Genomic DNA, 144179 nt, shown 5'->3' on the forward strand with positions numbered 1-144179 from the left:
GAATGTCATGCACATTGTATTCTAGGACTGACAGTTTTAAAATAAATGAGTGTGTCTAACAGCAGCAGTGACATGCAAATATTACATGCACTGGTTCATTACCTCTTGGTAATGGTAATCTAGAATTACGTACTGACCAACCTAGTTAATAGGAACCATGCATATATAATAATACCCGTTGAGCTGCAGTGAATGTTGTAGTAGTCTTAATTCATCGAGACTTAATTCAACTAGTGAATTGAAACTTGCCAAGAACAAGAGGCAAAGGTGCTTAATGCGCTCATCAGCTGATTGTAAATAAATGACGTTTATGCAAATAGTTTTTCATTTAAAAGTTTAGATTTCATTTGCATGGAAAACGTAACCCATACTGACTGTGTTTTCCTTTTTTTCTCCTTCAAATAACATTTTAAAAAACATTTCACCACTAGTGCTGTGTTGAGCAGAAAGAAAGAAATGAAAAAGAAAGAAAAAGATTACAGTTAAGATCTTTATGAATCAATTCATTACTTCATTACTTCTCAACCTTATTTTTCTACTGAGCATATTCACCCACACTCATCTCAGTCTGTCTGTGGTATGTTTGCCAAATGTATTTTTCCACCTGCCATAAATTTTGAAACCACAAGACCAAAGATAGATGGTGGGGATATGTTACAAGAAAATAGGATTTACTAGTTTGATGAATGTCTCTCTGTGGTGTCCCTGCCAGGGTCTAAGAGCTATTACCAGGGGGATTTAGATATTTGACCAGATACTGCAAGCTTTGTTTGTGGGATAGTAATTCAATGACTCAACTAGGAAAATAATATCATTTTAACCTACCATTGCTTCTCTTTTTGTGTCCTCTTTTTAGGCTACGGAGCAGTGGGTTTAGACAGCAACCCCAGTTATGGTCATACTCCGTCTCACCACACCCCTCAGCTCTCCAGCCTGTCCTTCAAACACGAGGACACTCTGTCACCTCCAAACAACATAGGTAACTGTCTACATCCTGACGTCTTTTCACTGAATTGACTCACAGACTGGAAGGCTGTCATGTCACAGCAAGGTTATATAAGTAACCCATCATTTTTCATATCACAACAGAATCACTGTTCTCCATTTTTCCTTCATCTCTCTGTCTGCACACGCATTCATAAACGCAGGCATACATAAACACAGCCTGCCTCTCGCTTTTCGAAGCATACGTATGGTTAATGACTCTGGAAATGATAACTTGAGGAAACAGCTTTATGTGACTCCGCTGGAATGTCAAAAACTGTCTGGGGAACAATATACTAAATGAACCTGAGAGGGACCACTATTTCTCATTGACCTCTCTCTCTTTGAAGGAAAGAGCTGTGCGCGTGCATGCATGTCTTAATACGCATTTAAAAATATATACCTGAAATATCCATCAAATACAAACATGTTTCCTCAAGAACGTTTTGGGGAGAGTTTTCAGCCTAATACTGGATAGTAAAATGTTTAAGGGCAATAGCGAACTGAACTTTAAAAAAAGAAGAAATTTAAAAGAACAAAGTTAAAACCAACCTTTAATCAACTATTTCAATAATTGATTAATTATTGAAGTATTTTTTTTTACTAAAAGTGTGAATATTTGTCAGTTTTCTTTTTCTTCTGTGATAAATCAATACATATTTGGGGTTGGACAAAACAAGTCACTTAAATTTGCCATCTCCTGGGAAAAACAATTTATCGACCAACATTTTGTATCTAATATTGGGAAAATAAACAACTTTTTTTTGTATTTTTAGTTGACCAGCAGTACCCTGCTCCTCCCATGTTTGGATGCCACAATCCATCTGAATCCTGTCCAAGCAGCCAAGCTCTGCTGCTGAGAAACTACAACAGGTACACTGATTTGATCCTGCATGCTGCTTTATTTGACTCCTGCACCCTTAAATCCACTCTTGTTACAATTCCACTCTTCCCAAACGTTTTCAAACTCCTCACTTATCAATTAATGTCAGATTCTTTCCACCGACACCACATGCAGCTCCCTCACTTGATAGTAATTTTTAGAAGTGTGAACTCTCTCTGATCCTATGCTAAGCTCAGCGTCTGCCTCTGCACTGTCTGGATCCTGAATTATAATTTGTTCTGAGGTTAAGTGCTGCCCACTGGTGCTCAGCAGGCCAAAACAAACACTGAGCGATCTACTGCTGATGTGTCAGAGTCTACTCTGGGGAAAAATGAGGGGGAAAGTAAAAGAGACAAGTTCAGTGAAAGTGAAAGTTAAGTGGGGGATGTGGGGAAGTTAAAGGCTGGGAATCTGCTCACTGCAACCTCTGAATGTGCTTCCAACTTGTTTTCGTTTTGATGCAAAACATCTCAAAGGGCAAATTAGGATGAAATTCTTTGAATGCCGCCCTGCGATGTTGTTGGAGAAAAGGAACATGTGCAATCCAAATACTGGAACAGAAGTTGATAAGAAGAAGTAAGACTTTGCGGTTGTTAGAGCTTTATGGCATGAACTGGAAACCCTCAAACAAACACAGAGACATGCACACGCACACGCTCTCACATACACAGCATGAATATATGTCAGATATCAGTGAGTCTTTCCACAGTTTAACATAGCTGAAAGCTGATTAGCGAGCCATCACGATCCTTCCTTCAAGGACTTCTCAAGGAATGCCGTCCAGAATTCCCCCGAAACTGGTTCCCGCCTTTAATGATACTGAGGACAGAGTGATGTCATGCACTGGTCCATGGTGTGCTAGGCACGGAGGCACTCACCCCCGCAGAGTGCACAACTGCATCTCCAAGTGTGTGTATTTCTGTCAAGTGTGTGTGTGTGTGTGTGTGTGTGTGTGTGTGTGTGTGTGTGTGTGTGTGTGTGTGTGTGTGTGTGTGTGTGTGCAGTAGTGTGATCTGCCAAGGTAAAGAATGGCTCTGAGCCCATGTTTTTTAATGAAGCCAGTCAGGAGTGTGGTGGGTGGACAGGATGTGTTAATAAGCGAGCAATTTGGAGTTTCCCCTGAATGAAAGGCCTTTATTATCTTAACAATGGAAAATTAATGACCGGCAAATACATGTTGTAAGTGTTTCTGATTTCTGAATTTTTTAGAAAACTTAATTAATGAAGGCAGAAAACAAACAAACAAATTCAGTGTTTTCCCTTTTATCATTCATAACCTCACAGCTGACATTGTTCTAAAATCCTTTGATTTTTATAACTTTTTTGTTACTTTAAAAATCTTACAAACCAAATAAAGAGTTACCACTAATGTAAAATTCTAATAACTGTGCCGTATGTTTCATTCAGCGATAACCTGTACCAAATGGCATCTCAGCTGGATTGTGTAACATGGAACCAAATGAACAATCTGGCATCTTCTATGAAAAGGTGAGCGTTTTTTAAATGTATTTTAAAGACATGCTGTATTCCTCAGTGTTAACCAATGTTTGTGGTGGTGCAGAGGAGGAGGAAGAGGAGGATTTGACCAGATGGCTGTTGGCCTACTGCCAAGGCAAATCAGTAGAGTGGAGAAGACCGAATTCATGTTTGTGTACATGTAGTTTTTTGTGACCTGTCTTGTGCTTATATTGTATTTATACAATTTTTAAATTTTTGTTTTTTACCAAAAAAAGACATCTTAGTTTTAGAGTTAAGTTGTGATACAGATAGCTATGTGGTTAGGATTATAAAGTGTTTGTGCCATCTAGGAGGGAAAGACCTTTCTCATTAAACTTTGTGGTTTTACCCGTGTCTATATTATTTTGGACTGATGAACACAATTTAGTATGTATTTGTTTATTAACCGTATATATCTGACAAATCTATTTACTTTTTGTGTGTGTTTTTATTAATCGATCTAATCTTGCTCGTACCCGGCAGTGGCCATCCACCCAGCTATGACAGTGATCCCACAGCCCCTCCTCCACCCATGCTCGTCAGTGCCCAGTACCACATACATACACACGGTGTCTTCAGAGGACTTCAGGTAAGTCAAAGCTAAAACACATGTAATACATACAGCGAGTAATTACAAGCGAACTTCTCTACAAAGTCCTTCTCTTTCCTGAAGGATGTTCGACGCGTCGCTGGTATTGGTCCACCAGTTGTGAGGTCATCATCAGAGGCCAACGAAAAGCGTCCATTTGTATGTGCTTATCCTGGTTGCAGCAAGAGATACTTCAAACTGTCACATCTGCAGATGCACGGCCGCAAACATACAGGTGAGACGATTTGACTTTTTCCTGCTCAGACCTCAAGCTGCATTTTTTTTTTTATAGGTAACAATGACAAATATGTACAAGCTGTTGAAGTTGAGTTTGAAAATTAAATTAAAGGTTAAATATGGATGCCCTATTCTGTTGGTTTAACAAGTGTTTATGCTCAGGTTTGAATGTGTGTAGCTGTGTTACAGGTTGATTGATAACACTGTTGATATGGATGGTTTATTTTGCAGGAGAGAAGCCATACCAGTGTGATTTCACAGACTGCGGCCGCAGATTCTCTCGTTCAGATCAGTTAAAGCGGCACCAGCGCAGACACACAGGTACATGGTGTCAAGCTACGTATGATTTTCCTCCAGAGATGTAGTCACCACTGAGGTCATGACCATGGTTATTTCCCTTTGAATTAACATTTCACATTATACGAAATGTAAAACACCAGGCGGGTCTTTTAAGGCAGATTTAAGTGTTTTCAGTATATTTACTTTGACTACTTTTAGGCCAATAAATACTTGTAGGATTTATTATTTTCCCATTAGGGTTGTATTCCTGGTAGTTTGGAGAAGGCCACGTGAAATATAACAGCTAACTAAAATAATACAATATGACACTACAGGTGTACTAAAAGTTAAATATATAATGTGTGAATTATAAATTACTTGAATTTAAAAAGTAAAAAAAAATAGCTTAGACCTAAACAATTTGTATTTGTAATGATTCCAACCTCCACAGTGATCGCTCATCTCATTGTGTATTTAAACTTTTGACCCTCACCTCACCCTCTTCTCATCTCTGTCTCAACAAACAAACGACCGTTTGCACCTCTGTGTAGGAGTGAAGCCCTTTCAGTGCGAGACCTGTCAGAGAAAGTTTTCACGGTCAGATCATCTTAAGACGCACACTCGGACTCATACAGGTAAAACAAGTGCGTATACCTTTATTTTCTACCTTTCCATTCTTTTCCAAATGAGATTTTTTTTCGTTGGCTCACCTGACTTTAATTAAACAACGAAAACACAAGTTGCATTCCATGAGTTGAATTCACTCTAAAGCAATGATTTCTCTTGTTTTTCCTTGTTTGTCCCCTTCTTGTCAGGTGAGAAGCCCTTTACCTGCCGCTGGTCCAACTGTCAGAAGAAGTTTGCCCGCTCTGACGAGCTGGTGCGCCACCACAGCATGCACCAGAGGAACCTGACCAAGCTGCAGCCTGCCATCTGAGCAGCGAAAGGAGGAGGAGGAGGACGAACAGGAAGGTGACATTATGTCGAGCCAGCGAGTGGAGGAGGACGCTGGAGCCTGGTCAGCGGTTATGGTGCCTTGCCAGACTCGCTGAAGTGGGGAGCCCAGCTGATGCCTCCCTCTGCCAGCCGACGTCAAGAGACTCTGATGAACCCTTGATCTTCATGACGCACCTCAACTAGAACTAGTTCTAGTTATTTGACTTTAAAACTCAGACTGAGAGGGTATAATACCACAGTGATCCTGAGCCAAGAATACATTTGTTTTTATGTGAGATGAGGAAAATGTTGATACACTCTTTTGGATATTTTAGTACACTTGCACTGGCTTCTTTTTTATTGTTAAAAATTGTGTCACCTTGAAAATGTGCTGGACAATTTAAACTGGACTTAGTAAATGGACAATGTGTCTTTTCTTGTCTATTAAGTTTTATTACGATTTTTTGTTTTTGGAAATGTGAACATCTTTATATTCTTACAGTATATCTACTCTCTAAATTGCTTTGTATATATGTGGTGTATTTGCTTACTGTTATAAATGTCCCTTTTGTATTTTCTATGTTTTTTCTAAATTTATAAAATGTTGATTCACGTCGCCGTCTTTTAAGAGTGTGTGTGTGTGTGTGTGTGTGTGTGTGTGTGTGTGTGTGTGTGTTTGTGTGTGTGTGTGTGTGTGTGTGTGTGTGTGTGTGTGTGTGTGTGTATGTGTCTACATTCAATGAAGTACAGCAGCTGACACTGAGGTATGTGTCTTTTCTAATGAGATTTACTGGGCTCCAGATGTTCCTAGTTATGAAGATGTGTGTTAGAGATTTAGGGTGAGACCTGCGCCCTGTCAGTCGCAGCTTGGTGCTGTTTTACTGTCTGTCACCCCCCCCCCCCATTTCCCTCCCCACACACACCACTACCTCTCATAGGTGGCCTCTTAACCTGACAACACCAACACCTCTTCTCTTTCTAACTCTCTCTCTCACACACACACACACACACACACACACACACACACACACACACACACACACACACACACACACACACACAAAAGCACACACATTAAAGTCCCAATTGTAAATAATATCCTCCAGTTTGATTTGGCATCTTACATCACAGAGCCACATGATGGCAGTATCAGCCTTTTCAGTCCAGCTGATGCACTGTGAGTGCTGGAGTGTGACTGACCCCATAATAGTGTTTTCACTTTTACACTTCATTCTTCATATAATACCTCTCTTACATCACTGAGAGGCCACAATAAATATGTTAAAATCAACGAAAGTGAAAAACAGGAAGGCAACGTCAGCGCATCAAATATACATGATGTGGATGGAGTTGTGTGTCAAGTCCACAGAAGATGAGATGATTCAGCTACAGCAGGTAGGTTAATAAAATATGACTCTATGTGAGATGAATAGAGCAGCTGCATGGCACTGTGGGCTAATGATGTCACATACCTGGAAAAGCAGGGTTAACACGCACATGGTATATTTAGCTGTTGGCTACATGTTCACACAGAAACTACAGTGAACAGTCACTGAAGGCGTTCTCTCACCCTAAACACATACAGTACAGACACACATCTGCTTCTGCATTGCTGCTTTTATTCCATAACAGATCCTGACACTTTCCAAACTAACAGAAAGATTAAAATTCTACTATTTCAGGGTCACAGACTCATATGAAGTGGTGATTCAGGTTGTTTTCCAATCCACTAAATGTCTACGAAGTAGTATCTCTGTGATCTGTTTTTTTCAGCTTCTTAATCCAATGCACTTTGATTAGGAACTGCTTCTCTTTGTTCTCTCTCTGCGGGGGCCCCAGGAGGTAGAGGTAGATCAGAGGGACAGCGGAGTTGAACATTTTACTCACTCCAGTTCACTCTTAACTGGAGACTGCCAAGGCTGTGTGGCGCATGAGAAACCCATGCTTTAAACATCCTCAAACATTACTGACGTCATTATTGCACACATTCAAAGAAACCCTACATGGATCTCTCTGATCTACAGTCCTTCAATATTGTTTCTGATCGGAGACAGTGGGAGAAAGTATCTCATAACACCACAAATGTCTGCACTCAGTCCTTTTCTGCCTGCATGAACACACACATATTCACGCATACACACTCGCGTGCACACGCCACCAGATGCCCCCTCAGCTGTACTGCTGGCTGTTTGCCTTTAAGGGGTGTCAGCGTGGGTAATCTCAGGTGACGTACACCTGGTAACGCACAGCCCAAGACATCTGTAGGACAGCATGCCTGCTAGCTTCGCAGCCTCCATATCCACGTGCAAAAAGCCTTCTTTTTGAATGCAAGTGTGATTTAACCTCACTGTCACAATAAAAGCCAAGAAACAACAGTTCATTCCATATATGCAAGATCAAACATTAACTTTCTCCATACTGCTTTGTTTGATGTGAGGATATTATTTGTCATTGAGTTATTCAGTGAAGTCCCAGGTGCATCCAACATTATTATAAAGCTCCGACTGCGTTTCTTTGGGCAAAAAATACATTACTTAACCTCTGGGAGCAGGAAAGGTCAATGCACATGTAGCACACGGAGGCCTCTAAGAGCCCTAAGGGATTGTTAACAAGGTCAAGGCCCCAGAGAGAAAACTAAACGGGGCTACAAGAAGGCCTGCATGCAAAAACAGTGCTACACCAACAGGAGGCGCTGTCAAGAACAGTTCAAATGTTTAGTGAAGCATGTTCTCAGTTGTATTCCCAGACAGCACCCCCCCTCCCCTCGGGCTGGCTCTCTTGTGCAGAGCTGCTGCTCCACACAGTCTGAGGGGCCTAGGGGTTCTTGGGGGTATTCCCTGTGGTAAAGCAGGGAGCCTGAGGGGCTCCGGTGTGTAGGAGCTTTGGGAATGCAGAAGCCTTGGGGGCATGGAGCTCAGATGGGGCCTAGAGGGTAAACTTTCTCACACAGGGAGTAGAGATGGAGCAGATACATAAAGACAGCGAGGGGAAACCACCTTGAGAGGAGTCTGTCAGATATGCAGGCAACAGCCGGGAAGATCCCATGAGAGTACACAGGCACAGAAACACAAACACACACATGTATGTACTATACTCTAATACAGAACCAATATGTGGGCCAGCAAATATAGTGTTTTTAAATATTCCCTTCTCTCTTCATCATCTTGTCTTTCATCGTCTCCTCTTTTCTCCCTCCTGCTGTTTCCTCTATTCCACTGGAAGATATTAACGCCTAACAGGATTAGATGTGTCTCTATCATGTGATACACAAGATCATAAACCAACCCAAGCCCCCTGGGGAAAAGCGGGACAGGAGGGATGAAACAAGGCCATGTCTCTCCTCTCCTCCATCCCAAAGGTATCCAGATGCTGGGACATGGGGAGACTCGACTAGAGAAATGAAAGAGGCAAATGTTGACAAATGAAGCGAGAGAGGCGTTTTGTCCAAAGATATCACATATCTTACTTGGATAACATTGTCTCCACCCTCACTGTTGTGAACTCCAAAACTACTACACTGTGGGCCATTTTGGTCTTTTAATTAAAACTCAAAAGGTTTCTCCCTGCATACTTTATCATTATAAGATATGCAACGGCCTGTCAGAATGAGTGGGCAACTAAAGCAGCAACGCAATTGCAAAAAAGCTGTTTGAAACTGATTTTGAGTCATCCTGACCTCAGTCCAAAGGGCTCCAATAACTCCAAAAGCAGTTACAATTAGTTACCAACTCACTAGGTTTATGGTTCTTAAATTGAAATGTATCGCTCTTTAAAGCCTTCTCTCTAATTGTGTAGTCATTAATGGCCGATTTCATATCTACTCTACGTTGATGGGCACATAAAAACTCATGATGATAGACGAGCACAAGTGCAGTTGTTAAAACAAGAGGAAGTTGCCTCTTGTTCTGCCTCATGACCACTAGGAGGAGTAGAGTCCTGTGATGGGCGAGAGGAGGGATAACTACTTTCTCCAAGATGTCATTAAAGATTGATGGATCCCTTCAAGCTTCATTGTCCAGAAGTAGAAACATGTGAGGCGCCAAATTAGCCTATATTCACATGACACACACATACAATTACACAACTTGCACAAACACAGAAGGAATGGTCTGTGTAGCATTATCAGCTTTAGAGAAAGGCTGAGGTCAAAGGTCCAGGTTCACAAAATGTAACCCATCCACCTCACATCGGACAGAGGATACATATTTTCCCATTATTTGGATTTTTCAAATTGATTTAGTTACTTAACTGTTACATTATATTTTTCATAAATTTGAATTTCCTACATCTAAATGCCTATTGCACAAAACGGCCTATTCCATCTGCACAAAATCCAGAATATTTATTGCCCTCAAGTATTCACATTTAATCGCAGCAAAACAACTTTGTTCTGTGATCTAAGTTAGATTAATTCCATTTATTGTTTTTGTTCATTAGGGTGTGTTTTAGGAGGGGAACCTATATTGTAGCAGATAAGAGACAAAGTTAATTGATTGCAATGTGATGCAAAAGAGTTACGCTTCCGTCTGACACAAATTGACCATTGAAACATAATTTTTAGCAAATAGTAACTAATTATGACAGTAATAGCAACACAAAATATGCGATTCTAAATGTTATATATCATATATAAGTCACAGCATGCATTTGACTCATTCACTGCAGTTTCAGCAATATGATCTGACCTCCATTGAGACGACAAAATGGAAAGCCTGCCCCTCGAGCTGTCACGTTAAGGCCAAGAATCATAGTTCATCCATTCCCATGGGTAAATATTACAAGTTTGTCTCAACAGCTTATTAATGGACTGATATTGTACCGTTGTTTTACCATGATGCATGTTTTTATATAATGCACGACGGAAAGTCTGTTATGAAAGTCTAAGGACAGGATGGTTCAGATGTCCCAAAGATCATTACAAACAACACAGTGGGCTGCAAATCCCCAGGGCACAAGGAACTAACACAAGAGATAAAAGAACTCAGATTTATGCAGCTTAAAAATAGGGCATCGTGATGATAAGAGTCAAGAGGGCAATTGAAGGGGGATGCACTGTATAGTTCATTATGCAGGCAATTTAACTGTAGTAGTCATTTTGGGTTTGCTGCTGTTAATTGCTGTTATGGAAATGGCAGTGTCCTATGAAAAAAATGTCTTTCAAAGGAGATGCAAGACTAACTGAAAATTATACTAGGGGGCTTCTTAGACATTAATATTCTACACTTTATGACCGTCTTCTCCCACTGTTTCCACCCTGTTCTCACCCAGAGGGCTCATTATTATCAGTGGAGAGGGGTTGATCTACGCAGACACTCATATGAGAGCTGTCTGAAGGCATTACTGTACACACACTCCCCCAGTGTGAATGATTAGGAACCTATCATAAACAGGAGGGGCAGGCTGTTAAACATGACCGCGAGGCAGGCTGCACAGATAGCCCATGTGCCCCCATCTTGCTCAGTCAAACACACATTTGGTTCTTTTACATCTGCGTGCACCACTAATACTCATCCACCTTCACTCACACACTGGCACAGACTCACAGATGCACCCTGACACATGACAAACCTCATATGCTATTTGGAGGAAGTACATTGAGCTACTTAGTGTTTTAGGCCTCCCAATTATTCAAATGCATGATGCAAGGCTGACCCCACACTCTTTAAAAAGGCAACAGAGCAAACATTTGATTATCCAATAGACATTATAGAGACCCAAAATAACAAAAAACTTCAACACCACAGGCAACACCTCCACTTTGAATGTTCCTCAGACCTGGAGCTTTTAGTCAGATTCACAAAGAAGGAATTAATCTAAAAACAAATCTGTATTCTTGGATGAAGCTGCACAAGTGGAGCCACGCCAGAATATTGTAACCTATTTTTGCAAATTTGTATGAAATAAACATTGTTATTGTAATGCCCTCCTCTTACAAAGTCATCTAAACCTGGAAAATGTCAAAGAAATTTATATTAAAATCAAAGCTGAATAGCTTTCCAGACATTTTTGTCTTCTTGCAGTCATGGTCTGACTGTTAGAGGAAGGTTGTACATCACAACAGAATAACACATCCCACACATACATCGCCCTGTCCCTTGTTCCTAATGAGCTTTATAGCATTGGTCCCGCTTGACTTGTCTTGCTAACTGGCACACATATATCCATATGTTCCACATGAGCAAGCAGAGGGGACAGGCTGGGTGGCAGAGCTGCTTTCTCAGTTACATCTGAGAGTTTTACTGCAACAGCCAGCAGCAACAGCAAGTCAGCTTAACTCCATCTCTGCTGTGAGTGTGCAGACTACAATTAGTCATGAGAAGTGTTAACAGCAACTACTTGCTCTTAGAATTCAATCAGTCAATAGTCCAATACAAGCTTGAACATTTGAATGGCCTATTCCCTTGAGCATCACGCACAGATAAAGTGGGACAACCATAAGAGAAAAAGGTAGGTACTCTATGAGTTCTATAGACTCAAATACATAACACAATGGCAGCCTGGTGTCTTTAGAAACTGTCCTTTGCAAGTGAGCAGAGGCAGAATGAGTGAATAATAACAGCAAGAGCATGAGAATGAAAAGATCACATCCTCAAACTACTGTTCTCTCATGTTGATGTTTCGATAAATCAGTGTTTTTGGACAGGTTTGAGTAACAACTATATATATATATATATATATATATATATATATATATATATATATATATATATATATATATATATACATGTATATATCTATATATCTATATATCTATATATATATATATATATATATATATATATATATATATATATATATATATATATATATATAAAAAGCCACTACTTTGGCACACAAGTGGTTAACACCTCCAGGTCACACGTGACTTCATTCACCCAAAAACAGTGGCGTCAGGCAGCAGACTGCTTGACAACAGCAAGCTGCTGTCTTTGGGTAGTAGCACAACAAGATGTCACAAAAGAAATGTCAATGTTTTTCCCCCCAAAGGTGGTCAGGAATCAAAGAGGTAATGGGAATAGAAATTATGTAAAAGTGTTGTTGTATGTTCAACATGATGAATGGGGCATTTTTGTGCCTGGGCTATTGAGGGAAGTTTGTGAAAATTGCTAGCCTATTTGATGTTGACTGGTAACCATAAAATGCTTTAATTTAATTCAGTGCAGAAGAGCAGGTACCTGTAGGGTAAGTGGAGAGTATTTCTATGTCTAAAACTTTTGCCGCCCACTCTGCGCACGCATCTGCTTCACTCTCCTGGGCTAAGCCCTGCATGTGTCAAAAATCCTAGAGACGCCCCTGGTTGCTGCTTAGGTTAATTGGAGTCTCTCAATTGCCCATAGATGTGAATGCCTAAATGGATTCTCTAGATGTGCCCTGCGATAAACAGGCTGTACCCCGCCTTCACCTGATTGTCAGCTGCGATTGGGTCCAGTCTCTTCGCGAGCCTAACAGGATGGAATATTGATAGCGTATAGATATTGGATAATGAAATCGAATGTCTGACATTGAGCGAAGGGTGCTACACCTTGGACAGGTTGCTATTCTTTCGCAGGGCACACTCATATGTGAAGACAACCTTTCACGCACACTTTCACACCTTTGGGCAATTTAAGAGTCCAACAGCAATACTCAAAAGATAAATACTTATAAATATAATAAGGATGCTTTGCAGCTTAACACAAAAATATATAATATGTTTTATTTATCTTGACAAAATTCATGAGCATGTGCAGTTTGAAAAAGGAAACATATTGATGTGTTTGTGCCCATGTGTGTCGTGAACTTTGAATGTAATGAGGTTTAGGACAACAAAGCACAACAGAAAAGGAAAGAAAGAAAAAAAGTGACATTAATTTGACTAAAATGACAAATTCTGGTCATTACTGGATCTACAGCATGACTTGTAATACAAAGTAACCATTAGGAAATAGAGAAATACAAGAACGACTTTCTGATGTTTCAAAACATCAGGTGTACACAGTATACACACAATGCTTTCAAATGCAGTATGAATACATTTGGTACATCTAATACAAAAAGATGACCTCTGAGTGATGTAACAGGAAACAAGGGGTCATGTGGAGTTATGTATTCAAATCAATACAGTCCTTCAATGAAATAGACAGTTGTCAAAGGAAGGAGCTAAAATGTGACAAAAGGTAAATTCAATTTAACATGGAGCATATGGTTGGCCTAAGTATAGCAATAAATATATTTCAAACTAAGTATAAAGAAAAACATTTTCATAGGCTACCCTTAAATCTAAACATGTGCAAAAACGATGCCATTAATTGTCAGTTAATAAACATTTCTTAAAGCACAAAAACAACAAGTCTTTAAAACATGTGGCCAGGAAACTGTAAACAAAGAAACACAATTTGTGAATAAAAACAATCACTGTATTCCTCTCAAACTTTAAGTACAGAAGAGATTCCACAAATAAATAAAATCTGAATAATTGTTCTGCGCTGTAGTTTCACATTAACAGTACTATCAAAAACTGTTCTTTTATATTACAAGTCACCTAAAGCTCAGCATTCAGATTTGACAGGATTTTAATAAAAGATTCTCTACACAGATCTCTGAGGCAGTGAAGCCGTCGATGCAGCTAGAAGGCACTGTGGATGAAGAGTAAGTCCACCGTGTCTGGCTTTGCTCCTGAATGTCAGAAACCGAACCGAGACGGACCTTTAGTGTTAGTGGTACGAACGACCCTCATACCTCCTCTTGTTTAGCATCTACAGTGTTGACTTACAATCCAACACTCTGACATCTGTCCCACTACTACGAGGAAAGGATGGAGTGGTGGTAAGGGTATGGGAGGAGGTGCAAGAGTCTGATTTGGTCTTTGAAGACAAAAGATGTTCATCAACCCTCCTCCTTCACAAGTCAAAAACTGCACAGAGAGCTCAGAGCTCATCGTGGTTCTTGGTGAGGTCCTCTCCGTAGTTTGTGGCCTGGCTTCCCACAAACATGTTCCAGTTTTCAAGAATTTCCTCTTTGGTCAGCATCTGGTCCTGAGGAGGGAGGACAAGGGATTCGCAAGATGAGTGACCCCTATTTTATTTTATAACAATAGACGTTTCAAAATATATGAAAAAACAAGTACGTGTGTGTGTATATATACATAAAAACAATGAGATGAAACTATGCACCTTGTCCTGGTCAGACTCATACACCAGATGTCTTGCTTCAGCTTGGGCATGGTCGTAGTCTTGTGGCATAATCCAGTGGCGGATTTCGTCCAGGTCCATTTTACCATCTTTGTTCAGGTCTCGGAAGTCAGAAAACTGTTCCCTCTCGGTCTTGATCCAGTCCGGCTCAGGACCCCCGTCCTCGTGGGCAAACATGTCGGCTGAAACAGCAAATGACGATGGAAAATGTTATCTAAAGTTAACGTTGGTAGATTAAAAAAGAATTATTTTTACAATACTGTTCTGTCGCCTACTTGAATGGCAACAATAGCGGTCAGACATATTTCACATGCAACAAACATTTCTGATTCCTTTCTCAGGTCAAATCACAACATCCTGAAAAAAAAGCAATGGATTTTGCCATCAATGCCAATGACAGTTATGATGAAGATACAGACCTGTATGGTCCTGTGTCTGTGACAACTGGCCCGTTGTGGCCCTTTTTAAGGTTTTTAACTGTGTGATTTAATTGCATTAGATTGCTGAAACTCACCAATATACTCATCTTCATCCACGTGTCCGTCCCCGTTCTTGTCAATGTCCTCCAAGGTTTCCTGCATTCAGAAGAAGTAATGATATCATAAAAGAGAAACACAAGCTTCAACATTAGTGGAACTCTCACTTTGACTAATAAAAGAAAAACATGTCGCTCCAGTCATGAAGAGGGGAGGTATGAGGGTCAGTTTACTGACACTGCAACGAACGAAGGACAGGGTTCAGCTGAGAAGAGCCACATTAAAAGATGATATACACTCAAGCAACCACTGGCTTTTGAAGCCCTGGGAGATGGATTTCTCTCTCACATCCTGGATTTGACAGCATGGGAATTTGACTGAACTGCTACTTAAAGGATTGCCATGTGAACTGATCCTTAATTCATAACCACACACACACAAACATATATTAATTGTAATGCATGTTGGCACAAAACACACATGCAGCAACACAGATTAAAATCACTGTATGTGTCACATGCAGGTGAGATGCCCTTGCTGAAACCTACAGAATGATTAAGAGCCATGTAGCTTCTATAGTCAAATAGCGGACTAATAATAAACAAATGCAACCATGTACACGAAAAGCACATTTTAGGGTAGGAAAATGCCGTTCCAAACTACCGCGATGTTCCTCTGGGACACTGGGGTGGCTAGACAAGTGAAGTAAACCTAATAGCGCTTGTTCGGTTTACATTGTAATGCAAGTGTAAGTTCTCGGGCCTCTGAAAGCAGATAGCAGCAGGTAGATGCGAAGCCGAACATTTAACCAGTACTTATTTAAACGTAACTTGCCCTACGAGCTCCATGACTGATCTGTCCTGCTATCCAACAATCATGTCCTTTCTACAGTTTATCCTTCTGTCTTTTCCTTTTATGACAACATAGACCATCAATCACTCATTGTTGTGTAAAAGATCTGTGTTAGGAAAAAAAAGGAGGAGCTTGAACTCTTAACATTGTGAGAATCCGGCTGAGCTTTAGTCAGATTTACCACAATCAGTGAACATACTGGCAAAACAGTTGGTAACATTCGATGATGTCACAAAAATGAGGAATTAAATTATTAACTCTGTCAAATGGGTAGTACAACTTTTATGAACAGAGTGCATCACTGTTAACATTTGCCACGCAACTGTTCCATAAAGCCAAATTTATATTTAAAGATCGAGTCTTAAATGGGACAGTCGGTCCATCCCACTGGACCTGTTCCAAAAACATACAGAAAGTCAATAATTTCCTGGTCCATTAACATTTCATTAAGGTGTTATCCAAATGTAGCACATCAATTCAAATGGCTTATCAGATCAAAGACATGGATTAGAAACTTCAATCTGTTCCTGTAATTAAATAACATATCTTAGTGGATGAAATTACACAACTCAAAATTTAAAGAATTATATATTTTCCTCCATGCAAATCTGAATGTCTAACACTGTGCGTAATGCCCTTTTCTAATTACACGTATAATAACCATGTGGTTACAGAGAGCTTACCAGAACCACAGTATCCCTCATGCGTTCAAACTCTTCAGGGTGGAGGAACGATGTGAACTCTTCTCTGTCTGCTGCCAGGTCCCCATCCAGATCCGCTGTTTTAAACCTCCTCTCATCACGAGGGAGCATCTTCTTGAAGCTAAACTGGTCTGTTGCTTCCTCAAACTCCTCCGGGTTGGCTAAAGACGGGGAATTAAAATCAAGTTTAAGTCACGCGTATAAATAGCTGCTTTAATACTGTACGTTAAAAACTAAATGACATAGCGTGAACAAAACACACGTACAAAGGTAGTATCCATAAGTGGCTTGCTTGTACTCATCCCACGAAATCTTGTTGTCTTTGTTCAGATCATAGTCGGTCCACACCTTCGCCACATTCTCATAGACGTAACGCTTCTGAACGCGTTTTATCCAAGCCTTGAGTTCAGCTGTGGAGATGTAGCCATCCACGTCACTGTCTATCCTCTCCACTATTTTACTGTGAGGCAAAAGAATAAGGACAGGAAACATTTGTTAGAGTTATCATCTACACTTTAATGCTTAAATATGATGGTAAAGATCCAAAATAGGCACTATATCTTAATTTCAAAGACAGTTAACAAGCACAAGTCTTTGTTCCGTCTCACCTCAAAACCTTGAGCTCTTATAATTACAATCAGGAGACAATTAATTAAATATTTGGTTGCACCACTTTTACTATAAAGGGACGTGGCTTCAATAAGTCTACCCTATAGGGAGGAGCAGGCAAAGCCCTTATAGTGAAAAATACAGTGTAGCTGGGGTATTCTTAGACCTAGTTTGCCACGTTGTGATGTTACAGGGGTCCTCCCACTCTCAACACAACAGGAAACAGTTTTTTTTAGAGGAAAGCCCATTTAGCCAACGTGTGTTACATGGTGCCAACCTGTCAACCAGGCAGTGGTAAAAAAAAAGAAAAAAAAAGAAAAAACACTGAAGCGCACACACAGGCACACGCACACACACAACCACGTAGCACATGAAGTGTAGGCCTAAACACTGCTGTAAGTGACAGAAGCTCTACATGAACAATGTGTACTGCAACATAACTGTACTCAAACTTCACCACCTACATATGGTTATTTAATGCCGATGTATAATTAAGATTTCGGCTGAGCAATTAACTCTATAGGAGAGTGTGAGACTAGTGCTGGTGGCGCAATAATGCACCGTTTTATATAGCCTTGTAGATTTGCTGGCATGCACATCTCTCTCAGGCACTTGTGCTCGTGTTAAATTTTAATGTCCTTAGCCTGAACAGTTACACGCAACAGACCCCTTCGGGAGAAAAGTGCTTGATTTATAAAACAGTAACACCAATATATAGAAATCAGCCATTGTGTCAGAGTAATGATATGTCTTTACCCAAGCCTGTCCTTGCTCTCTTCGGGAGTGAGCTGGTCAAATGTCCTGGCCTCCTCTTTGCCAAGAAAGGCCTCATGGTCGTATTGGAAGCTTTTCTTGTCTTCGTGGGCTTGCCTGCCCAATTCTGGGTCAGTATTCTGAGAAAGAAATCGGTCTTTCCTCAACGTTGGCTTACCGTGCACCACAACAGTGCACAGAAGCGCCGCGCACATGAAGCTGGAGACGTCCATCAGTCAAGGATGAAGCTGGAGGTTCCCACTTGATCTAAACAGGCCCGTGACACTACAATGCACAATGAGCAAGCGGCTCAGTAGCTACTTCCACTGCTCGTGGCGACCCAAACCAGCCTTTCTTCCTCTCTTCAGCAGCGGTGTGCAACAATGTTGCAGCTGCGCAATAACCAAACCTGCGAGTGCACCTGAGCCTGCACGCGAGTCCACTGAGAACACTTACGTACCTCACTCAAACGATTTTAGGCAATCCTGTCCCCCTTTTTTATGAACGAGGGACGCAACCAAACCGGGATTTCCTGCCGCCTTACGTACAGCCAATCACCGTGTCCGTTTTAAGCCAGACCCGGCCTCGCCGCTGACAGGAGCCCTGTGATTGGTCCACGGGATGCCGTAACACGAGAGGGTTTCAGACGCCACGTTGCACGCTAACGCGCAAACTCAGTTCACTATGGATGCAGTACGGCTCAGTTTAAAACCAGTAAGGAGGGAAATTACGAAATTGTTACAGCTCTGTTAGTTGCAGAGCTGCTTCTTTCTTTAACATAATCGTGTTTCCACTTGTACCAACATGCACCCATCATGGCGGTTTGGCTGTCAGTGTGTAATGTGTCGAGCGTACAGGTATGTGCACGTATAAACAGGGTCCAGACCCCCATTGCTTTAATTATGCACCGTCAGCCTCAAATATGCAACCCTGTAGAGTCTTGTCTCTGCTGTAGTTTGTAATGTATTAAACAAAGCTTGAAGTTATTGAAAAAGGAACAACCAACCAAAAGGGCACCTTGCACATACAGTTGTCACCAAGAAAGTCCTGTATGTCTAATCATAGTGTTTGTGTGTGTTAAGGCACAGTTGTCATTTTTTTTTTAAATAAAAAAATTAAGTGAATACCGAGTACAATGTTTGGTTGCTGTTGAGACAAGAGCAGTTTTATCACTACAATCTGAATATGATATCTAGATACAGAATAGTAGCTGTCTTTTACGTTTGATACCGCAAAATTAGCTAACCTGTAGTATTTTAATTTAGGGATTGTATGAATTGAGTCATTAGGAAGGGTGATGTATTTAGTTTTTGCTTAAACAGTGCTATTTGTCCTTGTCACAGTAGCCATTTTGATGTCATTGCAGGTTAAACAAAGGTGTAATTAATGACTTTAATTACAGCCCTGTTCCATTAAGGTGGGCCAGGGCCCTCCATTGTGCATGCTGGCTTGCTGGGCCACGACATAACATGGGACTATAATTATTGGCATTGATTGCACCCTATGACATGTCAGAATGGCTGCTGTAAAACGACCTGTATACAGGATTTAGAGCATAGCATCAAACTACTATTATGTATGTAAAAATACAGTGGAGTAATATCTACCTGAGCAGATCTCTCTCTCTCTCTCTCTCTCTCTCTCTCTCTCTCTCTCTCTCTCTCTCTCTCTCTCTCTCTCTCTCTCTTGCTGCTCTCATAGGGGGGTTACAGCTGATAACGCTATATCAACAAACTGCATAGAAGCGGAGCACCTACCCTCCGGTTGCCCCTCAGGTAGACAATGTTCGCTCTTTTGGCACTTTTCCCATAGTTTGCGCTGTTAGCTACGAGCCATTGCCTTGTTGACAGACAACAAAAATGCCCCCAATCTCATATATTTCCTCCTGTTACCTGTCAATAAAGTCCAAGGCTCAGTTCCCCTCTGGTCTAGGACCAGCTCATGTTCTGCAACAAAGAAGTGAGATGCACAAAGTTGAAGTTCAACACATTTGTATTGAAACAAAATAACTCAAATTCAGCCAAACTAAAGACATACTTAAAGGATTAGTGAGAACGTCAGTGAAAGCAGCACAGTGTGGTGAAGTGATGGGTGTTTGTGTATGTGTGTTGGAATGTGAAACCAATACAGAACCAAGGTTGCATACCCAAACTGATTCAGGTCCCTAGATGGCCGACCCAGAGAGCTGCAGCAGCCAGGGCCCTGACTGCTACTAGCAAGCAGGGCTTTACAGACTGGAAAGTCTGTGAAGAACTGCTTTAAGTTGTCCTTAACAATCCCGTCGCTAGAACACATGACATGTTGTTGATCACTTAGTCAACACACAACAATACTAAAATTAACAGCAAAAAATAGCTTTACAAATTGCATACAACTCAGGATATATCTACCTGCTGCTATCTGCTTTCAGAGGCCAGAGACCTCCAATGCATTACACTGTAAACCGAACAAGCACTAGATTAAACTCTATTGGTAAATTGTCTGAATTAAGGTTTTAGGAGAGAAAAAGTCGAATCAATGCATCCTGTTATTAAATCTAAACAAGCATAAGCCAATAGCCCTACATGTAGCTCTAGTCGACGTGTGTTACGACGAGGGCGGGGAGGTGTCCCCGTTTTGTTAACTTCATGCTTGAGACATAATGTTTTAAGAAAAGACAGGAATAATTTGCATGGAAGGGGGGTGTGCGATCATATCTACATAAAGATGACTAGAAGAATCACATTACTTGGATGCATCTTAACTAGCAGACTCTGTACCCTGGAAACAAGTTGCTGACACTGCCGTGCCTAATCCTTCTTTGTGGGCAGGAGAAATGTGTACTTTGCCATTCATCAGTAGCATAATAAGCCAGCACATGGCACTTTGCTTATTTGCATAAATAGTACACCCCAGTTTATGATTATAAAGGGGCCCTGGGGCTAACTAGCCTCTTTATTCTATTAATGAATAGTTAATGTATTTAAATTAGTCCTGCCTGGTCAATTTGAATCAGTGTGTTGTGCTGAGATGAAGAAATACAAATGTTTTTTTCCCAGTGAGAGGCATCTCGGAAATCTGGTGAAAATATGTTAAATAAACTTAAACTTTGTAAAGTCTGGGATATATTAAGATGAAATACGTATTGGTATTAGACACACATCTCACAAGCTTCAACAACAATAACAAATACAATTTTCTGTGAACAATATTATAGATGTTTAAACTTCTGCATGGTACTTAAGTCACTTGAATTATAATTCATACCATTTTATCCCACATTAGGATGCTTTTGTGTTGAAGGTTATTGTAAAGTAAGGATTAATCTCAAACAATAGCAGCATGGCGGAACAACTGCAGACATTAACATGTTGGAGAGAGAAAGTAGTTGGGAAGAGTGGCTTTCAACATGAATATTTCACAGAGGAATAGAACAGGGAGGGGGTTGCAGCTACAGGGGTGTTCAGTTAACCATGAGATTACACACACTGCAGAAGGCATTTGGTTAATGTAATTAAGAAAACCCTATGGTGGGAGACATAGAGCATTAGTGTCCGGGATATACAGTTCTGTTGTGGCCTTTTCCCGCTCCTCGCTCACAGCCACCGACTGTATTTATCCCATCTACTTGTTTTTTGCAACAAAAGCTTGAGTTTGTTTATGCGTAATTTCATCTGAATTTGTGAATATTTAAGTGCTTATGAATAACTGAGATTTAAACTCATTTATTTAAGTGAATATGACTGTTACCAAAAAGCTTTTTTTTAGCTCACTTATTGGTAATGGTACACACAGTATTTATGTAAAAAGGCATCAAATATGCGGTTAAATGCATGATATTTCACTGACGTTTTATTCAATAGAAAAATAACCTCTTATTTTGAACAAATGTAGCCCTCTTTTCAGTGCAGATAAAGCCAGATAAGGCCAAGCTGAGTTTGTTACTCAGGCATCTTACCAATAAAAGTCTATTTAATTGTTGTGCTCTATGTGCTATCAGTCAGCTGCGGCTCACAGTAAGAAAAGGCTTCTTCCTCTTTTGCTTCAAGCTGCCACAATGCAGCTTTAAACCAGAGAGCAGAAAGAAAAACAATTCATAGAGCTAGACATTTTAATACATGACCTTTAAACTACAATTACATTGTTTCTTAATTTACTCCTCTGCCTTATTTTGTTCAGGTACAGTAATTTCACCAATGTTTCTATATTCTTTTTCAGAAATTGTTTTGGTTTGCGGTTTGTTCTCGGGAATTCCCATTGCTGTTCTTAATGAATATGAATTTTGTGTCTACACTCATTTTTCCATCTGGTTTTAGGTTGGTATGTGGAAGAGTTGAAGTAGAATATTGATTTGACTCAACAATAACAGGGAATAGAGTCTCTCATCACACAATTACTCTCCACAATTTCCCTCCCCCTTGTGAATTCACATACTTATAATAACTCACCGCCCATACTATTCTGGATAGATTAATAAACTTCTCATTGCTGCCACATAGGAGAAAAGAAACCTTTGCTCTGTTTAATGACAACTGTAAAATGGAGGCAATCATGGGATGCCTCCCATGACATTTCCCAGTTCCTGTCCGCTCCACTTATCTTAGACAAATGACCATGCCAGGCCACTATCGAGATGAAGCGTTTTCCCCGAGTCATTACGTCTGTCATCAGGGCCATTTCCATATTGAAAAATCTGAAACAATAAACGACGCCTGAGCTTTTAATAACTGTGAAGGAATCATATTTGGAAAATTGCATTGAAGCAATAACCTTTTCTCCCTGTAATTAGATGACAGAGAGGTCCTGGTTTTAATTAAGTCAGCAATTTATAGTCGCACAGCCATACCTCAGCGTGCTGATTAGTATAGGAGGGATCACAGAACAGCGTTGCCTCAATTTGAACAGATTTGATCTAGTAATTACTGTGTTATATGGCAAAGGCCACAGCAAGTCTCAGACTCAAGACTCTGTTGATGCACTGCTTCATGAAGCATGGCCCTTCCCTTAGTTACTCAAGCTGCAAATATGTGGCGAGCAAGTGTCTGTCTGAATAGGTCTTCAAAAGGGGTCATCAACAGAGGACATTATGTTTGAGGAGGCATCTTAAGGTGTGTGTGTGTGTGTGTGTGTGTGTGTGTGTGTGTGTGTCTGTGCAAGTGCGCGCGCATGGATTTGTTTAGGCGCAGCATCACTTTATGCCGCATCTTAATTGATCCCATTGGTCACTGTTAAACGTTAACATTTGCACGAGGGGGCAGAACGGTTAAGGATGCTGTTTTAGTGCTGTGTTAATAAACACAGCAATTTACTGTCAATTTATGTCCTGACAGGTCGTAATGAAGACCATGAAAAGAAGATTAGCTGGAGCTGTTACAGCAGACCGTCTAGGGACCGTCATCATGAGACTGCGGGGACCAGCGCTTGTTGTGTGAGCTGGCACCCCTCTGGCTTTCTGCTGCCGTCCACATGATTGACATTAATGGTCCAGTTTACGAAAAGAATAGTAAATTCGTGTTCTCTCTTTTGAGAATATGACATTCATCACATTACACAGACATGCACATATAGGCTATCAGAACAATAGCACATGGCAGTCCCCTTGACACATCATTAGTGACATCAAACAGATGCTTGTGATCTCTGCCGCTAATTTCATTAGCTTCTCCGGCTAACCACAACAGTGTTACAGTGTGAGGTCTGTGTTGCATTCAAGCAAGAAGTGCAAAAATGTAAGAGGTTGATATTGATAATTGGTCTGTGTAGGCTTTTCGGACTAGATATTTAATTTTTGGGGTTTCCAGCATCTGGAGGTGTACGCATTAATCCATAATGGGGAGTAAGGCAAGATCATGTCCTGCAAAAATCTCAGGACAAGAAATGCACACACCTGGTAGAGATCAGAAGAGCGATGCATGGCTCCTCGTGTCGACTTCTCCCAATCTAAGCAATGCAAATCCCAAGGGCCTAATGGGAGAATGGGGTTAATTAATCCCAGAGGACACCTCAGAATGAGGAGAGGGGCTCCTCAGCCCCCAAGATCTTTCCCTCTTTCCCCGATAAAGGTCACGCTCCACAATAAGACAAAGCATGTGTTGCCCCCCCTTTGAGTACTTCTCGTCCTTTCCCTCAAAACATCTAATTTGATTGCCTTCCTTCAATCTGCATAACTATATTGCCCAAGAACAAACCCTGAAACACACTGGGACATTAAGTGCTAATACTAAATGCCGTCCCCAGGCCTTGAATCATCCATAGATCTGTGACAAAGTGGCCTTAAAGGCAATGGAGTCTGGTGCTAAATGTTTGCCACTGGCTAAAAATCATTTGTGTGCTGACGTTGGATGATAAAGATATCTCTAGGCCTTGGCTGCGTGTCTGTGCCCGGCAATTTATGGGTCATCATTTGGGTGACATTTTCCTCTGGTCCAACATTCTAGTCAGTTGACGTCACACTACTTTATTTACACCTTCTCTGGACTGTGGCATGTTTGAGTGAAACTGTATGAACTGTGTGCATGAGCGGCATATGCCGGTTTCAACCTTTTTTGCTGTCGCTGCAGGGTGGTGGAAGACCTAAAGAGGTTTGTCTCCATAGTCTAATAACCCTAATTCTTCTCATCAATAGATCAAAGTCAGATCAATGCAAAATTGCCATGATACCTAAAACACTGAAACAGTAATCAAGAAACTAAATATCAGTACTTTACTTTCTTTGAACTGCATCTTCTTCCTCACTTTAGGTTATCAACAACACCTGCAGGCTCCTTCTCTGTGTCGTCTCACGCGATTCCTTACTCCTCCATCAAGCAGCTAGGATGGTGGTGGATCGGTTTTGGCTGCAGAAGGAGTGTCTCCCCTGGGCTGCAGCAGAGCTCCTGTCCCCTTCTCTCGCTGCAGCTGGAGCCACAAGAGCCAGATGCTGCGTAGCTTCACCACCCTCTGTCCCCCCTTTCTCTCTTCCAGGAGGATGGTGCCCAGAGAGGAGGATGACAAACGCCTCTGCCTCCTCTTACTGACGGATTTGGACGACCTGACTCCAGCCCTGCACTGTTCCAACCGCCAGCACAAGATGTTGACTTAATGGAAGGGGGTTGGCTGTGGATTGTCCCATATGCGTTTGTATTGGGAAAATATGGCAGGGCGGTGTGTCTGTGTATTTGTGTATTCAAAAGGATTGTGTGTGAGTGTGTGTGTGCACGTGTGTATGTATGTGTGTTTTTGTTTTGAGTGTGTGTCTGTGTGTATGTGTGTGTGTCTTCACCTAGCCCAGACTGCCTACATCCATCATGCCATGGCGCTCTGGCAGAGAGTGGAACTCAGACAGCTTCACTAACACACGGTCAGTTAAATTGCCTGTTAAATTGTCCTGGTCCGCAGCTATCTTAGGTGTAGATAAAAACACTGCACTTAAAGCCTGCACTTAAAGGCAGAAATTGTCAAGTAAATGCCAACCTCCCTCCATGCATAGAGAGAGAAAGAGAGGGAATGAGTGAGAGAGGGAGAGACAGAGATCCTGTATGGGAAACACATTTCCATTACAGGACAAAATACTGCAGCACAGACACAGTGTGCCTAATGGAGATGCCACAACTGTTGGCTTGATTAAGAGTTATTTCTCTATAATCGTCATAATTTTATCTAGTTATGCAATTTATCCTCAGATAATATTACCTTCAGAAAATGACATTCCAAAGTCTAAAACACTTTTTTTCACTTTGGAAGATTCACAAACAAATCCAAGACGCCAATATACAGTTCAGAAAGCTCTGGACTCACTATGGTCAATAGGCTTAATTATGCTTGAGCAGCACAACTGCAAAACCTCTTCATCAAACTTCACTGTGATCCCTTAATGATTAAAACAACGGTCTCAATCCAATACGTTTGACATTTCTCTCCATGCAACCAGATGGAAAATTAATCCTCATTCTTTTAACATTACTGGGATATTAGGATAATTGCCTGCCTCCTACTTGTGTACCTGAAGCAGAATGCAGAGCTGCTCTCCTGTATGATGTAGTGGTAAAGAAAAAGATGGACTATAGATAAAGCCTCTGGTCAGTGTTTGTCATAAAGAAAACTATTACAAATACAAGGGAAAAACAATTATACTTTCACATAAAAATGAATTTGTATGTACAGTACGTCTCGCACTAACTTAGATTTTGAAAATGTGTTTCAATTTAAAAACTTTGTTGTTTGTACATATATATTTGATATGTTATACTTTGTTATATATTTGATATGTTATACTTTGTTATATATTTTGATAATGTGTCAGATGTTATAACATATTTAAGGTCACATACTGTTGTATATTTTTAGCAGAATAGAAGCTTGCTAATTAGATGTATGGACATATTCTGCCAATATAAACTGTGATATGCGAGGTCATCGCCATCGACCAAGAGGCTACGCATATATTAACTGCATCCATGAACAATGTGTCACAATGACTGTAAAAACATCAATATGTGTCAGCAGCCGTTAAGATGTTAATGTTTGCATGAACTATTGATAATATCTGTATTCAACGGTACAATGTGCAACCCTAATACAGCCTTGAATATATCATATAATCAAATCAGCTGATTTGTTCTTACATCTTGTTCATCATAATTTATGACCTAAGAACATATTTGTTAATGAGATCAAGTTTATTTTCATAAATCAAGCAACCAAATTTAGTAAATAACTCAAGACAGTTAGATAGACATGTTAAGTACTTTATTATTATCATTTAGTCAGACATTCAAACTGTTACAGCAGTTTAGAGCATAAATATAGATTAAGATTAGCAATACAATTACATCTTCGTATTTTGTGCCCCCACCTGATCCTCATTCACGTTAAGCTAAACAAATATCAACATAGAAATGCAAATAAAAACATGTTTTATTTAATTCTATGATATAAATATTGACATATCTCAAAGTATATAGTGCACTCAGATAGTGAAAGTAATCATGCAGCAATTACGTTCACGTGCATACAAACAGTGCCAGGTCACCTTTGTTCCGCGGAGCGCAAATTAAACCTGCAGCATGTTTTGATATTTAACGACAGCGTCGTCACTCAAAGTGTCTGTGGGTCCCCGGTTGGCCACTAGGGGGCAGAAAAGCTCCACAAGTAGCGATGATGGAGAGCACGCTGCAGTACTCTGGCCAAGTTTTCTCCTCCGTTATCACCTGAAGATGTTTTTTTTATCAGAGCTCTGGGTTGGTTTGTATTTAGAGCTTGAGATATACTTGCATTTAACCGTTTTTAAGGCTTTTATTCTACATATAACTGTCAATTAAACACTTGCTAAAGCCATTTCTAAAGATCGCTATATGAAATAATCGGCGCGTTCTTTATGAGTACAATTTGAAACATAGCAGTCCAGCATAACATATTCTATCATAACATCATACCATTATCATAACTTCGGTTAGTGATGTTAAGGTTGTTATTGTGATGTTGTGTATAGGAGTATTAGGACTATTGAGTGGCTCATGTTCTTGCATACCTGTTTGAAGGGGAAATGTAGTGATAGTCTTTCCATTGGAGTGTTTTTACTTTGGTTCCACCTCGTTTCTCCCAGGGTTGAATCTTGACTCATTTTCAAATATGCCATTTGTTAAGGGAGATGTGACGAGGTCGAGAAGCCAAAGTTCACCCTTCTTGTCGGCCTTCTCCAGCGGTGGCTGAGCGGGCAGGGGGGGCTTCGCGTGGGCGTTTGGCTAAACGTCCGCCCATCTGCTGGCCCATCTGAAGAGGTGCAAATCTTTAACTTCCACAATGCAACTTATGGAGGAAGTCAATTGGTGTGCGAGAGCGCGTGCGTGCGTGTAGACAAAGTGGATGAGTGGCACAAATGAGTGGCACAAATGGAAATCAAAAGTGATGAATATTGATAATCACACATGGAAAGTTGTATTGTATTTTCTGCGTGATTGATTAAAGGTACACGTGTACACATAACATATGCACTTTGTTTATAAATCAAAATGTTTAGCAGATTTGTATTACCAATTATGCTAATGTTCTTATTATTTCGAGACGTAGCTCTTACCTTGGATCATTCGTGTGCGATCAATGTATTATGTGCATAACTTTTGTTCAAAAGACGATTTCTGAACTAGACGATCTAATTTAATTCCTAAATCGTCCTGACAGTTGGGGTTTAGAATCATGTCCTCAGATAAGTATATATTTTTTTTAAGTTAATTTAAGAATATTTTGGTAGGAATAAATTAAGATGCATGCGCGCGCGTGCGTGTGTGTGTGTGTGTGTGTGCGTGTGTGTGTGTGTGTGTGTGTGTGTGTGTGTGTGTGTGTGTGTGTGTGTGTGTGTGTGTGTGTGTGTGTGTGTGTGTGAATGATGGTCATGTCCAGCCTTCGTCCTGTTTGGACCCTCAAATGACGCACTATAGTGCGCAGGCATCAGACTAATGCAGTGTGACCGGGGGGTTCTCTCTCGCAACAAAACCCCAGAGCTGTCAAAGAAATATGAAAACAAACACCCGGGCAAAAAAAAAAATGTTTTCCTGTTCATATTTCGCGTTACGATGTATTATAATGATCAGCGATCGCCAATCATATTTAACCACCATTATTTATTGAATATTACATGCATGCATAAACGACTGTGCGCTTCTTGGTTTGTGAGCTTCCCTCTTCTGCACAAACGCAGAAGGAGGGCTGCATCTGTTAGGGTCCAATGTTAGTCTTAATTACTGGCCTTCATGTTCTCCATGGCCCTCAACCGTCTTTAATTAAAACCTTGATTAGGGGGGAGGAGGTCTCGGGCAAGACTATTACCAGATGGGTTTCCAGCAATAATAATAAAGACTTTATCCGCTGCCGCTGCTGCTGCCTGTGTGCCATAAAGCGCAGAGCTCACTGGCCATCCATATCAAAGCACAGCGAGCAGAAAGAGGCTGTTAATTACGCCGGTAATTACTTGTCTAATTACGGTTCGTTTGTGATTAGATTTAGAAACGTTCCGTGGTCTATACAGAGGCTTTCTGTTGCCAGTACGCAGGCTTAACACTGTATAGGCTGAAATGTAGTGTGTATCCACAGCGGGGTGCTGCTGAATAACCGGCTATAAGAGATGGAGTGAATAAGATCAATAGTGAAGCACTGACCCGGAATTTATCATTATTTTTCTCACAGAAGTCCTCAATAATCTATATGTTCAGGGTACAACAAAGTTTCACAGACACAATTTGCTTTTCTTTCTCGCCCTTTTACATGCATTATGTTGTGCGCCTTTAGAGTTTGGCAGCCTTTAGGGAGCTTTCTTAAAAACAGTGGAGGTCATCTTATTTCACGTTTTCGAAACGAGCTTTCTCGGGACCATTGAAAGTCTCTGGATCCTCATCTATCTTATATTTTCAGTGTTTTTCAAGAATATTTGCGAGGTGGGGGAACATCCAAATTAATAATGCATGCTGACATATTCCGCAGAATTGCATATTAGCCATTTGCCACATTATGGATATATGTTGCCATGGTCTGAAAGTCATTATGACTGCGCAGAGACACGCCGCCGCTTTTATATTCAAGACAGAGAAACTTGCACATAACAATCAGTTCAATTATTCTCAAAATATTTACTCCAGGATTTGTCATCCAGACACAGAGAATGAGGGAGGAGACACGAAGTGATTTCTTGCTGCACTGTGTGCTTCCATTTTCCAGACGGTTTGTCGTCGTTATTGCCTGATTTAGTGTGTGTTGTTTTACATAGCCCAGTCATCTGTGTGAGTTCACGTACAGCGTTGTGCCGCTGTATCCATTTATACATATCCCGGAGATCTGCGTTGAGTTTGTCACATTTGGTGTTTTATGTTCTGGCTCCTCTCTCGCTTGGAGCTATAGGCTTGTTTGTAGAAGGTCCCACTGGCCTGTGCGCAATGCAGGCGTCATGCGCATTTATTCGGTCATTTTAACATTTGTTGTAGTTTTACGCACAAAAATAGCCTCGCCATATCCTTCCGTCTATATAAATTGTGTAGCTGGGCCCTTCAGTATGTGACCATGTGTGCAGCGGTGCAGACAGTATAATTACCTCCTCCTGCAGCAGGTGCTCCGGCCGCTCCGACCCTGCACGGAAAAGTATCAGAGGCCAGGTGATGGCATTAGTAAAATGATGTCTATTTTTACGCGCACATCCCGCCCCCTCTATCAGGGGAGAAAGGAGCGAATAAGATCTTTACAAATGCCTCCCCATCATCTGTCACTCACCATGTTCGTTGAGTCGTGGGGAGGTGAGCCTCTATGCAAAGTAATGAGTTGTCACCGTCTTCTAATGGGGGAGAGATCCGGAACACTCCACATGTAAACGCCTACAGTATAGGCTATAATTATACTTTTGATAGTGAGTAAAATATTTCAGTTTGAACGCGGCTTTGTAAGAGGTCCTCGAAAAATAAAAAATGCTGATTCCAGTCATTGAGAGGCTGATACAGAAAGCATCAATAATAAGAGTGAATGGAAGACAATAGGCGATGATCAAGTTGATCACATAAATACAAACTGGTGATATATCTACAACCGATATTTAAAGGTTTAGTCCAGCATCAGCCCTGCCCTGGGGATCATGTATCATGACCATAACTACCAAACAGTGTGTTGGCTCTATCGCACACCATGAATTACACAGGAGAATGAAATCAGTCAGATCACAGCCCCTCGACATGTGATGGGGAAACCGTTTCGGTACAGACTGTTGTGACAGATGACAACAGTTGCATTGCATCTTAACATGTACACGTGGGAAATAAAGGGGAAATAAAGTCTCAAAGGTTCGTTTGTTCCAATTTGAGATGGATTGTGGCCCAGTTTAGTCAGTGAATATAAAACCTGCAGCTTTGTACACTTGTTGGAGCAGAAATATTAGCATCGAGAAATCCATTCAGATGTTTTATTTATTTTTTAATTAACAATTGAGTTGATTTTACATTACAAACACGTCTAGCTGCTGCAAAAAAATGTGGCTGGAGAAAGACTTTTTCATAAAATGTGACTAAACTAAAAATTTTGCTTAGTCAACTTCAGTCTATTGCTTGTTGAACGTCACAACACAAAGTTCAAGGTCGAAACGGTCTGTTAGCAACAAATCATAGGTGTTATATAGATACAATCCTCTTTTGGTGGTGCTGAATCCAGGCCAACACCCTTTAGCTGATGCGTAATTTACCTCACCGTGCGTAATTAACTGCGTCTCCGGCAGAACCCGGTATGTGTAACACTTTATTTTGAACGGTGCAATACGTTTCCATTAAACGTTATTAAAGCGCAGGGAGTGACGAGCTCTCATTTGTCTTGTCAGGACATCTGACAACCTCGTTAGCTCCCATTTTCCCCTGTCAGCTCACAGCGCGACACGGACACTGACTTCAGCCACTCCTGGCAAGCGAGTGATAAATGCGCCTACTCAGCCCTGCGCAAAACAGCAGCACTATTGTTGCCAACACGAAGCATCAGAATCAATCACATGCAAGTCTGCATGACAGGTGTCAGTCTTGCGTTTTTTTCGTTTTCCTTTTTTTTTTTTTTGATCTAGTCCACTGTCAATCTTTAATCTAATTTAAAGGCTTCGGACTTTCCCTCTGACTCGGAGGACTGACCACTGCTGACACAGTCACTTAGTGCTGCACACAGGCCTCACGAGCAGATTAGAGGTGTCGCAAATAGAATCGTTATGAATATTTGTGCGCAAATGGAGGATCTTGTTATTTTTGCACACAAAAAAGGGGTCTGGGGGTGCGGGAGGGGGTGGGCACTTAATGGCATGGGATCTTTCCGCTCGCTGCACTCTCAGATGCAATTGTAGATCGAAGTCAGACTTGTCACGTTGAGCCAAAGTGAATTCCTAACATCCAGGACGTGCCTGTCTACTCCGGACAAATTGCATCCAATCACCCTGGGGGAATTCGGCTAATGTCTCGATCCAGGGCCGGGGAGCATGGAGAGAAAACAAATCAAACTCTGCACACAGAGCGTGTAGGGCTTATTAAAACATTTCACACAGGGGGAGAGAGAGAGAGAGAAAGAGACGAGGAGTGTGTTCGCAATGTGTGTGTGTGTGTGAGTGTGTGTGTGTGTGTGTGTGTGTGTGTGTGTGTGTGTGTGTGTGTGTGTGTGGTGGGTGGGGGGGGGGGATAATTAGGCTATATTATCATTGGACATCTTAAATTGAAAATATCAGATGACCTATCTAAAAATATCTGCGCACGAGATGCCTGCTGTTTGAGTGGCAGAGTCAGCAGGAACAGGCCTAATAACCTTTCTCACTCCATGCCAGATCAGGCAAGAGTTTGACTAACTCTCACAATCTTAAAAGGCAAGTTCAGTCTGAAATGCAATTAAAAGATCATAACTCTGTGCTTATAGCAACGGTTCAATCAAATGGGCATATTTCACAGCCAGTTTAGACTTAAAGTTCAGATAAAACTTACCTTTTCGACTCCATTCCAATAATCCTAATTTAGATGGAGGAAAGGCCCCCTTGGCGTGCACCCTCTACTTTCTGGTAACGTGCTCGGTCCCCTGAACAGTTGTCTCTGTCTGCTACAGTGGCAGTAAACAATACGCGCATGAGGCGTAGGCTACGGCAGCATAAGGTTCTGCATGGTTAGAGAGGGGAGGTCGATCATTACACAATTTGTTTCAAATTTGATCAGTCCGAGCGAGCAAGAGATTGGCATGTCCAGAGAAAGCTCTCAAAGGGGACTTCCGGTTCAAGATATTCTCCTCCAGTGGTATACATTTTGTCCCTTGTCCTGTTCACACCAACATCAACATATAACTTGGAATCAAGTCCGATATTTAACATTTATTAAAATGCATGGTTGCAAAATCTGCATGTCTGCGATTATATGCAAAAAGGCTGATATTAATTATCATGAGTAGGCCGACTTGAGTCGCAAAATTGTTTCCATATATTCATAAAAAACTGAACCTACTGTCAGTGTGGTTTAGTGGAAGAGAGAGAGAGAGAGAGAGAGAGAGAGAGAGACAGAGAGAGAGAGAGAGAGAGAGAGAGAGAGAGAGAGAGAGAGAGAGAGAGAGAGAGAGAGAGAGAGGAGGAAGAGGAGGAGGAGGGGGGGGGGTGGGCGTTGTGTAGCAGCGTGGTGACGGCAGAGGGAAAACCGGCTGGACAGATTTGCGTTTCCGCCTGATCTGCTTCTGGAGAGCGGGCTGTGTGGGAAGGGAAAGGGAGCACCTGGCTCGACCGCTGTATCCCATCTCGTTTTATTGACAGCCTGATAAGCAGGGACCAAGCCGTGCGGTTTCCAGCGCGGATGTCGAGCACCCTGCTGCGTTGCACAGTATCAAGGCCTCTTAATGGCTGTTCCTCCAAATAATGGCCCAAACACAGCCAGTCCTGACTGGCCCGTACCTGCGCTTCCCCGGTCTCTTCCTGGGAGACAGGCGGCGGTGCGGTTGCCCATTTACTCACCGTCTTGTTCAAATTGACACAAACATCCGAGGCTGTGAAACAGGATTGGAGGCTTTTAACCCGCCTTAGTAAAAGGAAAGCTAAAGCCCCATTACGAGAACTTTATAGGGCTGTAGAAATAACAGGTTTTCAGCGCACAAGGAAACAGTGGACTTGTCTCGAACATAAAGCATGTTTATGGTTACTGTTGAACTATTGAAACAGAGCTGTGCCAGGATAATAGCAGAGTTGTGAAAATGCATCACCACTTACTTCTCAAATACATCACAAGGAACAGTGCGAGAGGCACTTTAGGTCTTTTGAGGGGGCTGAATGCACCTGTCCCACACCTGTTGCATAGTGAGCATGCTCAGATTAAAAAAACAAAAACACAACAACAACCATACTTACTCCTTTTTTCCCATCGAGTCAGTCCTCCCCTGTCTGCCGAAGTGTGAATTGGAAATTCAGTTTCTATACATTTAAAGTTGTATAAAATCTCCTGCAAAACTCAAAACTTAAAAAGACTATCAGTCTGAAGCCTCCAAGTCCATGTGACAAGTTGCTTATAACAAACATTTGATCTAAATACCATTATTATTATAATAATAATAAACCCATCAGAGACCTTGTTTTGTTTATTGTGAAACCTTTAATCACCAGAGGGGATGGTGTGAAAAAGTAAAGTACAATAAGATGAAACAAAAGGACGTGGTCCCTTCAGAATGACGTGTCAGTCCCTGAACACAGCACACATCGGACAGTAAACAGGCCGGTGTGCTCACATGTTTATTTTACCTTGTACTTCCCCATTCTGCGCGCTGTGTCCTGTCCAAGGTATGACGTCGATCCGTCGCTCCAGCCAATCACTGCCAACGCGAGGCTGATGCTGAAGGGAAAGTTGCTGCTAAGAGCCGCAGATTTTTTTCCCCACTCTCATTGACATTTCAACTCCACGACGGATCCAAAGGTAGATAGATGTTTGATCGGGACCTATAACTTTCTGTCGCTGTGACACGGAGGAGAGATCCGGGGCAGGAAGAGGCGACTTTACGCGCAGGATACCGAACAGACAGCTGCTGCCTGCCAGCCGGTGAGTTTGGACAAACTATATTTGATTAAAATATATATATATTTAAACCCCTAGTACATTTAAAAATGCCCCCCTTGAGCATAATTAAACACTGAAAATAGGCACACTTTGCCTGATCTCCTTCTAACTTTAAATGGTGCAGAGAACATTCAAAGCAGAAACCTGCATATTGCAGAGCGATTATAAGACTGATGGCACGGGCTAACTTTGGGCAAATTGTGGGGGAAAGTTGCACGTTGCTCCGTATAGCCTTCGGGAGATGTGGACACCCGCATATCGTTTAACACATACGTGCTGACTTTGTTTTTGTTGTCGTCACTCACACACGCGCGCGTGTAATCAGCGATCTTCACTGTAAATTTGTGAGCTTTACGCTGAGGGGGAATTAATGGCTTCGACCTGGACAGTACATGTATTGTGTTGATGGGGATCTATTCAGCTCCGCTCGACCCATCAGCGCGCTGTAAATGACGCTCCATCAGCGCAATATTTCAGTTTATTTACTGTGCTTCTTCCTCACGCTGCAACCCACGTGCGATTTTTGGAGAAACAACTTTTATATTTGGGCTTAAATGTTAAGTGAAAGAAGTTATGAATTCGTGTAGTGAAATGCATTTGAAAGCAGTTTGCAAACTAAAGTGTCGAGTTTCAAAGCCCAGCTAAGCATGTAGGGAAATCTTATCTTATCTTAAATGACATGATGCACCCCGAGGGTTTCAGACTGATTTGGATTTAAAAAACTGCGTGGGCCTTGTGTTTATATCACTGGGATTTTTTTAAATTATATTTTTTAGTATTTTCGTCCCACCTCTAATTATATGAACGTACATGTGTTATTTTTTATTTATATTAGTATTATTTCGTGCATAACATATGATGATATAATCAGATATCCAAACAGTAGCTGTAAGTTTGGCTCTTGCATGTTTGGGTCCAGTGTTTCTTGTCTGTCACGCTCGCCGAGCAGCGCTGTGACACCATTAGCCTTCAGCCTTTTGCCAGGAGAGGGCTTCTGTGGACTGCATAAGAAATCCTCGAGCTTCTCCACAAACTTCAACGATCAATAGATTAGTGAAATAAATACAAATGTTGCATCAATGTAGTTCTCGCTCAACACAACACACCTTCTCCAGAAGGAAGATGCATCCTAATTTAGTTCAACATTACATAATGTTGTAGACCTTTATTGTGATGGAACATGTTTAAAGCGCGCTCTCAAAGCTGTCGATTTTTATTCATTTTGAAAAGCAGAGTAAGGACCATTTGCGACGTTTCTATTTTTCTGGTGGTGTTATTTACTTAATTAATGTGTGTGAAATAATTCGACATTTGTTTTCTCTACCGGGACGCGCTCCATGTGCATGCACTCTTTACAAAATAGCAGATTAATCAAAGAACAGCGCAAAAGTCAAACAAGCATGTGATTGTTTAATTATTGTTGCTAAAAACAGAGCTGTACATTGTAAAAGTGCAAATCATTTATGCAAATAAACCAGCGTTATCCTCATGAATCTCTTTAGAGAGAATACATGTGACAATCCGAGGCTGTTTGATGAATGACAGGTCATCTCAACAAGAATACATCTTAGAAATGCAGGTCGACATTTGTAGTGATCATTTAGATTACAACATGAATAACACCAGTAAAACATAACAATTGTAGATTCAATTTTTTTTCTTAATTTTTCCTCGTCAATCTTATTTTTTTTTACACCTTTAACCAAATAATTATTATCATCAACAATATAAATTGTATAGATAATAATAAAACCATAGTATAAGTCATTAGTATCATGATGAATTGTAGAACAATATAGGATTTAATTATTTGCTTAACAGTGCATACAGCAGGTTTATTAAAATGCTGGGCCTTAAATGATCACTTCTAATGAGCAGCAGTTGGGATTTGTAGGAGGTAATAATAGTAAAGCAGGATGTACAATGTGCGCAGAGGTGTCCTGAAACAAAACAAAAATCTGGGTTTTACTAAAAAAAAGGGGGAAAAATAAATATTAAGGGGACATGCATCAATACTTAAATTTCACTCATACACTCCAAATAAACACAAGGGAGTCGTCCCAGTCTTTTTTATTCATCTGAAGCAATGTTGTTACAATATTGAAAGATTTTCTAATAGACCTCCCCAGATGTCCTGCTGTATAAAGGTGAGTGAACTATGGCCTTCAGTGGGGGATCATCACAAAAGAAAACAAGTATTCATGAATTAAGAAATACAACAACAGGTTTTCACGAAAACTAAACTAATTGGAAGTACCAGGCGTATTTCCACCAGTGTTCCACGCAATTAATTAAAATTGTATAAATGTGCAATAGCCTCTAAAGGATACATTATAATCCTAAATAATAACCAAATTAGAAGGGGGTACCCTGCACTACATTTCTCTCCCTGTCCAAAAACAATGTCACTGTTTTCCACCGCAGCTCCTTCCTCTTATGCCTCTCTCTCTCTCTCTCTCTCTCTCTCTCTCTCTCTCTCTCTCTCTCTCTCTCTCTCTCTCTCTCTTTCTCTCTCTCTCTCTCTCTCGTTTTTGGCATTTAAAAGTTTCTAGATATAGGTACAAATACCAAATTGCCTCGGGAGAAATAGCGACAAGATTAGGCTTTCTTTTCAAGGCCTGTGGCATTAGTCGCTGTTAATCCGAATTGGGCTAATTGCTTTCCTAACATCAGCCTATCACGTTTTTTTTTTACTCACTTCCAACAAAAGTATATATATATATATATATATATATATATATATATATATATATATATATATATATATATATATATATATATATATATATATTGACAGGGTTGTTGCTGATAAAGATGAAAGTCTATACTTGACATGCGAGTGCAGGTTGTGAAAAATAACCCTGAAATCTCTCAAGAGGTGAAGACAAGGAATTAGCTCTTGGAGCGGATTTACAGCTTAACTAAATAAATCAATAACCTATGGAGGTATTGTTTCCAAAGAAAACTACTTGACACACTCATCGGGGAATCTGTCTTTTCAGCGAGGGCAGGTTAGTGGTGGGAATGTTTGACAGCTGCAGTCTGAGACAAGTGAGTGGCAATAACATTTGCACTACAAAGGTAAACTAATACAAGCATGCTATTACTGATTGAACAATGTTTTTTCTTGTTTTTGCAATTGAGATGACACAACATTTACTTTTACGGGATGTTTCATGTTCATCAGAATTTATTTACACAATTGAGCAGAATTTAAGTGTCCAAATTAAAAAATGATGATGTTGCTCATGACTGAAAACAATGGCTATACAATTGCTCTGACGCACCTGTCCAAGCCAACATGAGGCTGACCGACATCATTTAGTAAACACTGCAGAGTTGCAATCAACTATCTACCGTCACGGAGTGGCTCTAACTTGAGGTCATGTCTATTATCTCCACAGAAAAATGATTTCCCTCGATAAAAACGAGTTATTTCTGAGTAACATCGGTGAGAGAGTTAAACTCCACCTCCAGCGTGTGTTATTCGGTTTTACAGTAAATCATAACCAACCCGAGTTTCCCTCATAGCACAAACTCCTTTGGGGTGGGGTGTTGTTTGTGGTCTAATGCATGTCTAATAGGGGGGTCCTTGACGTGAAAATGTTTGGGACGCCCCCCCACCCCCCTTTCGCTGATATAAGCCGCAGCCATTCACGGTAGGCCTATAGGCTGAGCCACCAGTCTAAGTGAGTAGAAACAATGCAGGAAGGAGAAACAGATGAATGTGCTCGTTTAGTTTACGGGTTGTTTGATGAAGGAGTATTGGCCAAAGTGTTGTTCCTCTCCGCGGGACCCTCGGTGACAGTTTGAGCCGGTCCTCTCAGCTCATTATCTCGCCGGCCCACTGAGGGCCCCATTCAAGCCGGGCAGTCCCACTCTCTCCCCCCTGCCTCCCTCCCTCCCTCCATCTCCCTCTCCCTCTCCCCCCCTCTCTCTCTCTCTCTCTCTCTCTCTCTCTCTCTCTCTCTCTCTCTCTCTCTCTCTCTCTCTCTCTCTCTGGCAGCGTCGTTTGTCTACTCATTGAACCCATAGTCAGGAATGCGATGGTTGTTAGGGAGCCCTCTTTCACCTCCGAAGTGTTTTATTGATGAGCTCTGACTTCTCCTACTTTTTCACATGTCAAAGAAAGTCAAGTGTAGGCCTCCATGACTTCATTTCAAGGCCTCCATCCCCCCCCAAAAAATGATCTACCCTCCCCCTGCTTATGCCTGTCCCTGCACTCTCTCACTCTCCCTTTACCCTTTCATGCACCCCCTTTTCTGCTTTAGTTTGGCTTGCACGTCTATACAACCCTCATTCTCTTCCCTTCGGGTTTCCTCCTTTTGGAGCAAGCGACGGGGCTCCTCAGAGCTGAGACTGGTGCTGCCCAGAGCTCCGGGTGTATGCTCACACACGGGCGCAGAGGGGTTGCTTTTGGGTGCGTTGAGGTGTGCGTTAATAGCCAGTCATTCAACCAGCGCAGTTTGGGAGCGTGTGGCCATGGCTGCACAGTCATTTGCTTTACTTTATTTACGCGTGCTATTTGCTGTCAGGTCGGAGGAGTGACGTTGCCGTGCCTCGCAAATGTGTCCATAAAAAGCAGCGGAGCTTGCCTAAAGGCTGCGCTCTTTACGCTTGGTGTTCTTGTTGACAAGAAGGGTACGGCGATTCAGGGGAAGGTGATACCCAAAAGAATCAACAAAAGCACGTGGTGGACATTTTTGATCGTCTTTAGGGAGTGGAGATCGTTCCTTTTTTAAATTTATTTTTAAAGCCAAATATTTATAAAGTAGATAATCCCTTGTCCCATATCAGGCGTCATTTCCATGCAGATGTCTCCTTTCATGGATAAGTGTCGGGCTTCAAATTCTTATTTTGGAGCAATACATTAAAGTGGTACGATAACTGAGGTTGTAAATGACTATACATCTGACAAGTATGCTGAAACCTACAAACACACACAAATCTGTACATTTTGCAACGTGTATCCCAACTTTTCAACATAATATACGTTGCTACATGAGATGAATTGAATATGCACAGCATCGGCTGCTTCATAAGAAAGTAAGCTGCAGCTCTTGGTTATTTCCATGTAGTGTTATGAGCTCCAGCTCAGCTCACGTGTGCTGCTGCTGCTCCACTACGCCCCGTCCCCCTCGCAGCGCTAGTTAGCCTGAGGTTGGAGCTGAAGAATAGAGCCTTCCGACCAATGGGCATTTCCGAGGCAGTTGCTTTGCAATAGGGCAATATTCAGCAAGTGAGCGCAGGGTATTTGCATGCGTGGGCTTATTAGTGGGTTGGGAAGACGAGATTCTCTCTCTCTCTCTCTCTCTCTCTCTCTCTCTCTCTCTCTCTCTCTCTCTCTCTCTCTCTCTCTCTCTCTCTCTCTCTCTCTCTCTCTCCCCCACCCTCCCTCTCCCCCTCTCGCGCTGTGACTCGGCCCCGTTTCCCGCTTCCCGCTTTTGCTGTGGTGCAGGGGGAAGTGTTTATGTGGGGGATGATGACAGAGGTCGGGTCGCGCTAATGGGCCAGTGAAGAGCGGCGGAGGGAGGAGAGGCGAGGCGCGCACAGCGGACCAGGAACACATAGGCCTACATTAATACACTTGTTCCATCGCTAATCAGCATAGGTGTGTTCAATCTCTCATCCCCACCTCCTTCCACCACCACCATTCTCCCTCCTTCTTCCCTCCTCCCCTCTCTCCCTCCCACCCTCCCCTCTCTATCTCTCTTTCTCTTTCTCTTCCTCACTCTCTCTCTTTCTGACTCTCTCATTCGCTCTCTCACACGCCAGCGCACATCCTCGCCCAACTCCGTGCGTCCTGACATCTGAGTTCACTGTCAATCTCTGTCCCCTTCGCAGGGATATCCCCTCCGTCTCCGCCGAAGACCACTGGAAACTAATTTTTCCTCTACTAAACTTCCCGAGAGAGACTGATCCTGGTCGGCTTTTTTTTTTGTTGTTGCTCGTTCTGTGGTGTGGAGAACTAGGCTGTAGCCTATAGTTTACTAAGGACTTTGATAACGACGCAAGATGCCACAAAAAGGTAAGATCCTGACTTAAAGTTTGTCTTTGCTGTTAAATTATGGAAGCTTATTCTCATTATTATTATTATTATTATTATTATTATTATTATTATTATTATTATTATTATTATTATTATTATTATTATTATTATTATAGGTCATTTATTCGCGGCTGTAGATTGAGGTGTCTTATCGTTGGGACTGTGCAGCCTGTCTTCTGACTGGACTCTCAAAAGTGCGAACAGCCTTTAGCGCCTCTGTCTGTTTTATCTGCTGGATTGTGTTGGTGTGTTTAGGCCTACGGAGAGCTTACCGCTTATTTATGACAGTAAAGAGTAAAAAGTCACGTTGGGCCAGGACAGTGATCATCGTGGAGAATGGGGCGCAATGACCCGTTGAGGAAAGGTGTCAGATTGATTCATGCAGGCGAGCCACCGAAGCGCCTTCTACAAAAAAAAAAAAGAAGCTCCATGGAGCACTTGGGGAGTCGGTCCGTTTTAGCGTGTTTGTGTACAGCGTTCTCCCTTTTCTAAGATGATTCCCTTGATGACAGCGAAGTTAACTACTTTTACATTTCAGCAGTTGGGCTAAATATTATTTAAAGTAGTCAGACGCCATCGTTGACAGGCCTATCAGTCTATAATTGTAAATCATGTTTTAAGTAATTTGAACGATACACCACAAAGTGTGTATACAAATTGCGGCTTTAAAACTATTTTGCCAAAACAGACATATGTAGAATAAAACAGGAGTATTCATATACTGTTATTAGCATCTTTATAATAATTCTGAAGATAAAGTCTGCACAATTCAGCCTTAAAATAGGCCTAATATGTTTTTAAAAACTGTTGGAAGAAACACACCAGGCCTGAATAAAAAAGGCTTAATAATTGTGTTATTGTTTATTCTTTGCGTTAAGATTAAACATGTTGATGATATGCATGCTATAAACTAATTTACTAAATGTGTGTAATATTTAACATATTTTTTTCAAATAATGTATCTGTCAGCCTGCTATACGCCGGTGCCATTGTAGTCAAGGCCCACATGCACTATTTCTGCATATGAATGTTGTGAGCGCGGCCAGAATAAGCATTTTGAATTAAGACATTGTCGGATTACTAAAGGAAAAGAAATGCAGATTAGATCGTAGTTAACCTCGGGAACAACAAAGTTTGAGCTTTCGACCTTAAATAAATGATTAACTTGTACCTTACAGGGCCAAAAGCTTCTGAGGACAGAACATTTTCAGGCTGGTCAGACTGTTTTTATATTTATTATTATTAGTCCACTTTAACTCTGACATGGCATCAGGCCAACCACAAGAAGTCTATTTGCATTAGTTAGCGGTTGTTTTAGTAATGAGAGGTTATGCTAAACAGGCTAACTGCGGCTACGTGGCCCAGTGTGATGGAATCTGAATTTGATTAATGCAGCTTATTTGTTAAACATGAAAGAAAGCTCCAACATAAATGCAGTGGCGGCCCCTGCGTGCATCCCAAGAAACTATCCCTGGACTTAACACAGTAGTCTGTTTTAGACGTCACAACCAGGAAACAACTTTACATGGAAGGAGAAAACGAAAACTTCAGACTTCTCCCTCCCTGGCCCCCTTTTTATCTGTCCTCCTCCAGTCAATAGCTTCTTTAATGCATTTGTCTTTTCCAATTTAGCGCCCTACTGCGCTGTTGTGTCTTTAAACCCGCTTTACAGCCCGCACCAGCAGCACAAAATAACCACCAAATATTGCTTACAATAAATTACTTTCAAGAAACGTTTTCTAGAAAAGCGAGGCCAACAAAACTCACATTCACGTTCTAGCGGCACCGGGGTCACGATCGTGTGTGCGTGTGTGTGTGTGTGTGTGTGTGTGTGTGTGTGTGTGTGTGTGTGTGTGTGTGTGTGTGTGTGTGTGTGTGTATGCGTGCGTGCGAGAGCGAGAGAGAGAGAGAGAGAGAGAGGGGACAAGTGTGTGTGCGCGTGTGTGTGCGTGTTTGTCTGTGCGTGCGTGTGTGTTTATGAATGGTCCCGGAGGGGGTGGATGAATGCCTCCGGCTCTTTGTATTAATCTGAACTTGTTGGTGTGTTTAGTGGGGAAGCTGTGTTTCTAGTCGCGGAGGCCGAGTTTTTGCCCCGGGTTTGAGGTATACGAGGCAGGAAAGGGGGTGCATTGTTGCGAGTCCAGCAGGCTTTGTACACCAGCTTTGTACCCCCTCCTGGTCTGGACTTTTGCAGTGCAGTGAGGCGAGGCAGACAACGTGTGTCACTGTACAGTTTCTACGACAGACTCCCTCACAGGAGGAATATCAAGTTTATAAGGCAATGAGGGCATACATAGTGCTGTAAAAGTTATAGGCCCAATTTCATGATTTTTTTTGACAAGCGCTGTCTGAAATAGGCCTTACAGAGATGTTCAAGAAATTTAGTCCTGCGTCAATTGTCTTTTATTTGCTTGGCAACAACATTGAGATTAATTGTAAATGTAGGGCACAAATAAAGATACATAAGTGCATCAGTATAGCTGTGCTAATGTGTTGTTTTGCTTTGTCCTATAGGGAGACATTAAGTAGTGAAAACGGCAGATGATTGACTAAATTGTTATAGAGGACAGTCAACTCTGTTTCCAGGCAAGTTTAATTAAAATACATACACACACTGAGGATGTGAATAATATTTATGTATCAATAATGTTTTAAGCACAAAAATCCGCAGACATTCTAATCGAACGATGAGATGAGCAACTTAATTTATAATATATATATATATATATATATATATATATATATATATATATATATATATATATATATATATATATATATATATATATATATATATAATTGTTGCAAATAATTTGACAGTGAAAATGAAGATGTGTACATGATGCTAACCAGCTTTGTCTTTTTCTTGTGACGTGTAGAATACCACAGCCAAGCCACGTGGGAGTCTGGCGTAGCCTCAATGATGCAGAACAGTAAGTTGTTTTCATATATATTTTTGTTTTTGAAAGTTTTGATTACAGCCGCAAGTTCTAATGTGGCTGCATGAAGCAACACCCACTGACATTATGCACTGCTTGTTGTAGCGCAATAACTTTAGGAACACTTTAAAGGAAAGGATATACGTGCAGGCAGACATTTGCATGACTATGTGGTGCAGGGGCGAAATATTCTCAGTTATTTGATGGCCGTTTCATTGCTGTTAATTTATTTTTTGCAATGATAGGTAGAGAAGTTATTATTGAACAAGTTAATCACACGTCGTCCTGCTCCAGAGACAGAGGGGGAAAATAGAGGGGGTTGGGTTGAGAGGGAGATTTTTGTTTCTGGTTGAGTTGGTATTAAATAATTGCACAGCCGTCTGCATTAGCGTTAGAGCTGGCTGCCAGGCTGAATACAAGATTAGCTGCGTAGAGAAGAGCCCTGCATGAAACATGAGGAATAGCAATAATGTCTTATGTAGATTAGTCCATATTCTTCACGGACAGACAGCATGAACTAGAAAGAAAATGATCATATTACAACCCCAGGCTTTACTGTTAGGGTGAGGCAGAACAGCGAAAGATACATATTACCAACTATATTGTCGTGGGTGCTATAATAATAATAAAATCTTGGTACATGAAGTTGCTTATGGCCTCTGTGTTTAAAGTGGCCTATAAATGAGTTGAATATCTGTGTGTGTTGAAACAAAAAAGGATAAACATGAAACATTTTCTCTCTTGCTGCTGGACAAGAGGTGTATGACATCTGTGATGAAGGTGTGTGCGATGATTTTATTATATTATTCTCCATATACCTTGATGACGTGTCTGTGCTGTAATCTGTGCGCCTTAGTTTTAAAAAAATAATACAAATGTTTGAATCCAATGTTGGACAACATCAATGTTGGACAGTTGGATTGTTTGATGTGGGGAGAAGTGTGATAATTAAAGTGACCTGTGATAAAAAAAACAAAACTAAAAAAAAAAAATCATTTTTACAAATTGATGGCATTAAGCGTCGTATTTTATAAGTACAGCTATTTTTTGTTTATTTGTATTTTATTTTGTGCGTGTCAGTGTTTCATTATAGAGCTGATGGCGCCTTATCAAAAGCATGCACAGCGCTGCTGCTTTGCAGCGGATTGATGATAATGGGATGCTCCCCTGGCTTGGCGTGTGATGTTTGGTGCGAATTGCCGAGGAGATATCATTGGGCCCGGCCCTTTGGGTTGTCTAAAGGTCGCGACGGCCTCGGTGGCTTTTGTGCTAATAACTCCTGGGTGTATATGGTGGGGAGCGTCCAAATTGACACCATATGTTTTCCTATTAGTCGACTTGCAATAGAATACAAGGCGCATAATCAGCGCCAGCGGGCGAGATCGACTCTGGGCACTTGAGGGAATTGTGCCATGATTAAGACTTAACCTTAGGAGAGTTACATTTTTATGTGATGTCCTTATCTGACGGGTTTATCGATCCAGAGGATTTATATGATAGCTATAAATCAGCGGTGACGGAGCAGCTCCGGAGAACCCGCAGAGCAGGACTGCTAAATGCGGGAAGGCCAATTTCAACGTAAGAAGTCTATTAATTCCACTTAATCCTGGAATTATCAAAGAGCAGGAGGGATGATAATGGATTAACTATCAATCAGATCCATGCTGGAAGATTATTACACATAGCGGCCAACGGGGATATGTTACTCCTTTGAACAGGTTTATTTTCACAGGCCCCCTTTGCTCATTTATATACAATTAAGTCCGCAGTTTAAAGCAGAGTCCTGTGACACAGTAAAGACGCCTACCGATTGCACACAACAGGAATGCAGTGGCTGTGAGCATTTGTTGTCAAATACAAACAAGGGGGGAAAGAACTGCATGTCACTTTTAATATGTTAAGAATCCAGGCGCGCCCTCGTTGCTGTGACCGCGCATAGCCCCTGGCCACCTTAAAACGAAGTCTCCCTCGGAGGGTAAACGAGTAGGGTCCAATTTTGCCTGAGTGATATCCAAATGCAGACAGAAAGGGTCGTTTTATCATGCTACTATTTGTCGTGACGATGCGATTTTCAAAAGCAGAGCGGTGTCATAAAGTGACATGCCTGCCACAAGTGCTCCAACTGATCTTTTCAATTAGCCTCCCATGCATGATCCGAGGCGACTTCCGCCTATTTCCAGAAATTAAGCTCAAACTTGACGTGCAGCTAGCTTTATTTTAAAGACAAATGTCAGGCAGGCTCATCATATTTTCCCCCTCTTCTATATTTGGAGCTTATTTATTGCTAAGGAGCCTCTGCTCCCGGAGTCAATGTACCGGGCGGCAGCGCAGGGGAAGGGAGCGGAGACGCAGAGAGCAGCGCAGGCACTCCGGGGAGCCAGCTCTCCCTTTTGGCTTCAGGTTTGCCGGTTTATTCTGCTTTACCATGGCATCATTTAGGAATCATTTTCAAAAAGCAATCTTTTTGTAGACACTAACCAATCATAAAAACGCTATTTTAGAGCGGGATTCCTATGTGCTGTCTGTCTTATTTATGCGTATTTATTGTGTGTTTAGAAGGACTCTCGTCGACAGAACTTCTCGATTTAAAGTCACTTTCCAGAAAGCGATTCATTTGAATTAAAGCCAATTTAATAGATTATTTCAATATAAGTATTTTCTGTGATTGTCAGTGCTGCTGGTTATTATTTTGAGGGTAGTTGTTGAGTGGGGTGCAGGTGTCGGTGATGCGCAGCTGTACATGAAGGGATGGATAACGGTGCGACTGTTTTGTTACCGACGTTTGCCGGTTTGATAAAAGGTTGGTTTGATTTTTTTCGGAGCAAACGACCGACTGGATTTTTAATTTAATTTTGAGATTAAAAGAACTCTATTGAGATGTTTTGGTTGATGCGAGGCTATTGTCGTGTAATCATTGGTCTGCATGTGTTACTGAATAACTGCGCAATGCGTGTGACTGTACCGAGCGGCTTAAAAGTTTATTAAAACTATTGTTTGATCAGCGCGCTTCGATTTTAAACACTTTATTCCCATGGCAATTCATTTTGAAGTGAACTGTCTGTATTTCCGTATGCTGTCTTCATGTTTAATCTTTAACTATGATATCCAAAGCGCGTATTCCATTCTCTCCGTTAGAATAAACTAATTTGCGTGATCACATATGTTTTAATTATCGTTATTTTACGATGTGCTGACTGCGATGCCTTTGTCTCCATGTAGGTCACAGTGGCGTAAACCAGCTTGGTGGTGTGTTTGTTAATGGTAGACCGCTGCCGGATTCCACCAGGCAGAAAATAGTTGAACTCGCTCACAGTGGAGCTCGACCCTGCGACATCTCCAGGATACTGCAGGTGACAGCCACACTCCTTCTTCAACACAAAACAGGTTTCATGCGGAATTTGTATTCAATGGATGCAAACTGATTTTTTTTTTTAAACAATAAAGCCAAAATATGCAAGACATAACGGTATGGCTTCCCCTTAAAATCCACATTTCTTGAAGCAGAAATGTTGCAATTTAAAATTGTATTTAAATCAGTGAAATTATGATTTTCTCGTTACATCATTCCGTTTACTGGAAATGTAATAAGGCCGACAAAAAGGAAAGTAATCTGCCTGCTCTTATAAAGAATACATCTAATGCCTAATATACCATTGAAGGCATATTTTTTGTGTTTATAGACCCATGATGAAGTCCAAGTGCTGGACAGTGAAAAGGTGATAATTATTTGACGTCATCTTAGAAATTCCGCTAATAGTCGTAAATAATGTATGTGAATTGTGTCTTTTGTTTTCTATCCAGGTATCCAACGGCTGTGTGAGCAAGATCCTGGGCCGGTATTATGAAACTGGCTCCATAAGACCGAGAGCAATAGGCGGCAGCAAGCCCAGGGTTGCCACTCCAGAGGTGGTCGCGAAAATCGCGCAGTACAAGCGGGAGTGTCCGTCTATCTTTGCGTGGGAGATCCGTGACCGACTTCTGTCGGAGGGGGTCTGCACCAACGACAATATACCCAGTGTAAGTGTAAGTGTGTGTGTGTGTGTGTGTGTGTGTAAGTTATGTGCATGATTTAATTTGCCACATGAAATGACTTTTTTTTCTCATGCAGTGGAGGAAAAGGAGATGGGCAACCAACCATTCAGTCTTATTAAATAGAAAGTGTGGCGCGCGCATTACTGCATGTGTGATCATCCAAACATACAATCAATTAGAAAGAGCGTGCTTTGCAGGAACATCTTCCTGTGCACATTTATTATGATTATAAGGTGTGTGTGTGCGCGCGCGCGTGCGTGTGCGCGCGCGTCACATCTTTTGTACCCGCATATAGAAACACACTGATGGATACGGGGCACCATCTAATCTTTACTTTTATCATATGCAATTTGTCATTCAGGTGTCATCGATAAACAGAGTCCTCCGCAACCTGGCTAGTGAAAAGCAACAGATGGGCGCAGATGGCATGTATGACAAGCTGAGAATGCTCAACGGTCAGACAGGAACTTGGGGGACCCGGCCCGGCTGGTACCCCGGAACATCAGTGCCAGGGCAGCCCAACCCAGGTGAGCCTCATTATCACACAGTGGCATTAGAGACACCTTGACGCGTGCATTGTAAGGGCGGATACAGTCGGACGGTGTTTGACTTCTGAGGCTCAGTGACATTTAAACACAGTTGTCTTAGTGTCTGAAGGTGGATACATTAGGCTCCATGTGAACTCCACACAGGTCACCATAAAGGATCACGCTTGAATATGAATAGTTTTACAGCTTCCTATTTCAGTGGTTCCGGTCCACGGCTCTGTTTGCGGGAAGGTATTGTATTGACATGCTTTGATGCCCTTAACAAGACCCCCAATTAAGATTAGTCGATTAGAGCAAGCCATAGGTCATGCATGCAGTCTGAATGCTTCCACTGTCCCAGACATGGATGTGCGTGACAGCGGCTTGTCCTTTCAGCAGAGGTGTCCACCCAACAGCTTGCATCTTCCTCCCCTCCTGATGGGGAGGCAGAGCCGGGGAGCTGTGTGCGGGGATATTAGTACAAAGGAATGTCTTCCTTCACACGCAATGATTGGTTATGGGAACGGTCCGCACTACGTGTAATTGCTCATTAAAGAGGGCTTTGTCTCTCATTATGGCAACATGCAGGAGTGTGGAGATGGTAAGGCTGCTGTGGAAATGTTCCACTTCAGAGAGTTTTCTGTCGGCCTACTGCAGGCCAAACACTGAGCACATTTTATTATAGAAACACACGTGTGTACGCTTCATTTAATATTTATTCTAATTTGATAGTTTTATGATAAAGCATTGCGATGTATTAATATGCATCAGAAAAGGGAAATACAAGTGCTGAAATTCAGTCATTGCAAATACTAATTAGTATTTGTTTGAGGATCACTTGGACACGTGGAGCTGTTATCAACAAGCAGCAAAGCGGAAAATATCATAATAACAGCAAAATTATTAACGTTAATTTGGAATAATAACAACATTGTTATTATTGTTGTTGTTATTTATAACAGTTATGTGCTTCTTTAGTTTTGTATTGTTGTTATTATAGCCTCTAATTATAATAATTTAAACCACAAGAAATAATAAAAAATAGTATTATTATTTAATAACTTTGTTATTTTTTTCTATCTTTTTAATTCAATGACTATTTAAGCAAAGCCTGTTGTCTCAGGGGAACGAAAATATGTTTTCCATCCCACCGCCGAGTCAGCAGCTATAAAGGCGACATGCAGAGTGACAGGGCCCCAAAAGAAGACAACTCTATCCAAAGAGGAACGAATAAAAACTCCTTACCGATTTTGTCTTTTATCTCTTTCTCATTCCCATTCGCGGGCTATATGGCTCTAAATCCCGTCTATAGGATTTAGTCTCTCACTTTCTCTTTCAGTTCTAAGCGGTTTCTCAAGAGTGTTTTGATCCAGTCTCTGCAGCTGAAAGGTGCCGCAATTGGTTCGGTATCTCTTTTTTGCTGCTTTTCCGCCTGACTGGCTCAGACATCGTGATACTAAAGAATGAGTTTATTTCCCAGCGCTTTTATAAAGAAAACAAATCCCATCCTAGCGTCAGTGGGTCTGGCAGAAGGATAATAGCTGCACATTCACTCCTTTTTATGGATTATCCAGAGTGAAGAAACAAATAGCGTGGATACAAACTATTGGCCTATAGAAGAATACTTTTGTCTATTTGTAGCGAGGGAAATTGTCAAGAAACATGTTGCATCAGGTTTTCCTCCAGTGAACCAAGACTTTCACATTTAGACACACTAAATATGTTTTCAGGGCAACAGCAAGCATGCACAATTGCTTGTGAGCAAACCTGCAACTTGAACCCACATGATGTAAATGTTTTTTTTTTACATTATTTTTTATAATATCTAACTGCTGCATTTTTCACACAAGACAAATAAAAGTTTGCACACCTTAATAACATTTATTTTTTAGGTGTCTATGAACCCACACGTTAGAAGCTTCATGCATGGCTTAGTAGGCCGTGCTGCACCTGTTCCTACCTCGTGTCCACGTGCATGGCAATACTCTAAAACGATGCATGCTAATCTGGCTGAAAACATGAACAAACTTGGCATACAAAACGCTGCATTCTACTACATGAGTTCCACCCACGACTCCAGACAAACATCCGTGAGATATTACATAAACCACTCTTATCGACGCACCCCTGCTTACTTTCGCATTAACTTCTCGGTGTGATAATGATGTCCAACAACAAGACAGACATTAGTCGATAAGCCTCGCCCTGCAACTGAAGGGGCAGTGAATAGATTGGCCTTATTTTGGTTGTTCAGGGGGTTGCAAGCTCTCTCCTCACTCATTTGTTTCCAATTGAAGACAGAAATCCTGACTGGCGTGTAGCTGGCCGGGGGACGTGATTAATGATGGTAGTGGATAAGGGTTAACACACTGGACTCAAAGCTCTGTTGACTGGGATCCTCGTGCGCACAATGCCAAAGTACTATAGCTTGTGCGCCTCCAGAGAGAGAGGATCCTTTTGTCATCTCCTCCAATAGCCCCCCTCCCATATATTACACCCACCGAGGGCTCACTGCTCGTCCCTGGCTGTGTCCATAGTTTAATGGTTTCCCTTACTCCTGAAGGCATTGTATCATTCTGAAAAGCGTCTTCTCCTATTCAAAAGTTGGTGGTCACCTCAATGGCTATACCAACGCCCATATGGGAACGACCATTGAGGCATTGCGCTGCCTTAAAAAAAGGGGGCAAGAGAGTTTGGGGTTTTAATACATTTCATAGGTCTGAAAAGAGGCTCGCCACATCTTGTCACATTTCTCTTAACCTTTTGAGAACACACGCCATTGTTGGGAAGCGATAAGTACGCAGAGCCTTTCCCTCGCCAGCCTGTTTTTCCCACAATATTTTATAAACAGTTCAATCGCGAAGCCTTTTTCATTATGTTCCCTTTCCACGCAGCCGGTCGTCTGTAATCTGGCAGCATTAGGAAGCAACTGCAATAATTCCTCTGATTTTGAATTTAATCAACCATGATAGAGGCTTTAATTAATGATGTTGCACCGCGGTCTGTACAATTAGCTGCAGGCCGATACAACACGCGACCCGAGAATTCATTATTCAATTAGCTTAATTGAATGTATATTTTCTTCATATGTTTTTTTTGCAGACGGCTGCCAACAACCAGACGGCGCAGGAGAAAACACAAACTCCATCAGCTCGAATGGGGAAGATTCAGAGGAGACACAGATGCGACTGCAGCTCAAGAGGAAACTACAGAGAAACCGCACGTCCTTCACTCAGGAGCAGATTGAAGCACTGGAAAAAGGTTAAAGCAATCAGTGAATCGTTGAAACATTCATATCAGCCATTTTGTGTTGATTAATTTACACAATATCACATTCCTGTTTGTCTTAAAGTAGCTTGGATAGCGACATGTTCATGTTTTATTCAGAAATAAAACAAATGATCGGTCAAATATCTCTCAGACATGGTACAAAGCATAAGCCTTAGTTTTGTATATGCCCCTGACATACACATTAAAACAGACCTGCAATAATTAAATTGGCCTAGTCCTAATGCATTCCTGGTATACTAACACTTTTGTTTGTTTCTTGCATTATAGAATTCGAAAGAACTCATTATCCAGATGTTTTCGCGAGAGAGAGACTAGCAGCGAAAATCGACTTGCCCGAAGCAAGAATACAAGTGAGTGATCATAACTTTATTTTTGTAAAAACAAAATAATGACAACGGATATGTGAAAGGTTTCAACGATATTGACGATGCAAGGGAAACTAATAGGCAGCTTTCGTTGCAGGTATGGTTCTCAAATAGAAGAGCAAAGTGGAGGCGAGAGGAGAAGCTGCGGAACCAGCGCCGGCAGGCCAACAACTCCTCCAGTCACATCCCCATCAGCAGCAGCTTTAACACCAGCGTCTACCAGGCCATCCCACAGCCCACTACACCGGGTAGGTCCACCACAGCTGGGGTCGTGCAGGATAACCCCATCCCTTTAAATATGATTACAATGTGATATTTAAGAAAGTAAAAGAAACGGTAGTGCTGCATGTGGTAATACTCACATTGCATTACACACATTTACATATCGATGGTGTCGGGCCAGACAGGATCCATGCTAAATATTAGCATTATATGCGGCAGCCTGCGGATTAATATAAAAAAGGAGAAGAATAAAAAAAAAAGAGGCATTGAAGGCTGTGTGCTCCAGTTCACTTAAAGAAGCAGCGGTGGATGATCGAGCAAAACTTCTCAGCTGACTTCTATCTGCGTAATTACCGAATCAGGCACGAGGGCACACCGGCAGAGCTGAAGCGCATGCTCACAAGTCAATCACCTGAGACACACGCTGTACAGGACGTGTCCGGACCCATCGGCCCATTCAACGAGGCGTCACCTCACGCACGCACACTTAGCGCTAATGAGACGGTCGCTCACATCGGATGATTGTTTGTGGTTTTCGCGGGTTTTAAATCCTTTTTTTTCCCTCCCTTTTTTTATTCACAGTGTCTTTCAGCTCGGGGTCCATGCTGGGTAGACCTGACTCTGCTCTGGCGAACACCTACAGTGCGCTGCCCCCCATGCCCAGCTTCACCATGGCAAACAGTCTACCTATGCAAGTAAGTACCAGACCACAGCGCTCTATAGACAATCATGTTTAAAGATGTAAATGCTATGTGATATTGTATGATGATTGATGTGATTTTAAGAGTGGTATCAAACACACCATGAGTATTTTAATTTGTGTTTCCTGGCCAAACAAAAAAAACAACTTCTTAGAGAACCAAAAAGTATAAATTTAATAAAATCAAGCCACTTCTGCCTTACAGTATTGCAGCCTACAACTATGGTTGGCTAAGCTAATGTAACATTCTCTCCCCTATCTATAGCCCAGCCAGACCTCCTCTTATTCCTGCATGCTGCCTACCAGTCCGCCTGTGAACGGGCGGAGCTACGACACATACACGCCCCCTCATATGCAGGCACATATGAACAGCCAATCAATGACCGCTTCTGGTACCACCTCAACAGGTAGGCAGACAGTTCATTGTTTACCAACACGCTTGGGAATTAATCATAACAAACAGTGCACTTTTTAAATCATCTGCCACCTTTCCTGTAAATAAGGGGGTACTATAGCCAACTTTGATTCATGATCTGTTGCAGCAACTTTCCTTTTCCTTTCCATCTATTTGAAAAAACTTCATGGTTTAAACTGATCAATATTTCTACATTCCATATCATTTTCCTTCTGCAGTTGCATGAAGCTCATTTCAGAGCCGCTCTTTGCCAACATGTCAATCCCATACTCCAGCCCGTAGTTTAGTTCCACCCCATTAGGATGCTTTTACTGAGAGCCATATATACCAGTTATAGTCATGAAGAGTTAATCATGCATATCCACATTTCCTCTGTGCTAAATTGCTAATTAATTTGATTAATTTGCTGTTCTACTCTCTCAGTTTAAATGCCATTGCCAAAGCCTCAATTTATCGAGCTCGCAAGCCTTTTACTGTGCAACCATGTGCAGAGCATTGTGACTCACTGTGGCTGCACTGCTACCTATTTGCAAGCATTTAAAGCACAATGCTCTGTGCTATGAGCCTAACTAGTGTTAGCTGTCACACTAACTGTGCATGGTGCATCAACTCATCTAATTTAGCCTGGTGACTTTTCTTCTTTCTTTTTTTTTTTTACTGACATCTTCTCTCTTTGTCTCTGCAGGACTCATCTCTCCTGGAGTGTCTGTCCCTGTCCAAGTCCCAGGGGGCGAGCCTGACATGTCTCAGTACTGGTCAAGACTACAGTAGAGAGAAGAGCTACTTCACCCTGTAACCACCCACTCCACCATCGCCCTCCGGCAGTGCTCCTCACACATACACGGCACAGAAGAGTAAAGAAGGCGAGAGAGGGTTGTGAAGAGGCAAAGAACAGGAATGGAGAGGAGAAAAGAAAGAGAGAGAGACTCTGGGAGAGCCTTGGGATGTCTGGGCTCTGTTTTTCCAGTGGGACTGTGTGCTGTTCTGTAGCTCTAGGCACATTCAAACGAGGATTTGGAAGAGAGAACAACGATGGAAAGTCTGGAAAAAATGGACCTCTGTAAAGTGCCCGGTGTTAAATTTTTATGGAACAAAAACTTATCTGTTTTTTTCTATTTCCAACTTCAGTCATTGTTTCCTTTTTTTCTCTGGTGTGTTAGTAAATGGCCATTTGTATGTTAATATGAAAAACCAAGATCAAGTACTGATAGATGGACTGCTAGAAAACCATGTTGGTCTTGCGTTTGTTTGAGAGAGAAGAACCTGAGAGATTCTGCCATGACTATCTTTTGATCTGCTTATATCGAGACTTTCTACCAGCCTTTGCATGGTCTCTGGACGCTGTTGCATATCATTAAAGACAAAAAGCTGGAGGGAAGACTCTTACTGTGTCAAAAAAAAACAACTATTTATTGGTCTTATTTCTTACGAATGGATATTTAGCAGAGGAAACTCAAACTCGATCCACCCACTGAGGCTGTGGTCTTGACTCCGTTGACATGGGTCAGCATTTGCCGGCTTCTTAAACACGGATCACTATCAACAGCTCAAAGTGTGCAAAGACGGAGCGACAACTTGGACCTTTTGCTTTGGTGGTTGGATTGATTCTAGATTACCACGAAGAACTTTAAATGTGGAAAACAGGTGTAAAAGAAAACCTGTAGTCTGTAAATGGTAGACTGCGTCTTCGATATAATCCAGTTTGTTTATGTCAAAATGTAAAGTACTTGTCTTCCCTAGAAATCTTCCAGAAAGATTTCTCCAATAAAAGTTGATTTCATTTATATCCCTGAGAATATTCTATAAATGTTTCATGCATCATAAAATACATTTCTTTAGGGTCAGGTACAATTTGTCTCTTAGGTATAGTTGTATTATAGTGTCCTATGGTCAAAAAAAATTGTGCTACTAGAAATATTTAATTCCTATAATTATGATTAAAGATTGCTTGACAGAGTTTTAAACTTAAGTGTTTGGCAGTTGTTTACAAGTACATATCAGATTTAATCATTGTTGATTGTAAAACAGACCAAAGCCTTTGTATTTCATCTAGTACACAATGTTTTTTTTAAAGATATTAGTCTTGTGTTGCAAAATTTTGTAAACACGTTCTGTTCGATTACATTGGCTTCGAGTTCGTAAGACTGCAGTCAAACCCAGCAGTCCTTATTTATAATTGAAGACCATGGGAGGGTTTTTCTAGCATCATCTGTCATGCTCTTGAGTTTTGAATTTTTATTTCAGTGTGTACGTAGAACATGGACACACTGGGTTTACGTCTGAGCAATGCTTCTGAGATAAAACGTCTACACGCTGTCTCTTAAATATTTCAATTTAATTTTATTTAAAATGGAGCTTTCTAAATGTATTTTGTGAAAACTATAAAACATTTTGTACAGTAAAATTGTGTCTTAAAGAAAACCTTTTTGCCTGTTCAATGCTGTGTCTTATAAGGTGTCCATCTTTACTGTTCAAGTAAAGAGTCAACTTTTTTGACATAATGCAGCACAGCTGCATATTCAAGCAAATATGAATGTAGACAATGCAGTTAGTAAAAGATTTGTAATTGTAATACCCACACAATACTTTTGATTCCCACCCAACAAACCTCTCTTGATGTATGGGCTGAACCAAGTCGACAGACCACACAGCACAACACCACTGCACAATGAGAAAGGTCAAGCAATCCACCATCAGTGGCTCTTGTTGTAGTAGAGTTACGATGGTATGGAAAAAAAAAAATACAGAGCCAATGAAGAGGAGGGAGCAGGGAAGAGGAGGAAGAGGAGGGGGAGTCATAGAATAAAGCAGTCAGTGCCTAGAGCGAGGCAAAGGAGCGATTGTGTGGCAGAGTGAGTTATTTTGCTTCACTTGCTGCCTCAGCAGGGGGTTTGTGTCTGTGTGTGTGCGTGTGTGTGTGTGTGTGTGTGTGTGTGTGTGTGTGTGTGTGTGTGTGTGTGTGTGGATCTGAGGGTGTGTGTTAGAGAGAGAGAGAGAGAGAGAGAGAGAGAGAGAGAGAGAGAGAGAGAGAGAGAGAGAGAGAACATCTAAAAGGATAGGATGAGAGTGAGGTCAGGTAACATTCACACAGCACGTAACAGCGCCAGATATCTTGCTAAACTGATTAATTAAATTTACACATCACATTTAATATTTAATAGTCCAATCAGAACTTCGAGGATTGGCGGTTGATCCGATTTTTAAGAGCTTTTTTTTTTTTTTTTATCACAATGAGTTTATCACACAGATGGAGGAAATGTGTTTGAAGAGCCCAGGGAGGGACAGGGAGAACAGGCAGAAGAGGAACATTAATTATTACACATAGAGAACGAACAAGAGATTCAAAATGCAAGAAAGACTGCAATTAGTGGAGGTCTAAATAATACACAGCTTTGGGATGAAAAGGTTTAAATGTAATCCTCACTTGGAAAACAAGTTAAACAATATAAGTTTCTGGATAAGTTCCTAAGAACTTTGGGCACTTTGGTCTATTTTTTTTAATGAGACAACAATTCTGACCTGGAAATCTGAATTCCCACAGCAGCAAACAGAAGCCAACACTCTCCTGTTTAGTGTCAGCGGTTATGTTCTGTGTGAGTCTATGCTTTATGCAAACATAAATGGAAATTTCCCTCATCATTGTAAATACAATACATAATAGTCTAGCTTTGTATCTTTTGTATTTGACAGATATGGTAACCTCATTTGCAAAGATGGGTCTGCTTTATTAAACCAAAATTGGCAGAAAGATATCAAGTGTGGTAAAAATGAACTGACCCACATTGTGTACTTGAATAGTGCTGCAATGTGACGGCCATATAGGACACATAAGACCGCAGCTAAAGCTACTCAAGGAAAACAATATGACTTAAGGAATCAATAGGACGTGAGCAGCATTTAACTAAAAGACAGAATTAGAAAAGAACGTTCTTGACACTCGGTCCCACAGCTTCTTGTCTTTGCTTAAGGCCGAGTGAGGCTTTAAAGAAATAGGTTATGTGAAATGCTATTGTGACAATGCCAACAAAAAAAAACAACCTTGTATTAATATTTTTATATATATTATTTTTATGCGTGTCATATTTAATCCACGTTGAGATACTTTGATTTATTATAAAAGTTATAACACGGTATAAACCATTATTGAGATTTGAGCAACAAAAGAGAAAGAAATCGGGTCATACAGTGTTTATTCTAAAGAGACTCATATAAATCATTCATCAAACAAATCCCAAACCATTCTTTCTGGTACACAAAGTCATATTCTAAATGTTGTTTATTTCAATCTTGATTAACGTGCACAGCTACATGTATGTGTAGCTGTGCACAGCTACAATATGTGTATACTGAATGACGACACTGGTCGAAAGTGAGGACTGTAGCAAGCAACTACCAGCATCAACTTACTAAATTCTAAATGTACACACAAATGTGAGAACCCTCATTCTTTACAATGTGCAAAAAGTACATTTACATTATACAACTTTGCTGATGGTTTAAAAACTTAGAAAATAAAATACTTTAAACTAGGTGTATCAGCACCATGGTGACATGGCAAGTGTAAAAAAAAAAAAAAATCAGTAATATGTCAACATCAACAAATGCTAAAATGAAATGATTCTATTTGAATCTACCTAGAAGTGTATCCTGAATATGTCATCTCCGCCACAACAATAACTTGCAAAACAGTTTTTATCTTGATAACTCAAGCTTTTGTTCACCTGTATAAGTGACCAAAGTATGTCATCTCTTGCTCTCATATAGCCGACATAAGAGCACTCCATTCATGCATGAAGCTGTCAGGTAACACTACCCTCTCCCAACACGTGTTGCAGATGGTTACCAATACTGCCAGTTTTCACAGGCAAAATAATTCAAACTGGCATCAGCAGCAGACTGAGGAAAACAAAAATGAAACATTTAATTTTTCATGTTGTTTTTTTTTTTCTCTGTTTCTCCATGTCACCATTTGACCTAATTTGTTTTTTTGGACTTGTCATGGCAAAGCAGCTCATCCAGCAAACATGCCTGATGAGGTGTGAAGCCTGCACCCAAATCCAGCTCTACTACCCTCTGCCCACATTCCTGCTCAGCTCTCAAGCTCAGTGGAGGTAGACGTAACTCACCGGCAGAGTTTCAGGGTCAGATGGAAGCATCCCTATTCAAACCTGAAACCAGTGAGGCAGACCAGTGATCAGTCACACACACAACACTCACTTTACGTGCTCTCACAGTCCTTATAGTCAACTTTCCCTTCAGAGCTGGTGTTGAGACATGATAATGTAAACAAAAACATAAATAAAGAGCAGATGCTGTGTAATATGTATTTATTTGCTTTTATTTCATTAAACAAAAGCACATTTTATAACATTTTCCAAGAAAAATATTATTATTGTACAGAGAGGAGCAAGTCAGGAGTGGCCACTTTTGTTTGTACAGTACGCTCAAAGCAAGGGGAGAAGGCAGATAAATTATTAAAAAAAATTGTTTGTCGAGAGTGAGAATCTGTGTAGACAAAAACATATTTATGATGACACTTTACTTGTAAGTGAAATCCGCAAAGACAGAGAACAACAAACAACATATTATTTTTTCACCAAATGTTAAAGGGGCCCAATATGGAATTTGGAGCACATTGCCTCAACAGGCGCTCAACATCAAGATGGCCGAGTCTACGGCGAGCAGCTAACAACGCGGTAACCGATGTATGAGTGAAGGCTATGAGCTAGCTAGTTGCACAAGTAGGCGGCCTGGCTACGAAAAACAAAGCACAGAGAAGCTCAGAAAACAACAAACACGGAGGGAGTGTGAATTTGTTCTTTGCTCCGCTGTATCTTTACATTGTAAATAGTTGACTATATTAATGCTCTGAATACACCTCTGAATAATTCCATCATCTTGGATTTTAATTGGGTTAAACATTATTTACCCTGACAATCATATACCTTGATAAAAAATACCTTATGGCTTTCACATCGCAGAACGGCACATGCAATTGTCAAATTGTGAGGGTACTGTATGTTTATATAAAAAAAAAGAACTGGAAATATAGTTGATGTTTAGATCTTCCCCATTGGCTGGGACAGTTGGCAGGTGGTAATGGCTTGCAGGGTTATTGAGGTTGACATTACGTGGGCTAGGGAACAACCTGATCACCATGGTAAAGAGGACAACCGGCGTTCCAGGTGTTGGTTGCCCTTGGCAACTGTGTGGGAGCGCTAGAAGTCCAGGTGTTTTTGGACGGAACTTCGAGAGCCACAGGCCGAAGCCACCGTGGCCGCTCCTGCCAACTCCCCCCTGCTCACACGACTCACCGTCTCAGACAAGTCTGGAGGCAAATGCAGTCTCTACAGAAGTCAGAGAGAGAGAGAAAGAGAGAGAGAAAAAGAGAGAGAAAAAGCGAGAGAGAAAAAGAGAGAGCATTAGATAACCTTATGGAGGAAAAAGAAAGCACTACAGTGGATCAACATACAGTAGATGGTTCACTTCAGTGATGTTTATTCACAGAAAGCCATGTTGGGTTGAAATTGCATTAGATGCTTCAGCACTCCCCTCAGCACTGGCATCAAGGAGTAAACCTGCTAGCGTGCTGCTAAATGCTTCAGAGAGCTTTAGGTCTGTTACAGCTCACAGGGAATATGTCTGTGTGTGAGGTAAGGGTGCTTTGAGAAGTTGTGTATGACACAACAGCATGCATTTATGAGGTTGAGGTGTGTTCGGGCGCAGTTGTGCATGCTAAATCTGGACGTGTTTGCACTTGTTTGCAACACAGATGATTATGTTCAGCTAATACCAGAGTCACTAGGATCAAGTCTTTTAGCTGTTTCATAGTAAAGCTTATCTGTGGAGCAGCCCTGTGCCAACTCGAAGCACAAAGACCCTAATGAGGGCCACTCATGTAAAGCCCCCTAACACCAACACGCTAACTACTATAAACCTTGAGAGGGGCTACACTGCTCTGCTCTCTCAAGAAGCCGCGGCAAAGGCCCCCAATGGCCCTTCATGAACAAAGTCTTGAAGAGGTGCTGAGAGCGTGAGAGGAGGTGAAGTATCTCCAGAGTCAAGTGTGCACCAAACAGTGGTGTTGAGTAGCACGTTGCTCGAGTGTCTATCGAGGAAGTTAAATCAGAATACAGACATCCCGGGTACAAGAGAAGTTAAACCCTGTAATTTGCCCCTGAAAGAATCTACCATGACATCTGACACCAACTGGTCAAAGCTTGCGCTCCCACCCCAACCCTCTGAAACGTCCCCGCCTGCCACATCCTTCCCCCCTCAAGACATGCAGCTTTAGGAGAGCCCTTCCACTCCCACAGATGCTTATCTTTTTCTTAATGACTAGGTGTTTGGGTACAGGGTTTAACAGCATCCTTACTAAGAGATAATTCAGGACTATGGGACACTCTTTACCCCTCCAGGATAGACTACTTCCTCCCTTGGATTAATACAGCTTTTCTTGGAGCATTCAAAGGTCTCAGTGTGAAGTAATTATGTTTTTACATCCCTGATGTTCATGTCTGATATGAAGCCTTTTGCTGTGGCTGCTGTGGCTGAGAGGTCAGAGGTGACTCAAGTGGTCTCTTGTCTGTTCAACGCATTGCCTTTGTGTGTTTGTCAGAAGACCGTTTGTCAAGCAAGGAGTGGAAACAAGAGGAGAAGTCTTCATGCAGCCCTGCAGATTATCTGGGGCAGGTGAGCCCTGAGACACTGTGAAAGACCTATAATTTAATGTAAGATGGTAAAGGTAAGGTTACACCGGACTTGTATGTAGATGCACTGATGGAAAATACCACTGCGAGAAAGGACAAGAGATAGATGATGAGCATAAACTAGCTCTTTTGACACCACAAGAAGAATAATCAGCTGGTGAAAAGACACATGATAAATTAGCTAAACCTTTCTCTGTATAACTCTCTCTCTGACACACACACACACACACACACACACACACACACACACACACACACACACACACACACACACAAACATCCATGCAAACTCATATATTGGCCTTGAGGGGGCCTCCAGAAGCTCAAACTTCCACCGCTGCCAAACCTCACCTGTGTAACCTTTCGTGTCTTCAGCTCACTCAAGTGTGATTGAAAAAGAAAAACAATGCATTGATCAAGCCTGGACTCAGTACTGCTTAGTTCACCGCAGCGGAAACACGGTAGAGAGCGAAAAATCAATCACATATACATCACCCTCAGTGGGTGAGTAAAAAAATAAAAAAGACATCACACCGTTGTCTAGCTGTCACGCACCCATGGGCCTGGCTTCACCGTGTCTGTTTGGCTCTGAGCTCTGTGAACCCACTGAGCATGTGCAGAGCGAAGGTCAAAGCAATCCAGAAGTGCGGCTCAGCTCCTCTAACCTTTGAGTTCAGGGGCAGACGGGAACAATCAATGCTAACATCAAAGTTGGAGGGAGGAGCAAACAAAACCAATCGATCGGTTTGAAACACGGAGGGAAAAGGGAGCCGCGTAACAGTTATAGCAACCATCCTGCACGTCAGTGACAGATAATATTAGAGCTGATAACTGTTTTTTATTATCAGGGACATGAACAAATTCTTTACATTCTGTTAGACACTCCAAATAAACTACTTTCATGTCACAGTCAACGCAAGTTGAAGGTTCATTTTCACCCCTATTTAAAAAAGAAGTTGCACCCAGATATGTGAGGGGCTTCCATGAACATTTGCATTGACTCCAAATGAATGGAGGTCAGTGTAGGACTTAGACAGACATAACGAGAGTCTGCTTCCCCACGACCTGCACACTCCATGATGTAAACAAGGACATCCGGAAAACCCTCAGAGGCATAGTGGGGTGTATGTGTGTGTGAAGTCTTTCTCTGCTGCCTGGCAACCTTCACGAGGGTGGAGAAAGAGGAAAAAAATAAGAGGCGGGGGGTGTTGGATGGGAGTAGACGGCGGGAAAATAGACCATTGGCTGTGGTGCATTGGTGGAGGTCGGGGGGTGTTGTAAAAAATGGATGTGTGCCATAATGTTAGTGCAAGTCTGTGTGTTAGAAATGTGATGTTAGTGTTCCCTCCCTAGTGGCAGGCAGGGGTGAAGGTCTGCTCCGCTCCACAGCCAGAGGGGCTGGGGCCATGCTGGCAACAGGGTGAGGGGTGACAAAGCTCCAAACGAGCACTAAGCACTTGAAATGAGCCCTCAGGACCGGCCCGCAGACTAGCTTTGCCTAAGAAGGATACTAATATCACCCCACAATGGACAATTCCCCACAGCTTACTAAACACCCCAAAGACCCGGTTCTTAAGGAATATGGCACTTCATGCCGCTTGCAACCAGTCGCTCACAATCGCTACAAACACCGGAGGATGTTTGTGGATGCCACATTGTTGTTTTATAGCTCAGAAAAAGCAACAAATCATTTTAGTTTGGAGTCTAACAAAGTTATGTAAGTGCATTATTTTCAAAGATTCAAACAGACCCATTTTTACGACTGGAGCTTAAACAAGACCAACTCACACAAAGCAGCACCATCAAAGACATTCCACTGGTGGTAACGGCTCGCTAATGACTTGAGTATTAGGTGCTAATTTAACGAGTCATTTCTTCCATAGAGTTTGAGCCACACTTTCAAATGGCCCATGTCACTGTACAGCTTAAAACTATGGGAAACCTAACACCTTGGTGGAACGCATGACAACCGGTCGGGCTGTTCCAATCAGATTAGCCGATGTTGGAACATGCTGATGGAAGTGACACGATATTTACCATAAACACCTACTTAACACAATCATTGTTGTAATTTTGGTCGTATTTGTTGTAAGCTCTTTTAAGTCAGTGAAAACTGAACATTGTATCACTAAGCTGAAGTCATAACAATCACAGAGGAAATGTCGACAACGCAATCTGGTTATATGCCGAGAATGCATGAACTCAAGTTATCGTATTGATCCACCGATGTAATATATATATATATATATATATATATATATATATATATATATATATATATATATATATATATATATATATATATATATATATATATATAGTTTGAATTTATTTATTTATATACCACAAGTCCAGTATTCATGGGCAGTGGTCACATTAGAGGTGATACCTTTTGCCAATTCAATTTCCCCGAGCAGCACAGCTGCAGTGCATCCACTGTAAATTAATGTCTACGTCTGTCCAGGACACCAGGTCAATGTCCTCTATTTCCAGTCCCATTTCTACAACCAGACAAGGGTCAAAATGGTAGCAGAACGAAATAGGTAGAAATTTCCCAGACTTGCAGGTCTATCCAGTCACTAAACCAAGCTAAATCACCTCCCAGTGCCGTAATCCCCTGCACCTCTAAAGTTACACGGCATTGTGTGGGAAATCATTTGCTGAAGCTATTGGACAGGTCCTATAGGTTTTAACTTCAGCAAACCAAAACCCACATAATGAAGTGATGTCCGTTTCTTATTGGGGAAGCAAACAATCATCACATCTATGATGTACATTTCACAGAAAACTTCTGCTTCTATACAAGCAAAAAAGCAGAAACAACCCAGTATAAATCCCATCACTTTGGTAATTCTAGCTCACCTGCACCTAACAAAAGCCGAGAAGAAGCTCTTCCTTCCTCTTCTTTTGTCGTAACAAAGAGTGCAACTCGATCTGTGACCTTGCCCTAAGATTAACCCGTTGACTAGGGACGTTTTTATCTTTTGGACTTTGTCATCTTGTTTAGTTTAACAGCGTTGATTTAATGCATCATACATCAGGTGAGCATTATTTTTTGGAATATATGTAAATAGATTAATTTCATTGTCAGGGGGAATTTAAACATTCTCTCTGCAGCATTGCAAACTACTATTGGTATTGAAAACAATTCAACATCAGCCAAATTCGTCAAATATAACATTTTACATGACGTGTGAGGAAGGGTACATTTTCTCTATCGGTCCTCTTGACATGCAGCTATTGTAAACATACATATTTAGTGATTAAAAGAGGTGTAAGAAGAGTTTATGAGTGGCAGGAGAAGAAAGAAACAAATGTAAACTACACTGGTGCTCATCTCGGGTTTCTTTTTGGTAATTGGGTGATGGTCACCTGCTCGCCATGTCACCTGCTGCCTGATCCAGGATAATCTGAGAGGCAGGCATACAGACAGTCAGGCGGACTGACAGATACACATACACAGACACAGGCTCCTCATCTCTTCTGCTTCATGGCTAATGCATCTGACAGAGTAGGCGGCAGGCAGGCAGAAGGATGAGTAAGCATTTTGAGCGTAATTATATTCCCAAACACTGGGAGAACGGGAAGGGACTAATAACCGACCGAATTTCATTAAAAGGGAGCGTGTCCAAGCAGGAAATTGATTAGCTGACAATATTTCAAGGTTTTTTAATACCTAATGGAATGTTTATTGCTGTTCTCTTTGCTCTTCACTTACCCTTCACGCTCCACAGGCTGATGTAAAACAGCATTTGATAGTATCTGTCATGCTACTAAACATGACATGCTTTGGAATCAGTTGGCTCTGCGATGCATCTAAATAACCAAATGGACAAACAAGGGCCAAAGTGTAACTGTGCTGTAACACAACAACTTGACTTGTTATCTCCGTCGTCATCATCTTCAACTGAACCCTCCTCTGGGGGCCTCTGCACGGGCCTGTCAAGAACTTTGACAGGGGAAGCAGCGTGGGGCCATTTTGTCTCTTTTCAGTTTGGTTTTGTTTCTCTTTGGAGGGCAGTGTTGGTATGGACCGTAGGCGTTGTAGGGTGAGGGGGCCAGGGCACATTGACCCCAGTGGTGGTGGGGAGTAAAGACGGGGGGGTTAGTTGGTGTTATGGACTTGGGCATAGTCATGGAGTACTGGTCCACCCCTGGAGTGACATGGTGCCTAGGGAGAAAGGGAGGGGGATGTAGGGCATAGAGTACAAACATGTCTAAGTGCTGCCTTCACTACAGATAGGCCCATAGCAAAGAGCGTGGCTGCATGAGTTATGACAGCATATCTGGGGGACCTCTTGTGCCCTCCACCCCTCAAACATTTCGCGCCTCAAACCATGACTCTGATATGCACGTCCTCAGGTGAAAACACCACTGACACTTTTGGTAAAAGCAGGTTTTCCAGTGCTACACAGATGCCCTGCTATAATAACCGCACATGGGCGAAAATATTTAAACTTCATTTTTTTTTTTTAAATCTTAAAAACAGCATGAGGTTATAGCTTAATTCCACTAACAAAATGTTTATAGGCAATGGGTCACACTTCATTATAATCAAGTTCAGGCCACTTTGAGCATTTGCATTTTTGATAAAATGATCATAGCACAAAACAAAACAGTTTGGGAAATTAACCGGCAACATTTTTTTTGACAAATTTAGGACAAGCGTTTATTTGCGTGAGATGAGAAGAACAATACCACTCCTGATATCTGTCTTTCGGAAGCTTGATCAAGCATCCACTTAGCTTGAAGACTGGAAAACAGATGGAAACCTAGCCTAGCTATTTCTGAGGATAACAAACTACTTGAATCTCTCACCTTGTTGGTTTAATCCAAAAAGCAAATTGTAATAAAAAAAAGGAGGGGTTCTGTGCATAAGTAACTCAACACTGAAGTAGCAGCGACTTCTTGAGTCTCTGTTGGTTGTCTGGCGACCTCATGGAAACGACAAAATGGTAAGCGAATAAGCGTATTTCGCAAAATGTCGAAATATCTCTTTAAGATTACTGTCGGGCTCTGGTACTGCTTTAGTCGCCAAAAAATAAAAGCCAGAGCATTACCAAGGATATTTTGCCATGTATTATTCATTCTCTGTTCTGTCTTGCACTCAGTCTACAAGTGCATACACTCATGTACAAAAGCAGACAGACACACACTGCCACTTGCTTATGCATGTGTCACACAGAGGTATTTACAGCATGCGCACACAAAGCCCACCAGTATAAACTGGGTTTCCTGAACCCAGCCTGCCTTCCAACAGAACAACCTATTTCTCCTGTTGTCTCCTCTTTTGCGCCGTGATGGAGTTCAGGCAGTTTACAAGCATGACATTTGGCAAAGCGAAAGGTCGTCTGGAGGTTACTGTGTCATCCTGGGTAAGTGGCTGACCCCTTGGGAGAGGTGGGGGCGATCACACTCAGTTTAGAATAGTCGGTTGTTGTGCTTGCAAAACACCAGAGAGAGAGAGCCCACCAGAACATATACTATGACAGAGGGCAGAAGATAACAACATGTTATCTGTCATTTTAAATATTTCCAGGATCAACATGATTATGTTAAAGCCCCCGCCACAAGTCTGTGAACCTCCAACCACTCGCTTTCTTGTGCTGGTCCTGCACAGAGCTGTATAGCTCTGTGAGGCACAATATCCTTACTGACAGAAGTACACAGCGGAACAAATATGTACTCTTTTCAATCAGCGTGGTACCACAATGGCCAGCACAAAGTGGCATATATAAATTTGTCAGTTAACTTCAGGCACTATCCAATCAAACAGATGGACGACAAAGGCAACTTGGACGTATGTACCAGCTAATAAGGAATTCTGTATCATCATTTAGCAAAAGAGAGGAGAAAAAGTAAACATTGAATATAAATATTGAAGAAAAGTCAAAGAAAAATAAGTAAGTCCACTTTCTCTGTAACCCAAGACTGGAAGAGAAGATTCATCAGGAATAATTTTTAATATGTGTCTACATGAATTGAAGGTGCGCGTGTGGGGGGGAGGGTAAAATAACAGTGTGAGAGCCTTCAATGTTGACCTGTTGCGAGTATACCACAGGAAGATGTGTGCATCTGTATGTGAGCATCTTAACCATTTTTTAAACACTTATGTAGAATAATGGAATGATGTGTTTGTAACACTTGTGATGTCTTTGTGGTTGCATGCATGTGTGAGAGTGTGTGTGTGTGTGTGTGTGTGTGTGTGTGTGTGTGTGTGTGTGTCTGCACGCATCCGTGTCTGTTAGTCTGCCCGGATGAATAAAGGGGGGTCAGTATAATCCATCACCAGTGGATAGTCCTCACAAAAAAGGAGCCCTTTTTGCTGAGAGGACAGCCCTTGTGTGGACAAAGACCACCATACTGGGGACTTCATAGGACCCAGCTGAAAAGGTGTTGCCCAGAGTAACCCCATTCACATTAACAGGCATGCTGGCCAAAGCCAGTCATTACTGCTGACTTGGACCAGCCGGGCCACACATAGACCAGCCTAGAGCCTCTAAGGCCATTCACTCCACATCAGCCCACAGGCAACCAGCCTGAACTCTGCCATTTAGGAGCATCTAGAATTGTTACCGTTCTATTCGACTGTCTGTCTTGAGAGCTTTGATATGTACAGCCTTTGAGTGAATTCATAAAAACGGGAATATACAGTTCAAAAGGGAAAAAACCTTTGCCTTTTCATTAAAATGTGTCAATAGTGTGACAACATAGGAAATATAATCTCTTGGATAATACAAATTAGCAGCAAGATAACTTTACGACATTTAGCTAAACCCAGTTAAGAAGTAACTTTAAGTGTTATGGCAGAGAGAAGACGTGCTTCTCAACTAACACTTTCCAAGTCCTTGAATTTTGTTAAAGGAAAATGTGTTTGAGTAAGACATAAAAACAAACCAAACAATGCAAAATTGCTGGCAACCATGAGACAGCCTGCCTTATGACATGTTTTATATCTAGTCTTTCAAAGGGCTCAGGTATCCACATCTACTCGTTACCCCTCCACCACTGCTATTTGTGACACTCTGAAATGAAGGTCACTTTCACAGTGAAATGATAAATGAGAAAACAGCTGATGTGCTCTCAGTGGAGTTGAACAGGAATCGCTGGGGGCTGAAAGCTTCGTTCCACTAATCTACTGAGTTCCTAAATGCACTCTGGAAAACTGAAATCTGACCTATTCTCTGTCTCCACTCTGATGCAAACTTGCAGTACAGCCGAGCCAAGAGGGGCAGAATACTACAGAGAAATGCTGAAACTTCTCAAATAAAAACCCTTGATTTTATGTTCTTCATTCAAATACCAATTTACATGAAACTTGACCTTCGACAATCAGACACACCTCTATCTCTGACCCCTTCCTTCACTCTTGCCCTATTTGTCCTCCATTCTCACCCTGGCTCCACCTCTGCTCTCCTCTCCAGTGTGCTCCCTGTGGGCAGGTGGTTGTGTAAATTTAGCCACAGCTAGGTGAGGTGCTTCCTGGGTAGACTGTTGGCAAAGCCACCTTTAGGGTGTTTAAGATGTCAGAGGGAATGAGACATCACCTCGGCTGCCCTGTCAAAAAATTCACCACCTTCCATTTTCCCCATAACCTCTAGGTCCTAGAAACACTGTGGGTGATGGGGAATTCTTGTTTTGTGTTTTCTAATTTAGCCCAAAACACACCAGCCATTATCTAACCTAGAGCGCTGGCTGAGTGTTAATTGTGAAGCATTACTAAAGCCATTAAAACAGTGAGACAGGGCCTGGGGAGAATGCATGCTCACGTAAAAAAAAAAAAATCAGAGAGACGGTGCTAAATGCATGTGATATCTTCTCTGCAGATGACCCCAAAAAAGATGTGGCACTGCAGACTATGTCTGGATTTTAAAACAGTAACAAGAAACAACACATTAAAAAAATATTAAAACTTCTTTTCCTCAAAAATCAATTAAAAGTGGCATTATGATGAACAGCATTTACAGACTCACATTTTAATCTTCATTATGTAAATATTAGTAAAATGAGACTGAATGCTGTATCCATCAAAGACTTGTAACAACATGATAAAGAACGCAGCATTTTTATAACAAGGTATTTAATATTAAATGTCTGTAGACTTTTTTGTAAATGTCAGTCCAGGTGTGTTTGAATTGGTATACATGATTTATCCCCAAAGGTGTTTAAGAGTTGATTGGGAAAAGAGGAATAATCAATATCAGAGCAAAGGGAGCGAGCTGCAATAGCAAGATGGTTCAAAAAGTGGCTATTCTGATTATGTGAGATCCTGATAGATCTAAGATCCTTTCTTAATTTAACAAAACTGCGTTTGACAGTACTTTGCGAAAAATGTGAACATAATTATTGAGCTTTTCATTTTGTGATGTCTCTGGCAATAGTTTTAAAAGACAAATGGACACATATCTAAGGTTCGGGTGGTTGTACTTATTTAAAAACCTTTGATCATAAAACCACAAAAGCTTGAGGAGACTAATGGGTAAGAATATTAGTTTGATGATTTGAGTGTAATTATGTTCACTGATGTAGAGTTTCAAAAAACAAAACAAAGTAAGGCGAAGCACAGTGATGGCTTCAGAGCACTGTTGAGTTGAAAAGAATAACAAAATTGGAAAGCGTTCCAAATGTGACTATCAGTTTCTTCATTCTCCCCAATGTTGAGTTAGGCGTTTTGCTGGGAAATGGGCAGCCTGCCAGATTGGGGCCAAGTCAGAGTTGTCAGGGGATTACAGTTCTGCCTTGCTCACTGCAGGGGGTGCGGAGTGGGCCTCAATTATCCTGGAGCGGCGTGTTTGATTTGGCCCGGCGCTTTTGGGGACAGACCAAAAGCTGAATAATGCACCATTAGCAACTCAAAATCCTGCCCTAAAATGAGTCCACTTATGCATCACATACAGTAATTGTGTGTCTATCAAAGGCTGGCAGGTCTACACCAATTACCCTGATAACAACAAAACAATCTATGCATAACATTATCTGCCGAACACCTGTGGGCAGCCTCAAACATCCAAGTTTCCCAGTCCAAAACTTCTACATCTCATTCAAAGTCTGTCATCAGCACACTGCAGTGAAATGAAGTGCCAACTTTAGAGTGCTAAAACTTAAAAAAAAAAAAAATGCAACATTACTTTGAGATAATATGGAAGAAATGTGGTGTGATGGTCAAACTGTTTATGCTTGTATTTACAAATATGGAGCATGGCAGAAAGAGATTGTGAGAGAGCAAAGAGAGAGATAGAGAGGGAGATCCCCTTACTCTGGCTACAGTTGGAGCTGTGCAATTGAATTTCACAGGATATGAGGCAGCAAATGGCATGTAAAGGCTGAAGCGTCAGACGGTTGCTGCCACACAGGCCAGACAGATAAGGGAGGTGGAAGTGAAATCATTAGGTAACTCTGCAGGACATCAGGGGTTGGCAGGGAGCTACGAGAGCCAGAGGTCCTCCTTGAGCTCCATTGAACACCCACTCAGCCTGATATACATGCACTTATAAACACACAGGGAAAATCACTTATACAAACACGAGCCGCAAGACAAACAAGGACTCAAGATAGCGACAGGCCAACAACCAAAAGCTGTTTTTGCCCTCTCTACCCACAAATACAAGCACATGAACACACACAGAATATATGTACTGTGCGTGGACACACACACACACACACACACACACACACACACACACACACACACACACACACACACACACTTCAAACAGCAGACGCCTCATTTAGGTATCAGCCCCAGTGATTGTGTTTGTCCACCTGGGTATGAAAGAGCCATTCTGGCTTGTGTAGAGGAAACAGCAGTGTGGTACAGCTCAAGCCGGAGCCCAGCTAGGCTACGTCTGTCTCAGGCTCTCAGGGAGGGGAGCAGCCAAGTGTGGATGCACCTCATTACCTCACTCATCCACACACCAATTACCCCTAAATAAATACACCCAGCCCACAGGCAGCAACAATGACATCCAGCCTGAAAGGGAAGAAAGGACGCCGTTCAGAAAGCATTTGCACGCACAGAAAAGTGCTGTTGGATAATGATGAAAAAAAGTACAGAGAAAAGAAGCAAAAAGAAGGACATGCAGGGGGCTCCAAGTCTTTTTAAGAGCTCAAAGACGAGACGGAGAAAGAGAAAGAATGAAACAAACACCGAGCAAGCAGAGTGAAGTGATTCAGAAAATGATAATTTCTTGCTAAATTTCACCCAACACATCCGCAAATGATTGTTGTGTCGGGGGAGGGGCCAAGTTTAATTGTTTTAATGCATGCAGCCATGAGATAGCTCTGCCACTGACTAAAGCGGTGATCACTGTGGAGCTGACACATATTTGCATGTAAGACGGACCGCTTGGGGTAACGGCAGTGTGTCCGAAGGCGAAAGAACATTGGCTAAAAAAAAAAAAGAGAACTAAATTGCAGCCAAAAAACTTTATCTCAAAAAAGGCAAAATATGGCAGGTGGCATGTGACTAGCCCCCCAAAATATATTTATAAAAAAACAACATTTTACGCTGTTAGCAGTGAAAAGTCGGTTACTGGAGTGAGAAGGTGAGCGAAGGATGCAGAAAAGGTGTGTGGCAGAGAAAAGAAAACAGATGTGTTTTCAGGGAAGGGGGGCACTACGGGGAGAGGAAGCCAAGAGTTCCTTCATGCCCCCTCCCTCTCTCCCACCTCCCTCCATGTGTGATCTTTCTGCATGGGTGACTCTGTCATACCTGGGGGACACAATGGTCTCTCTCTCGCTCTCCCCCATTCTCTCTAATTCTCCTCTTGTATGTCTGTGCTGGGACTATGGTGAGTCAAGCCTCCTTGGTTGTGTGGCCAAAGATCCAGAGGACTATTGGATCTATAGGCTCTATAAAATATGATCAGCGGTGTCATTAACCAATTCAAAATAACACAAATACTTTATGAATTAAATTCTAAATCTCAATCAAGGAGCAACTTGGAAAGTAAGTGAACCACTTTGCCAACGGCACCCAAAGGCGTAGAAGATGATTCACTTCCTCCTCTGACACCTGAAGTCGTGTCAGGCGACGGCAGGAACGGTACATCACTGAGGGGTGAGTGTAAGAGGCCTGCATCAGAATATAATCATTGGTTTCTTTACAGTCGACAGGATGTACGAGCCTATCCAAAACATGAAAATAACCCACATGATCAGGCCCGACCGGTTCACCTGACTCGAGGCAAATTCCTGGTAAACAGAAACAACGGCTGGGAACATGTCAGTTTTCCATGCTGTTGACTTATGTGATAAAGATGAGAGATTGAATTGAAGTGAAAGGAGCAGGTTTATTAGTATTCCTTCCTGGGAGGGCATGTTTGGTGCCACAAATGGGTGGAGCGGCGTTGACACGCTCTAGCAGCATAGTCAGGATTCCTAGTGCACAGATCATCCCTCAGCTGGAATCAGACTGCGTGGGAATCCCGGGCTTTGTCACATACAACACAAAAGGCAAAGCGTGCGAAGATGTACCGGCCTTGTTTTTTTTTTACACAGGTTCAGTTAGATTGACCTGCAGCTGGACCTTAAAATAGAAGAGTTCATTCTCCCTTTTTCCTCCCTGCTTGATGTAGCCCGGTGTTTTTCCTGGGAGCTCAAGTGTTTTACATTTTCTGCACCTTACAACACCCACACATGCTGTTGTCAAACCTTCAGCCACCTCACTCACACACACATATATACTGTGAACACATCATCGTCTTAAAGGTAATCTTTTTTTCATGAAAAGGTCTATAGGCACACACACATTTCTACATATGAGCACTAACACTTTCAGAGAAAGCGTGTGAACAATGAAGAGACTATCCCAGCAATTCCTGCAGAAGAAACTCCTTTGTAGAAAGGTTTGCGTGAGATGTCACACACTACCTGTGCCTGAGAGGAATGCACAGGAGATATGCAGGATCCTCGAGTACACACCCAGAGAGACCGGATGATCTGTTCACAAACATACAAAAAGGAAATTGGCCTGCTCTTGTTGATTTTCATCAACACATGTCCTGTGGGCAGGATCTGGAACGCCAGCCACTTCTGTCTTTTACACAACAAATGGTAATCTTTGTACTCATTCATGAGGAAGTCATCGTTTGTGGTTTATAATTATTTTTTTTGTAGTAGTTTTGAGATTATCCCAAATATATTTAAGTCTTAATATTTTTTCCCAAGTTGGCCTATGTTGTACAAAATATTCATATTTTTGTGACAATGTTTACATTGCGACTTATGTTAACACACTGGATTCTTATTTGCAGTTTGCAGATGCAGACGACTCCAAAGCAAATATGTCCCGACAAGTCAGTTTTTGCCACGATACAATGCAACACAATCAAACAACACAATGTACACACTGCACTGGCGAATCAAACGTGCAAGGAAACATTCTCGTTAAATCATTTTGTAACGCAAATGGTGTAATTCAATTGCTGAGACGGAGGATAAAATGAGGGCCATTTTGACAATGTTCCTTTTCCCACTGGTGCCTAAGGAAGCACACCTTGACCAAGGAAGCCTTTTGTGTGACTTCTACAGTCACCCAGTGAATGTGATACACTAGATATGTAGCAATGTGACCTTAGTCTGAACAGTAACATCCTAAGACATACAAGTTATAGTATACATGTGACTTTTACATCACAGGTGGTCGGATGTAAGTAACATTTGAGGTTCAAATAAGGAGACATTTCTCCAGAAAGGCTTTATTAAAGTGGGTTGCTTCTGTTTTGTCATGAAAATTATGTTTTGTTTGCTCCTGTATGCCAGGTGTGACATCTTGGTATGTTCCTTTTGCACATGCTGATCAGTTCAGGAGCATGGCCTGTCCAGACAAGTATTGGTGAAGCTTGTTATGTAAAAGTAGGATCCATATGCTATCTGAAGTCTTAATTGTTTGAACTGTGATAACACATATAAACAAAACATCCGGCATGTATAGTCATATCTTAGTTATTTCTTCTCCCAGTGAGTAGCGTATGTTTAAAACTGTTAAAAAAATTCACAAAATAATCATCTTAACAAACATTGTAAAAGCATGTAATCCATCCTCTCCAGAAAACCAATCTGAATAAGATTGAGCTTAGTTTATCGTACACAGGACTGCACACTACGACATATCTTAAACATACTGTAACATTTGAGTGGGGAAATTTTGAATGGAGTCAATTTAAAAGTGATTGGGTCTGAATGTCCACATCACAATGTAATCTTACAATCTCTCATGATTGCACAATATCAGAATTAGCAGGACAAACGCGACACATCACAGTTATATGGACCATATATATATTGGCAAAAACACTTACTTTGTCTGCCAAATCCCTAAATTAACACCTTTTGGTGAGAAAGCTCTATTTTGAACACGTCACACAAACACCACAGCTGGCATTCAAGGGTAAAATTAATTACTTCAGATACATGTGCTTCCTCTCAAAGTGGCAGACTTATTTGCATTGAGGAACATTCAGCAGAAGTAATCGATGCACACACAAAATACGGCCACCCAATGACCCCGGCCCCCGACTCAAAGTCCCTCCCCGTCCCCGAAGCCCTGGCGGCTCATCCATGCATGGAGGAACAAACGCAGGTAGCGAGAGCAAATCAGACTGCAACAAAACACAGAAACATGAATAGGAAGCATTACAATGACGGGCTGGATGCAAGACAATGGGCCCGACATTAAACAAACGGCAAATCCCAGGATGGGCTGTGGGAGTACGATACAGATTACAGGCACCTAGTCCTTGCCTGGGGAACAGGGGACAGGGAGAAAAAAGGACACAATATTGCAATCTGACAGCTGACGTCTTCATATAAATGTATGAATTTACATTCCAATTAGAAGAAATTTACATCTTAATCACAGCGAGCAGTGTGTCGGTCCCTCGGTTAGTGTGTTGCTACGGTAATGAGGTGGGATGCTGCTGTGCTCTCTCATCCAGACAGTGATCTGTCAGCAGACGACACCTCCCTGTTATGAGGGAGCTGCACCCTTAAATACAACCGCCGCCACAATCCGGTAATATCCGTTGAAATCTGTCTTAAATACCAACAAGGTGGGAGCTGCCACCCGAGGATAATGTGCCAAATATGGAGTTTGAAAAACATCAAACATATCTTAAATACAGTGCACTGAACCAGGAGTGTCTTAACTGTCACTCAAGTGACAAGCTTTCAGTGCTCTATGGTATTCCATTTCTAATTTCCATACTAATAATGGGTATATTATCTTTAATGGTTGGACTTTGTTTCAAGGAATTTGAAATGGATGGTGAAACCGTGTGTGGAATTACTCAAACATATCATGTCATCAGATCACATGCTATTCTGGTGCTAACAGCGACAAAGTGAATGGGTGAGATGGAAGGATTAAGAACGTATCATCAATATCCTTCTGGTCATAATCTGCATCAATGTGCAATGCAGCATACAAGCACAACGTCAAGGAATGCGCACAAAGAGAGGACGTGTGTACACTTGTGGGGAGAGAAGAAAGAAAGTGCAGAGTTGAGAGGAACCAGATCCGCTGAAAGAACTTTGAGTTTGTAAAGTCTACTCAAGGACACTTGTTGTGGTTTAGTTCAATTGGCAGACAAGAGCTGCTGCTGGTTTGAGGTTTTGAAAGTGAAAGCACACAGACAAGCCTAAAGCCCGGGCACGGCCCTTTTGTAAGCTCACAACGGAAAAATAACATACCTCACAATGCTCTACTGATATCAATTTTAATGAGTCCAGAAATGGGACTATTTAATAAAAAAAAAATATTAAAAACTTTGCAAGAATAACTTCTGTCCATGAAATCATTTACTTGTAGAGCAGCACTGATTGCTGACAATGCAATCAGGACGAGCAGATTAGCCAGCACGACATAGGAGAGCACATAAATCAGTTTAACACAGTCCTTTGCCATCTTCACGCTTGACTTTAATACAGGGATGTGTGAACAAAAAATCGGAGGTAAATGAGGCATGGCCTCTTTATCACCCACCTCGTAGCCAATCAGGCCTTTCCCGTCAGAGACACTGCTCTAATGGCTGATATCTATGGAAGCAGCCTATTACTGGATACTGCCTGTAATTAAGACAAGTCAGATTACACCAGGCCAGTGCTTCTTCTCTGATATGTAGGCTGCCATTAAGGCCAGAAGTGGTGATGCGCTTGCAAACCACATGGAGAGAAGATAGAAAGCTCAAAGGTTTAAAAAAAAAAAAAAAGACGTGTGCGTGTCCTGAGTAGGTGTCGGATGCGTCCCCAAACATCACAGGTGGTGATGTGGGGGGCGTGTCTGGGATTCCACTTTAGCCTGCAGGGTCTTTGGAGAGGATGCTGGGAAGCTGCACACACATGCACGCATGCGCTATGTCAGGCTGGCTAAACTGCTCGTCCTGATTGCATGCGCGCACACACACACATGCGCGCACACACACATGCGCGCACACACACAGCACTTATCTTGCATATTCTAACCTAACAGATTGATTCCCACAGCAGTGCTGCTGTGTCTGGGCACTTCTGTCCGACCATCCAAATGAGGTTGTCTATCTCTTTTTTTTTGGAGGGCGGAGGGTGGAAGGGGGGGGGGGGGTAAAGTTGAGTTTAGCAGGAATGTTCATCATGAGTACAACATCTTAAAACAGGCACCAGCTTATAAAATGCCGAGCTGACTTTGTGTCTGGTAGCAAATGAGGTGAAAAGGGTGAATGTGAAGGCTGTTTAGTTGGATTAAAGCCTCTCAATGTAGAGAGAGCAACACTCTTAAAAAGCTCGCTAAGATTAAAAAAAGAGGAGAAAAGGGAGGGAGCGTTGACAAAAGAAACAGAGTGAGTGGGAGAGAGAAAGAGGGAGTGCATTTGAGATGGGAAAGCACTTCTTTCTTTCTGTACACAGAGTGACCTTGCTAACACTCTGCCTACTCTAATATTCACCACTACACATGCTTTTGTGCGCTATTCCTTGCCCATCTAAGCACGCAAACCCTCCTCTCAATACACATACTACTCATTATACAATTTTACTTGCCGACGATCCAAGACTTGCACAAGCATTAACGCTCTTGTAAAGATTCAAAGACACACACGAACACCAAGATGTGTATTTTGTTGAGGGGTGCAATACATTCATTGTGCTAATTTAATTATAATGTTGTGCATCACAGCTACTGTTTCCTTGTTGGACTTCTGTTGATGCAGAAACTCAAAGGATGACTGTTAAATGTGTTTTTCAAGATGTGCATCAAAGGAGGCTGTTAACTTTTATGTCCTGTGAGATTAATCTGGAGAGGGACGCTCATAGTGATCTTTCCTCTTGTTGAGGTAAGCAGGTTGTTTCTGATATGAGCAAATTAAGTCACTTGAGAAGTGAAGATTTTAATATCTGCAACAGAGACAAAAAATATTCCCAACATATTTCCACCAAAGCAAACAAACAAACTAAATATATTCAAACTTTTGAACTAGAAATTAAGATGAATTTTCTTACTTTTTGTTAAATAAAATAAAGCCATGAAACAATGTTTTGAACACTTAAAACAAAACTAACGTTTTGAAATCGCAAAGGCATGTAAAGATACAGTCAAGATTAAATGCATGCTGAACACATGCACACAAATACACATATAGGCATGCACACACACAAATTCACGGTGGGTGATGAAGCAAGTGTACACATCGTCCCCATACAAACAGTCTGTGTAAGTGAGCGTACAGCACCAGGCCATCAGATCACTTCCCTCTCCAAACATGAAGCCTTTAATAGATGTGAAACTCTAGGCCCTGGATCTTTTCACACCACTGAGTCGCAACTCACACAGAAGAACAGGAGAGGATGACAGAGCAAAAAAGTAAAACAATGAAAAAGACTCCATGCTCCATTCATGATGAGGGGACCAAGCAGAAATATAGCTAGATTTGATTTCATTCATACAAATCTTGACTTGACATAAGATAATATGCTTGTCTGATGGAGAAACAAGAAAATTCACAAGAATCTTCAGACTAACATATGGAGTAACCTTTGTGGCCTTCCGGGACTTGAGGGTGGTGGGGGGGTTACGCGGGGGGGTCTAACGCTCCAAGGACTGTAGGCACGCTAGGGAGAGGTGAGCTGTCACCCCCTATTACGCTCACTGCCTGAGCTCAGAAAGGGGGAGGGGTAGAAGGAGAGCAGGCAACAAAAAAAAAAAAATACTGGTTCCTCACTAACCGCCATCTAAAGCCATCCGCGAGCCTCAAAACCCTCAGTCTACAACTGCCTCCTGGGAAACACTTGCACGCAAGTCCTCTTCATCCTTAGCTAGCGATGGGGCATAATGTGTGTGGGGGGTTAAAGGGAGGGGTTTCTGTGTGTAGAGTTGGGCTGTGTAAGCAGAATGTATGGATTGTGCCTAACAAAAGAACAACTGTGCATGTTTTCTTACTTGCTTAAGAGTGAGGACATATATACTGATATGCAGTTAAGCTGGGTCAAGAAAAGGAAGTGATGCAGATAGAGAGAGAGAGAGAGAGAGAGAGAGAGAGGCAACCCTTGTTGTTAAAATTTAAAAGGAGGGCAAAGAAAAGGCAAGAGGTATCTCAGGGGCTCAATGTGATGAGACTGCCAGTAAAGGTGCTTTTGATAATCAATAACTGACAAAATGTGTATACTTCAAGAAGACTGCAAAGTCCTTTTCATACTGATGTAAAGAATAGAAGTGCAACTGGATAATAAGTAATACTGCCAACGCGGCGTGAACACAGACATGTTTTAGCTTTTTATGCGACATATAACATGCAATATTATATCCCAGTAGATAAGAAAGCTTGCCTCAGATTTGACCTTTTGCTGCCTTTTGTGTGAGTTTGTGTGAGCACTGCTTAGGAGCATTCTGTTCCCCAGATCCCACTCCTAACACCCCTGTCACTCATCATCACTCATCATTGTTAGGGACAAAAGGAAAGTTTGGTTAAGCCACACACTGAAGTATTCTCCCACCCATTGCATCCCCCACCTTCACACATTCACGTATGTGTGTTAGGTAGCGCACGCACGCACACACACACACATGCACAAAATAAATTTTTATTTTTGCGGCATAAATGCAAGACCACTGACTCAAACATGCACTCGGATGGGGTCGCAAACTATTCGAGAAAGCGCCATCAACTTGCCCTCTAACTTGCCTTTTGAAGTGCAGGCTTGTCCTTCAAATGGCCCTCTGACTCATCTGCTGAGTGTAATTAAAGTCTATTCAGGGCTCTATGTGTGTCCTAACTGGCCTCCATAATTTGGCCAAGCCTTTCAATAGCCACCTGTGAGCTCTGAAGGAAAAGGACACTTGCTCTCATAAAATACATGAGCACGACTACATTCAGCGGCCGGTCAACTTCTCTCAATGGCCGACACCACTTTAAACAACTCTGTGTTGATTGTTGGGTGAATCCTTTTTAAACACAACCATATTCACAGTAGCAGGGGTTAAGTACCTCCCGTGATTAGCTGAAACAAATGCCTTTATGGTGTGCTTGGAGAGAAAGAGAAAGAAAGAGGATCAAAACACCCAATTTGTTTTTCATCAAGCAAGGACTTATTGACGAATTGTGGACCAGTGTCCAACTGGTCCACACACACATCATCGTGTTCGGACACATTATTTGCAACTTAACAGGGTAACTGTGGCCTAGTGGTAGAGCATGGTCGTCATCCAACCAGGATCGGCGGCTCAATCCCCGAGTCCGCTAGTCCATGTCGATGTGTCCTTATGTGTCTCATAGGGTGTGTGAATGTTGTATACATGTTAGTTAGTCCTGATGGACAGGTGGCACCTTGCATGGCAGCCCCTGCCATCAGTGTATGAATGGGTGAATGAAGACATGTAGTGTGAAAGCGCTTTGAGTTTTTGGGAGACTAGAAAAGCGTCATACAAGTACAGTCTATTTACCATTTGTGTTTAAATCACAGCAGCACAACATACATAAATACTGAACAGACACACAGAGAAATGCATACACACACTCCTCCTCCTGACCCCCCGAGGACACTGAGCACCGAGTGTGGGAAAGTTATTTTTAGGACCCAAGCAGAGAGCCTTCCTGAGTTGGATGCTCCTGCTCCGGATCAACATTCCACCTTTGAACCACTCTGACCATGGAGCTGTTTGTGCTCATTGTGGCAATTTGAACTTTTTCTGTGGACTAACAGCAGTGAGGGGACTTTTTCATTTTGGCTGGTTTAAAATGACACGATCTAAAACAGGACAACTTCTGCCCTTCGCCACCATTTATTCAAGTCCCAGCAATGATGTTAACAGGGGTTCAACGCAATTTTAGATTGGGGATTGTTTTTAGCACTGAACATCTAGCAACATCTAGCTTTTTGAAATTGTATGCATGATTGCAAATACTCATGCCCTATTCTGTATAGTCTAATATGCAGATTGACTGATTATTTAATGTCTATTAAATGAAACACTCAAGATATGCATTTTGGTTGCTGTATCAGTTCTAATTTATTATAATGAACAAGTCTAAGTATTATGTTTACACAACCAAAGAACAAAAGTGAGCAATGAATGATGCTTCACTGTGAGAAAAAAACAGTAGATGCTTTGCACAGGGTTTACAGTGAATCAGTCCTGTAAATAATGATTTTTTTTAAACAACAAAAGCACATGGACCTAGGGCAAAATTAGGAGATAACAATAAAATGATTCAGAAGCCAAGGATACAGTGAAGACCCAGTTTATAAGCACCATGGGGCCTAAGGTTCCCTAGTCACTACCATTATGCTAATACGGAACCCTTTCTGAACACTTACACATACCCTATAGTACCACAAGACCCCATGGATGTGGGGTGGCATGCAAGTTACAGCCTTTTTCCCTTTCTCCCTCTAATGGGAGCTGAAGACAACTAGGCTACTTTAATCAGGTCTGAGTCCAATGTGGCCAGTCTAGTCTGATGGGGGCTGAGTGGTGCATGGACCATGTTAAGGGTTCACTGCTCACTGATGAAACGGCTTCACTTCCAGGGCAAGTTTAGGCAGACCACACTCTTACTCAGTCTGGCAGGAGGAGCACATATGCCCTGTTTGGTTTTCCTTTAATACTCTACGTTTGTAAGAAACGTTTCGGCATTGTGTTGATATAGTATAGAGGGCAGTACATTTGGCAAAACCCCAGATATTCTCTTGTTGCACTTTGACTCGACTAGAGCAAACACAACGGCTACTACTATTCCCCCCCCTCCCCCAAGGTATTTGAGGATAAAATGTTTTAAAAATCCTTCACTAGTGATTTAGCTATTGTCCTTATGAATTCTGAACCTTGACCTAGTCAAGACAAGCAGATCCTCTATACAATAGAACCTCTATGCCACTGCCAAATATGCATTTCCAGACGTAAAACTCAGTGTAACATTTATACGATTTGGAGTTATTGAAGTAGGTTTGGTTTTCTCAATCAATAGATTCAACAAAGATCAATATTTAAGAAGTTCATGCACCTGTGCAGCACAAATCCCTTGCAGGTCTCATCACGCAGGTCCCAACATACAAACAAACACAAAAAAACACACCCCCCTTCCCCCATCCCACACACACACACAAGACTCAGCACAAGTATAGGGCCTTTTCAAACATCAAACACACATGCACATTTTCAGAATAGATAAAAAATCCCTGTTAAATAATAAATGCAAATCTGGTGTATGTTGTGAATATTGTTCGGCTGTGGGGTCGGATCGCGTGCCACTGACTGGCCTTTACCAGGCTCTCTGTCTCTCTCTTTCTCATACACGCACAAACCATAAGCACACCTCATTCCAAATTGCGAAAGAGGCTGGTGCACCAACGGAGGAAGTATAAATTATTCAATTGGAATATTATTCCAAAAGGTCCATTCCCATCTGATCGTGATTCCCATGGCAGACATACACATCACTGGCAGATGTGTGAAGAACATAAGGATTTTTTGCATTCTACTAATAGGTTCACGACATCTAATAAGCCTATTGTTTGTATTCAGTTTACTTAGTCTGCAAATAGTCATTGTGATCCGCTAATGGAAGTAAATATTAAATGACCCAGTTTTTTCTCCGTATGAGTTCTTTTCAACAATGGCTTTTCTCTGATCTTTAGTACCGAGCATTATTTAAGACTTGGGGAAGCAGATATATACGACCAGGCATGGAATACAAACAAACATATAAGCAAATACACAAACAAGCCCTGAGGATTGGGTCTCTGTCTAACTCATTCTGCATTCTACAATTCTTTCTTTCCCTCCCTTTTTATTTCTCTCTCAATAAGACGGTTTGGTGCCTCTGAGGAAAAGCCCTCATTTTAATTAGACCTGACCTGAGAATCACTTAACTGCTCCTCTCCGTTTATGCCTCCCCCTCCTCCTCAAGCCTTCGCTCTGCTCCTCACATAGGTCCATTAACACCCTTCCCTCGGCACCCACAGGCTTCAACAGAGAGCAGACACAGGCGTTGTCTTAAAGACGTTTTGAGGACATGCCAAGAAACATTAACCTACTCTATACACCTCCTTCGGACTCTTTCAGTTCGGCTTCCTCTTCTCTTTAAGTCTTCCCCTACTCAGCACCATCATCACCCTCTTCATTCCCCTTTTTATGCTCCCTTATTGCTTCCACTCAGCTTAAAAGTACTCCATACTAGCTGACTAATGTCAAGTGCATGTCATGAGGGATAGAAGGTCATTGGATAATCTGAGATGTTTGTATGACTGTAGAGTTGGTTTTCTAAAAGTAAAAACTACATTGCATTGTCAACCTAGAATCACATGCATTAAATTAACATTTATTTACCTTTAATGCAGGACTTTGGCTGACATGATTTGTTTGTTTGCTATTTTGGATGTTGATACCAAAGCTTGCATTGAAATAGACTTGTTGTGTTTGTGGGCATGTTTTGTTTCAGGTAATAGTGAGACGACAACATAACATTCATGAAGTCCAATCTGAGTAGAAGATGAGTCTCAAGGCCTATCAGAGGCCAAAACACTGCACAGTAGTTTCTTAGACTATATTTTTACGACTCACAATGGCAATTATTTTGTCTTTTATACAGCATTATCATATGCTATAAAGTAGCCAGCCACGAAGGTGTTCTCACTTGTATTTGATTGGCCAACGAAGCACCTTGAGGGGATGAAGTTGCGCTGCGTTTTAGCAAAAGTTGAGCCAAGTTCAACTTTTTTGCTGGAATCTTTAAAAAAAAAAAAAAAAAAAAAGAATCTCTCCAAAGGCGACTTAAAAATTACAACATAAAAAAATCAAAGACTACAAAGTTTAGCTTGTAGCAAATACCTGCCTACAACCTACATAGCCATCCAAGTGACGAGGCAGTCAGGGACACCTCTAAATGGCCTGTCTAGGAGAAGACTAATTTGACACAAATCCCCGTCTTATACTGTATTTGACCCTGTGACCTGCCTATGGCACCCCACAACCCTAAAGGCACATAGCCTGTCAGTTTAAAGGGTCAAACAAAGGTAAGGAGAATGTAATTGTGTACCATCTGCATTCTTCAGAGCTTCATCCTCAAAGCATCTTGCATTGTGAAAGCAGAGAAAGAAGCCTGTGACGGCTTAATATGAGTGAGTGAGAAAATTCTCACGCACACTGCATGTCACCTTCGTGCATGCATTTCTTAATAAGTATGTGGTTGTGTCATTGCATGAATGTCAATATGCGTGTGGGGGTAGGCTATGTTTGAGTATGTGTTAATCTGGTCTAAACACCTAACACTCCCCTACCTGCTCAGACAGGGCCATGGGTTAAATCTGCCTTCAGGCGTCATGGCTAATAACTACTCATCAACCGCGATTTGAACTCTTGGAAACCGTCAACCGTTTTCACAGTTACCTTATCAAGGAATTAAAAGAACTTTACTGATGGTGCTGAGTGCGGGGCAGCGAATTAATGGAGGCTTGTAAAACCTAATACATTAGGAATAACATATTATTAATTATAACTGAACACAAAAACATGTATCTATTGACACAACCTGTACTCTGTGAGCTGTTCCTAAGGCGCTCGGTGATAGACGTGTGAGTCAACCAACAGTTAGGAAATTAGTTATCAGCATGACTCCAAGCACAGCTGGGGTGACATGTATCTGCCCGACCCAACTGGTGAGACGCTGGCGCTGTCAATAACCTGTCATTCACCAACACTCAACCGAATATTAATTTAAATGGATAAAACACAGAGTCAAGGCTGAATTTTCTGCCTTTAAAATATAGAAAATGATTTAAAAGTAGAAAGAAATTCATAAGTAGCAGGAGCAGTGATCTATCATTATCACAGCAGATGTGTGGAAAAAAAACAGACTGTGAGCACAAAACTTGGTTAGAGAATGCTGTAATATGTGGCCCCAGGCAGAGCAGTCCTGTAGCTTGAGTAAATGAGGTGATTAGCAGGGATGGTGTGAGCTGTCACACATCAGACACTGGGCTTAGAATCCAATCACCATCTCATGTGTCAATCAGTGGCCCACCGAGGCAGCTGACCAACAGGTCAAACAAAGTATACGAGGAGCACGACTCTAGTTGTGCTCCTCGCTAGTCTTGCACGCAAAGATATACACACACAGGTGTACTAATATTAACTAGAATCTGCAATGAAGGACGCAGAGCCAACATGCACTCATACCTTTGTGACATCTCCAGCTAAGGTGATGTACTAATTAATGACAGCAAATTAAAGTGCCAGAAAACCCAACACGAGAACATTCAAAACGTAATACAATGTCTGTTCTGATTGATTTGATGCATGACTGGTGATACGATACAATGATCCCTGGGAAATTCCCTGACACATAAAAATGTGTGATGGCTAAGGATTGTGATTGACATTTCATATTAGGTGTGCACTCGTGTCAACACTCACAGCCGTTTTAGAATGTTGAGACTTCTTTGGATATCACTCTTTTAACACTAAGTGTATGAGGGCAATACAAGAGTATGGTTACCATTCAACAAAAAAACTCCAATAAAGCTCCTTAAACAAGGAAGGCAGACAAAGCGTGGACTTTACAATGTGCTGCTGGGATATATGACACAGTAGCCTGGCCCCACAGAGCTACAGGGATGCTCTAGGCCTCTGCCCCCTGGCCTGCCAAATACATAGGCCTAATTAAAAGACCATTGAGGATAACCACCTTGACTTTTACGGACCACATAAATCTATACTGGAGTGGTCTACTCAGGGGGTCAGAGAGAGGAGGGGGAGCGGGCCAATGCAGACAGGAGAAAGGGTTAGAAGGATGGTGAGGGCTGGCAGAAAAAGAGAAAGGCTTGACCGTAGGATGTGGAGGAGGTTTGGGAGGTGGGGTGAGGGGCATTCCTCTCCTCCTCCTCCTCCTCACCTCCTGTCTGAGACAATAGGACTCACTAAGAGCCAGGGACCAGAGGGTGTGATAAGGTAATGATAATGTAATGAGGACCAATCATGAGCCTGAGCCAAGAGGAGGGCCCTTTAATTTGTCTCCTGAGTGGTAGTTCAGTGACAGATTGATTGCTCTGAGTGAGACTGATGATGTGACACATGCAAAATGGATGCATCTCTGACAGGAAGAGAAAGAGGAGAATAAATCATGGCTCAAAATGAATGAAAAAATGAAAAGGCCATACAATCTTGTGCTACAGGGAATCGACTGACCCATATTAAACTGTGTGGATAACGTGAAATGGCGCAACATGCGGACCCTCACAACGCCGAGATTTTCCGAGGCATATATGAAACAATGTGCGAGTTCAACTCACAGCTCCGGAGGCATTATGATGCTCAGCTAGTTTTCAAAGGAACCTCTAGCCCGATTCAGATTGAGCTGTTGAACTGCATACCAGGTGTACAGGGAGTAAGTTGCTTGTGCAAGTGGCTGAGACATTGTTTGTTGCTGTTCACATACCAGCTGGAACATATTGCCAGTGAAACAATGTTTTTTAAAGACTGGAAGGTAGGGATAAAACTATTACTGTATGCCCGTCTAACACCATCAACAGTGTACTTGAAACACTAAAGTTAGGGGACAGTTTCATTGCACAAACATATAAATGTGTCACCACGATGTGGTGTGAATGTTATTATTTTTTAGCACCAAACAGAATTTTAACACCTGAGTCTTTCAAAAGTATCTTAGAGGAACAACCACTGTGTGTCTTTTCTCTTCAAGTGAGCTTTGAATTGGTGAGAGAAATACTTTGTTTATCTAGCTTTTGTGTAAAATGTACATTGTAAATACAGCAAATAAAACAATTCAGAATTGAGGTCTTGGTGCAAAACTCACTGACGCTGAATGGTTTAATCCTGTGAGTAATGACATACTTATTTTCTTTTTTAAACAGGGTTACTAACTCTGCATGCTTGATCATGCAAGCAGTGTTTGCATGATTATCACTAAGTATCTTGTGGTCAAAGTTTGAATTATTATTTTTGGAGTGATATGAAGCATTATGTAAAATAGTAGTTGTCGGCCCAACATTTTATTTCGAAATAAAATCCTGATTGGTCATTACACTGACTTTATTGGCTTCCGTATGAAGTGACCCTGCTGTCTCCTGTTCCTCTTTCTGAGCAGGTCACAGCTGTTGCAAGCTATATGAATGAACAGCAGACCTGCCAGACAAAGTCAGCAGCACCTACCGTACAGAGCTTGTTCCCTTGAGAGCTTTTGTGAGTTGGAATGTTTCTGATAGTGCAACAATGTTTGTTACGGTAGCTTCATTTTTGTTGGTCATAGATGGCTGAGGACATGTCCCAGCATTACTCTCTTGACCAATGATTACTTTATACTCCTTCAGAAAGAGATTTTTCTCACTCTGTTGCCTCTGGAGTAAGTGTTGCCGCAACAGTCAATATAGCTTCACCTTTGATTTTGACACCCAATAGTAGATACAGGGTGGCAGCACTAACGTGAGAGACTTCTCATTATCATCAGCACTTAATTTCAGCACTGCAACAAACATGATGAATGGGAACAAATGTAATGGCTTTCTCAATAAATAATTACTCATCTAAATTCAGCTCTTGTTTTAGGTTAATGGTTACATGGCAAGTTACAAAAACACATTAGAGGAATACAATTGCGGCAACAAAATAAAACAAAAAAAATCTGATTCTGATAAGAGGGTAGAACCCTTAACAGTGTGTTGTGTTTATACAGACACCCACTAAGCTTGACAACTTACCTCAATACTGAACTGTTTTCTCTTGAGCTTAAAAGCCAGGTCCTTGTGGTCGGGGAGTTTACTCGCCAGACAGTTTAGGTGAGGTACTTGGCGTACATGCAGCAGACCTGTGAAGGACAGTGACAGCAGATTAGAACTACCTGGGCTAAACAGAGCATCAAAACAGGAGAAAAAGTATAAGCAAGATATTCCAGTGTGCATATCTACATGTTTTACATTACACTGTGAAAATTGAAAACAACCTAGACAAAGTTGTGTGCTTCATTTTTAAAGTGTAAAATCTTGTAAAAAATAGTGCAACCAACAGAGGATCAGGTTCATTTTTTTCCATCTAAAGTTTTCTTACGCCGATTTCATACATAGAGGATTTGTTTGTAACTTTACACAGGTCAGAATATTTATATGACAACTACTAATGAAATCAGTTCATGACAGTTCAAATAACGTCTGTGACATCTGAAGGGTTTTTATTTTGGTCACCGACAAAAAGTTTTAATTTTTTTCATTTAAAGCAAGCGTGACAGTCAGCATCGTAAAATAGTTTTCCAGAAGGAACCTGCTCTTTCCAAATCGGTTTGAGAAAATGTTGAACAAAAAGCAATGTTACTTTTTTCCATCTTTGTTAGTTAACTCTCTTTGTTAACTCTCCTTCTCTATGAGAGTTAATTGTTTGAATGCAGTAAAACAGTCATTGATGAATGGTGTTTTTCAAACATCTATGTCTGCATCCTAGTTATAGTAACTGTAAGTGAACTCTGCTGACCAGAAACATGGTGGTATTGCAGTGATATGAAATCTATCACTGATGGACAAAACCACCCAAAACAATGGATGTTATGTGACCTACTCTCATCTTATTTCTCTACAAGCTGGAGCATGGCGGTACTGTAAATTAAATGTGCCAATTAAAGGACACATTGCAGCAATGAGGGACAAACTGTCAACATCGAAGCTAGTGATTCTTGCAAAGGATAGAGGGAAGCTGTGGCATATTATTTTACTCTTTGTTTCTCTTTTCCTGTCACCACAAAGTTACATTTTCATAAAACCTGAAAGTACTGTAGAAGTGGGAATGGTTAAATGAGCGTGAGAGAGAGAAGAAGAGATTGAGGGAGTAATGGAGAAAGGGAGACAGACAGAGAAAGTGGGGGATGGTGGGTTCTCTCCTCTGTGCACTTGGGTGATTTCCCCTTGCCTGATTTGCAGTGACAGGCTTCCCAGCATGCTTTGAGCAGCCCTGAACTGCTGCCGCAAACACGCACGCATCCGCACGCACTCTCACACTCGTACCAGATGCGTTTGCACTCATGAACACACATCAAAACAATCATGCACATAAATGTATTTCATAACCTAACCATAATTTATCTGGCTGGTTAAACAGATGGCAAATATATTCTTGAACAAGAAATTCAAAAAGTAATAATTGCAAAGTCCAAACCTTTTTGTACTATAACATTAGTTTAAAAAATGATGCACAACAACATGCATATATTGAAGGTCTACATGCCACCTGTCTTTACAAGGCAGAGGAATGTGATCACTATGGGATGTGTTATTTAAATAAAACATGCTGTTGGACTAAACCAAAATCTGCCATTAAATGTTTTTTTATTCCTCATCCCCTCATCTGTCACAATCGGGACTGTCTAACCCGAGGATGGGAGGGAGGGGGGAAATGAAAGGAAAAGCGCAAGAGTGAGTCGGAGAGTTCGAGAGGCACGGCTAAAAATACTCCACTCGCTTAAACTGACCTTTATGCGCAAAGAGTGTAATAAAAAAGAGGGAAGCAAACAGGAGAAAGAAGGAATGATAAAACCGTAAAGAAAACGTGATGGTGAGGGCCGAGAGAGGTGAGGCAAACTATGTTGCCCCCTTCCTGTCTTCGTTTCCATCTCTCAAATCGTCCCATACCAGTGTCCTCTTTCCCACTGAAAGCCTTGCCCTCCATTTATTAGCAGAGCATGCTGGCCATGGAGACATTGAGCGAGGGATGGAGAGATACAGGCAGAGAGGAAGAGAGAGTGATGGTGAGAATATCGATTCCCCAGTGTTGGTCTGCTCTGCTCCAGAGCCTCAGGGGTATGGGACTGGGGATGGAGAGGGGGCAAGGCGAGGCGAGAGGGAAAGAGGCTCTGCTGTGGGGAAGGGAGGGGGGATGGAGGGATGAGGGTGCGAGGGAGAGGGGGTACAGCGTGGCAGCTGAATCCCCCCCGGCCTGTCTACTGAGGAACACGTCTGATTGAGCAGCAGCACACTAACACGCACTGACAGCCTGGCCTGCAAGGGGGCTGCCCTGCCTCCATCCACAGCCCAGCCTTAATGCACTGCTTGTGTGTATGTGTGTGTATTTGATGGAAAAGAGACAGAAAGATAAGCGAGTGTGTGTTCTTACCATGGTAATCTTTGTAGAGTGGGTTGGTCTCTCTCTCAGAGCCTTTGAATGATTCCAGGGCTATGGCATTGTCACACAGCCTGGTTATGCTGCCCATTAGAGCTCTGTCCTGTAGGGTCGAGAGAGGGAGGGAGAGAGAGACGCAGAGAGTGAAACATGAGCAGGTAATTAAAAGCCACCTGACGGGCCATCAGTGTTGCAATTAAATTAGGTCATAATGTCCCGTGGCCAGGTCATTTCTGCCCATGGCTTAGGTGAGGGTGATGAGGCAGGGGAAAGATCCCTGATAGGGGTTACACACAGGTGATGTTGGGGCAGGAAAATGGACCTGCACCTTACATCAGGCATATGTATGCAAAAGTGGCTTTGAAAAAGTCAAACGAAACACACTGAAATTATCTTTACTTCATCAAACAACAATTTTTACCAAAAAGTTAACCGTTGTTGCACACTCTCAAACCTGCACAAGGCATGGGAGGATAGAGGGGAAGTGGGAGAAAGCAGCAGAGGCTTGATGGGGAGAGCTCCCCCTACTGGTTAGGTCAGTGACTTGAAAACAAAGAGGACACATCAGGGGGAGAATACAGTAGATAGAAAGAATAAAGGAGAAATACACAAAAGGGTAGAGGCAGAGGGTAAAGAGTGAGGAGGGGAGCGAGAGGGACACTGGGATGGAGGGAAAGAGGGAGTCCTGCATTATTAATCCCTTTGCCTCTTGAATCATTCACATCCTTCTCTCTGTGTTGGCTGCCACCGCCTAATGCAGTTTTCATGCCTTCATGTCTTTTCCCCACTCTTTCTTCTTCCTTTTCATTTTTGTCCTACTTTTAAAGTATGCATATCCCACCAGTCAGGGCCGCCAGCACTTACAGGGTATCTAAGGTCTCTCAAATGCCTCAATAAAGGCACCGTAAGAGTTTGGCTTCAACAAATTATTCAAAACACTTATGGCACAGTATGGCCAATAGTGTCAGTATGAGAGAGAGGATCTGCGCAAACTTTATGTGTGCTAATTTGCCTCGGCCATAATAACTCTTCTGTGCTCACTGAAATACAGCGAAGAGACTCGGCAAAGACTCAAAAGTTTCAAAGTCAGAGGAATTCAAAGTGTCCAACCAGAACTGCTCAGTTCAGTGGCAGAAGGGCAGAATGACGTCAGTAAGGCATGCAAGTGCTCCACAGTTCCTTGAGTTTTAGGAGGTTACATCTTTCTTTTCTTTTTTTTAAAATCGGATTTATAATTCATGAGGGACTAAAGCAAGAGTCACTTCTGTTCTGCAATGAAAGTCTATGCCGGCTCAATTAGCTCAGAGTCCATCAGCATAAATCCTCTGAACACCCTGAGCCTCAGCTGACCATCACTGACAAGTCACAGGAAGAGCCAGGGCGTACGGTGCGGTGGCCGATGGTCTCTTTCCACGGTTACTGCACTCTTACTTCAGTACCCTTACCTGGACCACACCCAACTTCAAACTCAATCTTCATTTTAATCTCAAATAAACACCTCTAAAGTTTTCTGACTGCATCTTGCAGAGGTTGTGTCACATCGCATTGATAAAATCTGTCCGCGGACAGATATTTTCCATGATGATACATGTACACTCAAACACACACCTTCTCTCCCCCCATACACACAATTTGCAATTAACAGCCATTAAGTATAATTTGCTCTGTAGCTAATGGCTAATATCAGCTGAACAAAATGCTGTTTAAGTTTGTTAACTCACAAATAATGGCTGTTCAGGAATATACATTTTTTTATGCCAAATTATTCATATGATCAGTCCTTCGAGCTTAACATATGAGAGGATTTGCATCTTTTTGTTATGTGTGATAGAACATTAAATATCTTTACGTTTTGGACCCTCGATGGCTCTGGGAAGTTATCAGCACGGTTTGACGTGACTGACCTCTCATACAATAAATTCTTAATTAAGGAAATAATCAGCAGATTAATTGACAATCTAAATAATTATTAGTTGCTGCTCTAAATTTAAATGACTTTCAATTAATCAGTCAATTGAAAATTGATGGTACATTTCTTCATAAAATCTCTGATTATTAAAATGAACCTGCGGGTTTTGTAGCCTCACCACAGAATAAACAACTCTACCTGAATACACATTTGCATAGGTCGGGACACCACTTAGCCTGAGCAGCAGGTGAGGTGTGTACTGATGCATTTTAGGAAAGACTGTGTATTTTGTGTTTGTGTGTGTGTTTACTGGTGGGGATGGGGATGATGGCAAGAGATAGTATGATGGAGGAGGACCAGGCTAGGACAAGCCTAATTAATGTTTCAGATGGACTGTGGCACTGGGCTGCTTTGAGGAGGCTTTCAGTGAGTTGCTCAACTTTCCAAGCTGCTTAATAATAGATGGCGAGTCCAGTGTGGTCTTGGCCAGCTAGCCCTGCTACTAGTCTAGACAGTCCTCCAAAGGCCACACTCCGTTAACTAAGCTAATTATCCAAGCAAAGGCACTGGCAGAAAACATATCAATTCATCCTATAGCATGCTCACTGACGTTAACTTAAGCATCCCGAACACCTTGGTGATCTAAGCTGATCAATTAAAATCTTTAAAAATACATGTTATGACAACAACACCAAGTGTGATTAAACTAATCATAATGTAATTTCATTGATGCCCATCTTTAACAGCCTCTCATTACCTACATGTTGGCTTAGTCATCCAACACCTGATTCAGTCCAAAATTTCCCCCTCTCCTCTTCTTCCCTCGCTCATTCACTTCACTCCCCAGGGTGGAGAAGGGGGACAGATTAAGGGTTTGGAGGCCAGGCCATAGAGGGACAGGGGGACCGCTCCCACCACAGCTGACATCTGCTAGTTAGCCACTTTACCTTTTTTGACTAGGCCAAGGCCGCTGTGCACCGAGCATATAGGCTTGGAGCCAGAGCATGTTGTGGCAACACAGCTGTTCAGAAAGTTAAGCATCAACCTATGTCTTTGTATCAAGGATCAGACACAATGCAGCTTCCATGTTGTTCCTTTAAGGAAGTAGGGTGTCTTAAGTGTAGGCGGGATAAAACATTTGAGCAGAAAGTCTCAGATGGCTATTCTGGTGAGTGTGCGTCCATGGCTGACTGTCTGGGGGAGGGCTGTGGTTTGCCATATGCCTCAGCAGATGACTCCACCTTCACACTGAGAGGCCAGACTGTACACAGACGCATGCACACGGACTCATACCCCCCCCAAACACTCCCATACACACACCCCCACGAACACAGCAAGAGATACACACAACTACAAGGAGGGATATTTTGTTAGAGAATAAAATGCATACATAGGCACACACTCTCATTGTGTACAGCTTCAAGTAATTAAAAGCCCAAACAAACAAACTTAGAAGCCTTTGAATGAAGTGTGCACTCAACTGGGTCTGTTGGGGGAGCGATGCGTGGGGAAGAGGCCCCCGCGCAGGCCTGAGTCATACCAGGGTGACACTGGACCACAGGGTCAAGAGGAGGCCCCACTACAAAAGACTTCAAACTTTGTTCCCCATTAACGGACAAGACAAAGAAAAAGCACATGGGCCAAACATCAACCCACGCACAAACAATCCTAACTGTCTCTTGTATCGAAACTCAAGTTGATTCAACTTTATCACAATATTTATCCCTCTAGTGGCACTTAAAGGAAAGTGGTTTCAGACACAACAGGAGCAAAGAATTATAGAATAAAGCAGAACACGCTGCATTTAGGACTGGTTATCGTGGCAGGATTGCATGACAAACTGGTTTTAACTAATTAAAACTAGCATAAAAATATATATAAATTATATATCAAGGTTACGGTTGCTTATCAGATAAATTGCATTCTAGGTACATACTGATGCTTATGAACTGTGCCAAGTTGTTTTCATGTCCAAAGTTGTCTTACCTGGATGAGATGTGAAGGCACAGTAACTACTGCAACTGATAGCGATGACCTCAGCAATGCACGCAGTCCATAGAGAAAGGTAGTGAGGGCGTGGCCATTTCTAGGGTTGTCGTGACAACTCAGGTCATCGCCCCACAGAGCCGAGCCAAGGGAGTGAAGCCCAATTCGCAGGATGTTACGCGACTTTGACTATAGGAAAGAACAAGCAAAAAGAAGGGTTCAGGAATAAAAAATGTTTTGTAAGAAGTCATACAAATATTTTATTTTCTACAGAAGTCAACACACATACTAATGCCGAAATACAACCCGGGAAGCGGGACGGAGGCTCCGTAAACTGTGGCTCCTGTTGGGCTGTGACAAATAACCCATTTTGGTAGCTTTAAACTGCAATCTCCAGAATTCCACCAGATGACCACACAATATATACGCAAGCCCTTCAATTACATCTTAACAACAACAGATTGCTGCTTGCGCATTATTTTGGAAAGGTGCTGTTTTGGGTAGTAGTCACAAACTCTGGGAGAAGGCGACTGGACAGTCTGCTCACCAGCACAGACGATCGGAACACAGTGCCCAAACGTGACTGGACACAACTGCCCAATCACAGAGGCCATCTGACACACGCACAATGGACCTGTCAGACAGGCTTCCAATATGGCCGCCACCCAGAAACCCCAGCACATTCTTGGCACAACAGTGATGCTCTGCAGCCAAGGGGGCCTGGGTAAGGGTGGAGCGCCTTCCCTTGAAACACCCTCCCCTCCACAAGAGATCAACAGTAACCCACTTTCACTAAGATGGAGAAAAAGTGATTAAATAGTGGTGGGATATATATATCACTTAAACTGAGAGAATGGAGGCGCCAAACTGAGAGGTTTTTAACCTTTACTACAATTGCCTTGTACTTGCGGTTTCTTCAGGATGGCTCCTGATTACTGAGATGAGAGCCAAGAGTGATTAACAAAGCTCTGGCCTAAAATCTGCTCACTTTTTCCTTTTTTTCAAACCTCTCCTCTCTTTTATCCGTCCCCCTCTATTATCTCAACCCTCCCAAAATCTCCTCTACCCCACTCCCAATCCCTTCCTCTCCCAACAGTATGACCTAAGCTTCGTTTGGACCTGGATCTGAATCACAGGCATCTAAGAAAAATAAACTCCATTGTTTCTGGGAGTTTTTCACAGTTGGCTCATAGTTTCCCAAAGGAGGACTCTCACACCAAACTCTACATCCATCCTCCTCTACACCATTCAACATTAGTGCTGCATCTGTATACCTTACTATACTTAGTGTCGTATGTGTGTGCCTTTGTCCTTATTAGATATGCCCTTTCTTTGTTTAACACGCTTTGCCACCAAAGGTCTTGGGGGCCACAGAATTAGAATTCTATTTCTATGTCTGCAGCCCAGCAGGGGTGTCTGCGGTAACACGACTGTTGCTGTGGCATCAGGAGAGGCCAAACTTAACTCCTATAGTTTAGCCTATAGAAAAATCAGGGAACAGTGCCAGTTGAGTCCAGCCAAGGACCAGAGGCCAGCTATATAGACTATAGCCAGCCTGGGACCACAAACTAATCACAAGCCAATCTCTGTCGAGACTCACAGTCCTGCTGCCACTCCTGTCCCAGACATCTCAAACGACTCCAAAACATATGGTCTCGGTCCTAGGAGAAGGATCCTTATTCTAATCTGATATTTACAAAACACAGTTCATATGAAATTGGCATTTTGTTACCAGTCCATGATAGCGGATTCACAAATAAACATACAAACGCACACACTGACGATCACCCATACTGGGCATTCTTGTGCTAGCGCCCATGTCGCTCCGTGCCGGGCTGCATTCCTGGACTGTGCCAACAGCATGTCAGGCGGCCACACTGCTTTAATGATGTCAGCATTTAATCTGCCGTGAGTGACAGCGCTCGGGGAGGGAGGGTGGGGGGTACTGGAGGTAAACCCTGTGTGTGAGTGACAGGGGGAGAGGTGGCTCCAGGTGACGAGCAGAGGGTTCACAGAAAGTAGGTGAATGAGGCGTGGGAGGCGAGTAGGCGCACACACACACACACCCTTATACTGTATGTATATATATATATATATATATATCTATATATACGTATGTGTGTCTTGTATATATATATATATCTATATCTATAGATATAGATATAGATATATATATCTATATCTATATCTATAGATATAGATATATATATATATATATATATATATATATATATATATATATATATATATATCTATATATAGATATAGATATACACACACTACACACACACACACACACACACACACACACCCACCCACTGTGAATTCTGTCCTGTGGAAAACAGACAGGGCCATGGATGTTTCTGGCATTCTGTGGGGCACTGGTGATTATTAAAAAGATGTATGTCAAAGGTAAGACACACACAGCTGGGACACACAGGTGAGGCCAAGCAGAGCAGGTGACGGAGAGGTAAACAGACTCAAAAAAAGAAGAGGAGGTTAAAATGTGACAGAAGAGCTTGGGGTCACAGATTCTGATCTATTATCTCTATCTTAAAAATGCTCCTCTGGTGAATGTCACTCAAAATGATTTAAATGCACAATAGTCTGACTGCGCTCATCGTAATTAGTGAGGTAACAAGCAGACATTTGCAACACAAACATTTTAGCAGCTGGAAATCAAAGAACTCACCTTGAATGACATTTAGTGATTAAAAAGAAAAAAATGCACACCTGTGTGGAATCACTACTAGTGGCAGCCTACTGCATGCCTCTTGCATTAAACCAATGATCTTTTTATTAGAGCCAAACCCAAAACTAAATCAATCCAAAACACAAACAATAGTCGGGGACTTGATAGAAAAACTTGTGATTTGATCATTGGAAAGGGTGAAATAGCGGTTCATTCACTTCTTACCATGGGGGCTGCGACATCAAAGCCCTCCCTGTTTATGACCTCTTGAAGGGATTTCAGCAGCGCCGAGTAGGACTCAAGCAATGGACTGAAAAGAGCACAGGACAGAGGAGAGAGTGGAGAAGACAACCCGAAAGAGAGCACAAAAGAGTTACTTAAAACGTGTAAAATGTAATTGAAACCATTTTGATGAAACTGGGCCAAGCCTTTCACCACAGTAGCTTAATCCTCTATGACTGCAGCATGTTTCTCCTGACTGTGCATTTCTAGAGCCACTGAAGCAAACAGATGATCCATATCAAGAGATCCAATTAATTTATTTGGTTGATTAAATTACAACATGACTGGTTCTCTGTCAGCTCCCCGAGGATCTGATTGTGCCGAGACAGACAGACAAACAGACAGATCAGACGTGCTTATGCACAAGCAGACACACAACAAAGATGATAAGTGAGAAGGGCGGGGGGGAATTAGTGGGCATATATCTAGAATTAACAGGGAACAGCATTTTGGAGTTTAATCAAGGGTAAGATGTGCACTATTGACAAGGGGCATCCCGTACCATCGGAGCAACATTGAGCAACAGTCAAGGGATGGGTTACTGCTGAGCCCATCATGTGCCTATAGGATGCCCAATAGGAATGTTAACCCCACCATTTTACACAAGTCCCTCAACTTAAGAACACCCCATCATTGTAATGACCACTCTGTGGTGAGTCACAGTGGGCTGCTATGTCAGTTGTCAATTTCACCTGCAGGCTACAAAAGCTGATACACATAGATTGGTCACACACCAATAGCCCTGCATAAAGAACAGTAATACGTACTCGTGTTGATTACACTTGCGCCAAGTACATCCATGTACTCTATTTCAGTTATTCAGCCCAACAATGGTGCCTCCTGACCCCGCTGAGGCTAATGATAGAGCTGGTTTGGTGAAAGAGGGACACCTACCCTCCTTGGCCTGTCTGCCCATGCCCCTGCTCTGAGGTAGGGGGCTGGGATGGTTTGACATGCAGTTGAGCAGGAGGTTGCCTCTGGTTGGCAGCCATTGTGTGAGACGGCATTGTGTTTTAGCTACCCCTACTGAGCACCCCTCATTCAGGTACCGAAAGGTCTAGGTGATTAGCTACAGGGGCTAGTGCGTCAGCTAATTAAGATCAAACACAGGGACGCTTCTTTATCTCGGTGTTCCTCTTTCAGCAAGGGAAGAAAGGAGGAGAGAAGGGGGATGCTTGGTCTTAAACAACAGGATCTGTATCACCTAGAGAGCAATTTGTGCCAATTATGCCTTCAAGTGAAACGGAGCAATTTAACAGCTAGGGTATCAACATGGGGCTGTGGACACGTGCAAGGGGGAGTAGCCTGCTTTGGAGTTTGTGTGGGACATGTGTGTGTGTGTAATATGCTAAGTGTGTGTGTGTGCATTTATGTATGTGTGTCAGTATTGGGGCGGGGCCGGGGGTACAATGGTGTGGTGCAGGTGTAGTTTCCTGCTGTCAAAATGTCTATAAGATCTATAACCCATTCAGAGGCCACAGTGGCACAACAGTTCCACCATGTCACTCTTACTCACAACCCTGACACACAACGCTGAAGATATTTTACTGTTTTTTACTGTTTTGTTTGTATCCTATCAATAGGTATTATTACGTACTGAACTGATATTTTGTAAAAAACTAAAATTAAGCCTCATGATCCACACTAGTGAAACTGTATGCTTCAAACCGAATATCCACAACATTTAATGTGTTTTGCAAGGGTGCTCTGTTAAACAGTCTCTGTTTACTGAAATAAAGGAAGAGGCTTTCTATAAAGACTCCTCCACATCCTCTGTGCTCCAGATTGCTGTATTTACCCAGTGTGCGTGAGTGTGCCTTCGTGTGCCGTTGTTTGTTCAACAGCACTCTCTGAGTAAAAAGCCTGTGTGACCTTTGAACCCTAAATACACTCAACGCAGGAGAAATCAAACAGACGCTAAGCAAACAAGACCCTTATTTGAATAGACATGCACAACCTTTCCAAGAGGCTGAATGTCTTAGGCCAATGGCAAGCTACTTAGAATAGAGGATGAAACCAGCTGCTTTTTAACTGATTTGTATCGACTGTTTAAAGGGTAAAAATATTGAGCTTTTGGGGAACTCAGTTTTGTTGGAAATGGAGATTTCAATTAAATTATAAAATTAAAATTGTGGATGCTTGTATTCAGGAGAAGTGATTTATGTTTTAAGCAATTCAATGAATCTTAGAAACTATAATACACAACTAAGATTCTGTATTGTACTTTATTAGAGCTAAAACTTGTTTAATTGATAAATCAGCTGATCTACAGGAGATGTTTTACTCTTTCTGACATTTTATAGAAAAAATAATGAATGTGGAAATGTAAAAAGATGAATTTGTTTATTGCAGCCCTAAAGTTCATTAAATTCTAATAAATGAGTATTCCAAAAGGGCTCTACATAATACTAGGAAGCTATTTTCTTCCTCTCAGGTTGATTTTCTCTAATGCTGGTTGCATTGGCTTTTACAGTATGTGCTCTTTAAATACCTGTATTCTGTGAACGATGGCATGTTTGCTTATCTGTGTTCCGTTGAAGATGTCTAGTTTGTGTAACTGTGTTTTTGTGGAGTATGTCGTGTTTCTGCGCCTGTGCTCTGCAGATGGTGTCTCATTGGTTTCCATGCGTTCTGTGAATTATGTCTTGTCGTTTTACCTGTGTGTGGGTGATGACTGGGTGGGATGTTCTGGAAGGTAGAAGCAGTGGCACTTGGCTGCCTGGCGAATCTCTGGCTCCATCGTTTTGGAGACATCATAGTAGTGTCCAAACCGAGATGAGGATGCCAGGGCACTCTGAGGAGGTCAACAAGTCAAACTCATGTTAAAGCATATGAGCACTAAAAACCTTTCAATAAAGTGCAACCCTAAAAGACGCTACTGATTGCTTTACATTTCTTTAATGATGTGCATTTAACTCAATTCAGATAAGAATAAAGCAATTTGGGAAGAAAATATTCTCGTTTGTCTTTCTAATATTTTAAATGAGTATTCTTCCCAATACTATGGTGATGCAATTGCATTGTTTATGGGTCATCCCTCAACATTCCTAAAGCGTTAAATAACCACTACGGCCATGCTCTTAATCATTTCTTCACATAAATGTCCACTTCTGGCTTTAAAAGCAAATGTGTCAGGGACGCAGTGGAAGGCGGATGTTTTCCTGCAGCTGAAAGAGTGAGTTTTAGCTCTTCTCTCTCAGTGAAACCAGAGCTTCCATTGTTAGAGGGGCCCATAATCTACTCCTAATCTGGATTAAGGCCCCCGGTGTGTCCCTCTCCTGGCGGGACGAGGGGGTCAGCAGGGCAGGGGGGTCAGGGGCTCATCTTCTCTTTGTGAGCCAGGCAACCCGCTTAGCGTTCTATCCCGGCCCTGACGGCCTCACCTTTGATCTGATGTCTTCATCGGCAGAGTAACACAGTGGGCTATGCCAGTAGAGGTGTGTGTAAGGAGAAAGTAAGCGTTGACTCTGGGGGTGAATTTGGGATGCAAATCCTCTGGTGGGGCTTACTAGTGGTTTGTAAAGACGATTTTACAGGGGAAGGGGGAGCGATGAGGAAAGGACACAGAAGTTTCCAGGGAGAGAGAAAGAGGGAGAGGATCCCCTGGGACACACTGTGTGCTGTTAATCCACATAGCGATATGGATTATAGACTGAACGGGGGAGACTGCAGAGAAGTAGAAGGGGAGGGTCACCTCTCCTCAAAGCGGAAGAAAGAGTGTAGGGCTGCCGACCCTAGCAGGGGGAAAGGCAGGGATTTGGGGGAAGACAGAAGTGCAGGTCTGGGTCATAGGGTTGAGCGAGCAGACATGTCAATGCACAGGCTACAAAGTACTCTTGTTTCCCAGGCTAAGCAGGGGTGCAGGCGTGTGTGTGTATGTGTGTATATGCGAGTTGGGGACCAGTGAAAAGCGTACCTATTGCCAGCTAAGTGTGAGTAATCTGGTCCAGCTCTGAAAGGAGAGTCTGAGGCCTCATTCAGTTCACAAAGGAGTTTAGAAGCTGATGGATTTAGTGGTAGAGACAATTGCCAAACCACTAAGACTAGTGGTGTTCTTTCTCATACAATCATTACCAGAGACACATGTTGGACTTTCAAAAAAAGTAGCATTAATACAGTGATATCTTTATTCTACTGTCTCTTACTGTCTAAATATACTGAAATAATGATAATTTCAGACAATATAAACTGACATGTGATCACCTGATTACCTGTACTTTTGGAAGATTCTGATAACGCCAGGCTATCGTCATGGCATCCAAACTGTCCTGAGGTTCACAAGACAGCCTGGGCTGTTCCACTGGTTTGTGGATCGCAACATCGTCCAAGATGGGAGCAGGGAGTTCCTACACAAAATAATACAATTAATATATTAACGTGAAATGTCCAAGAGGCGTCTCAATTATCCTTATTGCTGTTCAATATCATATGACTTGTCACAATGTGTCACACACAATGTCAATAAATGCACTTTGAATGCAAATGTAGCTGTCAAAAGTATCCTAATATCTTGAACGTAAAAAAAAGCAAACTTGATTTTGCTGGTCATGTTTGAGCAATAAAGAAAACACAGATTAAACTGGGAGATCTTTCCAGGAGAATCTTGATTTCTTGGCCATGTATAAAACTGAATTGGGGTTCTTACAATAACACATATGCGTTACAATTCTTTACACAGGAAAGGTATCGCTGTGGCAGCAGTGCAGAGGGATGAATGAGCTTTACAACAGCATGTCCTTGTATTAAGTTAGATGCCAAGTCTAACTGCAATAAGCGGGTCGGTCAGTTTCTAAAGTTGAACAGTCGAACAATTGTGAAATTCGATGTAATGCGCACAATAATAAAAAACTCCGACTAGCTGACTGATAAACAAGCCTGTTCTTTTACTGTGCAACCAGTTAAAAAATCCAACAAAATGGATACAAATCTTGCTCCTTGGTTCAAAGACATGATCGGATGAGTAGGAAATCTGACTGATTAGATGGTTCAAGTAATCATGGGTTTTTAAGTGCAAGGAAGTGTACAAATTTCCAAATTTTCTGCTTTAACTTGATGCCTTCCGGCAAGCTTTTTTCTTGTGTGCATGCCTATGTAATGCATGAAGTACAACCTGAGCATCTAAAAAGCGACATCTGAATGTCGCTGTGAAAACAATACATTATGTGATATATCCCCATTGGGAGTGCCCGTCTCTTAATAAGCCTTTGATATGTAAAGAGAGGGTGACGCTGTGACCCCTCCCACTATCAATCAGTGGGAGAGAGGCCCTCCTCCTGTATGCTGGGGAGCAGTCAGCTTCTGGGACTACGGTCCTCTTCACAGAGTGATGCATCTGGAAACATTTCAACAATGCCACAACCATGCCACCCTCGACCTCTCAGATACCCCCACTGACCCCGACACATCTTGAGAAAAGCTGTGTGCTTTTAATACCTGCTAAATACAGGTCTGACCAGCGTGAACCAGGCTGAAAACTGTACAGCGGGAGCTGATTGATTCCTTTTAGTGTGAGAAAAAAATACCTCTATAAGTAGGCAGAATATTCCCAACATCTTCAGATGACTAATGGTAAACAACGGTTGTTGCTTTTTAAAGTATTTTTGACAGTACAACATTTGTGCGCGGATGATGTTAAAGTAGACATATTAAGGCCATCCTTGTGGATGGTGTGTCAAGACTTGCAGTTTGAAAAAGAAAATCATACTTCACAGTAAAACAAATTTCCTTCTTAAGAGCTTGCAAAATATGGCATCTCCTCTCATACCTGTAAGATGTCATCTGGGTTATCTTGAGCCCCCGCCACAAAAAGTTCATGTCGACAGACCACTCCTTCTGCCAGGAAGTACTTCAAGATCATACGGGAGTAGCTATCATATCGGTCCTCCTCTAAAAAAGAAACAAAAGACAAAAACAGTCAGACTGAGTGTGAATGGAAAATTCAGATAAACATACACTCTGTCAATCAATGCCATTCGGCTAACATTGTCTGAAAATCCAACGGAAATGATTTGAGTGCCAGACATTTTCCCGAAGAAAAATATATCAACCATTGGATCTTGTTCTGACCATTCACTCAGACACCACAGATCCAGAAGTTTATAACCACATCACAGTCACTGACTGTAATTGATATAATGACCACATTTGGGTTACCTTTGGTATGGAACAGATGAAGTAGCAATCAACATGGCACAGAAACATAGGTGTTTCTGTGTGACCCGACTATAAGAGTGGAGCTGACATATTCAGCTCTCTTGTTAAGGTCTTCACAGTGTCCCTGTCCACTTTCACCTATCATATCCGCAGCGGAGAGGGGGAGGCACCTGTCTTATGCACTCACCTGACACCTCCCCCTGAACACAAAGGTACCCCAGCTGTCAGTACAACTGACAAGAGAAGGTAGAAGCAGGATAATATAGTGCCTGTCATCAAAATGCTTACCGACATCTGGTTCAATCGCTCTGCTTTTTGTGTGACTTCTGCTGGCAATGCTTTCATATTATGTTCCTACATCAGGTGTATTTTTTGTCATAAAGCAGGCTGAAAGGCATATAAAAGTTACATGAGAGACTTTTAAACACATGTGGAAAGGGCCATTCTCATCTTAGAGTGGTGACATCCCAGTCTCATTTAGATGAGTGTCTCAAGCATTAAATGGACAGACAAGTGATTCCAAACACCCAAACCATTTTACCAAAGGTATCCTTTCTCCATGCACACAAAGCGGCCACCCGGCCATTCCCTACCCCAAATTCACAAGCATCATCACCATGACCCCCTCTAGCAGGGCACATAACTCCACTCAGCATGCTGCTGCTGCTTCCTGTCACAATCATCATTTTGTAAAGATTTCGTAGGCCTCTCCATACAATGACAAACAGTGGGCACAAGGACAAAGGCAGCAGTGACAGTTTAAGGTAATGGGCATACAGCTGACAGCTTGGGAATGACATCCTGACGTGTCATCCTGAATCATCCAGAGAATTCCCCCCTCCCACGTTCCAAGTCTATGTCCTCACCTACAGACTTAGGATGGCACAGGAAATTCCATGGCTCTTCAATTTGTTGTCGGTGGGGCTCCCTGTTCTCTTATTGATGGGTTTCTAGGTCAGCAGGCCTTTGTGGCTTTCAGCAGGCCCCACAAAGACTCCCAGATGGGCCCTCTCAAGATGGGGCCTATTGTGGCTGTGTTTCTATGGGAGCCTTACAAATGGAACCTCCAGGAGTCATTAGGCTGTTGAGGCGGGGGGTAAGGGGGGGCGGGGGCTGAGGGGGGTACACAATCAACAGGGGGTGGGGGACGGTCATATCTTTGAGGGAGATCAATCACTCTGGACAGTCATGGCATGATTTTTTTTTCTTCTCCTTTTGATTTTTGGGGATTCTAACTGAGGTTTGGTAAAGTGGGGGGACGCCTCTGTTGCATTTGCCTTCAGACAGGAGAGTGTGAGTGTGCTGAATCATATCTGCTAAACCAGCAGGGGGAGGAGACTAAATATCTAGGTCAGGGTGTTTTCCCCCTTGTATGAATCTCTGGTCTTTATCATTTCTACTGAGCAGCTCAAATTTATTTAGGGCATATGCTGGTAAACAAAACATGGACAGTTAATAGAAAAGCACTTGAGCTTCAAAATAACTATATCACTGTAATTCTATTACAAAGGTGGGTTGTATGAGGCTACCGTTAAATGCCAATTAGCAACATCTGTCGAGTCCTATATACTGTATATGTCTGACATATTTCTATTGTTAAGCTTCAACTTGTGACCGTTGTTCCTCTTTATCAATTTAATTTGTGTGTTAGTCACATGGTGTTAGTTGTTTTTTGGATTTTTCCCATTGACACATAAAAATGCAGTTTCTAAATGGATAACGTGACCTCTTTGGAGTTGTTAGGCATTTAATAAATTACAGCTGAAAAATCCTTGTTATTATCATATTTTTCGCCTTTTGGAATTGTTTTTGTTTTGTATTGTTTAACAAAGATTGTATTGTATTCTGTATTGCATTTTATAGTATCAGCAATTTTTCTGTCTTAATATATTTTCATTGTTTGTAAATGTTATGTTTTATGATATCTTGCAGTCAAAATTATTTCCTCTTTGAGGACAATAAAGATCTGAACTAAACAAATTGTCATAGAACTTAATATAACCTACAACTATAGGAAAGTTTTTATTAAATAACTTCAGTGTTGTTATTTGATTGAATGCTGCCATACATTGTCACTTCATTTCTTGTACCATTATGCCTATTTAGTTTGACAAAGTAACTACTTTCAAAATATTTGTGGCAGTATTCTAAATAAATACAAAAACTATGCTCAAATTAAAATAACTCTCATTCAAAGTGTACTTTTAAGCTTTGAAAAATGTAAATATGAACAACAATTGCATAATAATTATTATCGGTACAAAACAACTTCACTTGAACGAATGGAAGGAAACCGTACATGGTCAACATCATGAAAGCTGGAAAGCTTTGTTCCTTCTATTACAAAAACACAAGGGACGAGAGATCTTCAGACAGCAGCCATACTGAGCTGATCCCCCTCCAGTTGACAAATCGGGATGGACAGCTCAAGACACTTCAAAAGCAGACGACGACCAGTCTGATAATTTTATGTCTGTGTCTCACAAACAGGCCATCACAGCTAAAGGGGCAGACTGTAGGAGACGACTGCCTGAAACGAAACACAAACAAACACCACCCACACAAAAAAAAACAGAGAGCACAATCACACACACAAACACACACACACACACACACACCTCTTTAATAGACTAACACAAGAGCGCTCACACACGCATTTCACCTTTACTGTGTCTCTCATTACCAGATGAAACCAACCGTACATTGATTCCCAAAATGGAAGGGAAGAACGCATTAGTGTATAATCACTGACTCCTGCATCGATTGGGGGGGTGAATTAAAGGGCAAAGCAATATCATCAGTTGGTATAGGCCTTTGCTACACACAAATTACAGCTTCAAATGGAAACAAGAATACCTTAACCTCACTGTCTACCAGTGCATATAGCCGAGCCAATGATGAATGATAATAACAATAATAATACAGTGGAAGACATTTATGTGCCTCGAACTTGCTTTGAATGTACTTCCGAAAACTTCTATAAACGCATATGCAGATGAGCTTATCAATGAAGGATCACAGTGGACTTGTGACCACCTGGGATTCTAACTGCAGAACCTCCAGGTCATTAGTCTGTTTGCCGTTCTGCTAGACGTTGACACGCTAACCACAAAGAACCTGCGAGAACAGACAGACAGTATCATTAGCTGTGGCATGCCACTGAATTCAGCTTTGACGATAAATTGGATTTCTGGCTATGCATGAATATATAATATATGATTGACTTCAGTGATGGGTTAATGCAGTGTCAGCTAAAGGCTATAATGAGTCAGAACATAATATTAATCTGACTTATTGTATTGTATGATTGATGTATCTTTCTGAACACCAATACAGTGATGTTTGCAGAACAACTTTTACTGACAGTAGTTTCAGGGATTGAAACATTGCTTCAGGTACTATGATGAGCACAAGCACACTTGTTCTTGAAGCCTAAGAACAAAAAGGATGTACTTCGGGAGGAGTCAACTGTTGTGTACTGTTTACCCTGGAGTCACATGCACTATATTTACCACAGGCTGTGCAACATGTGAGACATGTACTATTTGGTCAAAGTTATTCTCATTCATAAATGACTATATCTCAAGACTTCTAATCACAATGTAATCAATGATTAACATAAGTAGTGGATATAACTAATTTGATATAATGCTATTAGGTATACAATCAATTGTGTAGTTGAACTTCTTGGAAAAACACAGCTTCTCTGATGGGAACCTCATGTTGCATTCCTGACAGTAAAACAAAAGTTGAACCAATAAAGTCATTACACATTTTTAACAATCATAGCTTTTAAGCTGTGCTGTCAAATCACACCATATTTGTCTCAAATCCTGTTAGTCGATTGGTTTGAACTCAAGATTGAGTCCTCAATGGCTTGTGTTTTGTCCAAACTGTTTCAACGGGATGTATGTGTCAAATTATGGGGACAATTGATCCATTTAAGGGGACCTTTAAAGCGGTGTTCAATTTGTCAAGTGAGAAGCTCACCTATGAGAAGTACTGTTCCAACTGCTAAGCCGCCACCTGTTTGCAAAGACACACAACAACATTTAAATATCACTTTTTTTTTACATCAGTCACATATTACAGACACTGTCTCACTTTGAATCAATGGAAAACCACTTGAGGCCTCCCTTTGTTCAAATAGAGCTTCACTCTCCAGTCTCCACAGCTGTGAATTCAACTTTATAAATAGTCTTTTTTAAAGAAAGCATTTTGACTTTGTTTCAAAGGAATATAAGTGTTAATAAAAACAGTAGCGGCTGCTTTCTAAATGAACACAATAGCAGTACCTTGAATCTGAAATGCCAAAATTGAATTCAGCCATCATTAATTTTGTTGTTAACACTTTTCCTTTTGTGACACATCAACTTGTTTTCTGTAAAAAAAAAAAAAAAAAAGGCCTATTGGCAGTCTGGATATCTGAAGATGTACTTGTTTTCACACTGGTTATAGCAAGAGGTTCAGTAAGCTTGCTAAAATCTAAGACCACGTAAACTGAAAACATGTCATGCTGGTCGTTGATTATTCTGACTGCTCTAATGCTGAACAATGTTTTTCTTTTCTTCATTTAACTCACAATGATAGTGAGACTTGCTTGACCTTGAGCCTGTGTGCTGGCGCAGGAGAGTATATAGCTGGTGATCTCAGACAACAAAGGTCTTAATAGGTTTAGGATGAGAAGACAAGAACAGTGACACCTCCACTGTTGTCACATCTGTAAACTTTAGCATAGTTACAACACGTTAGAGAATAAGGCTGAAATATATCATATAAAATGCTCGTAGCAGTACAAGTATGTCAAGTTGTGATACAAAACGTTGACTCTCTAGTTGTGTATGTTGTGAATTATACATGAAGAAGTTATCATTCAGATATTGATAATGTGGCTATTGACAGTTCTGGTACTAAACCATATCGTGCCAATTATATGAAGACATTTGATTGTATAATGATGATGGATGGAAAATCATATTCATTTAACAGGGAAATTAAATGTTGTGGAAAAACAAAGATGAGAGTGCTTCAGTTTGGGCATTAGCTTAATTGCACATAAACCTAACACAGCTCCAAGCTAATACTAATACTAATCATACATGTTCTCTTTGTGAACCATATCCCTAACTATCTAGTAACCCTAACGTTGAGATACGCCGTTAGCCTGTGTAGCTGGCGCTAACGTAAAGCGGCTGCAGACTGACCGAGCAGATAGTCGAGCGACGTGACACCGGTTGACACTAAGAGTTGTCCATTTTGAACCGATGGCCTGGTACCCGGTATGGAGATTAACTTGGTCCTCGTTTTCTTCTGAAAACTCGTAGTATTGAACGGCGACCGCTCAGCTGAGGGTTTACCCACAGTGCTCATGGGGGCTGCCATACTGCTTTGTAACGTGAGGACACCCGGTACTGTTTTGAAGAGCGTTGTCCAATCAAAGAAGACTTTGGTGGGGCTCGACCAATCAGAGCCGCGCTTGTTACGGAGCCGCGTGCGGACGCTGTCGAGAGGCGTTTGAGTTTGTTGTAGTAGATGCATGGTCGGGGCGTTGAGTCGCTCAGTCAGTAGGTGAGTAAAGATAAAGTCGCTGGTAATATTGCTATCCTGTTTAAATGTATGTGAGCTCATGTGTTCCGGCGATGGCCAACAGCTATTCTGTGAATACAAAAGTCACCTAATGCATGGGTTTGTATCGCTATGACCTTGTTGGTTCATTGCGTAACTTTAGTATAGATTCAGTCCCTTCGCTTAACATTACAGCGCAGCTCTTGTTTAGCAACCATAGTACTATGAACCACGATTAAGACAGTTAGTCATTGCATGGCAGATAAACACGCTGTTGAGAGGATACATCTCGTCACAAAACGTTCATAGATGGTATGTGGATAACATTGCCTACACGTTTGAAGAGGGACAAGTGTGTGCAATAAGCAGGAATCAACCGCACACTTAATTCATTCACTGCATAAAAGATTGAAACTATTTGTGGCAAAAAAAGAGCACAACATCAGTTTTAACACACAACAACATCTAAAGGTGACAGTACTCGCATTTAAAGCAGCCATAACCGCCAGAAGAGAAAGTACAATTTCAGACGAAATTTGATATACATAAACATGTATGACGACGGTATAATTATGTTAATTACATTACTTTTAAATTCAAACTGTAAAAAAAACAAATTATTTGTTTCAGTGTATGTGTTATGTGATGTGATGTAATAAATAGGTCATTGATTGTAGTTGCACAAGTGCATCATTACACAGAGCAGCTCCATGTGCCTCTGCAAATGGGATCAGCTGTATTTAAATTGCTGTGTATGTCCATTTCTGGTTATATAAACTGTATGTGTCATTTTAATATGACATTAGATGTAAATGTAATCTCTATGCGTCACTTCCCTGATCACATTAAATTGTAGCTCAGCAGGTGTAAAGGAGAGAGGACAAACGTGGTCCGTGCAGTAGGAAGACACTGCAGCTCAAGAATAGCTGTGGCTGGACGTGGTAAGCACCAGCACCTTCTGAATGCCGCTCTTAGTTTATAAGTTGTGTTATGATCACAGGTTAATGAGAACTAGACTTCAAGTTGATAACACCAACATAGACTATTTCTGCCTAACCTTATCAAAACCAATTTGGCTGACCAGATGATGAACTGCTGTCTTTTGAAAGGCATTCATGTTACTGGTAGGTTTACCTGAAATACTATTAAAGTGGAACAACTGAGATCCAGTTGTATAGTCTTCTTGAAATGGGAAAAATCTGTTCCATTTTGTTCATTCTTTTATTTCAAATGCACAACAAAGGTATAGTAGATTTTATCATTGTTAAATAGGTTGCATTTCATATAATGTGGTCCACAATACATTGTGTTATATATATATATATATATATATATATATATATATATATATATATATATATATATATATATATATATATATAGTTTTTTGAAATAATATTGGTAATACAATTTATATATCATTTCACAATGCTAAGTTTACAACAGTATAATCAATTGTATATAATTGATCACATTGTGACTTCTCTTATGCTGAAGCCTCCAACATGACCAAGAGACTAAAATTCTTTAAACTGGTATATTAGTTTGCAAAGGAAGTTCAGCACTAAAATGTGCACTGTTGAATGCAGCACTCTGCTCAGCAGCCCACGTTCTTCATAGAAGACATTTTAACATGCCACAGAAGGAAAAAGCACAGGTACATATTAAAACAAATGATGGATATTCATTAAGCTACTTTGGTTACAGGGTCCCCGTCATGGCACACTTAAACAGAATGGAGCATCATTATTGTTAAGTAACAAATCAAAAAGTCTGCTGTCAGACGGGCCTGCTGACGATGGAAACCTATCTCACATATATTAAGAACTCTGAATGTTCTGTCAGATCAAAGAAACTGGCAGGGCAAAGGCCAGTTTGTATTGTAGTGTATAATGTCCACTATTAAAACTGGCCGGCTTATGAGTGATCCGTGTAATCCTTAAGACAGCTGTAAATAAGCGTTATGAGGCAGAGAGGCCAGAGGCAACACACGATCACAGGACACTGTAAAGCTCCAGAGGAGGCAATAGCCCAACTGCTCACTTTACAAATGCTCTAAGCAGAGGCAGTCCTGCTGTTTTGACAGTACTGTGGAGATTTATATGTTCTGACAGGAGACCAAGGGAATATATCATGACTGACAACACTGGGCATTGTGGAAAGCCTATATGAGACAAATAAGATGTACTGCCTGACCTGCATCTCAGACGGAGGAGAGCGTGGTTCAGCAGTTAAACATTTAGGATGTAGAAGTACATTGCTGTGGAAACTTTGTCCATGTTCTCTGCACAGTCACCTTATTTCCAATTGTTTCAAATCCCAATTTAACCGTTGGGCTCTGTAGCACAATTCAGTCTGTGGAGGTGTAAATACAAAAACCTAATTGTACAAAAAATAACATTATATCCCCCCTTTTCAATGTGTCATCACTACATGTTTTTCTGTAGTGTTTTTGTCAGTTGTATCAGTCTCTGTATCTGATTGAGCTATATAATGGCAGCAGTCATAACATGTCAGACCTTTCCTGGTTAGATTGTTTTGGTTTCTTCTGTGTAATTCTGCCATCAGTGTGGAACAGAAAGAAGTAGTACACTTCTCGTGTCCGGGGGATGCAAGATTATCATCAACATGGACCATATTTGTTTTGTTAGTGTTGAAAGTAAAGTCATATTCTAAGGGCACAACTACAATAAGGGTAGGATGGGTTTTGTATGCAGCGAATTTTGTCTAAAGATCAGACTTTTCCATTTGTTCAACATCCCGCATTTTGATTTTGTGAGACTTTTTTTGCTGATATGACATGAAATACATCACGCCATATGTAGCTTGACTTATGCATGGGATATTAAGAAATAAATTGTCTATATATATATATATATATATATAATATTTATTTATTTAGAATGATAGTAAATCTCATTCTTTAAAATCATAGGTTTGCTTTTAGGTTGAGGTGTCTGTCATAAGCTAGTGTTAAAAATATATCAGGCTTTGTCGGGAGCAGGCGAGTGCATAACACAAACTCCTTTGTGAATCTGATACAACACCAGATAAGATCTCTCAATTCTCTCAGCACCAGGCCAGCACCATGCATTCGCTCGTGGTCAATACAATAAGGCTTAGCGGCAGATTTTTCCATTCTATGTAATTGGCTGGGGACTCTGTCAACCCACATTTCCTTTCAATTCATAGCAGTTGTATTCATATCACTTGGCTATTATTTGCTCTGGCTGACCCATTGATTGTAGGTTTAAACCCTCAGCTCTTCAAATAGTAACCTCGCTCAGCTGTTTCACGGCTATGTTGCCGTTAGCAACTATGAAAAGAGCAATATGGAGATCAGTTGCTTCAATTAAGCTACTGATAGAAGGCAGACCTAGAAGAGATGGGGGCTGGACATAGTACTCTGTCAGTAGGACTTTTACATCTGTCACTCTCCATCCAGCCAGGTGTCTGTGTCTGAATCAGCAGGATTATCTCTGATTGGACTGATAGTTGAAACAGACCCCCCTGGTTGCCAAACCTCCTTTTTATAGATCACATTAAGATCAAATCAAGCTCTGCGCAACAGGACCGATGCCCCTCCTTCCACTACCTTCTGCTGCCCAGAGGAAGACATCAGAGGTGGGATTCGTCCCCTCTTTCCAGACTCCTTTCCATCTGGGATCCTCAGGGAGAAAAAGAATATCTGACAAGGGGCTTGTAAGCCTCTTAGCCCCCCTGTTGCCCAGTTCTCTCTCAGCCCATGTTTTCCTAATTTAGTTGTGTAAGGAGTCTGCTGCAAGGCCCTTATGTGCTGTTTGGATTGTGATTCCCTTTGTGGTTCTAATAGACTTGCCATGTTTATCAATTAACACTACTCAGCCAGTGGCAGGTTCAAACCTCTTGAGACCAGTACCGGTAATTCCTTTTGGAATATTTCCTTATGTCGTCAATAATGTTTCTGTAATCAGGTATCAAATTCAGTATAGTGTTATTGACTTCACCTTCACTACACTGTCTTTTGTTTGCTGTTCCTACATTAACTAAGGATGCTCAGCAAAACACAATAGTACTGTGAGTGTAACATTGGTAAGAAAAATGTCCGTTAAAAAATGTTTCATGCTTACTTGAAGTCAAAAGTTTTTACAATCTAAAAATATGTTTATATGAATGATATTGTCAATGGTACGTCTATCTATCAATCACATCCTCTAAGAAATGTGTTGATGCATTTTGATACCACCATTCTTTTCACCCTTTCATAGATAAGTGAACTTTTTTTTTAATTGGAATGTGAAAAAAATAATATAATATATTAAAACAATAAAAAAAAAACACACACACCCAAAAATAATAATAAATTGGATTCTCAGGTTCTGCAAGGTTGTCAATTGCAAGTTGTAGAACGACATCACGGTGGTGAAGTTCTTGTGTAAACAAATATGCATATAAACACAATGGGCAATATTATGGTCAACAAACATTAGCAAAGTCATGTCCATATAGTATAAGATAAGTCGATAATGTACAAATTATTCAGGTCATGACCATATATATATCGTAAGATAAATCAATAACATAATTATCGCCTAATTTACTTAAACATGAGAACATATACAAGGTCAATGTATTGTTTACATCCTGAGGAATCATCACATTTCATGATATGAAAGAACGATAACAATTTGCTCAATGCCTACCTACTTTAGAGACACTATATCCATTTTCTCGTGGATGTCTCTGTCACAGCGACTCTTTATCCTTGTCAATGCTGACGGTAGAAATACACCTCATCCACATGTAAATTTTTGCAGTCTCTGAAATTGTACACATAAAAAGGCAGTTTTGACAGCTTGATTGACACAGTGACAGACATCACAATTATTGCTGCACTTTGTGCTGAGAAGAAAAAAAAACATTCATCTATTTGGGATTGCTCTGCCATGAGTGAACTGGGCTCCCTCAGTAAGAGGATCACAGAGTTAAACACACAATGAGGTGTTTCCATCCACCGCTATTCATTTGGGATCCCCCTCTTTGCCCCACTGTAGCGCTGTGCCACGGGAGGTCTGTGGCCACAGATGGTTCTGCAGAGAGGGCTGCGCTGACTTTCTTTGTTTTCCCATGAACATGTTTGGTGTGTAATCCTGGATTAACAGAGTTAATTTACAGCTGTAATACAACATTCAGTTAATGTTGATTCTCCCCAACACACACATGCGCTGGGTATTAGGGGCAAGAGATAGTGATGGTTGCCCGACCCTTTGCTCAGGGGAGTTAGAGGTAATAGAGATCCAATCAGAGGTCTCTGTGGATGCCCACCTCATTCTGAATCCCAAAGGAGTCACTGCAGCTCATATACACGTTCTATGAAACACATAAGTAATGCTTTTGTCTGTGCACAGTCACACCACATCACACCACATGCGCACACACACAGGCACACACTATCAATGACAGAGGGTGCCTCAGAAAACCAGGCGGCTGCATATGGACTCTCTTGATATCAGTCACTGGCCGTGTGATCTTGTTATGCAAAGTCCCTTAATCCCTACCTATGATGAATGCAGGTCGGAATGGAGGGGGGATCTGAAACAGAGATATGAGGGCAGCTGTAAGAGAGGCTGTCCACTGTGCTTTGCGAATGAGTGCCGGCAAAGATTCCAGATCCCCAGCCTAGCAGAAGGAAGAGCACATGTGGGATAATGTCTGAGGGTGCATTACAGTACCGCAATGACAGAGATGCTGGTGGAGGAAGCTGAGGGCAAGACACATAGAGCTGAACATGTCGCCTTAGTGCAGACCTCGAGATTCACATTAACCTTTAAACCACTTGCTTCCCAACAGAGGAATTATAGGGCCAGAGGTGTCGTGGTGCAAGCTGTGGGAGGACTGACTTTACAGTTCCTGTTGAACAAAGCAAGAGACCGGTGCAGACTAAGCCTAGAAAGAGGCACTTCATTTTGGCCCTGTGCTGGGCGTATATGTGTCCCCCGTCATCCGCTCAAGCGCTCTTATTCACAGTGGCGGCAAAAAGAAGAGGGTTGCCAGGGGTGATCAGGGCACAGGGGGAAGAGTGAAGTTGCAGCACACAGGGAGGTGAAAGGATGGAGTTGGTCTTTTTGGGATCAGAAAGGATGGTGAATGCGCCAAAGAGACAAACCGTGCTCGGGATGAAAGAATAGATAGAGGGTTTAATAGGTGGAATATAGTTGGCATGAATGAGAGAGCTGTGTGTGTGTGTGTGTGTGTGTGTGTGTGTGTGTGTGTGTGTGTGTGTGTGTGCGTGTGCGTGTGTGTGAAAAGAGCAGAGGGGGGGTAATGGGATTAGGGGTAACACCTTTGGCAGAGCTTGGAGAGCCACCTGACACCCGGTCTGTTGGGGACCTGGGGAGAAGGAGGGGTGGAGGTGGTGGGGCAAGGGAGAAATTGGGGGTCTAATCCGTGTCCATCTTTGGGAAGTCATTCCCAGAGCTCTAAGGATTTGGGGCTTTGGTTTCCGCTCTACTTGCTTTTGTTAATAATACCCTGGGAGGAGACGGAAGGAATAAGGGAGACAGAGAAAAATATTTCTTTACCCTGTGGTGGACTGGCAGGACAGCGTCTGGGGGGAAAAAAATTTCAAGTACAGACTTTCCTCTAAGCCGAGCTGTATCTATTCTTTTCAAAAACATACAGTTTCAATCTGTTTGTGTATTTGCGTGTGTGTGTGTGTGTGTTTGTGTGTGTGTGTTTGTGCGCGCGCAGGCGTGGCTGTGTGTACACACTGTGCACGGCAGTGTGTAAAGATTGACTTACTTTCTTCTGTCCGTCCAACAGGTTGCTGCTTTAGTAAAAGTCAATAACCTGAGTGTGGCTGGGATGTTTGCTCAGAAGACACACAGGTAGTCGTTGTGTGCATTTGTTTGAGGGAGGGTTGCTGGGGGTGTCTTTGTGTTTCTATGGCGTTGACAGAAGTTGATAACTGCTCTAATGATTGTGGTGGTAGAGGAGGCAGCACAGTGTCAGGGACTAGCTACAGACGGTGCTGAGCTGCTTGGCTTGATGTGTCACAGCCTCTGTGTTTGTCCATCACCTGAGTGCGAGGTGTTGATTGGTCCATCCTACACAGGATCAAAGTTCAGGGCAGTTTTCTAGTGTGAACTGGCCGCTCAGCCTTTGAGAATGAAACACCAGGGAATGTGCCATCTTAGCAGTAGGCCAACTGTGACAACCTTGTCCACACCTTTGGAAATTAAACCCCAAACAGCTTTTGTTTTTAGAAATACTGCAAAGGACATAAGCCTACCATAAATGGATCAAACATGAAATCCTTTACTCACTACTGTATGTATAGAGCAAATGATAACTATGGACACACTGACATTGTGCCATAACCTGCGGTTGTGCTTTGTGCTGTAGGTGGAGATGTTCCGCAGTGTGCTGGGGAAGACTTTCGGGTTTGTGGGCTACACAATCCAGTATGGCTGCATTGCCCATTGTGCCTTTGAATACATTGGAGAATTTGTGGTGGTGTGTATTATTAGGATTACCAATTGATAATTATTGTTCTAAAATTGAGTTTACTCATCTTTGCACAATAAATAATCATGTTTTTGTTGTTGCTTCAGTGTTCAGGTCCATCCATGGAGCCAACCATTGTCAGCCATGACATTGTCTTCTCTGAGCGGATGACTCGCCAGAACTGCAAAATAAAAAAGTGGGTGCCAGTCAGTAAATCCATATGCAGTATAGTTAAAGAGTGGACACAGTAACACTGTTGGAATATAAAGAGACATTTTTGATTATATTACTACTATATTATACTTATTGTTTCTGTAACATTAGAAGCAATTTACTGCAAAGGAAAAAATGGAGTAGTATTTCTTCCGAAGTTACTAATACTTTCTTCTAAAGGAGTATTATTTCATCATTTTGTAGTATAATTACTTGCCAGTAGAGTAGGAGCAAATATTCAGAATAAAATCTAGTGCAGTAAAACAGCGTGACCACACCCACTACGGTTCCTTAAGTTCTGTTTACGCCGCTATGAAACCTCTCACTACGCTGGAACTGACGGTTTATGGGACAGAAGAGAGCTGAAAGGGGTTCAACTCAATTATATATAGATTTCTATTTTGAGTTGAATCCAATTCTAGTAAAATATATCATCATTTAGAGTTTAATATGAACACGAAATATAGAGTAAAAATTCTCTGAATGATTAACTCTGAGGCAGTAGAGTAGATTTTACTCTATTTAGACTGGGACCAAAGTTTATTATGAGTATTTTTTAATGAGTGTACAAATGCACATCATAGATAATATGAGATATTTTGTATTTTTTGTGAATTACTAAAAAATAAGGGATTGTGTGTATTGTTTTCTTTTCAGGGGTGATATAGTAATTGCAAAGAGTCCATTTGACCCAAATATGAACATTTGTAAAAGGGTTATTGGACTGGAGGGTGACAAGGTCTGCACGAGTTCCCCATCCGATCTGTTCAAGGCACACACATATGTGAGTATGTTCACATTTCTTATACATCCTGTGATTACTTGCTTTACCATTGAAGGTTCCTGGTAGCATTTTTACAGTCTTTTGGCAGAAAAAAAGGTTAAAAACATAAAGTAAAATAGAGAATGAATGAAGAAATGGGTTGACAACACAATTCTTGATAGTTTGTTTCACTGTAAAATGATAAACAGAATCTCTATGCATAATGCAAAACCGTCTCTAAGCTTGCCTTTGGTTTTCTTTGTGTCTATTTACCGTAGTCTATAGACTATCATCGTTTTTTACATTTTCGACCGCAGACATCTATTTTGTGTCATTGGTCAAAATATCAGCTTTTGACAAGACCTATATTTCCTCAGAACAGTGATAAAACCAGAGAGTGAGCAGGGGTTCTGCTGCTGAAACCACTGTCATTGCTTTTCTATTACTACTCTCCCCAACGCCCACAGCTCAGGCCTGCAATCTCTCTGAAGCCTGTTAGAGTTAGTGCCAGCCGAATGGACAGACTGATGGGTGGGCGGAGGTGTGTGTGTGTATATGTGTGTGTATATGTGTGTGTGTGTGTGTGTGTGTGTGTGTGTGTGTGTGTGTGTGTGTGTGTGTGTGTGTGTGTGTGTGTGTGTGTGTGAGAATGAGAGTGAGAGAATATGTCCACAAACCAAAGGTTGCGTTGCATGTTGCATGTTTTTGAATTGTATGTGCAATTTATAGACTATGGGCAGACTGTTGAATAAGTTCAGCAAAGCCAAGCCTGTAAGTGTCACTCAACAAATGAAATAGGAAATAAAGAGGTTTCCTTTTCTACTAGCTTCACCTACACATACAGGGGACTGAACTTGTGACAGGTGACATCATTGCGTTGGTATTCGTGATCCCAGGATGTAATGATAGATGATCAGTTTGAGTCATTTTTAAACTTTCCACTCGGTAGACAGCAACTAAATTTTGTCCATCAAGTTCAGAATCTAACTTATTGACTTAATTATGGACATTCCTTCACTTTCATTCACTTATATCTCAAAACCAATCAATGCATGATAATATCTTGATGGCATGTAAATTTGTTTCAGGCCACTTTGTAATTCTTCAAATAATGTTGTCTGAAATCAATTCATCCAAATCAAGACAATGGGGATCTACTTTCCACTCATTATGAATATGGTTACTGTATGTGTTATGGATCCTCAAATCAGGGTTACTGACAAAGTTTCTAAAAGTAAATTTGTGCAGTTGCCTTTCTCTCAAAGGATTTGTTTTATTGTGGTATGTTTTGTATATAATACAAGGAACTCTTGTTCAGTCAGTGCATTTGGTTAATAGAACAGTTCCACGTTTATTTTGTTTTGAACAGGACTGCAAGTAGCTGCAGAATAATTTAAATTTGATTAAAATATAAATCTGATGAACAACTAATGTCAACACTTTAATGACAGACTACTTTTGTTTCTGCACTGCTTTATTTGTATGTCAAACATGCATCTCAAATACCACTCATTTTGTAAAATGTAAAACTGCTTCATTTAAAAAAGTATTGATTGCTAACACTGTTGCATTGTATTTCAAATAATTGTTGTTTAAATGCAGTAAGACAACTCACAGCTAAAAGTGATACATACAACAAATTTTGGTATGTGGTGGATGACAGGAGTTGTGCTCACAGCAGGAATAGATAGACGGCGCGAGAGAACAATATTAATAGGGTTTATGATACTTTTTCCCCCTTTGAGACCACATTTATAGACACAAGTAAGTGACGCTGTGTGTTTTTCAAGTTTCACATGTGTATTTGTAATACTGAGCTACTCTAATTAGTTTTCCGCTTTACAAACAAAGCAGGTCAGAAGCCAGTCAGCTGATTGTCACTAAGCAAGTTTTTTATATTATGCAGCTGTGTGTATACTTTCCCATGTTCATTTTGTAACTCCCAGGAGCCAAATCACTGGGTTTATGTGACAGCATTTGAGGTAACTGTGAAAATACCCGCTGTTAACATAAATGTTTGGGCTCCCTCAGGGAATTTTTTCCCCCCAGAGGATGTATGTGTTTATGTGTGACTATTAGGATGGTGTGAGGCATGATGGGTGGACCTGTAAAAAGGAAGATTTAGGAAGGCAGTGTTAGATCCTGTCATCGCATCCTTGTTTTGTTCTGACAGGTCCTCTCGACCCTCAGAGATCCAGCATTGGACTAATTGCCCTGTCACCTTTTAGGAATCATTTCTTTGTCTAAGCTATTGTGTCAAAACAACGACACTTGATCCCTCATATTACAGCAAGCGAGGGAAAGAGAGAGGTGGACAGAAAGAGAGATGAAAGGTCCCCATACGTTCTGTTCTTTGCAGTAAAGATAGACAGAGTAATCCGGTGAAAGATGAACTCTATAAGCCTGCATGTGTTTAAGCTGAACATAATTCACCACCTCAATCATGTTAATGTAATGAGCACTGTAATGGTGTGGCTGTTAAACAACACACCTCCACCGCAAGAAGATCTCCGGTTTCAGTACCTCTCGACAAGGCACTGACAGGTACACAATGCCTCGCTTCACCTAGCCTACAACCGCAGGGCGGGTGCAATTTCTGCCATCCATCATATCAGAGCTGCCAGCAGAGGGGATTAAAGTGATTCCACATTTTATATTTCTCTGTTAGCCCTACCTGGATCTTTGGAAATCATCGTGGTTGGAAACATGAGTTATGACAGTCAAAACCGCATATTTATACTGTTTGTGTGCCAAACTAAGGAATGGCTCAGGTATTTCCACACCGCCCTGACTAAGAGAAGCTTCCGAAACACAACATTTATGTGCATACAAAGAATTAAGTGATGCTATTCGCTTTGTAGGTGCTTGAAACAGAAGTTTTATTTGAAAATCAGAGTCAAGGATGGTGCATACACCTGTGCTTTGAAACAATGTATTTTTAATTCAGTTGTCTTTGACTTACTCCTCTTTTCCCCCTGGTCACACACCTGCAACTTGCAAAGTGATATGCAGCTTCTATCATACTGGCCCACAGTACAGCAGCTCAAGTTTCATACCTTTTCACTTTCTCAGTTTTCTGTAATCCTACTTGGTTAAACCTTAAAGTACTACCAAGATGATGATTGTTTTTCATAGAAAATGTAGAGAAACAGGGAGTTCTGGTTTGACAGATGACAAACGGTGGTGTTTCTTTTTGCTGTGCTTGGGAGCCAGCATATGCTACCATGTTAATGAGGTGTAATGGTGGGAATCCAGCATGCTGACATATGGTTCTCAGATGACTCCTTTAATGATATTCATTTGTGTCGTCGTTATTTAGTGAGTTGTTTACCTCATGTTAGGTCAACATGTCACTGACTCATGATTATGTCACATCATCTGTCTCAATTATCAAATATGAAACAAAATGCAGCATCCCACAGTAGGACTGAAGACTAATCAGACAGTAGGGTGATGGGACTAAGAAATACGAGCAATGGCGAAGACGTGACGTCACCTTTGTCTGGATAATATTCAGTTTCTTTATTCGTGTTTTTCTCTTTCCCCTGGAAGACTTTTGCCGTTAAAAAGTTAGGCAACACAAAAATAGACTCGTGGATTGTGATGCCCATTATGACAATATAATGTGTTGTTGATCCTGTCTGCACATATAGGGGGGACAGCGCACTTAATTAGGGCCTTGACAAGCCTACTCTCCTAAAGTGATGAGATTAATCATAATTGGTGTCACTGTGAATTAGAGCCCGCTTGGATGACCGCCCCACTGGCAGGTCGGACCACGGTGGAGACCCTTGGACACTGCTGCTAGCCGCAGCTTAGCCGTCTCTATCTCCCTTTTTTCCTTTCTCTTTCTCTCTCTCTCTCTCTGCCTCTCTCTGCCTCTCTCTGCCCAGCTATCTCAAGCCCCTCTCTTGCTTTGCCCTCCCTGGGTAAGAGGGGCGCAGATCTCAGCCAACAGCCTAATGACCCTCTTTGAAGTTCTTCTAAATCCCCCCCGACCCTGCCTGTTACCCATGACCCCTCTCCTAAGGCGGTTCAGGGTTAAAGAGGGATAGGCAGGTTGACGTTAAGATAGGCTGAGGTGGCTCGTTGGGGGTGGGGGGTGCGGTCAAGGTAGATTCTCACTAAATCACAGATCCTCTCACTTTTACATGTTAAAGTTAAGCTGTGCTGTAATTTCGGATATTTTATTTCTATCTGATTCCTTTGTTGTGGGGTATAACAGCCTACGTGTTAACCATGTTTTGCCCTCTTTCCATGTGTGATGTTTGTAGGTTCCAAAAGGCCAAGTATGGCTAGAAGGGGATAACCTCAGGAATTCCACTGACTCAAGGAGCTATGGCCCAATTCCCTATGCCCTCATCCGAGGGCGTGTTTGCTTAAAGGTAACAGGGGAGGTGTACCGTATCTTGTTATGGATTTTTTTTAATTTTATTTTTCTACAAAATGTGTTCTATTGCAAAATCAGGTAAACATAGTTTCGATTAAATCTGTTTTATGTGGGTGGATCCTAACCGAGTTAGGTGTTCTTTTTTTTTTTTTTTTTCCATTCTCCTTTATTAGTCCAGAATGGCCATTTTTAAGTAGAATTCAGAGACGCGAGTCAGTTGGAAGTTCAAAGCAAGTGTGTCTGATCGACCAAAGCCTGGACAACATATTGTCTAGCTTTCCATTCTGCCGTGTTGTCATGTCACTGGATGTCATAGCAACCACGACCCTGGAAACAGGTCAGCCAACCTTCTGTCCATCTGATTGGACCGCGGGACTCCACTGGAGGCCCTATTGCGACAGCTGATGAAATAATAAGATCTCTTATGAAGTCAAATGCTTCATTAAAAGCCATATTAGCAAATGTGTCAAAGAAGTGAGATACAGTGTTGTACATAATGGTTAGAAGTCTTGTATTTTGCTTTTCGTAAGTCTTACTTCTCATTTAATCCATTGTTTCTCTATACTCTTTGTCCTACACAGCTCTGGCCACCGCATAGTTTTGGGACCCTCAGGGAAAGCCCAACCCGGCGGATCATTAAGACTCAGTGTGACTCAGACTGACTCATTCACTTTGTTTGTACCGTACGTTACTTTGTTTCCAATTATTTTTTAAATAAAGCAGATATTTATTTAGATTTCTGTTTTAAAATGTGGTTATTCTTTATTTATGCTTATGTGATCAGCACCATGCAGTCACACATGCTTCAGTAATACATTTATTTTAGTGTTTTAGATGCTATGATCTGGGATGTAGCTGTACAGCACTATAAGAAAAGCGTGTGAAGCTTTGTCTCTGTGGAACTGCTAATGGAAGAGAGCGGCCAGTTGCAATACACAAGGTTTATGTTGGGAATTATGTTCATTCAGCAATAAGAAACACATAGTAAGTTTTAAATAAACACATTGAAGACAAAATCATACCTACCATTCATTGGGATGGTTATGTGTTTGAGTTTAACTGCTGAGTTTAATTTGCTTTGAAATTCACCTAACCACATATTAGCAAGACATATGTACACGGTTCTAAACAGAGATAACACAAGAAAACTGCCCTGAAAAAATTAAAGAAATTAATTTCATGTTTACCCTTCCTTAGTATTATGGTAAAACAAAAGCTTTCTTATTGTTTAATAATTAATTAGGCTGCCGGGGCAATTGAAAATATGTTAACATTTCCCATTTAACCATACAATATTAATAAGCACTTAGTAAGGGCCTCACTCACCACTCAAAAGTGTGTTTGTGTGTGTGTGTTCGTGTGTGTGTGTGTGTGTGTGTGTGTGTGTGTGTGTGTGTTTGAGAAAGCGCGTGCGTGCGCAACCAGAGTCTCACACCCAGTATGTTACATGCACTTAAGACACAGCATTATTGTCGGCTTTCTGTAGTAACCACACGTCATATTAGACATGGCTTTTCTTATCAGGGTAATGGACAAAGTGATACTTGGTATAAACACAGCTACGGAGAAACCTGACTTTTAGTCATATATAGGTTTAACTATCTCTTTACAACAGCACATGCAGGACAAAGATTAAACAGTGGAAGTAATGTGACAGGATTGTGAAGAAAAGAGGGCATTACTGTACTAACTGTAAGTCTTTTTTTGTGTCCAAAACAATTAGGTAAAACATAATAATCTGAAGCTCATTTAAACTAGTCTAAATAAATCAGTTTCCACCCCTGCACAGCAGGTCAACACAAGCACAAACAGGAACAACTGTATATTTTGTATCAGCCTGCTTAGTCTCGCCAAAAAAAAAGCCTGCACTGCTGCCCACTTCTCAGGCCTGCTCATCCTCCTTAGACCTTCCTGGACACAGGGACATAACAGCACATTCACATACTGAGCTGTGGAAGCTCAGCTGGTCATTCTCCGAGGCAGAAAAGGGACTCTTCTCCTCCAAGCTCCCCAGGGGAAGTGAGTTCCAGGCAGCCGTGGGTCCCTGTCCAGCTGCTTCCTCTGTCTGGAGGGGGCCAGAGGGTCAGAGACAAGGCTCCCTGTGACACTGAATTATCTGCCTGAGTGTGATTGTGCCTGCTGGCAGGGATGCTTAAGATTGTGGGAGCGTCTGTGTGTGTGTGTGTGTGTGTGTGTGTGTGTGTGTGTGTGTGTGTGTGTGTGTGTGTGTGTGTGTGTGTGTGTGTGTGTGCGCATATGAAAAATATTTCTACCGAGTTTTGCTTCAAGCACATCTTTGTTTCTCAAGGTTTAATATTCATCTGCTGCGTGTCAACATGGTGCCACTGTTCATCTGAAATGCTGACACAAGTAATCTTACCGTGCCCCTTTAAAGATACTGCCCCATAGAGGGAGCTCTGACTGTTTACTAATGTAACTCGAGCCCTGCTGGATGAAAAGATGTGTTTGATTTCAAATGATGGTAACTAAGATGAATTTTAACAAGAGTCCCACCACATCATGTACAAGTATCTGACTTATTTTTCAAAGAGAGAGAGAGAAGCCAGTGTCATAATTATGCCCGACCAGACTTTTCTCATACCTACATTTGAGCTGCATGTTATTTGAAGTATACACATGCATCCTGTATGTTGCTCTTGCTGTCATCCTTTGAGTTGTGTCAGGAGACCAGACTTTCAAAGAGATGACCGGGCAGAGGTGTATATCATTATCATGCTGAGTGGGCACAAAGCTGGGAGTGAGCAGGAATAGATAGAGATCGGAAGAAACGGACAACAGACAGCTGTGCTGAGCTATGCAGCACCACAGAGTCAGGCTGCGCGCTGTCAGCAGGGCTGAGGTGTGTCTGCTGCCTCTGTAACAGAACAAGGGACCGAGCACAAGGGTATTGTCACGATGTGGCTGCTGTATGTATGTATAATCATAATCATAATCATAACAATAATAATAATAATAACTGTATTTATATAGCACTTCTGAAAACAGAGTTTACAAAGTGCTTTAACATATTTGCAAAGCATAGACCCGACCCAAATGGCCGCAAACATAAAAGACCAGACCCTAAAAGCATTGAACACAACCAAACCAAACAAGTAGCCAAAAAGAACAGTAGAAAACAAACACATATATAAAATATACAAACAAAACTATGGGGACAGGAACTGCACAATAGATCATAAAATATAAAAACATAAAAGGATGACATCACTGAAAAGCAATTCTATAAAAATGGGTTTTAAGAAGTGATTTAAAAATAATCTATTGATTCTGCCAGCCTTATATCCTCCGGCAGGTTGTTTCAAAGTCGAGGGGCCCTGAGGCTATGTATCTTTATCTGAAAATATGATGCTCAATATCTAATGTTTTATGGGTTTGATAATTGATAAGATATTTAAAAATATATATATATTGTGGCAACGGAAGTGCTGTGTTAGTTTTCTGTGTAATTTAAATTATAAATATTTGCACATTTTCAATATGCAACATATACGAATGGCAGTGAAAGTGAAAAGCCAATTATTCACAATCATTATGTTTTTTTCATTACACTCCTTGAACATTGTTGGAGTCATGATGAGTAATAATGAAAAAAAGTATGCAGTTGACCCAGAGTTGTCATCCTTTTAATTTCACACATTATTCTTATTTGTCAAAACCTGGGCCTTGCATTACCCACAATGCACCTCAACCAATCAGAAATTCAGATGCAGTGCAGTTAATGTAAATACTGTATAAGGCTATAGCCTTCAACAGAGATGAGTGGGCTACATGAACGTCTGATAACTCAGTACTCCAAAATGTCTTTCAATTTCTGAATTGTAATCTTTAGACTCAACTGACGCTGACTCACATGACATCCCTTCATTAGTTTTTGCAGTTCTCTCTGGAAGCACAAAACTCTTAACAACTTTTTTTAACCTGCAGGAATACTATAATTTATGTAAACAATCTTTCATGTGTAAAATTGGTGGAGTTCCAAGGTTATCGGTAATGTAATGGAAACTAATTACATAAAATGTCCTATTAAGTTTCCAGATTTCATTTTTATTATTATTTTATATGAATTGGCTTTCCTTTTCAGGTCTGACACTTTTAATGTCATTTTGTAAAGCATTCATTACTTACTTGGTGTCAAAATCTTCAGCATACTCTTTTTGCATGGAGTGACAAAATGAGCAAGGACAATTACCCTGATAAAGTGCTCTTTATGTTAAGCCAATTGTCTTGGCCTTGTTTTCATATGTTTAAGGGAGCCAGCAATGACTCAAAAAGCTAAATTACCAGATTGTTATGAATAAATAAAATATTTTCTGGGTAATTTGGAGTTTGGGGCCCTCAATTCCATACTATACAACATAATTTCCTTTAGAATTAACATTATGCTCAGTCTATTGCTTTGGAAGGATGATGATGATGATTAGTCTTACCATCAGTATTATTATTATTATTATTATTGAACTCAAGACAGGCCTTTTATACTTGCTCCTGCTACTGTATTTCCTAAAACTGTTGCACAAACAAAATAAAGCAGTTAAGAGGAGCATGAGAAATGACTGGAGGGGGGCAGACAGGATGAGACAGAACTGGAGTGGAGAATAGTTGAATATGGGGCACAGATGGAAAGACAGGCAGTATCTTTTTATCCGGATTCTTTAGTTCATTTCAGGTTAATTGAATCCTTTAAAAGTGCAGAGACTCGTGAAAGAGGAGAGCGAGAGGTATGGGTAAAGAGAGTAAGAGAACCGCCCATCACTGGTAATGGCCTGGTTTGTTTGTTTTCATATCCATGGTAGAGAACGTGACCCAAAAGTAAACTTGGGTCAGACGCTGCAGCATTACTCAGACAGCCGAATGTCTCTTTTAGTGCTGTCTGCTAACAAAAATATCTCTATAAATACACACCACCAGCCAGGAGTTCACCAATGAAAACTTATGTAGCCTTTATCACACAAAACTTTTGCTCATCAGTAACAGTCTGAGCCATATCAGTAACACTGCTGCCTGAATCCTGCCATGCTTCAGTTCTCCTCCTTCTCTCTTTTGCATATGTTTGCTCTGTTGATGCATGTGTTTTCTGCCTTCACTTTTCCTTTACCCTCCCTCTTCTCCCATCCACTCGTGTTGCTGTGAGGTGATGAGGGAATTGCTCCTTTCATTGACGGATCCTTTAATTCTCTCCTTTTAATCAAGCCTGTTAGTACTTCTTAATTAAGACATCACAGTAGCGTTTGATCACGCTATTCTGTATGTGTGTGTGTGTGTTTGTGAGAGAGAGAGAGAGAGAGCGAGAGAGAGAGAGAGAGAGAGAGAGAGAGAGAGAGAGAGAGAGAGAGAGAGCATGAAAAAGAGTGTGGATACTCTACTAGTCCCTATTCTGTGTGTGAAGATGACTGAACAGCTTCAAGTGGAGTAGCTACAGCTCATTCAACTCTGTTCTGCCAGCCCTTGAGGCTTTTGGTGTGTACATCTCCCAAGCCAACAGGCATCAACCTCCAGAGATCCATACGAGACAGATGGTATTGGAGGCTTGGTCGGCTATCAAGCTCCATACTGTCAGTTTGTTGTGATGATCACACACACCAGGCTGTCAATACTCACAGTGCACTAATCAAAAGAAGGGTAGAAAAAAAACAGCACAAAGACTATTTCGAAGGCAAAACTTAACTTTTGCTGGATTTCATGAAAGAAGTGAGACTCAACTTCTGAACACCCACCGTCACACTTGTATACTTTTACTTCTTGTAACATATTGTGTGAAGACGTCAATGGGACAGCAAAGCTGAGGGTTCCGCGGTAATATTAGCCTGCCTTTGGCCTTAATGTTTCCCCCTAAAGGCAGTTAACACTAATAGTGCTTCTTCCCTCTAATGGTGCGGGTGGATGGGAGTATGTGTAAGTACGGGGTGGGGGGCCTCTGCTGTACATACAGTACACTCACTGAGGGTCCTAATGGAAAGCTATGGGACCTCTATCCTGAGGCAAGGAGTAATGCATAGAGTGGAGGGCAGGGAGTGGGGGATGACAGAAGCCTTAGTCTGACAGGCCTGACCTATATCCCTCTTCGCCTAATAGAAAGAGGGAGAGAGTAATTGGTAGATACACATTTGCTGTTAGGAGCGCTCTCTTTCTGGATAGTGTTTTCTGTGCTCGATATATGGAGTGGTAGGCGAGGGTCGCTTTAGTCTCTTGTTTGTCACCTTTGGAAATAATAAGACAGGCCTTGTCTTGACACAACAAATGGTCTGTGTCATTAACATGATCACAAGTCCAACGGCTTCATTACTGAAACAAACTAATGTGTGCGTGTCTTTCTCTCTGATGGTCAGTCAATTTCAGTTGGTGTGTGTGTGCTTGTGAGTCAGAGAGATTAAGGTGTGTGTGTGTGTGTGTGTGCATGTGTGTGTGTGTGTATGTGTGTGTGTGTGCGTGTGTGCGTGCGTGCATGCGTGCGTGTGTATGTGGTCCCCCTGGCATGTCCTGGATCCTGTAGCGGGATACCCAGCTCTTTCTGCCTGGTTAACTGATGGGGGCTGTTCGGCTTCCAGACAATTTAGCAAAGGAAACTCTAAACATCAAACACAAACACACACACATACTAATACAGGCAATAACAGAGAGTGCACACACAAAGAAACACACAAAAACTGATAGAAACACATGTAGATATGCAAACAAAAGACACAGTAATTATCATACAAAAGGGCATGGATGAGTGTCTACCACTAGGATGATTCAGATGAAACTTTTGCAGAGTCCCTTTTCTTCCAACAAGCTCTATCTCTCTCCCCCATTTTCTAACTCCAAGCTCCTCTCCAGATTCGAGCTTGCAGCTTCCCATTCTCTCAACGAGCGGTACTTTGCCCCGAAGGTATAGGATGGAAGGGCCAAAGAATGGGACAAGAGAAAAAAAGAAAAAAACAGAGGTCAGGATGGGAAACAACTTAGATCCTTAGAGCGAGACATGGGCCTGAGTGGTGATGGAGAGCTGGCATGGGGAAGCAGAGCATTGCGTGCGTGTGTGTTTGTGTTCCTTTTCGGTCACTGTAGTTCAAAAGCTGAACCGCGTCCAAGCCTTGGTAATGATGCAGCCGGCCACAACAGACTACAATAACCAACAGTCTATGGCCGGCCAATTACTGTCCGCCGCAATTATATTTCCAATTCAGAGGTAACAGGGGAAAGTGGCCCAACTCAACTAATCATTTCGAGCAATTACTTTTAAAACTAATTAGAATGTCAGGTTTGGCTGTGCGTGCCTGAGCTTGGGGGAGGTTTTGTTTGTGTTTTTGTTGCTGTTTTCACTTTGTCAAATGGATGGACTTGAAAGGAGAGAGCAGGAGGAAGGAGCAATATCAGCAACAGTGCAAGCCAAACATCAACCACAGCCATGGATTGAGAGACTTGGTCATTATGGGAGTTTGGTGAGTTCGGGGAAATCCATTGTGTGAAAGAGAACGCTGTGTTCACTCTGTTAAAGACGGACATTTTGCTATTTTGAAAAAAGGAGTTTTTGGTGATGTCAGCTGAAATGCTGTGAGGGAAACAGAGAGGGATATGAAGGAGACTCTTGATAATAAAATATCATGAATGTGTTTGATGACTTTAAACAAATTCATTAAAAGCTGAATCAAACTGCCAAAATCATGAATGAGTAGATTTGAGAAAACCATAATGTATGTGCTTAATTTTTGCATATTTATTCATCTTTGCTGAGTTGATATTTATTATGATGATGTGGAAATTGGATTGTGTGTTATAAATGAATCAATAAGTCCATGCAAATAATAAAAACCTTATCAAAACCTTATATTTATAATATGAAGAGTTTACGCTGATTAAATAGAAAGAAAATTGAGCATATTCTTTGCTCAGAGCATCAGTTTGATGTTCTGTGTTTGTACGCATTTGCATTGTCATTATGGTTATTTGCAGGAAAGTCATACATAGTCATACATCCAAATAAATGTTATGATATTGATTTTAACCACAATAAAAATCTCTGTATACAGCAGAGATTACGAAGCAAAGAGCGGGACTGGACATGCATTATTAGTGTTAATAATGTATCTTCACAGTAACCTTGTGAATGAATAAGCCATGGCACGCTGTAGCGAATGAACAGATTTGTACTTGACAACTGACTCAAACTGTTTAAACGAACATTTCCAAAGTAAATCCAGATAAAAAATATGACAGCACACCAGTGTGGGTGCATGTTGAATGTGTGTGTGCCAATCGAAAAATCTGCAAGATGGGCTGTGTTATATATTTTATGAGTCTTGGGGTTTCTTTTTATAACATACCACTCTAAGACACGCAAATACCTGCTATACATGAAGCTGGTTAAGACATGCACATGGTTACTTGTAAATGTAAAAAGCTTGCTCTAAAAAGAAGTCGATGGTCCACCTGAACAACATTGATTCATCCAATAATGCACAGCAGGTTCATGGCAACTCACGCAGGTCTAGTACACACGTAGGTATTTCATGTCAATAATCCCAACATTAAACATGGATTCGTTTTATGCGATTGATTTGATCAAAAAAACGTAATGAATGGCAAAAAAATATTGCAATTTCCATAATAAATAGACCGTTAATACTAATCAGTGCTCTGAGACACCTGGACAGAGGCCGTTCTCATTGTTGATAATTTATTTTCCCATTGCATTGCTTGGATGATAATATTGTACAGTATGCAATATTCTTGCTGATCATCATGTCAGGAAAGAGTGTGATAATTATTCTTGCCTCATGACTTGTATTAGCATTTACATGCCCATCATGGCAAATGCACTGTAGGACGTACATTTTTTTTTTTTACTATTTGCATTATTCAGTGTTTGCTTTGGGCCATTTGTGTCCAAATATTCACACACACACTCATGCTGTATACAAACAAATAAAAACACGAAAAGATGCCTCTGGTACTTGTCATAACAGACCACCCTTGATGGAGTGATGTCTCATTAATAGACGGCTCGCAGCAAAAGAATGGCGTTACCTCTCCCACTTTTACTGGGCCATGGTGACAATTCAGCTTTTATCAAACAAACAAGTATTTTCCTCCCTGGTCCATCGCTCAGACACATTACGACTGGAAATCATCATGTTACTATTAAATAACAACCCATTATATAGTTAATAAGTTGTTATCAGTCAATTTAATCTGTTACACAAGTCCGAAAAGAAGAGAACATGTTGTCCATGTTTTATCAACGTCGCATCAGAATCGACCAGACATTTCAGAAGATTTATTCGTTTCTGAAAATGGTTTTATTGTGAAATGAAAAAGGCCAAAATGAATCCACTGTTTCTGTCCTTCCTTCTATACAAACCAGGCATTCAAAAATAGAATATCAAGGTAGTTTTTACAAAAGCAGCATAAAGACACTAAACCTAAACATGCCAAAAACATATGAAAACATATGTCAATGGACTTTTCAAAGTGTGATAGAAGAAAAACAACAACAATAGGAATAAGATGTGCTGAGTACATGAAATATATACTTGAATCTGCTGAATGAAGTCTTATTTAGATTTTGGCTTTGTGACTACAGAGATTATGCAGCTTCGTTTTGCAACAGGAAACATTATCTGAAGTCTTCAGGTAGGCACTTGCATTTATTAATTGTTTAAAATATCAATTATTTACTTACAGAGATTTCTGTTCATTCTTTATTCTACTTCTTTTCAATGCAGCTTGTTTTGTTTGTTTATTTAGAATTGATTGATGGATGATTGTGACTTAAGGTTACAAATAAATTAAATTGAGAGGGGAGTGCCATTTATTCTCTTCTTTCACGCCAATGCGTGTGTAATTATCATTGTGGTAATTTCTAATTAGATAAACGTGATCTCCAATTGTTGATTGTTATTTGTTATCGAAAGGGATGAGAGGAAAAAAGCTGAACAGAATGTTCTGATGTTTGTTTTCTACGTGTGGCTGATGTCCTTGCTGATATGCAATTAGCTGACCCATTAAAAAGCCTTATTATTCACAGTTACACATCTGTAATTGATGTTTGCCTTCATCGGTGCCCCGACCAATTCTTGTCGGAACACCACACTCATTATGTTCACTGCGAGGTTCTTGAGGCTGAAGAGTTGAACCAGAGATTTCTTGAGTGTGCACACTGTGAAGAAGAGGAGTCGAGATGGAAGGCAGAGAACCGTAGTGAGGAGGGGCTGCAGCAACCAAAACTGAAAGAAGAGGAGCGGTACTTTGATTGACAGTTGTCTGGCCTGCTGCCTGCTGAGGTTGTTCCCCCCGTCGACTGCTATTATCAGCAGAAGGACTTCCCCATTGCCTTGGCAGGGACCGTGTCATCCCTCTCCACTGGAGGATGCTATCCCATTTGGGAGGAGATGAATAGGGGTCCCCTTACCCCGTATGAGGTCTCTGTGGACAGAATCTTTACAGAGGGAGCACTGTGGAGTAAACAGGCTTTATGTCAATACCAGCATCTCTGACATCATAGCAACTACTAGCCCTCCAATAGTTTCAAACTGGCTCATTTAGGAGATGTGACTGTGATGCAGCTGTGGAAGAAGGCCCTCCACTTTTAAAAATATGACAACATTTAGTTAATATGTAGTTATGACAAATGTGGGCTATCTGACATTATACAGGACTACAAGACTATATACAGACTACATAATATACTATTTGGAATGATACATTACAAGCGTATCAGTTTCTGTTTGTTGTTTTTTTGCCTTTTAACAAGTGTTTATTCTTGCTCCACCTGCGGATTCTTATCGACTCTATTGTCAGCTGCGGTTCAGAAACAGAAATATGTCACACAATCAGTTTAAAAGGTATGACATCTTGAAATTAATTTTGGAATTAAAGTGCTGTGAAGGGGTGTGAGACTCCACGGTAGCAGAGCAGCTCTGTGATCATTTGTGTAGTGAATTAATCATTACGGTATGAATTTAATATCTTGGTCAGCATTAGTCATTCAGTTATGGTAATTAAAAACAATTTGAGCAATTTTGACATGCAACTGATGGAACAGCTTGTCATGACATTTGTCCCCACTTTAGCATTTAAAGCTGCGTGTCAGAGAGTATTTGAGGTGCACAGTTAATTTCTAAAGGAATGCAGTCAGCTCACAGACAACACACAGACAGCTGCACTGTTGGGTGATTGGCATGTTCAATGTAGTGTGTGTAATACAAGTAAATCCTTCACTTAGGCAGGTGTGTATATGTGTGTGTGCTTGTGTGCGATAGAGAGAAAGAGAAAACACAAGAGACGCCCAGCGAGAGAGAAAGTGTGTGTGCAGGTGTCATGGACAGGTTTATTAAATTTTGTTCTTTTGACAACATCCCTGCAGCGGTGGGTGTGGAGTGCCTCTTGACTCACTCTTAAATTTACATGTGTTGCTCTTTCTTACTCTTGGATCAGTGGCGAACAGGCCACCAGGAGGGGAAGTCTCAGGAAGGCCACATGTGAATGAGATTGTGTCATTTTATCACACATACGAAGTTCCTCTATTGAAGAGCCATCTGCGTAATTGGTTACGCTTTTATCTGCAGTATTGTGGCCTAATGTGGTTTGTGGGGGTGATAAATACAGAGGACAGTGTCCCCAGTGGGACGGCAAACTCACCTATACTGTCAACCCAGCTTTCTACTTACAGCAGCATAGCTGACCATGTTTGATTGTGCAGCAGAACACCCCCTCCTCTCCTCCCACACACACGCACACTTCACTTCTTCACTCTCAATTTAACCCTGGTGTGTGATGGGGCCCATGGTTAGACTCCTTGCGGGTGTTAATGGCCAATGGAGCAGATATCGTAATGAGTGATCAATCTAGTTGCTGCCGTCACAGCAACACATTAGCCATTCATACAGATTCAGTCCACTCGCCCAAGCAGAAGATCTGGATGCATATTTAATGTTTATCTTTTACAGATCTCGTTTAAGTAGACCTGTTCATAAAGCAAAGTCTTTGAAAAGGTGACAAAGTCCATGTGTAGCCAGCGCCTGCCTGGCAGAATCAAACAAGTTTGCACTGGATCTCTAAGAAGTGATACTCCTCTTCCTAATGAAGAAGCCAAACAATTCTGACGTGAATGATAACGAGGTGATTATTATGATCTGCTGAAACTATCTTGCAATTAACATTAAAGCTTGCAATAGGTGCGTTACATCAATTAAACAAGACCTTAAAAATGTGGCAGGAGATGAAAGAGAGCTGATGCATATAATGTCAGGATTGAAATGCATGAGGAGAATCACAGCAACCCTGGGATCAGGAGAGAGGAGGAGAGTCGCTGAGAGTGTCTGCTTTTAAGTACCTCAATCATGCACCTGTCACTCCGTTTCCTCACGTAGACATCAGTGTTTACCAAAATGAGGGCTGACAGAAGACATCAGAGCTGGTTTGTGTGCAAACAGCTTGTGCGGACAGCCTCATGGAGCCGGCACTTCTTGCACGCTGATGCATTTTTTAGGTTTTAAAATCATACAAGATCCCATTTGAGGCTATATTGAAGCAAGAGGATTCTTCACTTGTCAGGAAGTAATTTTGTGTCAGTTTGCTGAAACAGCATGGGTACAAAACCTTGAGCAAAGTTCACCTATTATGCCATACTGGCAGGTTAATTTGTAATTATTCACTCATGCCAGTGAGATACAGTATAAAACACATGACGTAACTTGGTATGTTAAAATAATCCTGAATACATTTGCAATGGAACCCGCATTTCTGAATGCTCAACAATTGCAGCATCATGCATCCCAAGTCACCCGAACAAAGTCTGAAAGCAGGTTTCAGGCAAGACTGGTTCCAATTCAACTGTGATAAATGGGCAGATAAGACAATCAGTGCACATCGGGACATAGAGCAATGTTTTTTTTGTCCGACCAGCACTCTGCTTGGGAGTCCAGGTGCACCTGGTCCTGCAGTCAAGGAAGGAGGGAAAAGCAAGGGAACAAGGAGGCGTCTCGCAGCCTGTGTATAAAGAGCCAAACTACAGTATAAAAAGTGACTCCATTGTCAACCACGTGCGTGTTATTGAGGTCTGTAAACATGGAGAAATATACACATTTGCTAAAATTAAACCAGAGTGTATTAAGGATTTGAATCGACTGATGCAGGATGCTCATATACCCATACCCAGGATGGAAAACAGGCCTGCAGCTAAACCTGTACCTGTGAGAAGTGGTGAGTTGGCTCGATACCTAAATACCATTTGCCAATAACTGACAATTGTAAACTGTGTGCCTGGCTGGCGGATGGGTGTATGAATGGGTCAGATGGTTTGAAATGCTTCTGGGGTATTGTTGAGGGGAATGTCTACATGTGTACATGATTCACTGTCTCCAAAGGGTGCCAAGGCCCAGCAAGGGAGTGCCCACGTTGCATTTCTCTCCTCTCCAGGATACAATAATGAGTCTAATTGTGTGTTGTGCGCACCAGGCGGCTGTTATTGCCTCTCTTTCTAGCTTACTCTCAGCAACGGAACAAGCGTTGCTCTGCACGCAAAGCTCCCACCAATCTCAAACCAAAACACCTTTCTCCACATAACGACACAGGGATGCACACACTAAAGCCAGAAAAACTTCAGTGTAGATGTCTTCACGGTTGTGATGTTGCTGCTTTTACTGCCCTCAGCACTATGACGCCTTCACGTCTGTGTGATGTACAGTAATTACTACATCCTCGACTGAAAAGTTTTTTTCGAAAGGGATATAATTAAATTTTACTCCCCAATGACAGCTGTTAGTTTCATTCTACCAATGTTAATTTGTATTATATTTATACAATGTATTAATAAAAAAATGTCCAGTCCATTAAATGTTTTGGGAAGTCATATATAAAGCTTTGGGACTACAACAATTTAAGCTTGTATGCAGGATCAAATACACACATAGAAAAACCCTGCAGCGACTTCTGGGACATGGACTATTTTATATAATTGTATATTGTGTATTGCATTGAGACAATGCGAGCTAGAGGATCGTCTTTTATCAGCAGACATAGTACCCCACTGTGTATGAAGACTGGATGAGCACAGACCCAGGTTTTAGAGGTTGATATGACAATACTGCCACCTAGAGGTGTTAGGAGGAATGAGGCAGGAGTTCAAGGCCGACTTCAACCTCATTCAGTCCTGCTACGGTTTATGACAAAGGCCAGTGCTCAACTGAATATATGAAGCTGCCATTTCACAGAATTAACAGCATCAGTATGAATCTGAGGCTGTCTTTGAGCACGTGAGCATTTGTGTGCACCTGCATACGTTCAGCTCTCCGTTGTGGTTATCAAAAGGGTACAAAAAGACGTCTCTAGCTGCATTGTGGTTACATCAGGTGGGTCATCCACCGAACGTCATCTCCATTGAATCCCATCTGGCCCACAGAAGTAACCCGGCACATGCTGACCTGCTCTCATTTGAGATGCGGGACATGACTATAAAGAAAAGGAGAAGCAGAGGACAAGAGAGGGCTCACCTGTGAACTAGAAATGCCCCGTTCAGGTGGGACCTGTTTTGACCTGTTGCCACAGGGACCCGAATGTAAGAGGTGAAGTGTGTGTGTGTGTGCGTGTGTGTGTGTGTGTGTGTGTGTGTGTGTGTGTGTGTGTGTGTGTGTGTGTGTGGAAGGAGGGGGGGGTGTCCATCTGGGTTAAGTTTGTCAGTGAATGTGAATGATTTTGTTGTATGTATTTTTTTTTAAAGTACTAATAGGCCAATGGATTACTTCAAGCAGCTTTTACCATGAATAACATGGAAATTATATATTTCTTTAATTACATTTTTAAAAATTATAATGAAAGTTTGTCAATCCTTTCACACCTTAACCATGAGATATAACTTGGCTTAATAATGAGAAACCTTCATTTGATAGATGAATTTGAATGTATAAAACTACCATATATGGGGCCAAGACATATGCAAAATATGGTGTAGCTATTTATTTTGTTAATTATTTACTTTTAGGTAATACATTGATCACAATCAGCCTGGCAGTAGTTACCAATACAGACACTTAATGGTGCATCCCTTGACCTATTGTTTTTATCTGGAAATAGTTTTTTTGACCAGTCTACTTTTTCTATCAGAGGGATTTGACTTGCCGTAGTATGATAAGAAAATGTTAAAAAGGTTCTGACAATGACAAGAATGTGATCCTCTATTTCTTACAGTCAAAGGTCAGCTGCTTCTGTGATTGTAACAAACAAAGTCAAAACAAAATCACACACACTAATCGGAACAATAACATATACTGACTCAGACAGGCAATGACCTTTGTTGTTTATACAACGGAGCTGGTTGTATGACAATCCACACTCATGCATACAAACGTATGCATGAGCATGCACGATCATATACGGACTCACACTTACCTCTTGAGAGTTTCTGATAAATCTAATTGGGATTTAAATTGGTTAGAGGCCTGGGGCCCTTGTTTGGCTACGTGGTTTGTCTGTTTCTTGTTTCTTTCTCTCTGAGGTCATTTAGAAAGTGCTTGTTTAGGGATGAGTGATTAGCAGAGATGTCCAGGGGCTTCCTGCTCATCTGAGGCTTCCTGGAAAGGCAGGGGAGACCTGCTGCAGTGGCATGGCTGAACAGTGAAGGCTCCAGGGCCTTTGCCATCTCATACAGCGGGGATTCTGCAGCGGTTGTGAGCTCATTGAATGAGTGCCATGGATACGTTTGTGTTTGTTTATATTGCATGTGTCGTGATATTGGAATTATGGATTGAAGTTTGGTTTTGGAATTTCTCGAGTCAAGGTATTTCAGCAGTGTTTTATTTTCTGACTCAGGCCCTCTAATACCAAGAGACAACATGTTATCACATTTAAACGATGGCATTGAACACACACACACGCACACACACGCACACACAGACAAGCATTCGATGTAACAAAGTCCTCTGTTGACCCTGACATCCAATTTAACAAACACCAGTTTAAAGTCCTGTTGACAAGAAGCAGGAAGCGAGAAGAGAAAGAGGATATGACATGAGGAGAAATCGGCTCCTTCTGTTCCTTGTCACTCCATATTATTGAAGACTTACCCAACATGCACCTGGGGGAATCAGTGTCTGTCCACCCGAGTCTCTCCGTCTCGTGTTGCTCTGCCTCTCTTTAACGCACACGCACACACACACACACACACACACACACACACACACACACACACACACACACACACACACACACACACTCTCCCTCTCTTCTTCTTTCCTCTTTCCTTTTCTTCTTAGTCTTAATCAAATGTGCTCCTACTGTACACACTCTTTAGCATTCTTTTCTTTTTTGTCTAAGTGTCTGGGCTCCAAGGGGTCCATCGTGTGCATGTATGTCAGCCTTTGTATGTTTATACATATGTGTATATGTGTGAGCAGATGTTTGCTCGGGGCAGTCTCGCATGTCCGTCCCTGATAGCTCAATAGAAATCTGGGACAAACTCAAAATCACAAAAGAACTTAGCATTGAGATGTATTCAGTACATACGGAATAACTAATATGAGTCCAATCGTCTCATCTCCATCAAATTACACTGGCCCCATTTTTGGTCTGACTATTCATTACACAACAATTTATTATAATTTGCATTATTTCTATGTGTTCAAGGAAGAGGAAAAATACATCTGTTAATAGCGTAAAATCCCCTGTTAATGTCCGTGCAGAATAGACTTCTACTCTCCATCTGATATTAATAGGTCTCAGAAAGCTATAGTTATTACAGTTATTTATGTATTTTACTTCACAAAGCCAGCATACCTCAGTGAGCACCAAATATATTTTTGTCAAACTCTTTAATGGTAATTTAATGAACCGTGACCTTTGGATGACAATTAATGCCAGACGTATTTCCACAATGTTCATTTATTACTGGCTAATTTTACCTCGCCTGCATTTTCTCCTGTACAGATATTCCTGCAAGTCTTGTCTAAATGAGCGCTTCATCATTAATTAACCTCAGCAGGACAAAGACTTCCATGTACATCTCCTGAAACAGTATTTTAAAACCCAGCATTCAATTCTTAATGAATATGTTTATGAAAAACAGACATATTGACTTCCCTTTTTATTATGAGTGACTTTGTTGGAGACGATAAAACCAGATGGATGCATGCATTATTGTGGCAGGAACAATTTAATGATAGACTTAAAAAATGTGGAGCACAAAGATTACCCACCTTGTTCATGAGCAAATGTGGTTTCATTGATCATTTCATTGTAATAATTGATACAGAGCCAATCGATCCAAGATTATGTGTTCCAGGCATCCTCATAAGCCTTATCATAAGTCTGGAAGTTTTTTTTTTGGATCAAGTGAGACAGTCATCACAAGATCTCAGATATATCTAGTTTCCTCTCGTTTCTTTTTCTCCCCCCAGCCCTTCTCACTATGTTTCCAGTCTATCATACATCCCCCCCTTACTGGGATCAGTGGGGCCATCACGCGCGCACCTTTGATGTCTCCCAGAGTTAAGCTGGTTTTGAAGTCAGATTAGTGAATTGTAAACACCCTTTTAGACCTTCAGACTCTCTCTGCAGAATGAGGGGGAGAGAGAGAGGGAGAGAAAGTAAAAGAGTTGTGGGATTAACCCATACACTACAGCTCAAAGGTTAGCCGATCTATAACCATGCTCCATATTACCATGTGCAAAATCCTAAATTGAGGTGTTGTACTGTGCTTTTCTTCATTGTCTCTCCAATTTGCATTTCAACTCATTTTGAGGATGCTGTGGAAATGGCTGGATTGAAGCAGACAATATGTGTGGGAGCAAGAGTGCCCTCTCAACTCACACACACACACACACGCACACACACACACACACATGCAGACACACACATATATACACGCGTGTACGAAGAGAGGGCAGTGTTTTTCAGACGAGAAGCCCGTCTGTCTCTTTCACATTCCATTAGTTCCTGGAGCTACATCAGAGGGCAGCGAGAGCACACAGACATTCCTGCAAGACGCAGATGTCAGGATCAAAAGTCAGACTGACTCCTGTACGCAGCAGGGGAGAAAGACCGAGAGGAAGAAAAGAGAGGCCAGAGCAAAGGAAGAGAAAGAATTTATGTATGGCGAGAAACAGCGGCTGCATCTTTTTGAACATACTGTGTGTGGACAACCATAAAAAGATTAATAATCTCAATCAATCAAAGGCTTTATCCGCTGCCCAGTGCTTCCATCTACACCTGTAATGAATTGTGTATTTACTGTTCTCTTGGCTATTGTTGCTATTGTTACTTACTGCTCTCTTGCTACCAGGCTGATGGGAAACCATGCACCATGCTGCCTACATCTTGTGCCTTGTTTCAGTTATTAAAAGGCACGGGACCAGATGGTGTGTGTGTGTGTGTGTGTGTGTGTGTGTGTGTGTGTGTGTGTGTGTTTGTGTGTGTGTGTGTCCAGGTTTACACTTTGGCTCCAGGCTCCTTCAGAACTGGCACAAGCCCAACTGGGTCATCCATGCAAAGACTCTCTCTTCTCCTCACCAAGAGCGCATCTGTGTAGGCCTTTACATGGGGAATGTGTGTGTGTGTGTGTGTGTGTGTGTGTGTGTGTGTGTGTGTGTGTGTGTGTGTGTGTGTGTGTGTGTGTGTGTGTGGTTTTAGTAAAGATAGAATATGTGTTAGAAAAGGGGGGTGCTGGGCAAAGTACGACCGCTCCTCAACAAATCATGAATTCTGGTCTTCATATGTCCATCTCTCCTCCTGGGTCTTTCAGTCTCTCTCCCTTCTATCTGTTGTTTTTCCATTTCATTTGTTTTCTTTTTTATCTCTTCCTTCCTCTCATCTCTAGCCAGCAGAGCAGCCAGGTGAACAATCAGTCAAGTGATCAAGTGATGCCCCCCCCCCACCCCCATACCCCGCTCCACACACACACACACATTTTTTTCAAGAGATCTACAGGAAGTGTGAGAGAGGAGAAAAAAACAGCACTGTGGGATTAGAAAGGGGGAAAAGCAAGAGGGAGTCAAGGTGGGTAACAGTGAGCTGCAGACATATGTGCTGGGACACTGAATGTAATGGTAGAGGATGGGAGGGTAAACACTTTCAGCATCGGCTGAGAAAACGATACAAAGACAGAAGGAGTTAAGGAGAGCCACGGGCCTTGTAGAGCTGTCAAGATGAACAGGGAACTGCAGGACTCCACACTGTCAGGAGACATTGCGTCCCTCCTAGAACAACCAGAACTTGTCTAAGCTCACAGTGTGGTTGGGATTTTTCAGATATGTCTTTAAATTGCAAACTACTATTTCATATCTAAAATAATTATTTGTCAACATCATATGAAACAGGCCTGAGACAAGGCGTCGTAGACGGGCATTCAGCGCTTAGCTTTGCTGCAAATTTTTATTTATCATATTGTGTGTATTTCAATTCTGAAAAAAATGACAAGCAAGAGAGTGTCTCTGTTTGCTTCAAGCAGTGCTTTCAGTCTGTGACCTTCAAAAAATATATACGCAAAAATGAGTATTTCCATTTTATACTTAATACTACGCCAGACAAGTATTGTTCTTTTTCCTACGCTACATATATGTAAAGTTTGAGTTTATAATTTATTTGCAGATTTAAATTATTAATACAAAATATGATTCACAAATAAATTACAACATAACAATATAGATTAAGCTGTATAATGTATCAATAATTATAATTCAGTAATATAATGAAATTGGGAATTCTGTATAACGAGTGCTTTGATTTATAGTTTAAATATATTGTGTCTCACTGGTCTTGCTATTTGTACTGAAGTAAAATGTATAAATACTTTGTCTACCACTGTAGAAAGGATTTTGTGTTTCCTTGTGCTTGTTTTATTATGTTTTCATGTTGCATAATAATCTATAAACTTGAAACATATGTCCTTTATAAGGGATCCTCGGTGCTTGACTGCCTGTTCTCCCACCTGTCTCACTGCTATCTTGCCCTTCACCACCTGCCTCTCGGCCAGCAGAGAGCATTGATCACATTAGTCCTCAGAGGGTTGTCAGATCAATACAGCGTCACTGTTCAGTCCAATACAATCACAGCCACTCGCTAATGAGACCAAGAAAAAAAAACAGGGAAATTGGTAAAGCTCTGTGTTTTCTTTCAAAGTGAAATTGTATCATAGATTTGTCTTTTGAAACCTTCATTTTTCCTTGATCAATACTGCATCATGATTTAGGCATTTACTGTGGTCTGACTGTTCCAATCTCTTGCTTTCCTTTCAGCTGATGAAGTTTCTGTCTTCCCTTCTGCTTGTCTCCGGCTATCCCATTGTCTATCACAGGCTCTGTTTTTTGGCTGCCTCTTTTTCTCTCTCGCACATCACTGTTTAATGATGGTAATTTTCTACCCAGGTCCGAGTGTGAGCTGATGTGGCGAGGCTCTTGGCCCCCGCTGTTCCTGATGAGGCATGATGGGAAATTACCCAGAGCTCTCTCTTGTCAGATTGTAACTCACTGTTTGGTTGTAATAAGCAGGCAAACCCCTGCATGTGTTCTCTCACACACACACACACACACACACACACACACACACACACTTATGCAGACACCTCTGATTGTGCGCATTAATTACACTGTGTGAGATCACCACGGTGACCACAGCTGTGGGGGCCACGCCTTGCTTTCCGGGTCACTTGGGTCATCAACTCCCTATAACAGCTACAGCACCGTCGCTGTCAGGCAGAACAGCACATAATGAGAGTTCTCCTCGCTGTGCTTGCTGTTCAGATACCACTCAAACGCGCTCCATCCGTCCATCTACCACTTCCCTTCTTTAACTTTGCCTCTCCGTCCTGTTGTCCAGGTTGTCGATGATGTGTGTGTGTGTGTGTGTGTGTGTGTGTGTGTGTGTGTGTGTGTGTGTGGCCGCCCGTGGTTAATTGACTGATGTGGCCGAGTACAGGGCTCACTGGGGCACCACCGCTGGGTGAGTGGAACGGGGGGGCTGGCCCTGTCACTGTGGTGTGTCACCTCTGCAGCAGCGCTGTCATAAACAAATGGAGCCGTAGTGGAACCCTGTAAAGAGCGTCCTGCTGGGGTACTGTTTGAATCAGCTTGGAGCCAGTGGGGGACTACAGGTTCTGTTTGATCAACATCAGCGGATGTTGGGAAGACGTCCACTATCAGCTTAACTACAAATGACCATCCGCAATCAACACAGACAGCGGGCACTTGCTATAAGTGGCAGTATATTTAGAGAAGGTTCAAGAGAAAAGCATGTAGTACTCTAAGAGTACAGCTTCAAATCAAGGTACAATTCATAAATTAGCTGGTGCTGTATTTGGTAGAGGATGAGGACAGTTGCAAAAGTTCAGAATCCATTGTTATTGGTGGATATAAAGGCTTGGATAGAGTCAAAGGGTCTGTAACCTTTGTGATGGTACTTTGTGGTGGACCTGTTTCCTGTTTGCATGTAAAAACGCGAGCACAGGGAATACCACCTCCTGCACTAAATAAATACTGTCTAACTACGTTTAAAGATCCCAACTAGATTCTTATCCACAAAACAAAAATGTGACTATATAGAAATCCACGAAGGCATGTCGACTCCCTCTCTCGCATTCAAAAATCTATTATCTTATCTTCAGGTGAGAGCAGAAGAACGTTGCTCCTTCAGCAGATGAATACGAAAAGTCTTCTAGTGCTGACTTCTTCACATATTTCATACTGCGCAGTCTAAATGAACCTATAAATGAAGTAACAATAAGCAGAAGTCAAGTCTAAATCTAAAATGTGTTCTGTCCTGAAAAATGTTCTCTGTTGTCTGATATCATGATTATATCAAATGCTTTTGACATGCAATATAAAAGTATATTAATAACCTTTCTAAAAAAGGGACTGAATGTGAATGTAAAATATTATATTCTAAAATCATTTCTACTCATGATGATATAGTACTTTAAATATTCATTTTAAAACATATATTGCATACCAAAGTCCAAGAATGAGTTTGTTTAACATATATCCCTAACTATAATAAAACTAGGATAAATAATGTGATGCAGACAAAGAGGAGCAGATCTCTGAATGTTTAACGAACAAAACCAATAAAGGTTTTTGTAAATTGTTTTGGGATTATTTAGAAGAATATTATTTAGAATATTTTAAAAAAAATGTGTCCGTATGGGTTCATTGAATTGTGATTAAAAGATGATGTAATGATTTCTTTAGTTTATCCATTCTGTGATGCCTTACTCTGATTTACAGTGAATCTCACATTGCATCTTTGATATATCTCTGATATTTGAATCATATTGAGGGCATAGTAATCACATTTCTCCCTGCAGCGTTGACTACATGTCCAGCACCTCCTTGCATCGTTGTGGAGATATTCTTCTCTGAGAGGCTCTAGCTGAAGGATAGCGGTCAGCGTTATAACTATAGTGCCGCTGGCTGAACATGGGCAAAATGGCAAGGCCCAACTAAACTGGTGTGACTGAGAACGGTCTCAGATAGGGCAAAATCAGTCCTGCTTAAACCATCTCTCTCTCTCTCTCTCTCTCTCTCTCTCTCACACACACACACACACACGTGCACACACACGCTCACCAACACGCACACACACCCGGGGGCCAGAAGCTGACAGTAAATAAAACCAGAGTCCTTCCTTAATTAGCTCTCTGCCTGAGGGCTAAAACACAGAGAGAAAGTGTGTCAGTCTCTTCCCATGTTGGACACTAAACTGCCACCCCATCGCTCTGACAATGGAAGCCAAGGAACAAATCAGCACACTGATTTATGTGGAGAGGTAGCTAAACGGCCCTTATTTACTTAAGTATTAGCTGATTGTTTTGAAGTCTGCGGTTCCCTCATTTAATTATCTTTATTGGTATTTTCTAATTGTCACTAAATACAAGTACAGCACAATAAAAAGCAACAGCCCTACGCAGAGAGATCAAAAAAGTTAGATGCACTCTACTGGTATCTAATTAGACGTAAAAATAAAGTGAATTTAAATTTAGACCTGAACATCATGAGATATCTGAATTCACTGAGGTGAACATTATAAATGCTGATTAAATTTAACAATTACAAGGTAATGTCTGTCTCTACCTTTGTGCATCATTGACGTCCCTGCCTCTTACTCTAACCTAAGTTCATTATCATTGAAAAATGAGAGTAAATTACTGATCCTCGTCCGCATTTTTAATAGTAGCTGTGCACAGAAATAATTATCCTTCATAAAATCTATTTAACTTATATTGTTGAATTCTAATTGATTTTAATGGATATTTAGTATCCCTATCCTTTATATACAATATAGACAATTATTATATGTTGGAAATATATTTCACATATTGAAGGTAATCAGAGTAACCTATATGTGAAAGCTTTGTGCAGTTGGTTTGATGAAGCTGGTGAGGAGGCGCTCTGATAGCAGTGCACTACTGACCCCTGCTGGTGTGATGTTGAAAAACAG

General features: G+C 41.5%; 5 protein-coding genes across 16 annotated transcripts in view; 3 read left to right on the top strand and 2 right to left on the bottom strand.

Annotated features, from left to right (window-relative positions):
- The window catches only part of wt1b (WT1 transcription factor b), a 7215-nt gene extending 1158 nt beyond the window's left edge, over positions 1 to 6057 (top strand). For 2 of the 3 annotated variants that reach the window (XM_068572741.1, XM_068572758.1), the window contains 8 exons: positions 857 to 979; positions 1761 to 1857; positions 3275 to 3355; positions 3848 to 3953; positions 4038 to 4188; positions 4422 to 4511; positions 5021 to 5113; positions 5285 to 6057. In XM_068572741.1, coding sequence (XP_068428842.1) covers positions 857 to 979; positions 1761 to 1857; positions 3275 to 3355; positions 3848 to 3953; positions 4038 to 4188; positions 4422 to 4511; positions 5021 to 5113; positions 5285 to 5406 — 863 coding nt within the window. In that variant the 3' untranslated portion in view covers positions 5407 to 6057. The remainder of the gene's footprint in view (positions 1 to 856; positions 980 to 1760; positions 1858 to 3274; positions 3356 to 3847; positions 3954 to 4037; positions 4189 to 4421; positions 4512 to 5020; positions 5114 to 5284) is intronic. The other variant, XM_068572750.1, reaches the window with a different exon arrangement.
- A 7060-nt stretch (positions 6058 to 13117) lies between these two features.
- Positions 13118 to 18450, bottom strand: rcn1 (reticulocalbin 1, EF-hand calcium binding domain). Its single transcript, XM_068572770.1, has 6 exons — positions 17970 to 18450; positions 16871 to 17064; positions 16587 to 16765; positions 15090 to 15150; positions 14558 to 14757; positions 13118 to 14419 (listed from the first exon to the last, which is right to left on the bottom strand). The coding sequence occupies exons 1-6, from the start codon at positions 18197 to 18199 to the stop codon at positions 14312 to 14314; spliced, it is 972 nt and encodes a 323-aa protein (XP_068428871.1). The 5' UTR covers positions 18200 to 18450; the 3' UTR covers positions 13118 to 14311.
- A 15879-nt stretch (positions 18451 to 34329) lies between these two features.
- On the top strand, positions 34330 to 55432 carry pax6b (paired box 6b). 8 transcript variants are annotated; one of them, XM_068584723.1, is made up of 14 exons: positions 34330 to 34471; positions 40334 to 40517; positions 43418 to 43471; positions 44234 to 44257; positions 46697 to 46827; positions 47158 to 47193; positions 47279 to 47494; positions 47871 to 48036; positions 51139 to 51297; positions 51595 to 51677; positions 51790 to 51940; positions 52497 to 52609; positions 52880 to 53021; positions 53715 to 55432. In XM_068584723.1, the coding sequence occupies exons 2-14, from the start codon at positions 40505 to 40507 to the stop codon at positions 53798 to 53800; spliced, it is 1374 nt and encodes a 457-aa protein (XP_068440824.1). In that variant the 5' UTR covers positions 34330 to 34471; positions 40334 to 40504; the 3' UTR covers positions 53801 to 55432. The 8 variants fall into 8 exon arrangements, with proteins under 8 accessions (XP_068440824.1, XP_068440913.1, XP_068441169.1 ...); XM_068584812.1 differs by lacking the exon at positions 34330 to 34471 and adding an exon at positions 40003 to 40100; XM_068585068.1 differs by lacking the exon at positions 34330 to 34471 and adding an exon at positions 43053 to 43124 and having other exon boundaries at positions 40261 to 40517.
- Positions 55433 to 58346: 2914 nt separating this feature from the next.
- On the bottom strand, positions 58347 to 114727 carry elp4 (elongator acetyltransferase complex subunit 4). 3 transcript variants are annotated; one of them, XM_068585443.1, is made up of 11 exons: positions 114688 to 114727; positions 112594 to 112706; positions 106333 to 106368; positions 101954 to 102075; positions 100401 to 100535; positions 98847 to 98983; positions 96133 to 96217; positions 93216 to 93404; positions 89315 to 89423; positions 86920 to 87026; positions 58347 to 59376 (listed from the first exon to the last, which is right to left on the bottom strand). In XM_068585443.1, exons 4-11 carry the CDS (start codon positions 102044 to 102046, stop codon positions 59248 to 59250), a joined length of 984 nt encoding a protein of 327 aa, XP_068441544.1. In that variant the 5' UTR covers positions 102047 to 102075; positions 106333 to 106368; positions 112594 to 112706; positions 114688 to 114727; the 3' UTR covers positions 58347 to 59247. The 3 variants fall into 3 exon arrangements, with proteins under 3 accessions (XP_068441544.1, XP_068441461.1, XP_068441627.1); XM_068585360.1 differs by lacking the exons at positions 112594 to 112706; positions 114688 to 114727 and adding an exon at positions 107547 to 107737; XM_068585526.1 differs by lacking the exons at positions 106333 to 106368; positions 112594 to 112706; positions 114688 to 114727 and adding an exon at positions 103209 to 103353.
- Positions 107865 to 121494, top strand: immp1l (inner mitochondrial membrane peptidase subunit 1). The gene is made up of 7 exons (XM_068585658.1): positions 107865 to 107910; positions 108764 to 108848; positions 115291 to 115401; positions 115500 to 115588; positions 116263 to 116389; positions 120643 to 120753; positions 121340 to 121494. Exons 3-7 carry the CDS (start codon positions 115297 to 115299, stop codon positions 121418 to 121420), a joined length of 513 nt encoding a protein of 170 aa, XP_068441759.1. The 5' UTR covers positions 107865 to 107910; positions 108764 to 108848; positions 115291 to 115296; the 3' UTR covers positions 121421 to 121494.
- Positions 121495 to 144179: the final 22685 nt, after the last annotated feature.

The sequence above is a fragment of the Clinocottus analis genome, unplaced genomic scaffold (assembly GCF_023055335.1).
Source record: "Clinocottus analis isolate CAN_PGR_092001 unplaced genomic scaffold, fCliAna1.0.p SCAF_1, whole genome shotgun sequence".
Classification (NCBI taxonomy): domain Eukaryota; kingdom Metazoa; phylum Chordata; class Actinopteri; order Perciformes; family Cottidae; genus Clinocottus; species Clinocottus analis.

Bases quoted from the DNA above. Each gene is read 5' to 3' on its own strand.
- rcn1 (XM_068572770.1), bottom strand. From the start codon at position 18,199: ATGGACGTCTCCAGCTTCATGTGCGCGGCGCTTCTGTGCACTGTTGTG. The intron at 15,151-16,586 runs GTAAGCTCTCTG...TTCTGAATGCAG, and splicing joins TGAGGGATACTGTGGTTCTG to GAAACCTTGGAGGACATTGA. The intron at 14,420-14,557 runs GTGCATAGTTTC...CTCCCTCCTCAG, and splicing joins ATGAGTCTGACCAGGACAAG to GACCAGATGCTGACCAAAGA.
- immp1l (XM_068585658.1), top strand. From the start codon at position 115,297: ATGTTCCGCAGTGTGCTGGGGAAGACTTTCGGGTTTGTGGGCTACACA. The intron at 116,390-120,642 runs GTGAGTATGTTC...TGATGTTTGTAG, and splicing joins TGTTCAAGGCACACACATAT to GTTCCAAAAGGCCAAGTATG. The intron at 120,754-121,339 runs GTAACAGGGGAG...TGTCCTACACAG, and splicing joins GAGGGCGTGTTTGCTTAAAG to CTCTGGCCACCGCATAGTTT.
- elp4 (XM_068585360.1), bottom strand. From the start codon at position 107,724: ATGGCAGCCCCCATGAGCACTGTGGGTAAACCCTCAGCTGAGCGGTCG. The intron at 98,984-100,400 runs GTAATCAGGTGA...TGACCTCCTCAG, and splicing joins AGAATCTTCCAAAAGTACAG to AGTGCCCTGGCATCCTCATC. The intron at 93,405-96,132 runs GTAAGAAGTGAA...TCTTTCCTATAG, and splicing joins TTGATGTCGCAGCCCCCATG to TCAAAGTCGCGTAACATCCT.
- pax6b (XM_068584723.1), top strand. The intron at 44,258-46,696 runs GTGTGTGCGATG...GTCTCCATGTAG, and splicing joins GTATGACATCTGTGATGAAG to GTCACAGTGGCGTAAACCAG. The intron at 51,298-51,594 runs GTTAAAGCAATC...CTTGCATTATAG, and splicing joins GATTGAAGCACTGGAAAAAG to AATTCGAAAGAACTCATTAT.